Here is a 144,179-nt window from a genome sequence, read left to right as displayed (position 1 = left end):
AAGCTACATTCATGCTCTCTGATCTGTGAGTAGCCGACCTGAGCTGAACCCTCTACCATAGCGCAGCGTTTCCTCTCTCTCTCCCTTGCTCTTTCTCTCTCTCTTTCTCTCCATATTTTCTCTCCCTATCTCTGTCCTCTCCTGTACCAGAGCTGTGGCCTGTCAGAGTGAGTGGGCGATCACAGATACCAACATCAAGGCTGCCGAGACATGCTCTCAGCACAGCGTGACAGACCCAGCCTCTCTCTCTCTTTATCCACTCTATCTTTGCTCTACTCACTCTATTTTTCTCCACTCTGTTCTCATTATCCTCTCTCACACAAATGTCTCTATATCACTCTCCCCTCTCTCCAACTCTCCCCCCCCCCCCCCCACACACTTCTCTCTTTCTCTTAGACTCTACCCAGGGGCCCTCAAGGCTCGTTGCTGTTGCAGCTGACGTTAGGAGCAATGAGCTCCCCACTGAGACACTGGATCTGCCGGAGAGGAACATTCATATTTACTGTTAATGTTAATATTTGGAGGTAATATTATTAAAATATTTGCTTTGAGGATATCAAGTGGAAGCCATGAGACTGACTGCTTATGCAACTGCCTCCTTAGATACATGTATAGTATACTCCAGGCTCTTACATCTAGCAGATTCAGTACCACCACGGATGGATGGATTTACCCAAGTGTTACATTAGAGTTGTTGCTTTGTGTTCCTCCTAATCACGACACGGTAATAATGAACCAATCAATAAATCAATCAATCAAAGTGATTTGGAGTGTGTTTCTGGACTCCCTATACAATTCGCTACAAAAAAATTAAAAGAAAGGAAGAGAAGAGAAAGGTATACATAGACGCCGGATGAAAAATATATGATGTGAAGCTCTTCTGATTTGCCTTCCTTGATACGGGTCCGATATGGTTGTCTGTACATCTTGCTCTCTTTTCGTTGGCCCCACACTTTCAGCCCAGGCAAGCCTCTGTTAAGCATTTAGCAAGTGTCTCATGTGCTTTGACAGCTATAGAAACGATAGAAAACCAGAGACTGCATCTTATCCTCTGCAGAGCCCCAGCCTCCCAATCAGGCAGACAATTGTCAGCCTCCTCCTCTTTTTCGGCTTTCTCTCCTCTCCCCTAATCTCCTCTCTCCTCTCCAACATTTTCTCCTCTCCACCCCATCCCCCTCTGCTAGCTGTCATTTGCTCAGTGTATAGCATCTTCTCCTCTATTCTCTCCTATATTCTCTCTCCCTCATCCCTCTCTCCTGACTGTTATTCTCTCAGTGTCATCTGAGGTAAGAGGCCGGGGAGGTCGGAGCTGCAGATTTACCCAGCAGCACACGTCACCACCAGGGAAGCGCAGAGCGCCCAAAATAGCCCAAACAGCACAGGGTGAATGGGGACCTAAGTGGCGGTTACCGAGGACTGATTTTGACAACAAAATTTTACTTTTCAGAACGGATGTGAACAAGTCTCTGTCTCTCACCCCAGCCCCTTCAAATTATAACATATGTTCTATTGTGATGTGAGACAGCCAGCGATGTGACTGCACTGCAGAGGGAGGACCAATACGAAAAGTATGAAAATGTATGCACTCACTCCTGTAAGTCGCTCTGGATAAAAGCGTCTGCTACATGACTAAAATGTAAAAATGGAGGAGCGGAGAGGTGGTGTTTGGAAGAAATTACTGTATGAGTGTATTTAGTTGTATTTATTTATCAGAAATGTTGTCCAACCCTGAACAACATAAGTATTGTTGAATATAAATCGAAGATACATTCATGGGTGTGTGCATTTGAGCCCATGTATCACACTCTGCTGTTTAAAACAATGTCATACTATTGCAAGCAGGAACTTGTACACACTATTAGCTTAGTGCTGGGGTGTCAAACTCATTTTGCCCCGAGGGCTTCAACGAGGTCCAGAAGGCACACAGAATTTGTTTATATATTCCTTACTGTCAAAATGTGACAAAAAAATTGTCCTCTATTCATAGTTTATGACATTTTCGATGCTTCCTGATTGTCTAGTGATTATTAACGAGCTGGAAAGTCAAGAAACTGTATGAATGTAGATCCACTCAATATGCACAGTGATTATTTGCAGACTGGACAATCAAGACACTGTATGAATATCGGTCCATGATCATTTCTACACAGTTTCGATTTGTTTTTTGTCATTTGAAAGTACACTTTACATACAAAAGTATGTAAACACGCCTTCAAATTAGTAGATTCTACTATTTCAGCCACACCCGTTGCTGACAGGTGTATTAAATCGAGCACACAGCCATGCAATCGCCATAGTCAAACATTGGCAGTAGAATGGCCTTACTGAGGAGCTCAGTGACTTTCAATGTGACATTGTCATAGAATGCCACCTTTCCAACAACTCAGTTCGTAAAATGTCTGCCCTGCTAGAGCTGCCCCGGTCAAATGTAAGTACTGTTATTGTGAAGTCAAAATGTCAGTGGCGATTTTAGCATGTAAATCTTGGTGGAGCAAATAACTTTTTTTTTAATCCATGCCAGTAAAGCCACTACACAACACAGCACTATACAATACATGTCACGACTTCCGCCGAAGTCGGCCCTTCTCCTTGTTCGGGCGGCGTTCGGCGGTCGACGTCACCGGCTTACTAGTCGCACCGATCTATGTTTCCCTGTTGGTTTGGTTTTGTCTTAATTGTACACACCTGTTTATGATTCCCTGATTATGTTCATTATTTAACCCTCTGGCTTTCCTGTTTGTCTTGTCCGTGATTGTTTCCTGTTTTGTGGTTGTTGGAGGTGTTTCTCCCAACCATGTATTATTGCTGTGGGAGAAGTTTTATTATGGTTTTGAGTAAACACGTTTTGTTTGCACTCATCCGTGTCCTGCGCCTGACTCCGCTACTTCTCTAACGAAATCATTACAATACATTAATTTCACTATAACGCATAAAGCTGTCCCAACAGCAGAGCTTTCTTTTCAGCACCATGGAGTGAATCCTTACCACTGCCATACCTGGCTAACAGCGGTGTCACGGCTTCCGCCAAAGTCGGTCCCTCTCCTTGTTCGGGCGATGGTCGACGTCACCGGTCTTCTAGCCATCGCCGATCCACCTTTCATTTTCCATTTGTTTTGTCTTTGTTTTCTGCACACCTGGTTTCATTCCCCAATTACATGTTCATGTATTTTACCCTCTGTTTCCCCCGTTCTGGGAACCTGGTCTGTAGGATAGAGTGAAAACAAACAGGTAAAGAACATAGCCCACCTTGCCGAACGCTGCCCGAACAAGGAGAGGGACCGACTTCGGCGGAAGTCGTGACACTTGCATATTACATCATTTATGCAGCAGCATACAAGATCTTCAGGTCAGAGCTCTAGAAAGAGGCCTGAGTTCCGGACATGGAATTCCGAGTTGGATGACCATTCAAAATGTATTTTCCCAGTAGGAGCTCGTTTTCTTCCGAGTTCCCAGTTGTCTTGAACTCACTGACGTCTGAGATTTACTAGTTCCGAGTTTCCAGTTGTTTGGAATGTGGCAGAAGTCATGCTGGATTGCCATTATGGCTAATGTATTCAACTTTTTCTGGCCCATGGTGTTGAATGTTTATCCACCCACTCTACTGAATAGCAGGCTAGTGATTGCTTTGCAACACTTGCAGTTAGCCACTGATTCCTTCCAAACCACTCATAAATGATTTTGCGATTTCCAACTTGTTGTGTAATGTTTATGTCCATTGGCCAACGAGCACTGAAACGTTTTATCTATAATTTCTCTTCATATGATAAGGATTGAAAAGGATTTGTCAGTAGATTGTTAATGTGATCCATGATGATGACTGCTTGTCTAGCTTGCTAGCTAAGGTTTAGAAAGTAGGATGTTGACATGATCAGTCCAATCAAAGCTACAGTAGATATGTGATTTGACGTCCTTTTATATGTGGCCAATGACCTTGAGCCTTCTTGGAGGGGCACTTCTAATATAACTCTACGGCAGGACCCAAGGGGCTTGAATTTTCGAGCTCTCCCCATAGATTCTGAAGTGATGCTGTGTCCCCATGAGTGACAGAACACTTAGCCAATCACAGTGCAACTAGAGAACATTACCAACCCTTTCGCTTTGTCCCACCTGCACTGAATGACGGGACGCAACTGGGAAAAGTCTAGGAGCAACAATGGCTCAGCCGAGAACTGATAGGCCACACAGGCTCACAGAACAAGACTGCCGAGTGCTGAAAAGCGTAGTGCATAAAAATCATTTGTCCTCGGTTGCAACACTCACTAACGACTTCCAAACAGCCTCTGGAAGCTATGTCAGCACAAGAACTCTTCGTCGGAAGCCTCATGAAATGGGTTTCCATGGCCAAGCAGCCGCATACAAGCCTAAGATCACCATGCGCCAAGAATCGTCTGGAGTGATGTAACGCTCGTTGCCATTGGACTAAGAAATGCATTCTCTGGAGTGATGAATCACGCTTCACCATCTGGCAGTCTGACGGACAAATCTGGGTTTGGCAGATGCCAGGAGAACGCTACAGTGTCAGCTCCAATACATAGTGCCAACTGTAAAGCTTGGTGGAGGAGGAATAATGGTCTGGGGCTGTTTTTCATAGTTCGGGCTAGGTCCCTTAGTTCCAGTGAAGGGAAATCTTAACGCTACAGCATACAATTACATTCTAGACGATTCCGACTTTGTGCTTCCGACTTTGTGGCATCAGATTGGGAAAGGCCCTTTCCTGTTTCATCATGACAATGCCCCCGTGCACAAAGCAAGGTAAATACAGAAATGGTTTGTTGCGATCGGTGTGGATGAACTTGACTGGCCTGCACAGAGACCTGACCTCAACCCCATCGAATACCTTTGAGATGAATTGCCCGACCTCACTAATGCTCTTGTGGCTGAATGGAAGGAAGTCCCCGCAGCATTTTTCCAACATCTAGTGCATAGCATTCCCAGAAGAGTGGGGGCTGTTATAGCAGCAAAAGGGGGACCAACTACATATTAATGCCCATGATTTTGGAATGAGAGGTGCGCACATAAACTTAGCAAGAAAAGAAACGTCCTCTCACTGTCAGCTGCGTTTATTTTCAGCAAACATGTAAATATTTGTATGAACATAACACGATTCAACAACTGAGACATAAACTGAACAAGTTCCACAGACATGTAACTAACAGAAATGGAATAATGTGTCCCTGAACAAAAGGGGGGTCAAAATCAAAAGTAACAGTTAGTATCTGGTGTGGCCACCAGCTGCATTTAGTACTGTAGTGCATCTCCTCCTCATGGACTGCACTAGATTTGCCAGTTCTTGCTGAGAGATGTTACGCCACTCTTCCACCAAGGCACCTGCAAGTTCCCGAACATTTCTGGGGGGGAATGGCCCTAGCCCTCACCCTCCGATCCAACAGGTCCCAGACGTGCTCAATGGGATTGAGATCCGGGCTCTTGGCTGGCCATGGCAGAACACTGACACTCCTGTCTTGCAGGAAATCACACACAGAATGAGCAGTATGGCTGGTGGCATTGTCATGCTGGAGGGTCATGTCAGGATAAGCCTGCAGAAAGGGTACCACATGAGGGAGGAGGATGTCTTCCCTGTAACGCACAGCGTTGAGATTGCCTGCAATGACAACAAGCTCAGTCTGATGATGCTGTGACACACCGCCCCAGACCATGACGGACCCCCCCACCTCCAAATCGATCCCCCTCCAGAGTACAGGCTTCATTACTTCGATGATAAATGTGAATCCGACCATCACCCCTGGTGAGACAAAATCGCTACTCGTCAGAGAAGAGCACTTTTTGCCAGTCCTGTCTGGTCCAGCGACGGTGAGTTTGTGCCGATAGGCGACGTTGTTGCCGGTGATGTCTGGTGAGGAACTGCCTTACAACAAGCCTACAAGCCCTCAGTCCAGCCTCTCTCTGGACAGTCTGAGCACTGATGGAGGGATTGTGCTTTCCTGGTGTAACTCGGGCAGTTGTTGTTTCCATCCTGTACCTGTCCCGCAGGTGTGATATTCGGATGTACCGTTCTGTGCAGATGTTGTTACACATGGTCTGCCACTGCGAGGACGATCAGCTGTCCGTCCTGTCTCCCTGTAGTGCTGTCTTAGGCGTCTCACAGTACGGACATTGCAATTTATTGCCCTGGCCACATCTGCAGTCCTCATGACTCCTTGCAGCATGCCTAAGGCATGTTCACGCAGATGAGCAGGGATCCTGGGCATCTTTCTTTTGGTGTTTTTCAGTCAGTAGAAAGGCCTATTTAGTTTCCTAAGTTTTCCTAACTATGACCTTAATTGCCTACCGTCTGTAAGCTGTTAGTGTCTTAACGACCGGTCCACAGGTGCATGTTCCTTAATTCATTTATGGTTCATTGAACAAGCATGGGAACAGTGTTCAAGTCCTTTACAATGAAGATCTGTGTAGTTATTTGGATTTGTACGAAATATCTTTGAAAGACAGGGTCCTGAAAAAACGTATGTTTCTTTCTTTGCTGAGTTTACTTTTAGTGAGTTATCCCTCACATTTTTTATTGTTTTTTACTCAAACCACTCATGGGCCGGATTGGACCCCCTCGTGGGCCAGATGTTTGACCCCCCTGAAAGAGATCTTAACCTTGGGCCAATATGCTGACCAAACTGAGATGTTTCATGTGATTATTCTATCTGTCAAAGATATCTGTAGCATTTTCTTATCGCTCTGTTCTATACTGGCCTGACATGTTCTGACATGATCTGAGAGCAGGCAACTAAAGATTCTATCTTACTATTTAAATGACATTTACTTACTATCATTGATGAGTTTGAGTATCAGTGTGAAGAAGAACAGGGCTCTGTGCAATGGAAAAAGTACCCAAATGTTTTACTTGAGTAAAAGTAAAGATACCTTAATAGAAAATGACTGAAGTAAAAGTGAGTCACCCAGTAAAATATTACTTGAGTGAAAGTCTAAAAGTATTTGGTTTCAAGTATACGTAAGTAAAAGTATAAATCATTTCAAATTCCCTATATTAAGCAAACCAGAAGGCACAAGTTTTCATGTTTTATTTACAGATAGCCAGGGGCACACTCCAACACTCAGACATAATATACAAACGAAGCATGTGTGTTTAGTGAGTCCGCCAGATCAGAGGCGGCAGGGATGACCAGGGATGTTCTTTTGATAAATGTGTGAATAGGACCATTTTTCCTGTCCTGCTAAGCATTCAAAATGTAAGAAGTACTTTTGGGTGTCAGGGAAAATGTATGAAGTGTAATGCAGTAAAAGTAAAAGTTATTAAAAAAAAATAGTAAAGTAAAATACAGAAAATGATCTAAGTAGTACTTTAAAGTATTTTTACTTAAGTACTTTTCACCACTGGTTCTGTGAACCATGCTTGCATGATGAGTAACATTGTCTGATGTATATCTGAAGACATGCAAGTAGCCTATGCTGGGCTAGCATACAAACTATGCTCGATATACACTGAGTGAGTAGCAATGTTTTCTAATCGTGAGCAGGAGATGGTGCTTATCATAGTGATTCGATAATATTTCAGTCTCTACGTAGACTTTTATCGTTTAGTGCTTTATCAATTAGGACACTAGTTATCATTGCACAGCTAATGAGAATGCTGAATTAATGCATACTTTCAGTGATAGCCTACATTTTACATGTCATCCCAATCACATTAGTTAAAGTCGCGCACTAGCGACTCCTGTGGCGGGCTGGGCGCAAGCACGCTGACACAGTCACCAGGTGTATGGTGTTTCCTCCGACACATTGGTGCGGCTGGCTTCCGTGTTAAATGGGCATTGTGTCAAGAAGCAGTGCTCTCGACCTTCGCCTCTCCCGAGTCCGTACGGGAGTTGCAGCCATGAGATAAGACTGTAACTACCAAATTGGATACCACGAAATTGCGGAGAAAAAAGGGTAAAAAAAATACAATATTTAAAAGAAAATGTTTTTAAACAAGTGGCTTGTGGCGGTCCCACCTCAAATGTGACTTGGAAGTCACTTTGATTAGTGCACTTGGGTAGCTACACTTTTGAGTATCTGTGTTCAATAGTGCATACTGTTGCATGAGTCACACTATTAACATACATTTTACGGTATCATTTCAGTCGACGTAGTTATATTTACTTCATTATTTTTTGCAGCAGTAGGTTTAGGCTCTGTTTATTAGCATGTCTAATCATGTGTCATGCATTTTACATAGGTGGTCTTCCCTGTCAGTCATCTTGCGTTCTAGTAGTATTTTTCTAGTGACTGGTCTATCATACTTCATGTTGCATTTTGTTATTTTTTATGGCATTCTATACACAGTATGCATAATAGCATGGCTGCCAATATTGCATTGTGGGAGCACGTGCGGTTTATGCTCCATACAGTTGAAGTCGGAAGTTTACATACACTTAGGTTGGAGTCATTAAAACTCATTTTTCAACCACTCCACAAATTTATTGTTAACAAACTATAGTTTTGGCAAGTAGGTCAGGACATCTACTTTGTGCATGACACAAGTAATTTTTCCGACAATTGTTTACAGACAGATTATTTCACATATAATTCACTGTATCACAATTCCTGTGGGTCAGAAGTTTACATACACTAAGTTGACTGTGCCTTTAAACAGCTTGGAAAATTCCAGAAAATGATGTCTTTACTTTAGAAGCTTCTGATAGGCTAATTAACATAATTTGAGTCAATTGGAGGTGTACCTGTGGATGTTTTTCAAGGCCTACCTTCAAACTCAGTGCCTCTTTGCTTGACATCATGGGGAAATCAAAAGAAATCAGCCAAGACCTCTGAAAAAAAATTGTAGACCTCCACAAGTCTGGTTCATCCTTTGGAGCAATTTCCAAATGCCTGAAGATACCACGTTCATCTGTAAAAACAATAGTATGCAAGTGTAAACACCATGGGACCACTGTGATGACCCTCCCACTCTGTCTGCCGTATTTTCTCTCTTTGCTCTTGCTCCTTATTAGGATGCCGGTAGGCGGAGTTGGGAGGGTCATCAGCTACATCGGAAACACCTGGGCCCGGGTGTGTCCCAGGATAAAGGCACCTCTTCCACATTCATTGGAGAGACTCTCTCCATGCAGACACTTTGTTGTTTTTGGTTGTGGTAGTTGTGGGTTTTTTTTTGGTTGTTTGCTTTGGCACCTTTCAACACTCTGCATTATTACATTCAGGTATGCAAAACACTCACTTACACTACTGATTACACACACCATTGTTAATTACTTAGTTACTTTATTTAATGAATATATATTTTGATACTCCTTGTCTCCACGTTGTCTCCCTTTTGTTGCGAACTCTGAGTTGGTTCGTAACACCACGCAGCCGCCATACTGCTCAGGAAGGTGACGCGTTCTGTCTCCTAGAGATGCACGTACTTCGGTGCGAAAAGTCCAGATCAATCCCAGAACAACAGCAAAGGACCTGGTGAATATGCTGGAGGAAACGGGTACAAAAGTATCTATATCCACAGTAAAACGAGTCCTATATCGCCATAACCTGAAAGGCCGCTCAGCAAGTAAGAAGCCACTGCTCCAAAACCGCCATAAAAAAGCCAGACTACGGTTTGCAACTGCACATGGGGACAAAGATCGTACTTTTTGGAGAAATGAAACAACAAAAATAGAACTGTTTGGCCAAAATGACCATTATGTTTGGAGGAGAAAGGGGGAGGCTTGCAAGCCAAGGAACACCATCCCAACCGTGAAGCACGGCGGTGGCAGCCTGATGTTGTGGGGATGCTTTGCTGCAGGAGGGGCTGGTGCACTTCACAAAATAGATGGCATCATGAGGCAGGAAAATTATGTGGATATATTGAAGCAACATCTCAAGACATCAGTCAGGAAGTTTAAGCTTGGTCGCAAATGGGTCTTCCAAATGGACAATGATACAAGCATACTTCCAAAGTTGTGGCAAAATGGCTTAAGGACAACAAAGGCAAGGTATTGGAGTGGCCATCACAAAGCCCTGACCTCAATCCCATAGGAAATTTGTGGCAGAACTGAAAAAGCGTGTGTGAGCAAGGAGGCCTACAAACCTGACTCAGTTACACCAGCACTGTCAGGAGGAATGGGACAAAATTCACCCAACTTATTGTGGGAAGCTTGTGGAAGGCTACCCGAACCGTTTGACCCAAGTTAAACAATTTAAAGGCAATGCTACCAAATACTAATTGAGTGTATGTCAACTTCTGACCCACTGGGAATGTGATGAAAGAAATAAAAGCTGAAAGAAATCATTCTCTCTACTATTATTCTGACATTTCACATATTTAAAATAAAGTGGTGATCCTAACTGACCTAATACAGGGAATTTTTACTAGGATTAAATGTCAGGAATTGTGAGAACTGAGTTTAAATGTATTTGGCTAAGGTGTATGTAAACTTCCCACTTAAACTGTATATATCACCTAGGTGAATGTTGTGCTTATTCGTGCATCGGCTGTTATGCTCTGTCATCTGCACAAAGTCGTTATAGCATGGTTTCTATTATAGCTATTGCAAGAGCACACAGTGAGGTTGTGGTGACTTAGAGGGCAACGCTAGCTATCCCTTCCACAGCATCTGCTGGAGCATTGCAGTACGATGGCACATCATTTTTAGGATGGTAGTAAGCCAGTTTCTGTGCATTATCATGCATGCGTGTGCAAAGCGCATATGCAGTCATCTTATACCCTGATGCAGCTCACTGAGCGTGAATCATATCTACCAACTTGTGCTGGCCCAAAACTGTTGGTGCTACATGAACTGTTCAGCAGTCGAGCAGCGTGATATCTTGTGCTATTCGAATGGCGTTAGTCTGTCATCGGCTAAACAATACTGAGTCTTTTTATCATATTCACAGGAGTACAGCATCATTTTAAATTGATACTTCTGCCTAACCTTTCTTCCTCAAATTCTAAGTTATCACCCTGGACCTTAGCGGGGAAGCTGACGCTGTAGAGCTGTGCGAATACTAATCAAGGCGTGCTATAGCTCCAACCGCGTTGAAAGGGCTGTTGATCTGCTGTAGCATTACCTATCGTGGTGCGCTTGCTTAACACACAAATGGCGATCAGAGTTGGCAATCAAAGCGTTCATTGCCCCTTATGGGAAGGTCTGTTAGAAAAAGCTCTAAGTCTTATAGGCAGGCTTATTTCTAGTAATCTATGGGGTCTATTTCTCTTTATCAGATCATTTCTTTTTCTCTCTTGGCTTATCGGTTATATCGTTAGACATTGCCTTCAACTGAGTTAGATTATTTGTAGGTTTTGATTTTCAGCTCACTGTCACTGTGCATGCTGCGGATGCATCAGCTACTGCTGAGTAATTCCAGAAGGCCATTAGGCTATTTAGAAAAGGTGGGTACGTAGCTAACGTTTATTTGTTGTTTTGGGGGTTTGTTAGTAATACTGTGTTTTATGATATGTGATAGTACTGTACTGTATATCATGGGTGAGCTGTGCGCTCTGCAGTAGTCTACTGTATGATCTTCTCTCTGTACAATGTCGTCTGTTATATAACCACAAACATCTTTTCTATTCCAAATTCAGTCAGGCATTTCAAAGAGTAGAGTCTCCTGTCAGTAGGAAAAGTTTGAGTTCCCATTAAGGCAATGGTGTTGAGTTTACATTACGCTTTTCCAGAGGCAGTCCATATGATGGCTTCAGGGGTTCTTCAGTCTGAATACACAAAATGTTCCTTCCCTTTAATTTTGCATGATCTCTTAAGTTCTGCTTGCAATATGGACTCTTGCATGTGGAACAATGTTGTCATCACCACAACTAACACTGCTTTGTCCTCTCTTTCATGTTATGCTGCCTGCATGCTGAGCACAGGCAGCACCAAGGGAACCTCTGTTCAACATTGATACTGGCAACCAATGACAAATCCTGTAACTAATTACGGCTCTGGTTCCTACATCAGCGCTTAGGGCTAGCTCAGAGCTATTGGCGCCCAATTCTGCATCGGCGCTGCTACTGCTTCTCAACTGTTCCTGGCTTCACTCTGATCCTTTGATGCTACAATCTTACAATTGATTCATTCTGAGATTGTGAAACCTACCTGAGTTCTTGCAGTCTCGCAATGCCAAAGGTTACCTATCACCCTCACTCTATACAAAAACTGGATTCACGTTAAGGAAAGGGTGTTCGGCTCGTACAAGGATTTTTATTAGAGGCTGTTGTCTTATTGCTTTTTACAGGTTTTTTTAATCATTGCATGATCTCCTGATTTTTGGGGGATTTAACAATTATGGACACTCACATGTTCACCGTGTTGGTTAAGCATTCCCAGTCTGATAGGAAGAGTAAAGGTTTGCAGGTATCATATTGCTCAAACTAACACTGCTTTCTGTCCTCTCTTTCATGTTACGCTACCTGCAATGGCGACCACTGGCCACGCCGGGCAATCCATTATTCATTACTGATGCTGGCAAACCAATGACAAGATACTGGTTTTTCATCACGGCTCCGTCTCCTCTGCCAATGCTGCAGGCTATCTCCTGAGCTGTATGCAGCCCATTCATTTCATATTGGCGCTGCTTTAATGGCTTCTCTATCTGTCCCTGCATCCACACTGGAGATCATGGGCATTCCTTCGAACTCTATTAAATTAAACACCAAGGAGATTTTTGATGCTACAAGTGATGAGTTCATCTGAGAGTCCCATGCCTTATATAGGTCGCTATGTCGGCGTTCAGACCACAGTCGATAGCATTGCTTTGGTGGTTATTGTAATAAAGTTCAGTGGGTATTAGCACAGGTGGCTGGCTGGGTGCACATTGCTTAGCTTGTGTGGTAGATATTTAATGTAGACCCACAGATGATCGGGCTACTCATAGGTCAGTGAGAGCACCCGGCGGTGCATCTCTAGGGCGACTGGGTTCACACTGCTACGATGGCAAGAAGCTCATCTTGCCTAAAGCGAGGGTACCCGGCGGCACGTTACGAGGAATAGGAGTCATGTTGCCATAATGCCACACATGGTTAACATTCCCACATAGTATTAATTCTTGCAATGGCAGGTTTACTTTAACTGGTCTACTGATTATATCTAACCGGCGCTCTGGCATAACTACACACAGTTGGCCATCGTAGGGTTCTGCTGTTTTAGGGGATTGGTATAGCTTCCCACGCTCACTGCCTATAGGATATTTTATATTAATGCTTTGCTTGGGCAGTGAGCTACCCTGAAGGAGCAAAGCCTACAGTGAGGGAAAAAAGTATTTGATCTCCTGCTGATTTTGTACGTTTGCCCACTGACAAAGAAATGATCAGTCTATAATTTTAATGGTAGGTTTATTTGAACAGTGAGAGAGAGTATAACAACAACAAAAAATCCAGAAAAACGCATGTCAAAAATGTTATAAAATGATTTGCATTTTAATGAGGGGAAATAAGTATTTCACCCCTCTGCAAAACATGACTTAGTACTTGCAGGCAAAACCCTTGTTGGCAATCAGAGGTCAGACGTTTCTTGTAGTTGGCCACCAGGTTTGCACACATCTCAGGAGGGATTTTGTCCCACTCCTCTTTGCAGATCTTCTCCAAGTCATTCAGGTTTCGAGGCTGACGTTTGGCAACTCGAACCTTCAGCTCCCTCCACAGATTTTCTATGGGATTAAGGTCTGGAGACTGGCTAGGCCACTCCAAGACCTTAATGTGCTTCTTCTTGAGCCACTCCTTTGTTGCCTTGGCCGTGTGTTTTGGGTCATTGTCATGCTGGAATACCCATCCACGACACATTTTCAATGCCCTGGCTGAGGGAAGGAGGTTCTCACTCAAGATTTGACGGTACATGACCCCGTCCATCGTCCCTTTGATGCGGTGAAGTTGTCCTGTCCCCTTAGCAGAAAAACACCCCCAAAGCATAATGTTTCCACCTCCATGTTTGACGGTGGGCGAGTTGAGTTGATGCCAAAGAGCTCCATTTTGGTCTCATCTGACCACAACACTTTCACCCAGCTGTCCTCTGAATCATTCAGATGTTCATTGGCAAACTTCAGATGGGCATGTATATGTGCTTTCTTGAGCAGGGGGACCTTGCGGGCGCTGCAGGATTTCAGTCCTTCACGGCGTAGAGTGTTACCAATTGTTTTCTTGGTGAATATGGTCCCAGCTGCCTTGAGATCATTGACAAGATCCTCCCGTGTAGTTCTGGGCTGATTCCTCACCGTTCTCATGATCATTGCAACTCCACGAGGTGAGAACTTGCATGAAGCCCCAGGACAAGGGAGATTGACAGTTCTTTTGTGTTTCTTCCATTTGCAAATAATCGCACCAACTGTTGTCACCTTCTCACCAAGCTGCTTGGCGATGGTCTTGTAGCCCATTCCAGCCTTGTGTAGGTCTACAATCTTGTCCCTGACATCCTTAGAGCTCTTTGGTCTTGGCCATGGTGGAGCGTTTGGAATCTGATTGATATACAGGTAACAAACTGACATTAGGAGCACTCCCTTTAAGAGTGTGCTCCTAATCTCAGCTATATTACCTGTATAAAAGACACCTGGGAGCCAGAAATCTTTCTGAGAGGGGATCAAATACTTATTTCCCTCATTAAAATGCAAATCAATTTATAACATTTGAGATGCTGTCACAGTATCCACAGAAGGTGGCGCCCCTCCTCGGTCGGGCGGCGGTCGTCGTCGCCGGCCTACTAGCTGCCACCGATCCATGTTTCTGTCTTTTGGTTTTGTCTGTCTGTTCCGCAACGGTTTGTTGTCTGTCATTAGTGGGGGTGGTATTTAGTGTGTCTTTTCAGTTCAGGATTTCGTGCGAGATTGTTTGATGTCATTTCAGGATAGACGTTAGTGAGCACTGCTCCCTATTTTCTATTATTGACCGGGCTGCGCCCCGTGCGTCATTTGTTTTGGGAACGTGTTTCCCTCTTTGATTATTGTGTGCGCCCTGTGCCTTTCGGCTTGTGTTTTCCGGATTATTATTAAATACTACAATCTACCAGACCTCTGTCTCCCGCAATTGACTCTGCCTTTCTACTGATCATGGTAATCGTGACAGATGCGTTTTTCTGGATTTTTGTTGTTATTCTGTCTCTCACTGTTCAAATAAACCTACCATTAAAATTATAGACTGATAATTTCTTTGTCAGTGGGCAAACGTACAAAATCAGCAGGGGATCAAATACTTTTTTCCCTCACTGTATACGCCAAGTCTTGCATTATTCATTGCTTAATAAATTGTTAAACATATTTCTACGTGGCATTTTCTTTCTGAAATTAGCTGAGCCTGTTCAGAAGGGAAACCCGAGCGCCCCGCCTCAGGCTGACGCATCAGCTGAGATGACACCAACTAGAAGCTAGTTACAATCACACCTACCTTATTGGTGGTCTATTTAAGATGACAGGGTCTGCTCACTCATCCTACTGCCGCTTGCTGCTACTGCTACTATGTGCTGAATTCGTGCTCCCACCACCACCCCAGCCTCTACCTGTTAGGTTCTGTGTTCCTGCCGTGGGGATTGGTATTGCTTGCAGCGCTCACTGCCTGTAGGCTATTTTAAATTGATGCTTTGCTTGGGCGAATAGCTACCCTGAAGGAGCAGAGCCTATACTTTCGAACTGACTCTAACACAGTCTTGTGGCACTCAGAAGCCCATGGCCCTGCATGGCATCAACTACGCCACAAAAGCACAAGGGTCGCTACAGTTATCACAAAGTCAATCCAGGCAGATCCACTAATACCTACATACACAGAGTAGCCAATGTACACCAAGAAAGGTGTTGCCACAGATTACTCCTCCCTCTTCAAACCCGGCCTGTTCAAGCCCAATGTATGCATACACAACAGGCTGTGACTGGAATGTACACTGAACAGAAATATAAACGCAACATGCAACAATATCAAAGATTTTACTGAGTTTATCTGAGTAAGGAAATTAGTCAATTGAAATAAATTCATTGGGCCCTAATCTATGGATTTCACATGACTAGGAATACAGGTACCTTAATAAAAAGGTAGGGGCGTGGATCAGAAAACCAGTCAGTGTCTGGTGTGACCACCATTTGCCTCATGCAGCGCAACACGTCTCCTTCGCATAGAGTTGATCAGGCTTTTGATTGTGGCCTGTGGAATGTTGCCCCACTCGTCTTTAATGGCTGTGCGAAGTTGCTGGATATTGGCGGGAACTGGAACACGTTGTCGTACACGTGGTCTGCGGTTGTGTTGCCGGTTGGACGTACTGCCAAATTCTCAAAAATTATTTTGGAAGTGGCTTATGGTAGAGAAATTAACATTACATTCTCTGGAAACAGCTCTGGTGGACATTTCTGCAGTCAGCATGCCAATTGCACGCTCCCTCAACTTGAGACATCTGTGGCATTGTGTTGTTTGACACAACTGCACATTTTAGAGTGGCCCTTTCTTGGCCCCAGCACAAGTTGCACCTGTATAATGATCATGCTGTTTAATCAGCTTCTTGATATGCCACACCTCTCATGTGGATGGATTATCTTGGCAAAGGAGAAATGCTCACTAACAGGCATGTAAATAACTTTGCACGTTTTTTAAGAAATAAGCTTTTTGTGCGTATGGAAAATGTTTTGGGATCTTTTATTTCAGCTCATGACACATGGGACCAACACTTTACATGTTGCGTTTATATTTTTGTTCAGTGTAGATGACGACTTTTGAATGTCCACATTCAGACATGTAATCGTCAGTCTTCAATCTTCAAACCTCTTCAATCAGCCCAGTCGACATTCACCAGGTGAACTAGTGGTAATTGAGCTACCAGTATACCTGCACCAAGCACAATGGCCTCTCATAAGGTCACTTCTCCTCTAATGTGGCTTCCTGCTTTTGGCCTTAGCAACAGGGGATGCAAGTGGAGACTTGAACATTAACACATTTTCAAAAGGTTCTAAGATAATGAAAGATACCCCCCACCCCCTATCCTGCTCTAAAAGTAGTGTGGTGATAGTTAGCCAGCTTGTAACTTAGCTCAGTGAGATCTTTAGAAGCCTGCATAATTGCACGCTGCTTTTGTTGCATAAGGGGAAAAGACATGCAGGGTTTAATTATGAGCAGAGAACAAAGGAAACATTGAGGGTTTTTCTTGTTTCACAGTACACTGTCGGTAATTCCTAGAATTTCAGCAACTATGTCTTTGTAAGGAAGCCCAGTTTCCAGGAGAAGCACTTAATCCCCAATGTGCACAGATCTTTATGGTGATTGGTGTCTAGTTGGTTGCTGGAACAAAAACATCCAGATTTAGCTTTGTCCCCCTGGTGTAATGTATAGCTCATTCCACTGGCCGTACATGCCTCTCTGGGTCTCGCCTCAGATGACCTCCATTCATTCTGTTTGTTTATTTCTCCATTATCCCTCTTTTTTTCATATTACTGACAGTTTAGGACAGGATAGAGGGGTCCCACTTTTGACCTTAAGTAATGATGTAATTCCTATACTTTCAGAAACTGTCTTTGTATGAAAGCCCAGATTCCAGGAGAAGCCCATATACACCAATGTGTGTACATGATTTGTATGGTGACTGGCATGTAGTTGGTCATTGGAACTCAGGACAGGATAGAGGGGATTCATGCTTTTACCTGAGGTACTGTCCTTCAAGTTCAAAGCGCTCATTGATGTGTGAGTTGTGTGTGTCTGTGTACATGTTTTTGTGTGTGCTAAGACGTGTGTGTGTGTGTGTGTGTGTGTGTGTGTGTGGATCACAGTCATTTTTATTCAGCATGTTTGTGGGATTCAAACAAGCCGAGAAACTTGATTCGGAGGGTTATCCCTCTTCACGCCAGTTGTGGATAATGTGATTTTATTAGATGAGTCTACTAAACAATAGATAGAAAGCAGTGAGGATGGAGAGAGAGTTGGCTGCAGGCTGCAGGATTTGAGGCATTGTGTGTGAATATAATATTGAGTGAACAGTGAGGTGGGTTGGTGTATGGCTGTTCCATATGTGGCCAGCAGAGAGAGGCAGTGTACCATCTGCAGCATAACAGCAGGGTCTTATTCATAAATGCAATTTGTAGCAAAAATGTTTTGCAACAGCAAACAAAAACAAGCATTTCTTATTGGAAAACTATTGGTAGTTCCCTCCCTGTTTATCTGTTTTCTTCCATTTGGCTCCCAGTGAATAAGTCCCAGGAATCTGTGGTAATTAGTAGCAATCAACCCCCTGAGGCTGTCCTACTGGATTTATAATGGTAGCCAACCTAAAAATCAGCCTCATGCCCCAGGCTTCTACACTCTCCTACAGTCTTTAGACCAACATGTTCAACTCTGGTGCATCCTTTGCCACGTGGTTAAATGTCTTGTTGAAGCTTCAAAATGTCAAATGGCCCTTTGAAATACTTTTCTCACATCTGATATGGGATTCATGGGAGGGTAGTGTGTGTGTGTGTGTATTGTCTGCGTGCATGTTTGTGTGTTAGAGAGACTGAGGTGTGTTTGTATGCCAGAGAGAGTGGCGTATGTGTGTGTGTGTGCTCTGCTAAATGCCCAGAGGACCAGATCAGTCAAATATAATTCTGCATCACCTCAGAAGTGTCCCAGTGGAGTGATGAACACGGACAACCCTGTTGATGCAGTGTCTCTTCTGTCCACTAGAGGACTCTGAAGTTCTATTCTAAAACAATGGCTCTGTTACACTTGTTGAAACCTTCAGGCTACATAACTTTTATTATAACATTGTCATAACAGATGTAATAAACAGTTATGACAGCTGTTCTATTCTACCATTGAGAGAGCGAGCACATCCGCCAGTCCATTATTTGGTACATTTCAAACACATTTTAGCCATAATACACATCCCAAAATAAAATGTACTACTTTTGGTTTCAACACAAATATCTCATATATATATATAATATATATATATATATATATATATACATATATATATATACATACAGTACCAGTCAAAAGTTTGGACACACCGACTCATTCAAGGGTTTTTCTTTATTTTTTTACTATTTTCTACATTGTAGAATAATAGTGAAGACATCAAAACTATGAAATTGTCATGGTTCCTCCTGGCACCAGAGGGCGGTAGAGACAATCCTAGAGACTTTTATTAGACTCGGGTGTGTCTTATTATTTCATGATTGTGTCCCTGTTAAAATAGGTGTGTTTTCTATGGTCCTTTGCAGAAGCTTGAATTGTTTACTGTGTGCGTTCCTTTCCTGACTGAGTGAGTTTGAGACTTAGTGTTTGTTTTTTCAAGTGTACTGTGATCCTGTGGCTACCGTATCTCTGTAAATTATTATGTTTATCCTTAACCACTGATTCCTTGTCTGGTCTCTTCTCTGCACCTGGGTCCAACCTTACCAGTCACAGAAATATGGAATAATGTAGTAACCAAAAAAGTGTTAAACAAATCAAAATATATTTTATATTTGAGATTCTTCAAAGTAGCCACCCTTTGCCTTGATAACAGCTCTGCACACTCTTGAGCTTCACCTGGAATTATTTTCCAACAGTTTAAAAGGAGTTCTCACATATGCTGAGCACGTGTTGGGTGCTTTTCCTTCACTCTGTGGTCCAAATCATCCCAAACCATCTCAATTGGGTTGAGGTCAGGTGATTGTGGAGGCCAGGTCATCTAATACAGCACTCCATCACTCTACTTCTTGGTCACATAGCCCTTACATAGCCTGGAGGTGTGTTTTGGGTCATTGTCCTGTTGAAAAACGAATTATAGTCCCACTAAGTGCAAACCAGATGGGATGGCGTATTGCTGCAGAATGCTGTCGTTAAGTGTGCCTTGAATTCTAAATAAATCACTGACAGTGTCACGAGCAAAGCATCCCCTCACCATCACACCTCCTCCATGCTTCAAGGTGGGAACCACACATGCGGAGATCATCTGTTCACCTACCCTGCGTCTCACAAAGACATGGCGGTTGGAACCAAAAACCTCAAATTTGGACTCTTCAGACCAAAGGACAGATTTACACCAGGCCCATGCAAGTCTCTTCTTCTTATTCGTGTCATTTAGTTGTGTTTTTTTTTGCAGCAATTCAACCATGAAGCCCTGATTCACGCAGTCTGCTTTGAACAGTTGATGTTGAGATGTGTCTGTTACTTGAACTCTGAAACATTTATTTGGGCTTCAATCTGAGGTGCATTTAATTGCCGATTTGTGAGGCTGCTAACTCAAATTCACTTTTCCTCTGCAGCAGAGGTAACTCTGGGTCTTCCTTTCCTGTGGTGGTCCTCATGAGAGCCAGTTTCATTATAGCGCTTGATGGTTTTTGTGACTGCACTTGAAGAAACGTTCAAAGTTGTTGAAACTTTCCGTATTGACTGACCTTCATGTCTAAAAGTAATGATGGACTGTCGTTTCTCTTTGCTAATTTGAGCTGTTCTTGCCATAATATGCACTTTGTATTTGACCAAATAGGGCTATCTTCTGTATACCAACACTACCTTGTCACCACAACTGATTGGCTCAAACGCATTAAGATGGAAAGAAATTCCATAAATTAACTTTTTAGCAAGGCACACCTTTTAATTGAAATGCATTCCAGGTGACTACCTCATGAAGCTGGTTGAGAGAATGCCAAGAGTGTGCAAAGCTGTCATCAAATTAAAGGGTGACTACCGTTAAGAATCTCAAATATAACAAATATTTTGATTTGTTTAACACTTTTTTTGGTTACTATATGATTCCATATATGTAATTTCATAGTTTTGATGTCTAAACTATTATTCTACAATGTAGAAAATTTGTAAAAATAAAGATACACCCTTGAATGAGTAGGTGTGTCCAAACTTTTGACTGGTAATGTACGTTAGCAACATAGATAAGTTGTAAGCTTGTGTAGTGGTGCTTTGTAAACAAAAAGGGAGTAATGAATTGATCTACGGGACTTTAATGACGACCAGCCAACCTTTAAATACAGGATGCAGTGGTGAGTAATAAAACTGTCACCAATGATAAAACATTTTGGTAGACAGCATCCAAAGGTTTAAAGAGTAGTTGTTGCTGAAATTTGCTAAATGGGGTCACCATAATCAAGAACTGACAGGAAAGTTGACGGTACAATCTGATTCCTGCTATTTAGGGAGAGGCTAGATGTATTTCTAATAAAGAAACCCACTTTAAACCTTAGCTTTTTAACTAGCTCATCTGTATGTTTTTTAAACATTAAGTCATGTTTTAAAGCCAAATAATGTCAATAGGGACCAACTCGCAAGTGTCTTTTCTACTTCTCCCTGACCGAGTCTGTAATACCTACACTACATTTAAAAAGTTTGGGGTCACTTAGAAATGTCCTTGTTTTTTAAAGAATAGAACATTTTGTCGATTAAAATAACATCAAATTGATCAGACAGTGTAGACATTGCTAACATTGTAAATGACTATTGAAGCTGGAAACTTATTTTTTTAATTTTATTTTTTTAATGGAATATCAACATTTGAAGTCGGAAGTTTACATACACTTAGGTTGGAGTCATTAAAACTCGTTTTCCAACCACTCCATACATTTCTTGTTAACGAACTATAAGAAATAAAATCTGAAATAAATCATTCCCTCTACTATTATTCTGACATTTTACATTCTTAAAATAAAGGGGTTGATCCTAATTGACCTAAGACATGGAATTTTTAATAGGATTAAATGTCAGGAATTGTGAAACACCTTAGCCAAATAGATTTAAACTCAGTTTATGTAAACTTCCGACTTCAACTGTACATAGGCGTACAGAGGCCCATTATCAGCAACCATCACTCCTGTGTTCCAATGGCACGACGTGTTAGCTAATACAAGTTTATAATTTTAAAGGCTAATTGATCATGAGAAAACCCTTTTGCAATTATGTTAGCACAACTGAAAACTGTAGTTCTGATTAAAGAAGCAATAAAACTGGCCTTCTTTAGACTAGTTGAGTATCTGGAACATCAGCATTTGTGGTTTCGATTACAGGCTCAAAATGCCCAGAAACAAACTTTTTTTCTGAAACTCGTCAGTCTATTCTTGTTCTGAGAAATGAAGACTATTCCATGCGAGAAATTGCCAAGAAACTGAAGATCTCGTACAACGCTGTGTACTACTCTATTCACAGAACAGCGCAAACTGGCTCTAACCAGAATAGAAAGAGGAGTGTGAGGCCCCGGTGCACAACTGTGCAAGAGGACAAGTACATTAGAGTGTCTAGTTTGAGAAACAGACGCCTCACAAGTTCTCAACTGGCAGCTTCATTAAATAGTACCCGCAAAACATGTCTCAACGTCAACAGTGAAGAGGCGACTCCGGGATGCTGGCTTCTAGGCAGAGTTCCTCTGTCCAGTGTCTGTTCTTTTGCCCATCTTAATTATTATTATTTGAGATATGTCAGTCTGAAATATGGCTTTTTCTTTGCAACTCTTCCTGGAAGGCCAGTATCCCGGAGTCGCCTCGTCACTGTTGACGTTAAGACTGGTGTTTTGCGGGTACTGTTTTATTGCTTCTTTAATCAGAAGAGTTTTCAGCTGTGCTAACATAATTGCAAAAGGGTTTTCTAATGATCGATTAGCCTTTTTAAAATGATAAACTTGGATTAGCTAACCCAACATGCCATTGGAACACAGGAGTGATGGTTGCTAATAATGGGCCTCTGTACACCTATGTAGATATTCCATTAAATATCTGCCATTTCCAGCTACAATAGTCATTTACAACATTAACAATGTCTACACTGTATTTCTGATCAAGTTGATGTTTTTTTAATGTACAAAAAATGTGCTTTTCTTTTAAAAACAAGGACTTTTCTAAGTCACCCCAAACTTTTGAATAGTAGTGTACATGTAAGCAGACTACCATTGTCCCTGTGCCCAAGAAAGCGAAGGTAACCTGCCTAAATGACTACCGCCTCGTAGCACTCAAGTTGGTAGTGCTTTGAAAGGCTGGTTGTGGCTCACATCAACACCATCAACCCGGAAACCCTAGACCCACTCCAATTGGCATACCGCCCCAACAGGTCCACAGATGACGAAATCTCAATCTCACTCCACACTGCCCTTTCCCACCTGGACAAAAGGAACACCTATGTGAGAATGCTGTTCATTAACTACAGCTCAGTGATCAACACCATAGTGCCCACAAAGCTCATCACTAAGCTAATGACCCTGGGACTAAACACGTCCCTCTGCAACTGGATCCTGGACTTCCTGATGGGCCTCCCCCAGGTGGTGAGGGTAGGCAACAACCTATCTGCCACACTGATCCTCAGCACTGGGGCCCCTCAGAGTTGCATGTGTCATAATCTTCGTCGTCTGAAGAGGAGAAATCATCGGACCAATATGCAGCGGTTATATTGCTCATCTTCGTATTTATTGAAGGTAAACACACTTAAACAAAAATAACGACGACAACAGCCCAGTAAGGTGCACAGACTATACTAGGAACAACCACCCACAAACACAAGTGAAAACATACACAACTAAATATGGCCTCCAATCAGAGATAAAACAGCTGCCTCTGATTGGAGGTCATTGATAAAACTAACATAGAAATAGAAAACCTAGAACATAAACCAAAAACCCCCTGCCACGCCCTGACTAAACTACAATAACAAATAACCCCTTTACTGGTCAGGACGTGACAGCATGCTTAGGTCCCTCCTGTACTCTCAGTCCACCCACGACTGCGTGGCCAAGCATGACTCCAACACCATCGTTAAGTTTGCTGATGACACAACCTTGTAATAAATCATGTGGAAATTGAGAAAGTTGAGATGACTAAACTGCTTGGAATAACCCTAGATTGTAAACTGTCATGGTCAAAACATATTGATGCAGTAGTAGCTAAGATGGGGAGAAGTCTGTCTTATAATAAAGCGATGCACTGCCTTCTTAACAACACTATCAACAAGGCAGGTCCTAAAGGCCCTAGTTTTGTCGCACCTTGACCTCTGTTCAGTCGTGTGGTCAGGTGCCACAAAAAAGGACTGAGCCAAATTGCAATTGGCTCAGAACAGGGCAGCACGGCTGGCCCTTGGATGTACACAGAGAGCTAATATTAATAATATGCATGTCAATCTCTCCTGGCTGAAAGTTGAGGAGAGATTGACTTCATCACTACTTTTATTTATGAGAGGTATTGACATGTTGAATGCACCGAGCTGTCTGTCTAAACTACTGGCACACAGCTCGGACACCCATGCATTCCCCACAAGACATGCCACAAGAGGTCTCTTCATAGTCCAGAACAGACTATGGGATGCACACAGTACTACATAGAGCCATGACTACATGGATCTTTATTCCACATCAAGTAACTGACACAAGCAGTAAAATTAGATTTAAAAAACAGATAAAAAACACCTTATGGAACAGCGGGGACTGTGAAGCAACACAAACATTGGCACAGACACACGCATACACACACACACACACACACACACACACACACACACACACATACACACACACACACACACACACACACACACACACACACACACGATACATACACACATATGATACATACATATGGATTTAGTACTGTAGATATGTGGTAGTGGTGGAGTAGGGGCCTGAGGGCACACAGTGTGTTGTGAAATCTGTGAATGTATTGTAATGTTTTAAAATTTTATAAACTGCCTTAATTTTGCTGGACCCCAGGAAGAGTAGCTGCAGCTTTGGCAGCAGCTAATGGGGATCCATAATAAATACAAACAGTGGTAGGCCTGATCACCGACAACAATGAGACAGCCTATAGGGAGGAGATCAGAGACCTGGCAGTGTGGTGCAAGCAACAACCTCTCCCTCAATGTGAGTAAGACAAAGGAGCTGATTGTGGACTACAGGAAAAGGAGGGCCGAACAAGCCACTATTAACATTAACTGGGCTGTAACGGAGCGGGTCGAGACTTTCAAGTTCCTTGATGTTCACATCACCAAAAAACAAACTATCATGGTCCAAACACACCAAGACAGCCGTGAAGAGGGCACGACAACACCTTTTCCATGACAGGAGACTGAAAAGATTTGGCATGGGTCCCCAGATCCTCAAAAAGTTATACAGCTGCACCATCGAGAGCATCTTGACCGGTTGCATCACCGCCTGGTATGGCAACTGCTCGGCAACCACCGTAAGGCGCTACAGAGTGTAGCCAAGCTTCCTGCCATCCAGGACCTATATACTAGGCGGTGTCAGAGGAAGGCCCAAAAAATGGTCAAAGACTCCAGTCACCCAAGTCATACACTGTTCTCTCTGATACTGCACGGCAAGCGGTACCGGAGCGCCAAGTCTAGGTACAAAAGGTTCCTTAACGGCTTCTACCCTAAGCCATAAGACTGCTGTATAATTAATCAAATCGCCACCCATACTATTTACATTGACACCCCCCCCTTTGTTTTTACACTAGTGCTACTCTCTGTTTTATCTATGCATAGTCACTTTACCCCTACCTACATGTACAAATTACCTCGACTAACCTATTTAATTGTGTTACTTCTTATTTTATTTTTTACTTTAGTTTATAAAGTAAATATATTCTTAACTCTATTTCTTGAACTCCATTGTTGGTTAAGGGCTTGTAAGTAGGCATTTCACGGTAAGGTCTACACCTGTTGTATTCGGCGCACTTGACAAATACAATTTGATTTGATTTGACTATGAATTTGAGAGGTAAACATTTCTCCAACCTCATTCTTCAGCATTGTGTGTCAGGGCTACCATTATGTTACATTAAGACTAAGGACTGTACTACTAAGTTGAAACATTATTATGTTACACAATATCAGATGCGTAACTTCCTGTACAGCAATTATTCAGAGACACCCTTCCTCTTATCACAGCGTTCCTTGCTGATGGATCACTAAGATTTCCCAGCCTGAGAGTGAAAATGAAATTTCAGTTAGGATTTCAGATCCTTCTTACTATTTCTTGTTATGTCTACCTTTTTTGGACTAAATTATATTTTAAATTGGTTCCAATTTGCAATCACTGTAGACCTGTGTGAACCAATTAGCCTGGCATTTAACCTGGCTAGCATGATTATGTAAATACTTAGTGTCACGTCCTGACCAGTAAAAGAGGTTATTTGTTATTGTAGTTTGGTCAGGACGTGGCAGGGGTGTGTTTGTTTTGTGTTGTCGGGGTTTTTGGGTTGTGTTCTATGTCTAGTTTATTGTTTTGACCTTCAATTGGAGGCAGCTGTTACTCGTTGCCTCTAATTGAAGGTCCTATTTAGTAGGGGTGTTTTTTCTATGGGATTTGTGGGTAGTTGTTTCCTGTTTAGTGTTTGTTGCACCTGACAGGACTGTTTCTCGTCGATGTTTGTTAAGTGTTTACGTTTTCCTTCATTAAAGAAGATGAGTATTCACATTCCTGCTGCGTTTTGGTCCAATTCCTACGACGGCCGTGACAGAACTACCCACCACCAACGGACCAAGCAACGGAGGAAGGAGCAGCAGCAGAGTTATAAGGAGTTTTGGGCTTGGGAGCAGATACTAGCAGGAGAAGGACCATGAAGGAAGGCTGGAGAGGACAGAGAACGCTATGCTGGGACACGGCTGGCAAGGAAGCCTTAGAGACACCCCCAATACGTTTTTTGGGGGGGGCGCACGGGTAGTTTGGCTGGGCCAAGGGTGAGCCCTAAGCCAACTCCCCGTGTTTATTATGGGGAGCATGTGGAGTGGAGAGCGCCGGTGTATGCGGAAGTACGCACAATCTCGCCCATCCGCACACACAGTCCGGTGCGAGCGATCCCAGCCCCTCGCAAGTGCCGTGCTAGAGTGGGCATCCAGCCTGGAAGGAGGATGCCTGCGCAGCACATCTGGCCTCCAGTGCGCCTCCTAGGCCCAGGCTACCCTACGCCTGCTCTACGCACGGCAGCCATCAGGCCTCTGCACAGCCCAGTTCGCCCTGTGCCAGAACTCCGCTCGTGCAGGGCTACTATTACCATCCAGCCAGGACGGGTTGTGCAGGAGGTGCGCTCCAGACCTCCAGTGCCTACTCATGGCCCGGTGTATCCAGTTCCTGCTCCTCGCACTAGCCCTGTGGTGCGTGTCTCTAGTCTGGCGCCTCCAAAGCCAGAACCACGCACCAGGCCTCCAGTGCGTCAGCCCAGTCCAGCTCCTGCTCCTCGTACTAGCCCTGTGGTGCGTGTCCCTAGTCTGGCGCCTCCTAAGCCAGCTCGACGCATCAGGCCTTCAGTGCGCAGTCCCCGTCCAGAGCTTCCGGCGACAGTGCCCCGTCCAGAGCGTCCGGCGACAGTGCCCCATCCAGAGCGTCCGGCGACAGTGCCCCGTCCAGAGCGTCCGGCGACAGTGTCCCGTCCAGAGCGTCCGGCGACAGTGCCCGGAGCCAGCAGAGTCGCCGGCTCCGGTCCGGAGCCAGCAGAGTCGCCCTCCAGCCCGGGGTCTTCGGGAGGGGTAAAATATAATAAGCATTTAGCGGGGGTGGACAGGTTAGGTTGGAGTAAGGCCGGAGCCTGAGCCACCTCCGTAGTAGGACGTTGGGGGGGGGGGGGGGGGGTGTAGCACAAGAACCGTCGGTGACGGTGGCCACCCTCCCTTCCCTCCTTTTAGTTAGGTTTATTTTTTTGTTTTGGGGCTTATTTTTTTTGAGTGATGTGCTTCCGGGGTCTGCACCTTTGGTGGGCGGGGTACTGTCACGTCCTGACCAGTAAAAGAGGTTATTTGTTATTGTAGTTTGGTCAGGACGTGGCAGGGGTGTGTTTGTTTTGTGTTGTCGGGGTTTTTGTGTTGTGTTCTATGTTTTGTAATTCTATGTTCTATTTTTTCTATTTCTATGTCTAGTTTATTGTTTTGATCTTCAATTGGAGGCAGCTGTTCCTCGTTGCCTCTAATTGAAGGTCCTATTTAGTAGGGGTGTTTTTTCTATGGGATTTGTGGGTAGTTGTTTCCTGTTTAGTGTTTGTTGCACCTGACAGGACTGTTTCTCGTCGATGTTTGTTGTTTTGTTAAGTATTTACATTTTCCTTCATTAAAGAAGATGAGTATTCACATTCCCGCTGCGTTTTGGTCCAATTCCTACGACGGCCGTGACACTTAGATTAATCACTGTGCTGCTGAATTTTGAAAGGAGGCCGACAGATAGTTTCATGATATTTACTTGAAGTACATGTAACCAGCAAAGTAATAGTGCAGACTGTAGCATAACTGATATGATTTTCTTTTGATGTCACGGTCAACCATCACACAACTATAAGACAAAAACATTAATGAAATAAAATAGTACTGTCATAGTTCCTCCGGGTACCAGAGGGCGGAAGAGACCACCCTATAGACTTTCTTCGTTACTCAGGTGTTACTTATCATTTCATTATGATGTCCCTTTTTAAAAGGTTTTTTTCTCTAATCTTTGTTTGCAGAAGCTTGATTTTGGTTGCCTGAGTAAGTGGTCGTTGGTTTTTCTGTATTACTGTGATCCTTCTGTTACCTTATTTTCAGTGAAGTATTTACGTTTATCCTAAACCATTGATTCCTCGCTTGGTCCATTCTCTGCACCTGGGTCCAACCCCACCACGTCACAAGTACATACCATCATTGATTGATGAATGACTACAATTAAGGTCAAGTAGCAGTCTTGACACCATTCATATTGATAGACAAAATATTTGCTCATGACACAGCCTACAAGGCAGCATCCTGACTTATGACCTCTTGCCTGGTTAAATAATTGTTTTTAAAGCCTCTTAGGCTGCTATTTAATCTGATCAGCCTGGCAAGAATAGGGCTCACGCTCTGGATCATATCCATCAGCCTATAAGGCACTTTGACTGCTAACATGCCTGCATGGAACTTTGCTCATTAAACAGCCTACAAGGCAGCATCCTGACTTATGAGCCTCTGAGGCTGCAATTGAATCTGATCATGCTCTGAGGTTGAAAGCTAATCTGATCAGCCTGTCAGGAATGGAGCTCTATAAATGGTAATATTACCCACAAATCAAGTGTCCCTTATAATTATACACATATCAGTTATACAAGCTAACAATCAGCATAGATACAGTGTTGTGAAAAAGTATTTGCCCCCTTTCAAATTCTCTACTTTTGCATATTTTTGTTATGCTGAAATTTGTCAGATCTTCAACCAAAACCTAATATTAGATAAAGGGAACCTGAATGAACAAATAACACAACAAACGTATTTCATTTATTTCATAAACAAAGTTATGCAACATTATGACCCTGTACAAAAAAGTAAATGCCCCCTTACACTCAATAACTGGTTGTGCCACCTTTAGCTGCAATGACTCCAACCAAACACTTCCTGATGTTGATCAGTCTCTAATGTCGCTGTGGAGAAATTTTGGCCCACTCTTCCATGTAGAACGTTTTACACTCAGCAACATTTGTGGTTTTCAAGCATGAACTGCTCGTTTCAAGTCCTGCCACAACATCTCAATTGGGATTAGGTCTGGACTTTGACTAGGCCATTCCAAAACTTCAAATGTGTTGCTTTATAGCCATTTTCATGTAGACTTGATTGTGTGTTTTGGATCGTTGTCTTTCTGTATGACGCAGCTGCGCTTCAGCTCACAGACTGATGACCTGACATTCTCCTGTAGAATTCTCTGCTACAGAGCATAATTCATGGTTTGTTCTATTAAGGCAAGTCGTCCAGTTCATGAGGCAGCAAAGCCTCCCCAAACCGTCACACTACCACCACCATGCTTGACCCTTGGTATAAGGTTATTACTGTGAAATGGAGTGTTTGGTTTTCGCCAGGCATAATGGGACACATGTCATCCAAAAAGTTATACTTTTGGCTCATATGTCCATAGAACGTTATTCCGAGAGTCATGATTATTATCCAGGTGATTCCAGGTGTTTTTAGGTTAACTTGAGTCAACTTTTTGGATGAGATGGGTCCCATTATGCATCTCTGCACCCCACACATACATTTATTTGTAAGGTCCCTCAGTCGAGCAGTGAATTTCAGAGAATAGCAGCTATTGGTAGAACACAAAAAAACAAAAAATATCCCTTTGAGAATGGTGAAGTTATTAATTACACTTTGGATGGTATATCAATACACCCAGTCACTATAAAGATACAGACATCCTTCCTTCCGAACTCAGTTCCCGGAGAGGAAGGAAACCGCTTAGGGATTTCATCATGAGGCCAATGGTAACTTTAAAACAGTTACAGAGTTTAATGGCTATGATAGGAGAAAGCTGAGGATGGATCAACAACATAGTAGTTACTCCACAATACTAACCTAATTGACAGAGTGAAAAGAAGGAAGCCTGTACTGAATACAAATATGCCAAAACATGCATCCTGTTTGCAACAAGGCACTAAAATTGGTCTGAATGCAAAGTGTTATGTTTGGGGCAAACCCAATACAACACATTACTGAGTACCACTCTCAATATGTTCAAGCATAGTGGTCGCTGCATCATGTTATGGGTATGTTTGTAATCGTTAAGGACTATGGAGTTTTTCAGGATCAAAAAATTAATGGAATAGAGCTACGCATAGGCTAAATCCTAGAGGAAATCCTGGTTCAGTCTGCTTACAACCAGACACAGGGAGATGAATTCACCTTTCAGTAGGACAATAAGGAGCATCAAACTCATCATTGTGCACTTTCACCCAGGGGCGGAAATCCCGGGGGGGACGGGGGGGACACGACCCCCCCATCCTGGGAAAAATATGATTTGTCCCCCCCAATATATCACTGAAACATAACTATGTAATTTAAATAATATTAATAATACGCAATGAAAGCAATTGTGCTGATTATACACACTTAATAGCGCGTTTTTAAGTTTCAAAAGATTGCGACCCCCCCCCCCACCCTTTGCCTCACAATGGTTTGATCCACTGCCAGTTCCTTGGGTTGGCAAGGTAACAGAGGGGTCGTGTCTACTGTCTGAAAGGCACTCAATGAACGTAACTGACGTAAGGTTAATCCAGTCAATCGCGCACACACACTAGCTGAATATGCAGAGCTAGCGCGCAAATATTAACTATTAAGCTAGCTAGTACCTATTCCATTTATGTGGCGTCTTCAAAGATGGAATCTTTGCTATCGTCAATTTATTCCAAGATCAGCATGCAGATGATGTAAGTTAGTGCTTCAAAGTCCCTGTGATAAGGTTAGCGATAAACTGAAGTCCAAACTGAACAGAACTACACTCTCTTCTACCATTGTCTTAAATATATTTAATGGTCTCGTTGCAAAAGCTAAATTGTCGCAAAGGAACTTTTATTTATTTATGTTATTTCACCTTTATTTAACCCGGGTAGCAAAGATTATAGCAAACACCACTGAAACTGAATTGGTGCTCGCTAGCTTTGCAAATTCAGCTATTGTTGGAAGCCAGCCAATATGAAACAAACTATTAAAATTAAAAAAGGTTGCAGCATATGTTGTGTAAATGGTGAACTCATACAGCTGTCAACTCGTCATTTTAATCCGTTTCACATTTGCTAGCTACCTTTTAGATCGAAGCCCAAATAGAATGATTGAAGATGATAGAAGCCCATCTCCTACTGTAAATAACCTACACACTGTGTGTGTGTGTGTGTGTGTGTGTGTAGCCAGCCAGCCAGGTAGAAAAATGGCAGAAAAATAAAAGACGGACATCAGAGTATTTTTCAATACACCAAAACGCATAGTAAGAACCCTAGTAGCCTAATATCTCAAAGACTAGTTGATAAAATGTTCATAAGAAAGAAATTAAATTCTAATGGAAATGTTTCATAATGATGTCATTAGGCAGAGCAGGCAACAGATGGCACACAGACAGCAGAGTTGGAGACAGATATGCAGGGACAGACTGGCAGAGACAGGGAGTCTCAGGTAAGTTTGTTGAGTCTTTGTTTGGCAACATTATGAAAGGTTCTCAATTTTTTTGACTTGTAAAATAGGAACATAATTGGAAAATGCCATGGATACCCCCACTCTCAACTTAAACTGGTGACTGAACTAAGATTTGTTAAAGGCAATGGTATTGCTGTTGTGATTAGTTGTGTAGTTTTGGGTACCGGTAGTTAGGAGTACGGCAAACACCTTATTTCTTTGGTTCCTCAATATACATTTACCATATTACAATGTAGGCTGTGTGTTACAGCACTACTTTTGGTGTCCCCCTCAGGAATTGCTCTTGAGAAAATTTCATGTAATTGTCCCCTCCAAAGTTGATATCAGATTTTCGCCCCTGCTTTCACCACCTCATATAATTTATTTAATCTGTAGCCTAATAAACTGCATGGCTTCCCGAGTCGTAGTGGGAGGACCACGCACCATATCATCGCGTGACTCCACGTTGACTTTGATGGTGGTTATTATATCAATATTTGTGCATTTCTCGCAAAATTCATTTTGCCGACACAAGATCCCACCATGTCGAACGAGTTGTCTGGCCACTTATCACCCTCACAGCAGTCAAGCAATACGTTCCTCCAAGAGTCGTTCGCAATCTAGTCCGGTTCCGGCAACAACTAGACCTCGTTTAAAATGTATCAAGAAGTAATCTTATTTGTATGCCAAGCAATCAACAAAAGTATATTGTTGAAAGCACACGTTTACAAGTCTCAATCACAAATGATAGCTCCAATAAGCCTTCTATGGTGAACGAAAGGCTCGTAGAATCATGTTTTACGTTCATCGTTCGCTGGTACATGTAGGGCGTCCTTACTTACTTAAATGAGTCGAAAAGATCCGAGTCAGTAAAAAGAGCCTGATTTCCCATTACTAGTATTTTCGTGCACAACCAATACGCGTTTGTGGTAAAAATCGAAAAAGAGGGATTGCGCCTTCGGGACTGTAATGTGATTGGATACGACGTTAACCCGAAGTACGGGTGTATTCATTACGGAAACCGTTTACTATTGAATAACCAAACGGAAGCAAACATAGAAAAACTAGAATATCAATTGGACAAATGCAGGTATGCCCCGCCCCGTTTTTTCCGCTTGCTTCCGCCAAAAGAAACGCTTTGCAACGTCATCGGTGTATTTAAAATGTCCAAGGTGGTAAACACTTTCAATGACATCTGTCAAAAACGTTGGTCAGACAGCTAGGACATCTCATTGAAGTCGTGTAGCTAGCTAACTATATTCTAACGGCCGCAGATATCTCAACACACACACACATATATATATATTAGCTAGCAAGTTTATATCACATTTGCCTAACTAGGGACTAGACAGAATCTTGACTTTAGCCAGCTACAGTATAACTAGCTAGGTGGTAAGCGACGTAGCTAGCTGACTAGCTACAGTAGTTAGCTGGCTTCCCGCGCTAGTTGTGCAATTTACGTGTTGCTTCAAGCTGTGTCGGTGTCAAAAAGTAGCTAATAATAGTTACTTGACAGATCACTGCACCCTGAATCGCAAACTTGTGCTGAAGACTGGTGATGGACTTTCTTGCTGGCTGCATTGGGGGTAAGTGATTTGAAACACACATCGCTTTCTAACTAACTACTAGTACTGCAGCCAATGTTGGAATGCTAACTAGCACATTCCGTGTCTGTCTGGTTAGTGGGTAAAGTAGCCGATTTAAACTCAACCCCATGATCGAGTTTAGTCGATAAGTGATGTCTGTAGCCATACCCACACCCGCTAGGCACTGCGCCACAAGCTGTCGCCTTACTGTAACTATGTCATCTAGGGGTGGGTATAATTTGTGGAACGTCCCAACAGGAATCTGTTCCAAAAAGCGTAAAGTAAAAGGTTGTCAACCAACAACGCATACAAAGTAGCAACGCATACAAACCTAGCTAATTAGCTGCCTAATAGGCATCAACTCACCACGTAGCTTATGCTTAATGTTTGTCCATAGGCAACCAGAGTGAGGAGAGACATTTTTCGGAATAAACGTGATGAGTGAAAAACGCAATGAAATAGACCACTCACTACCCGGTATCTTATTCTGCCGCTCTACAACTTTGTATGCGTTGTTTTTGGGCAACCTTGTTATTTACGAAGTTTTTGGAACAGATTCCAGTGGAACGTTCCACAAATTATACCCACCCGTCATCTAGCCATCATAACGCCTACCAATCACACATATACTTGGCCTAAAACCGAAAGTGCTATTTGATAAATGAATTCTTACATACTGTAGCTTAGACAATGTTGACATTGACATTGTGAAACTCTCGACTTGTTCACCTCACCCGGCTTACGAACATTGTGTGACGCAATCCGATTCCGTGATATCAACCACACTTCTGTTCTTGGCGGAAGTCGGCACACAAGCCTAGGAACATTATCCAAATTCTATCTAGCAATGGAAAACACGTGACATCATTATAGCTGTCTGGAACTATTCAGACAATGCATTGAAAACAATCACTTCGTGTCTTATTGTAACATCATCAGTGCGTGACTTGCACTGAACTAGGTGTCAGTACTCATTTTGGGTGCTGGTACGGTTTATATTTAGGTGCAGGAGCGCCACAATACTTTTGAGCGAATCATATTCTATAAGAGGAACAGGAGTTCAAGCAGCATAACATTTTAGGTACACAGCTCCAGTGAGCTCCTTCCCAAGTCAATCACTGAACAGCATAACTGAAATAGCTAACAATATCAATGTAAAACTTGAAGATATTGTACCCTAGCCTGCTTGCCATTTCTGTTCAGCTATTACATTCCACTCCTGTCATTTGATGTTGAATTTTAGCTAAAACGAATGTAGGCTCCAGTTAGTCTGGGTACCAGTCTGTGAGTAGTTGGTAGGCATGACAATTGTTGTAATGTAGATATATTTGGAAGTCAGGTTGGTGCAAGTCATGTTGAGTCTGTTATCTGGTGTCAGAACAAAGTAGCTCCTTATGCTATGTCAGAAAAGCTGAGTATGTGGGGTTATGGGTATTTCATAGTTACCCAAATAAGGGCTATCTGATTCCAGTGGTCTTCAATGTAGCCTTGGTACTATTCTTTTAAATTAGATTATTTTATAGGTGGTCAGATCATAAAGTAAGTGGATGGCCCTGCTCTCCAGGAAGACCATGTGTTGTTGAAAGCAAAAAGTATATTTCTTCCCTGGTGAAAGGATTTATGATGAATGACACATCTGTGGTTTCAGTTACTGCTCCATCAACAGACAAATTAAGATAGATCTACTGTAAAAAGGAGAGGCATCCACACACACTCCTCTTCACAGACCAATCACACACTCCCACTGTCTGGAATCTGCTGTGGAGTGGCTTGGTGTACTTGTGAACCCATAGGGGAGGGACCCGCATGCTCAACGTGAGTGGAATGGCAGGAAAAGCCTGACTCGACTCAGAGGGAAACTTTAGTATTATATGAAAGTGTTGGCCTATTAGTGTGACCATTTTACTCGCATATGCGCCTAAATATTTCGCTGTGCAACCTGGATTTTTTATTTATTTAGTAGCACCAGCACACCAAGAAAAATATTTTGTTGTGGTCCTAAATTTCTTTGTGTGCGCCTACATTTTTCAACTTAGGCGCACACATGCTCCTCGTAAAAAAAGGTCAGCGTAGAGCCCTGATAGGGAAAGGAATAACTTACTTTGTTACCTTATACCAGGAAGACACAAACCTTTGCATAATACTGTACCACTGCAAATTCTAAGTAGAAACAAAAAGTGAAAGAAAAGAAAGAAATAGCTAAACTTTGCAAACTTCCCAGGTACTGGTAGTTTGTTCCACTATAGCTACTGTGGAACCAAAATACCAGAGTCAGTAGTGAGAGGTCTTAAACTGGTATCTGAACAAGGGTAGGATTGGGTACTCCTAAACACCTGTTATGTAGGCTAACTTGTAGAGCAGTCATCCGGACTATTCCTGAAGAATCACGCTCTCCCCAGTGGCCTTGCCAGTTATTAGTCAGCACTTTCTAGATCATATAGCGTCACTGTCTCAGACCTGGGTTCAGATACTATTTGAATTCATTTCAAATACTTTACTGGTGCCTAATTTAGCCTGTCTGGCTTAATTGACCAATATAATCATCTCAACTGCCCATCTGGCTCGGAAAGCAGATTTCAAATACTATTTGAACCCAGGTCTGCTATTTGTTTACGGTTGCAGGTTGTTGTTGATGACGACAGGGTTTACATTTCCTTCTCAGAAGAATTGCAGCTTGTATTTTGGCACTCTGATGTGACATCCTCTATGTGAGGTGATAGCCAACATGAAAGGTATATGTTTTCAATCTCTGACCTTGTGATCTGAATAGCGGACACAGCTATTTATTTGGTTTCTGTAAGGCATGTCAAAAATGTGTAGTTTAGATTTATTCCCCCTACCAGAATACAACTTCTCAAACTGTCTGAATAGTATAGTAAGTATAGCGTTGGCTTTAGGCTATCCTGTCTATAATGGCTCTCTCGTTCTTCTCTTCAGGTGCTGCCGGAGTCTTAGTAGGACACCCTTTTGACACGGTTAAGGTAGGTTTTATTTTTTATATTTTTTTCTCCTTCTATGCAAATAAAGCTTGCAGTCACAAAGTTCAATAGAGTTGCTGCTTATCTCAGACCAACCACAAAAGCAGCAATACGGTATGGTAAGGGTAAAGGGGTGATCTCTACACTATAACAGATGCTATTTGTATGTATGTTGCTGATTTTGTACACATCCTTAGCTTACATAGGCTTAATAATTGTGGGAGATTTTCTTGTTACCTGTAACAGGGACTTTCTTCATTTCACAGAAAAAGTCTTAGTGTTAGTAGATACTACAGTGTACTGTTGTAAAGAAGTAAGTACAGCAAAGGTCAAACCATCCACCTGTCTGTCTCACTTTGACTGTCTTGGTTTTGTTGAACCACAACAAGAATAGGACCCTTCCCCATCCCCTATCAACATATAGCCTCTAGTAACTCTTTGATGTCTGACTTAATGTGGTTCACCAAGTTGTGTCAGAAAAAACATGTTTGTACACTTCATTGCAGTACATATATTTGTGTGTAATGGCATCATACTCCGTATTCCCTCCCTTTTGTTCCTATGATTTGATAGCATTATCAGAAATTGTTTGTTGGTTCAGGAGGGATGCTGATTGGCCATCCAGGTTCTATTTTACCTTTGACACAAACCTGTGTTTGTATTGCAGGTGAGACTACAGGTCCAGAATGTGGACAAGCCTCTTTACCGCGGGACCTACCACTGTTTCCAGTCCATCGTACGGCAGGAGTCAGTAAGTCCTACATACATCTTTATCATTTAGTGGAAACTGTCTCTGATTTTATATTTCAATAGGTGATTATCACCCATTTTGGCCACTCTCATATCAGCACAACACATTGAGGTATGCTCTGCTTGAGTTATTCAGAGGTTATGGCTCATTGGGTCTCTTGGCCGAAAGATGTTTTAGCATTTGTTGTGGTGTTATTGAGAGCAGTGTGTCCTGGGGGCTGATCCTGAACCTGTCTGTCAGATGAACCGGTCTGGTCTTGTGACTGAGTGGGATGCCATTGCTATGGGCCAGCTGAAATACTCAGAGGGGTGGAATAGAATAGGCACTGGTAAGGGGTATTGTTAGGAGTATTGGGGTATTGGTAGGGGTATTGGGGAATAAGTACTTTGGTTTGTTTTCTCTTATAGATGGCTTATAACAGGTGTAAAAAAAAAATAATAATAATACATTATCTGCTTCAATATTGTGGGTTCTATCAATGTAATTGTCTGCATCAGTTCGATTCCCATATTTTATTTATTTAGAATTATGTGGCTCCCTTTTCATGCTACATAAAAGTCCATAGCCTTGAACAGTCTTTTTCTAATGTCTCCACTTTTAATTTTCTTTCTCTCTACCTGCCCCATCTCGCCATCCTTCACCCTCCATCTCCCCTTCCCTTTCGCCTTCCCACCCCTTTCCTCCTCCCTACCCAGATGTTTGGGCTGTACAAAGGCATCGGCTCCCCCATGATGGGCTTAACCTTTGTCAATGCCATAGTGTTTGGAGTGCAGGGCAACACCATGCGTTACCTGGGCCATGACACCCCTATGAACCAGTTCCTGGCTGGGGCCGCAGCTGGGGCAATACAGTGTGTCATCTGCTGCCCTATGGAGTTGGCCAAGACACGCATGCAGATGCAAGGTAGGGATTACCAAAATAATGGGCTTTTACATAGAAAGAGTGGCGACAACTACCATTCTCTCCAACTGCTTAAAGGTCCAATGCAGCTGTTTTGATCTCAATATCAAATCATTTCTAGGTAACAATGAAAGTACCTTACTGTGATTGTTTTAAGTGAAAATGGTAAAAAAATTAACAAAAATAGCGTCTTAGGTAAGAGCAATTTCTCAAGCAAGGATTTAGCTAGGACTTTCTGGGAGTGGAGAGGAGAGAACTGAAAACTAGCTGTTATTGGCAGAGATGTTTGGAACTCTTTCTTATTGGCCAATACTCCATCCCACCATGAACACAAGTGTTAATCACTGTTATGGTTGGCAATAATGTCATGTGTTTTGTTTTTTGTGTTTTACTGAATAATGTGCAGTATGGTGTTTTACTTGTGTGTAAATGTGAGCTTAATTTTACTTTACTCTATAAATATCGCAAATACTAGAGTGAGGATTTTTGTTTGTGTAATGTTAGTTTCATGTATGTTTGCTCAGTATCAGAATGTTGTTATTATTAGTTGAGCCTGAATGCTACTATCGTTGCTGTTAACTAATCTAATTGTTCACTTGGACTGATAAGCCATTGGCTCTCCTCATCCTGTATTCTTTAGTATATCTGTTACTGTTAACTCCTGGCCATTAGAGGATTTGTAATGGGCGTTGATATTTTGTTACTGGTTTGTGAGCAACCGAGTAGTATTTCCACATATCTCTCTCCTATATGTAGGATGGTAACATTTGTAAGTTATTGTGAGGGTATTCATATAGTAGGCTATATACAGTACCTGTCACAAGTTTGGACACCAACTCATTCAAGGGTTTTTCTTTATTTTTACAATTTTTTACATTGTAGAAGTCGTCTTCGCTATGAAATAACAGTGAATCATGTAGTAATCAAAATGTTATTTTAGATTCTTCAAAGTAGCCACCCTTTGCCTTGATGATAGCTTTGCGCACACTTTGCATTCTCTCAACCAGCTTCATGAGGTAGTCACCTGGAATGCATTTCAATTAACAAGTGTGCCTTGTTAAAAGTACATTTGTGGAATTTCTTTCCTTTTTAATGCATTTGAGCCAATCTGTTGTGTTGTGACAAGGTAAGGGTGGTATACAGAAGATAGCCCTATTTGGGAAAAGACCAAGTCCATATTATGGCAAGAACAGCTCAAATAATCAAAGAGAAACGACAGTCCATCATTACTTTAAGACATTAAGGTCAGTCAATCTGGAAAATTCAGGACTTTGAAAGTTTCTTCAAGTGCAGTGCAAAAACCATCAAGTGCTATGGGTAAACTGGCTCTCATGAAGACCGCCACAGGAAAGGAAGACCCAGAGTTACTTCTGCTGCAGAGGATGAGTTCATTAGCTGCACCTCAGATTGCATCAACTGTTCTGAGGTGACTGTGTGAATCAGCCCTTTATGGTCAATTTGCTGCAAAGAAACCACTAAAGAACACCAATAATAAGAAGACTTGCTTGGGCCAAGAAACGTGAGCAATGGACATTAGACCGGTGGAAATCTGTCCTTTGGTCTGAAGAGTCCAAATTTGAGATTTTTGGTTCCAACTGCCATGCTTTTGTGAGACGCAGAGTAGGTGAACAGATGCCCTCCGCATGTGTGGTTCCCACCGTGAAGCATGGAGGAGGAGGTATGATGGTGTGGGGGGTGCTTTGCTGGTGACACTGATTTATTTAGAAGTCAATGCGCACTTAACCAGCATGGCTACCACAGCATTCTGCAGCGATACGCCATCCCATCTGGTTTGCGCTTAGTCCCACTATAATTTGTTTTTCAACAGGACGTGCATGGAAACCTGGTTTATGACATAACGGAAGGCTCTAAAACTGCCACTATGACATAATGGCATTAGCCGCATCTCTCTGGCCACTACGACATTCCCCGCACCTCTCTGATTCATTTGGGTTAAATGCGGAAGACACATTTTGGTTGAATGCATTGTTGTGCAGCTGACTACATATTCCCTTTCCCTAAAATGGCCGCAATGACATTCTCTTAAAGAGCCACTATGACATCATAATGACTGTCTCTAACATACCGGTATCCACTATGACATCGTACTGAATTGTTGAATGTAACAATATTCTGGTTGGTTAGGGGTTGTTTGCTGCTTGGATAAAACAGCCACAACCCTTGTAATGCTGCTGTCCTGCAGTCTCCTGAATTGTGGTTGTGGAGTAATGGGGGAAAGAAATATTGAGTGGAATTCAGTATGCCAATCAGACTTTCCAGTGCTCATTTCAACCTCTTTTATATACTGTCTCATGTCATGTGTTTATGTAACCATAATGTTTTATTGTATTCATTTTAATATTCTCATACTCATTCAGTCCTAGACTCAACCGAGGCTAAAGTTAACAACTAGCAATTGCAAATAATTTGGACTCTAGCTTTGTGGCAAGATGCAATATGTACTAGTTATGTCTGATAATCTGATAGATCATTTAAAAAGGGGAAGGAACATTTTTCAATCTCAATTTGTTTTGGTGTCCTCAATGTTCGAGTCTCTTATCTTGTGTATTTAGGTTTGCTGTTACAAAGATGAGCTTGAAAATAGAAAACTTAAAAGATGGAGACACTGATATTTTTGTAACAAACTAATGGTTGATAGACATGGTAGCCCCACTCCTTTACTTTGAACTGCAGCATTGATTTGATTTTGAACAGGTTTAAAACCAAGGCTGGTGATTTACTGCCACTTGCAGTTCTGGAATGTTTGCTCACGAGTATAATTCATTGTCTTTTCCCTTTGGATGACCTGGATGGACTCATGTGATCCTTCCTTAACCCATAGGAAGTCATACCAAGTTGACTACTTCAGTGGCGAAAGTCGTCAATGGCGCTGTCCATGCTAAAACTGGCTTTTGGGCACTAGAGTCCTCTATCGCTATATCAGTGCCACCATGATGCGACTGCTTGGCAACTCCTCAACCTTACTACTACCTGGACAATGAGACAGCTGTTTGGGCAGTACAAAAGCATCGGCTCTCCCATGATGGGCCGAACCTTCATCAACAACAGTGTTTGGAATGCGTATATTGGCATTCCATGACACCCCTATGAACCAGTTCCTGGTCGGGGTTTCACCCGGGGCCATCCAGTGTGTCATCTGCTGCCCCGTGGAGCTGGCGAAGATACTGTACCTTGTATCTGCATGAGTGTATCACCTGAATAAAGTGCTTTACTGGCCCAGATACGCATACAGATGCAAGGTATCACCATAAGAGCTTTTACGCACTAGGAAAAAAGACTACTACCATGCTCTCTGACAGCTTAAAAACAGTCTGAAGGAGAAAATGGTCATCCATTGTGCACATTTGTATGGCTAGGGTGACACCATGTTATCACCTAAGGTACCTAGGGCAGATGGAGGCTAAAGATGGTGAGAAGGAGTTCTGGAAGACATTTGGACGAGCTGTAAGAAGAGGCCTCTGGTGAAGGTGGTCTTCTGACCATACAAGATGGGCAGAGGAAGGGAGATGCTGTCTTGGTATCATAATCATCTGCGTATTTTGCTACACGATCTTTGTTAAACTGTAAAAGCTAAAGAAGAGCGCAAGAGCGTGAAGGCGAGCTGAACCAGTGTGCGTCACGAGCTACACTGCTTCCTGACCTTTTTATACTGAACTAACACTGCATTTACACAGGCAGCCCAATTGTGATTTGTTGTGGTCAAAAGATCAGAATTGGTGTGCCTGTGAAATTGAAAGTGTCATATTACCTGAAGTTGACATTTGCTTGTTGTCTATGTTCAGTGTTCTTTTTTTGGCATGTTGGAACCACATTTGACCCTTTTAAAATGAGTGGGAGATGGAGTGTGGCTGGAGTTTTAATTGCGGTTGATCGCTTCAAAACTGTTCGAGGGTAGAGAATGGTTAGCACTGAGGGGGGTTTCCATAGGAGGCGGCATCATTTGATTATAAAAGGGAGGATGATAAATTATTCCTTCTTCTTTTGGATGCTGAAGATCGGCTAGACTTGTGGTCACTGAATGGGTTAATGAGCATGAAAACAATGTAAACCATATGCCGTGGCCGTCTGTCACCAGATCTCAACCCAATTGAACACACATGGGAGATTCTGGAGGTGTGCCTGAGAGTTTTCCACCACCATCAACAAAACTCCAAATGATTGAATTTAGCATCCCTCCAATTGAGTTCCAGAAACTTGTAGAGTCTATGCCCAGTTGGATTGAATCAGTTCTCACTCATGCTGGCCCAATGCTCTAGTAAAACACTTTGTTGGTGTTTCCTTTATTTTGGCAGTTACCTGTTTATGAATGCCAAAACAGGTCAAATACTTGTTCATGAAATCTTCACCTATTAAAACTTTATTTTTCTACTGTGTTACTAAGGCACTGGGGAGAAGAAGTCCAAGAGGCAGCTGTACAAGAATTCCCTGGACTGTCTAGCACATATCTACAAGCGGGAGGGGCTGCTGGGCGTGAACCGCGGCATGGTCACCACGTTGATCCGAGAGACCCCCTGCTTTGGAGTCTACTTCCTGACCTACGACATCCTGACCCGCTCCATGGGCTGCGAGCCCGGCGACCGTTACATGATCCCCAAGCTGCTATTTGCCGGTGGGATGTCTGGGGTCACCTGCTGGCTGTCCACCTATCCTGTGGACGTGATTAAGTCCCGCCTCCAGGCGGACGGGGTGGGCGGAGTCTACCAGTACAGCAGCATCGCTGACTGTGTGCGGCAGAGTGTGAAGAGGGAGGGGCTCATAGTGTTCACGAGAGGTCTCACCTCCACCCTGCTCAGGGCGTTTCCCGTCAACGCTGTCACCTTTGCCACAGTCACTCTGGTGCTGATGTACGCACGGGGGGTGGAGGAGGGGCCCAAGGACAGTGAACCCGCGACCCCCGTCACAGCTCACCACACAGCTGCAGCAGCAGGCCCAAGCCACCAGCCTGTGACCTGAGTCTGGAGGTGTTACACCCACTTGAGCTGCTCTACTGTGGGGTGGGGGAGGGAGGGAAACCCATAGGGCCAAATACACTTTGAATCTGAGTATGGAAGTACACAGACTCCTGATTCAGCTGTATGTATATCTATAGATATGCAGTGTCTCCACTTGACTTGTAAATATAATTTACTCAAAGCACTGATATCATTGGAAGATGAGATAAGGAAAGAAAATGGAATGTAGTGAGACAGATGTTGAACCCAAAACTTGATATGCCCCTAATATTTCTTCCAAAAACCAAAAGTTATATTTAGGTCGCTGGTACTAACTGTTTACGACCACAAGTCCACTAAGTAGGACTGTAATCCAATCAAATGTTATGTGTCACATACTTTGTAGACAACAGGTGAAATGCTTACTTACGGGTCCTTTCCCAACAATGCAGAGTTAAAGATAAGATATATTTTTTAAATAAAGAATGAAAATAGGGAAATGGGGAATAAATACACAGTAAATAAGAATAATGATTCAAAATAACATGGCAGTATACAAACGATGTGCAGGGGTACTAGGTAATTGAGGTACAGTTGAAGTCGGAAGTTTACATACACCTTAGCCAAATACATCTAAACTCAGTTTCACAATTCCTGACAATTTAATCCTAGTAAAAATTAGGATCACCACTTTATTTTAAGAATGTGACATGTCAGAATAAAAGTAACGATGGTCATTATGGCCAAACAGTTTTATTTTTGTTTCATCAGACCAGAGGACATTTCTCCAAAAAGTACGATATTTGTCCCCATGTGCAGTTTCAAACCGTAGTCTGGCTTTTTTATGGCAGTATTGGAGCTGTGGCTTCTTCCTTGCTGAGCGGCCTTTCAGGTTATGTCGATATAGGACTAGTTTTACTGTGGATATAGATACTTTTCTACCCGTTTCCTCCAGCATCTTCACAAGGTCCTTTGCTGCTGTTCTGGGATTGATTTGCACTTTTCGCACCAAAGTACGTTCATCTCTAGGAGACAGAAGGCGTCTCCTTCCTGAGCGTTATGACGGCTACATGGTCCCATGGTGTTTATACTTGCGTACTATTGTTTGTACAGATGAACGTGGTACCTTCAGGCGTTTGGAAATTGCTCCCAAGGATGAACCAGACTTGTGGAGGTCTACAATTTTTTTCTGAGGTCTTGGCTGATTTGTTTTGATTTTCCCATGATGTCAAGCAAAGAGGCACTGAGTTTGAAGGTAGGCCTTGAAATACATCCACAGGTGCACCTCCAGTTGACTCAAATGATGTCAATTAGCCTAACAGAAGCTTCTAAAGCCATGGCATCATTTTCTGGAATTTTCCAAGCTGTTTAAAGGCACAGTCAACTTAGTGTATGTAAACTTCTGACCCACTGGAATTGTGATACAGTGAATTAATCTGTCTGTAAACAATTGTTGGAAAAATTAAATGTGTCATGCACAAAGTAGATGTCCTAACCAACTTGCCAAAACTATAGTTTGTTAACAAGAAATTTGTGGAGGGGTTGTAAAACGAGTTTTAATGACTCCAACCTAAGTGTATGTAAACTTCCGACTTCAACTGTAGCTATGTAGTGTACATATAGATAGGGGTAAAGTGACAAGGCCTCAGGATAGATAATATACAATAGTAGCAGCAGCGTGTGTGTTCGTTTTTAACTATACTTGTGGGCACCAGAACTTCCCTCAAGAAAAGTAAACTAACAAAAAATGTACCAAGTGGGGACCAACAAAATGTCCCCAGAAGGTCAAATGCTATTTCTAGGGGGTTTAGCGTTAAAAGTTAGTGTTAGGGTTAGGAGCTAGGGTTAGGTTTTCGGGTTAGGTTTAGGGGTTAGCAAGAACAGTATTTTGAATTGGACTGAATTGTGTGTCCCCACATGGTTAGTTGTACATGACTGTGTGGGGCTCCTGTGTTGCGTGTCAGCGTGGTGAATGTGGTGTTGCCTACCTTCACCACCTGGGGGAGGCCCATCAGGAAGTCCAGGATCCAGTTGCAGAGGGAAAGGGGGATACCTAGTCAGTTGTACAACTGAAATGTCTCTTCCATATTTAACCAAACCCCTCTGAATCAGAGGACGTGTTCAGTTCCAGGGACCTTAGCTTAGTGCCCTCGAAGCTCATCACTATGGTGTTGAACGCTGAGCTGTAGTTAATGAACAGCATTCTCACGTAGGTGCTCCTTTTGTCGAAGTGGGAAAGTACAGTGTGGAGTGCAATAGAGATTGTTTCATCCATGGATCTGTTTGGACGTCATGCGATTTGGAGTGGGTCCTGGGTGTCTGGGATGATGGTAGTGATGTGAGCCATGACCAGCATTTCATGGTTACATATGTGAGTACTACGGGGTGATAGTCATTTAAACATGTTACCTTGGCTTTCTTGGGCACAGGAATATGGTGGTCTGCTTGAAACATGTACTCAACCGTTCAAAAGTTTGGGGTCACTTAGAAATATCCTTGTTTTTTTAAAGAAAAGCAAAAAAAAGATCCATTAAAATAACATCAAATTGGCACCTCACAAGTCCTCAACTGGCAGCTTCAATAAATAGTACCTGCAAAACACCAGTCACAACGTCAACAGTGAAGAGGCGACTTCGGGATGCTGGCCTTCTAGGCAGAGTTCCTCTATCCAGTGTCTGTTCTTTTGCCCTGTTCTTCTTTTCATCATGTTTTATTTTTATTGGCCAGTCTGAGATATGGCTATTTCTTTGCATCTCTGCCTAGAAGGCCATCATCCCGGAGTCACCTCTTCACTGTTGACCTTGAGACTGGTGTTTTGTGGGTACTATTTAATGAAGCTGCCAGTTGAGAACTTGTGAGGCGTCTGTTTCTCAAACTAGACACTAATGTACTTGTCCTCTTGCTCACTTGTGCACCGGGGCCTCCCACTCCTCTTTCTATCCTGGTTAGAGCCAGTTTGTTCTGTTCTGTGACGGGAGTAGTACACAGCGTTGTACAAGATCTTCAGTTTCTTGGCAATTTCTCGCATGGAATAGCCTTAATTTCTCAGAACAAGAATAGACTGACAAGTTTCAGAAGAAAGTCCTTTGATTCTGGCCATTTTTGAGCCTGTAATCGAACCCACAAATGCTGATGCTCCAGATACTCAACTAGTCTAAAGTCCAGTTTTATTGCTTCTTTGATTCAGAACAACAGTTTTCAGCTGTGCTAACATAAATGCAAGGTTTTTCTAATGATAAAATAGCCTTTTAAAATGATCAACTTGGATTAGCTAACACCAACGTGCCATTGGAACACAGGAGTGATGGTTGCTGATAATGGCCTCTGTACGCATGTAGATATTATTAAAAATCAGCCGTTTCCAGCTACAATAGTCATTTACAACATTAAATGTCTACACTATTTCTTATCAATTTGATGTTATTTTAATTGTCAATAAATTTGATTTTCTTTCAAAAACAAGGACATTTCCAAGTGACTCAACTTTTGAACTGTAGTGTAGGTATTACGGACTGGATCAGGGAGAGGTAGAAAGTGTCAGTGAAGAAGACACTTGCCAGCTGCTCAGCAGATGCTCTTGCATTGTTCAGTGTGGTTGCTTGCCTCAAAAGCGAGCATAGAAGGCATTTGGCTCGTCTGGTAGGCTCGTGTCACTGGGCAGCTCGTGATTGGGTTTCTTTTTGTATTCTGTGATAGTTTGCAAGCCTTGCCACATCCGACGAACGTAAGAGCCGGTTTAGTAAGATTCGATCTTAGTCCTGTATTGACACTTTGCCTGTTTGATGGTTCATCGGAAGACGTAGCGGGACTTCTTATAAGTGTCCGGATTAGTGTCCCGCTCCTTGAAAGCAGAAGCTTTAGCTCAGTGCGGATGTTGCCTGTAATCTATGGCTTCTGGTTGGGATATGTATGTACGGTCACTGTGGGGACGACGTATTCGATGCACTTATTAATGAAGCTGGTGACTGATGTGGTCAATGCCATCGAATGAATTTCGGAACATATTCCATTCTGTGCTAGCAAAACGGTGATGTAGCATATCATCCACTTCATCGGACCACTTCCAATTGAGCGTGTCGATGGTACTTCCAGTTTGAGTTTTTGCTTGTAAGCAGGAATCAGGAAGATGGTTATGGTCAGATTTGCCAAATGGAAGGCGATGGAGAGAGTTGTATGCTTCTGTGTGTGGAGTGAAGGCGGTCGGGAGTTTTCCCCCTCTAGTTGCCGGTGGTGTAAAAATACTTTAAAGTACTAAAGTATTTTTTGGTTATCTGTACTTTATATTTTTGACAAATTTTACTCTTACTTCACTAATGAAAATAATGTACTTTTCACTCCTTACATTTTCCCTGGCACCCAAAAGTACTCGTCACATTTTGAATGCTTAGCAGGACAGGAAAAGTGTCTAATTTACGCACATCCCTGGTTATCCCTACTGCCTATTATCTGGCAGATTCACTAAACAGAAATACTTTGTAAAACAAAAAAATCGTGCTGTCTGGTTTGCTTAATAAGGAATTTGAAATTATTTATACTTTTAATTTTGATACTTAAGTATATTTTAGCTATTTAAACTTACCTTTGATACTAAAGTACATTTAAAACCAAATACTTTTAGACTTTTACTCAAGTAGAATTTTACTGGGTGACTTTCACTTGAGTCATTTTCTTAAGGTGTCTTTACTTATACTCAAGTATGACAATTGGGTACTTTTTCCACCACTTCTAGTTGCATAGGTGACATGCTGGTAGAAATTAGTTAACTTATTTCAGTTTTCTTGCATTAAAATCAGCGGCCACTAGGAGCGCTGCCTCTGAGCATTTTCTTGTTGGCTTATGACCCTAATATAGCTCGTTGAGTGCGGTCTTATTGCCAGGATCGGTTTGTGGTGGTAAATAGCCAGCTATGAAAAATACTACAGCTTATCATGAGGTATTGTAACTCAGGCATGCAGAATCTCGAGACTTCCTTAATATTAGAAATTGCGCACCAGCTAGTTGTTAAAGGTCTGGTTATGCAGTTTATCCTTGTATAGCTCTGTCCTCCTTGCACAGTAGCTATTCAGTAGTCTACTTTGGCCTCTAAGTAGACTATGTAGAGTAGTAGTTGAACTGAAGCACTTCTCATGTCTGAGCTGAAACACAACATACAGAATACTGTACCTGAGGGATATCTGAAGGAAAGCCCAAGATGTGATGTTTTGTTTGAAAAATAAATGAGTTGGTAATAATTTGATATCTTATTGTATGTTTTGTTTTTAGATGGGATTTGTTTTGTCTGATGTTATACTTGTGTATAAATGTGAGATTAATTATTTTTGTTTTTATAGCTGTGATTGGCAAAATTTCTCTGTAAAAATACTGCAAATGCTGGAGTGAGGATTTTTGTATGTGTAGCTTTATGCATGTTTGGTCAGTATCAGATCTTTTATTAGTTGAGCCTGAATGTTACTGCCATTGCTGTTACCTAATCTAGTTGTTTCTTGGACTGATAACCAATTGGCTCTCCTCATCCTGTGTTCTTTAGTGTATCTGTTACTGTTAACTCCTGGCCATTTAGAGGGTTTGTAATTGGGTGTCAATGTCTCTTTTTTTTTTTTTACTGGTTTGTGAGCAACTGAGTAGTATTTCCACAGATTGGCAGATTTCTCTCCTATGTATGATAGGAACATTTGTATGTTGTTCTTGAATGAGGGTATTCATATAGTAGGCTATACACATCTATGGACCTATGATAGCCTTGATACACAATATCCATGTGTCTGTAAGGGGTTATGTAAAGTTGCAAAAATGTCAACCTGTTTTTGATTTGTCATTATGGGGTATAGATTTGATAAGAGGGGGAAGAAACTATTTAATCTTTTTTAGAATAAGGCTGTAACGTAACAAAATGTTGAAAAAGTCAAGGGGTCAGAATACTTTCCAAATGTACTGAATTGTTGAATGTAGCAATGTTTTCCCACAAAATGCGCTCTGACTTTTACCAGGAGGATAATAAACATGTACTATAGACCTGTAAAGACCAGAGCTGCTATTCTATGCATTTTGGTTGGTTAGGGGTTATTTGCTGCTTGGATAAAACAGCCACAACTCTTATAATACTGCTGTCCTGCAGTCTACTGAATTGGGATTATGGTTGGGGGGGGGAATATTCCTGAGTGACATTGTTTGCCAATCAGATTTGCCAGTGCTAATTGTTCCTTTAACCTATTTTCTGTTCATTTTAACCTATTGTGTGCTTAATTTCAATGTTCTCATATTCCTTCAGTCCTAGACATAACCGAGGCTAAAGTTAACAGACAATTACAAATCATTTAGACTAGCTTTGTGGGAAGATGCAATATGTACAAGTTCTATCTGATAGCTCATTTAAAAAGGGAAAATGTAAATATAAAACCTATATTTTTCAGTTGTGGTGTCTTCAATATTTGTTTTGAAGGTCTCTCTCTTGTGAAGTTTGCTGTTACGAACTCAAAAGATGGGGACACTGATATTTTTGTAACAAACTAATGAAGCTTAGCCAGCGTTGGTTCATCGAGGTGACTTGTAGAAAATGCAAAAATCAAATGATAAAACAAGTGTTTCATTTTCATACTGCATCTTACTAACTAGTAGCAATGCAACAATAAACATATTGTCCTCCATGAATGATGCGGCACCCTTCCTTGGACCAATTGAGATATTGTATGTGACTAACACGTTTCTGTTAATTACTATAGCTCCCAACTTGGGCCAATCAGTCATTTTGTAAATGCCAGATCTCTATGGCAAGACGCATCATTCACCCAAGTTCCGTCAAAATCGTGCCAGTGCTTTATGCAGATATCGCATGTGATGAAGTACGGACGCAGACAGATCCACAGTCCCCTACCTGATTTCATTGCTGGGGACAGTGTTACAGTTCCAGACTGGTCTCAGACTAGATGTAACATAGTAAACTTAAATCCGGGACACTCACATTTAGTATGTTATGTTTGGAATGGTTAGATAGGATACTTAAGTCAAAAACGAGAACGTCAAGCAACCCAAAGGTTGCGTGTTCGGACAACTTAATTGTTAGTTAATTAGAAATTTTGCGACTACTTAGTAGTTTTCAGTTACTTTTCAACTAATTTGCATGTTAGCTAACCCTTCCCCTAACCTTAACCCTAACCCCTTGCCTAGCTAATGTTAGCAAAAGCCACCTAGCTAATGTTAGCGAGCTAGCTAACGTTAGCCACCTAGCTAGAATTCGTAACATATACGTTTTGCTATTTCGTAACATAAATCGTGATGGACATTTCATATGATATGTATTAATTTGTGTATGTAACATCATACTAAACTGGGCTGGCATTATGTGTGAGCCCTAGGGGGGCTGGCCTGCCCTACACTACCACCTTGCCCATCCAAATAAAATAGATAATTTATTTGACCAAGACGTGGGTTGACAAAGGCGCATCAATCTCAGATAAAGCATCTGAGCGAGTGAAACGGCGTTCCTCTGTCTCCGTATGTGTAGACCATGTATCTGCTGCTGTCTGACCAAAATAATTATGGCATTTCATACTTTTTCTGACCAGACAGCATCAAATACTATACATGGTCTACAGGCTGGCGCTGTTTTTCTCACTAGTTTCAGCAGTGAGGAAGATGTGAAGCGAGAGGGCTCACTCCAATCTGTCCTAAATAAGTCCAATGTGTTTGTGTACATAATATGCAGACCTAAGCTTGTTGCCTGCATTCCCGCCTTTAAGACAACGACTCGAATTGTTAGGGCAGAGGCATGAGCATCTCATTATATACAGATCTGTTTTCAGCCACTTGCAAATTAGAAAGAAAGGTTGGCAAGTGCACAGTGCTCTGTTCGAATGCTGGCTTCCCCTAAAGTGAATGTATGTTTTGCTAAAATTCTATAATTACTCCTCTAAATAAAATCATTCAAAATACTTTACCAGAGAGCTTGACTTAGCCACAGACGATCATTCGCTCATTATTTTTTAAATAGCTGTAGATTGTTTCAAATCACAAGTGCAGAGGCTTATGCCCATTTGGGAAGCCAGCAACTTGTGCAGTGTGTGTGGCAATATGCCTAGCTGATTATTGAGTTGCGGCTGTCAGTGAAAAGCATCTAAAACGTGTGAAGATAATGTGTCTTGAGATTCCCGGTCGGAATATTATCGCTTTTTTACGAGAAATGGCATAAAAATTGATTTTAAACAGCGGTTGACATGCTTCGAAGTACGGTAATGGAATATTTAGAATTTTTTTGTCACGAAATGCGCCGTGCTCGTTCACCCTTCTTTACCCTTTCGGATAGTGTCTTGAACGCACGAACAAAACGCCGCTGTTTGGATAACTATGGATTATTTGGGACCAAACCAACATTTGTTATTGAAGTAGAAGTCCTGGGAGTGCATTCTGACGAAGAACACCAAAGGTAATCAAACTTTTCTAATAGTAAATCGGAGTTTGGTGAAGGCTAAACTTGCTGGGTGTCTAAATAGCTAGCCCTGTGATGCCGGGCTATCTACTTAGAATATTGCAAAATGTACTTTCACCGAAAAGCTATTTTAAAATCGGACATAGAGTGCATAGAGGAGTTCTGTATCTATAATTCTTAAAATAATTATGCTTTTTTTGTGAACGTTTTATCGTGAGTAATTTAGTAAAATGTTAGCGAATTCCCCGGAAGTTTGCGGGGGGTATGCTAGTTCTGAACGTCACATGCTAATGTAAAAAGCTGGTTTTTGATATAAATATGAACTTGATTGAACAAAACATGCATGTATTGTATAACATAATGTCCTAGGGTTGTCATTGATGAAGATCAAAGGTTAGTGCTGCATTTAGCTGTCTTCTGGGTTTTTGTGACATTATATGCTAGCTTGTTATGTGCGCTGTTTAAAATCAATTTTTATGTGATTTTTCTCGTAAAATAGCGATAATATTCCGACCGGGAGACGTAGTTTTCGTTCAAAGACTGAAAATGTAAAATGGACTCTTCACGTGCGCCCGTTTCATTGTTCTCAGATCGACCACTATCCAAATGCGCTACTGTTTTTCAGCCAGGGACTGCAGAGTCATCATTCAACATTCTGGCGCCTTCTGAGAGCCTATGGGAGCCTTAGAAAGTGTCACGTTACAGCAGAGATCCTCTGTTTTCAATAAAGAGGCTAAAGAAGGACAAGAAATGGTCAGAGAGGGCACTTCCTGTTTGGAATCTTCAGGTTTTGGCCTGCCATATGAGTTCTGTTATACTCACAGACACCATTCAAACAGTTTTAGAAACTTGAGTGTTTTCTATCCAAAGCTAATAATTATATGCATATTCTCGTTTCTGGGCAGGAGTAATAATCAGATTAAATCGGGTACGTTTTTTTATCCGGCCATGAAAATACTGCCCCCTATCATAAACAGGTTAACCACGTGATAATGTTTTCATTTCTCTTAAATAGTATTATCGAAATGAAACTGTTCCACGAAATTGCGCATATAAAAATAATCATAACTGGCACGGAGATGGTAGGATAAATTGTAAGCTTCCCCAAACTTGTGACTCACGAGCTGCCTATGGTCTTTATTATAAACTGGGTGGTTCGAGCCCTGAATGCTGATTGGCTGACCGCTGTGGTATATCAGACCGTATACCACGGATATGACAAAAGTAATTTTTACTGCTCTAATTACATTGGTAACCAGTTTATAATAGCAATAAGGCACCTTGGGGGTTTGTGGTATGTGGCCAATATACCACGGCTAAGCGCTGTATCCAGGCACTCTGCGTTGCGTCGCACTATGAACAGCCCTTAGCCGTGGTATATTGGCCATATTCCACACCCCTCAGGCACCCATAAAAAAAAAAGTGGTAGGTCCCGTGAAAAAAAACAGCCCACTTATAGAAATCAAAAGCTTGTGCAAATGACTCGTTCTGGCGACTTCCCTGAAGCTGAATGGATTGTTTATGTACAGAATAATACGAAATGCTATGAGACCAGGTTGGAAATAAGCATCCCTGTAAAATAGTAACTATGGATACTGCATTGAGATTTGAATGTGTTATTCATATCAATACCAAACTTAGTGCAGACACCCGTTCGACATATCGTGCTGCAGCCCAGAGCTCCTCAGCTCACTTGATCCACCAACCTCAGCCTCCCAGTGACTTGGATTACAGACACGCGCCACCATGCCCGGTGAGAAACTCAGCTGGACATAAAGGTAATAAAGTGAGTAAGTATCCCAGTCTGTAGCGTTATTTCGAAGAATGGGTGTAGGCTACAGTCCTTTGTAATGTCAATGGAAATAACTAAAACCTTTAACTACATTTGATTAGTTTTTCAATGAAAGTCGGAATAGATAACAGAATCTCTGACGGTCATTTGTTGATGTTTCTAGAAGACAAAAGTAGTCTAGCCTGGGCCTATCAGTGCTGCTGGCTAGGTTGTAAAAAAATGATTCAGGTAAATTATGTATGCTTTACCATACATTGTGGAAGTGTAAAGTAAAAACACCTGTAACTAACAGTTTAAAATATTGTATTTTTATTAGTTAAAAAATATATTTTAAAACAGTAAGATTCAATAAAATACTTAGCAGATTTTAAATTACCAGAATACTTTTTCTAAGGCAAATGTAAAAAGATACGAAAAGATGAGAATACAACTATGAAGTCACCTTCAAGCACACTGTGTGCTATCATAGATTCACATCAGCTGTAAAAAAAAAAAAAAAAAAAAATTTGAACATGTATAATGTCCTCTGTTACTTAATAATGTCCACAGACAGTTTGAACATGTATAGTCCAGCACAGGGAGAAGAGTAAGAAACAAGGGGTCATTCCTCCAGGACCAGGCTGAAGCTCAATACCAGATGCTTCTGCTATACAGACAACAAAACAACACATGGTTCCTCCTGGTTGTGTAAACGATGACTGTGGCAACCATGATGGTCAGTGCCATAAAGAGCATGATGTGACTGATGGGCAACTCAACAACATTGCCGGTACCTGGACAATGAGACAGTGATTAAACAAAATTACATAGCAGCCACTAGAGGTTGCTGAAGATCAATATCCATTAACCAAAAACCTACAAATCTCTGTTTATATTGCTTCATCACAGAAGCTTTATTATTCAGTAAAGATTTGACCCTGTGGAAGTAGTTTGATGAATAGAAAAGTATATTTATTTTGAAAACAAATAACCATTCTCAATCCTGTCATTTTTGATCACTTCAAACTACAAGCCCAAATGTAACGCATGTTAAAATATGTCACTTATATAAATTGATATATATGTACCCTGCACAGGAGGCTGCTGAGGGAAGGATGGCTCATAATAATGGCTGGAATGGAGTGAATGGAATGGTATCAAACGCATAGAAACCACGACGCCTGTGGTATCCTGCTATCAAAGTGTAATAGGGTGGAAGTGCCTCTTCAGAGACCAATAATAATTGTGTCTTTTTGTAGGCACTAACTCCGCCATGGTTCGTTGGACAAGCCTATGTGAAAATGGAGTTTTTGTAAAGTTTTTGGATAAAAACGCAGAAAATATGGTCTGTGATAAACAGACTTAGATTTTTGTTCTATGAGATAATCTTCATCAGTTAACATCACTTTTTGTGAATTTTGAAGCATTTATGTAATAAAAAAGCACATAAAGGCTTCATAACTCATAAAGGCCATGTTAACTGACTGACCAAGCGTATAAGATCTCCTAAACCTGTGCTAATCTCATACCAAATTTTCGTCTTTTATCCCAAAACCCTATTCTTTACCCATTCATTTTATCTATAGGAATGGCTGAACAAACCAGAGGTAACTCTGTTTCTGGGTTTTAGGACAGTTTAAATTCATTGTTGGTGTGCTCTGATTGGTTGCGGGCATGAATGGAGAATAAATCTCCCCATTTCCTACAAAATGGCTGTGCAATTAATATGTGCATTTCCTGCCAGAGGAAGCACTAATACATGCACTAAGCACTTGTCTTTTCTTACTAGCACTGATTTAGCAGATAGCTGCTGTAATGTGGAATGTTTTTACCTGCAATGACTGCAATATGTGGTTATTTTATCTCCTTTAATTGAATGCACTGCCCCCATGACTGTAAATCGCCATGGATATTTGTCAGCTCAACTATACTCAATACTTTATAGTGAGAAACTTTCTGTGCTGAGACTGACAGAGGAGTCAGATTAAGAGGACAATGGTTGAAATAGCTGTTTTAGGGCTGCTTGGGTCCCTTTAGTATCTGCTAAATATTGTGTACATTTTTTGATAAGTAGACATTTTTGTTGTGACATTCTGTGGATAAAGTTAATCCATTTATGTGAAAAGCATACCGGTGAAATCTGTAAAGTATAATCTATATGAAAAATTATGATCTGATATTGCTATTGTCAGGTGTCAGGGTCAAAGTTAGTTATCTAGCTAACATTAGGCTATAACTAGTGTTTACCGGCCTCAGTCTGTAGCGAGTTTAAGTCTGCAAAATTCTGGCACTTTCTTTATTCTGAAGAATGGTGTGGGCACTTGGCCTGAATTTGCTGTTTCTCCTACTACCACAGTGCAACAGCGACATCTATTGACCTGATGGACTACTAATGCATGTATAATTTACAATTTACATTAATGAAGACAAATACATAAACAAATTGACTTAAAAAATAAATATATAATAAAGGGGTGTCTGTTTTTAATGACTTTGTTTTCAACCCATTACACTATCCCCTCCTCTTTTTGATGACTCCTAGCATCTATTTGTTTGCCTGTCTATAATCAATGTCTAGCATGTCCAGACAAGTGGTGTTCCTTCATGCCAGTAATCTCCTTGTAAAACTGGATAAGTCATCATGTTTCCAGTCACCATGTAAGAATTGAGCACAACTTTGTTTGCTCCTTGTCTCCATGACTGGTATGACGGTTGTCCCAGACTCTCATAGCTAAAAATGTATCTGGGCCTGCAAGTGCGCGTGGACCTTCTCACAGATAAGACTTCCTTTCCATTGACCTCTTGCTGCTGTACTAGCACAACATCTTGGAGTTTCTCCTACACTTCATCCTCCACTCCATGCTGTTCAGGTCCTTCAGACTGTTGCTGGATCTGTTCCATTTCCTCCGCCACTGTAGGTCTGAACTCCTGAGCAGTAGCTTGCAGTCTGGTACGCCACTCTTATTGACTTGGTTGTGGTCTGACATCGCTCTGATAGTCCCGAGGACTGTGCTGGTAAGTATAGTAGCTTTACTCTTCATCTGAACTGTCAGATTCTTGGTCAATCATTTTACAGTTTGTTTTCTGTTTTTGTCTTAGTGTTGTTTGTTTGGAGTGTCCTGATGCACTGGCAAGTCATTTACAGGCAACAGGAGGTGCAGCACACAGAGCTTTGTCTCCAGACCCTGACTGGATCTTATACACTGGATCCTCTCTAATTCACTCCACAACTCTGTGTACTGTCTTTTCCCAGTAAGCACAGAGTTTCCCGGGGCCACCTCTTTCCGATTAGTTCCTCACAAGGACTCGCTCACCTGGCTGTAGAGTTGCACCTTTGACCACTTTTTCGTAGTACTTCTTCCCTTCGCTGAGAACTTTTGACTGTTCTCAGAAGCAATTTTGTATGCATCTTGCATCTTTGTTGCCCACTTATCTGCAAATGTCTGTTGGGTTCTTGTCACTGTTTCAAGGTCGAAAAGTAGGCCGATAGGAAGGCGTGGGGCTCTGCCATACAGGAGGAAAAATGGTGAGTATCCCATTGCCTCGTGCCTTGTACAGTTATAGGCATGGACGATGTTTGGTAGATGGTCTTTCCACTCTGTCATCTTCTCTTCTTGCAGAGTATGGAGATTCTGCAGGAGTGTTCTATTCATCCTTTCCACAGGGTTCCCTTGTGGATGGTATGGGGTAGTTAGAGAGTGTGAGATCCCTGCAAGTCTCTGGAACAGGTTGTTCTCAAACTCTCGCACTTGGTCGTGGTGAAGCTTACTAGGATAGCCAAACCGAGGAATGAAGTCTTGGAATATCTTCTCGGCTGCAGTTTTTCCTGACTTGTTCTTCGTTGGGTAGGCCTGTGCAAAGTGTGTTAAATGATCGACAAGTACAATAATTTATTCATAGCCTCCTTTGCTTGGCTCAAGGTGCATGTAGTCGACGGAGAGAAGCTCAAAGGGTGCACTCGTAGTGATAGAACCCGTAGGTGCTTTCTCTGGAACACAGGGACGTTTCTGCTTGATACACTGTCTGATCACAGTCTTCTTTTTCATGCTGCATGAATGGCCAGTAAAATCTTTCCCTGACTAGATGGATCACTTTGTCTGCTCCGACGTGGCCAATGTCATCATGCAAGTTATTCAGCACCACTGATTTCAGCTTGCTGAGTAGTATAACTTGCTTTCGTTGTCCAGCCCGTCTGTACAGAATTTCATTTTCCATGACCAGCTTGTTCCACTCATGGACTAGTCTCTTCATTTCTGGTCCCATGAGCTTTTTCTCTTTCTCATTTGGATTCCATCATTTTATTCAGTGAGATGATTTCTCTGATTGCAGCATCCTCGTTCTGTGCAGCCTATCCTCTGGTGTGATGGCAGGCATGCCTTCAGGTGACACACCACCCTCTCTAGAGTTGACTTGCAACGCAGCCACCCATGGAACATCCACATTTTTCACTGCTCTGCTTTCATTCCAAACCGCTGAGATGACTTCTGGTGGCATAGATTCTGTGTCATCACACATGTGGTTGGGGAGAACAAGATAACGAGACAGTGTGTCAGCATCTGCATTCATTTCCCAGGCCTGTATTTCAGGTCGAAGTTGGCCATCTCCACGACCCAGCGGTGACCTATGTTGAATCTAGTTGTGCTCAGAACATAGGTCAAAGGGTTGTTGTCTATGTATATGGTAAAGGTGGATGCATAGTATAGATAGTCTCTAAATTTGTCACAGATCACCCATTTAAGTGCTAAAAACTCAAGTTAGCCAGAGTAGAGGTGGTCATTTTTCTTTTCTGGAGTTAGCGTTCTAGACCCATACCTGATTATACATAGTCTCCCTTTCTGATGTTGGTAAAGGACAGCCCCTAGACCGTCATTGGAAGCATCAGTGTGTAGCACAAAGGGTAAGTCACAGTCTGGGTATGCTAGTATGAGTGGATTGGTTAGCATGTCCACCACCTTGGCTCCGATGGCTCTGTGTACAGCCGTCCACTGGGCTGGTGTCTTGGGATGTCATTGTCCATTGCTAACCTTTTTGGCCTGGGTTTTTCCTCCGGTTGATTTGGGCTTGGCAGTTTTCCCCTTTTCTTCTGATGGACTTTGTAGCAGCTCAAATATGGGTTTGGCCATCCTGGAGAAATCTTGGTCTGTAGTAGCCAAATAATCCCAGCAGTGTTTTGGCCTCTCCAACTGTCTGTGGCTCCCTCTCCTTTAGTGGCAACACAGCCTCCAAATCTTTTGGGTCGATTTGTACTCCCTCACTGGATACGATCCGACCTATGCACCTCACCTGGCGTCTGAAGACTTCACACTTTTTCGGCCACAGTTTGATACCGTGCTTCCTCCTCTGACTAAGCACTCTTCTCAGGTCTTCTACATATTCACTGAACATCTTGGAATAGCAGAGAACATCATCCAGATATGGAAAACAGCAGTCGTCTCTCATGCCCTCTAGAACTTCTTCCATACACCTCTGGAAAGCGGATGGGTCGTTGGTCAAACCAAAGGGGATGCGGACCCACTCATATAGCCCCCAGGGGGTGCTGAACAGTGGCTTGTCTTGAGCTTTCATCCACGAAGCCTTGATGGTAAGCGCTCCCTTGGTCGAGTATAAAGAACCATGTGTATCCCCCTAGGTTATCCAGCAGGTCTTGTATCCGTGGCAATGGATGAGGTTCAGGGATGGTCTTGCGATTCAGCTTCCTGAAGTTGACACATAACCGCAGGCTGCTGTCCTTCTTGTGCACGCAGACCACCGGGGATGAATATGGAGATGTGGATTTCTTGATCCAGCCTCTCTCCAGTAGGTTTTGGATATATACTTTCACCTCTTTGTATAGAGGTTTCGGAATGGAGTTGTAACTTTTCTGGACAGGCGTGTGATCCTTCAAGTTGAGTTTCAGTTTAGGGTTCGGAATGAAGCTGATATCTCCATCTTCCTGTGCGAACAAATCAGATTCTTCATACAGCATTCTTCGGATTATTGTTTGTTCCTCTTCCTGTAGATGTTCTAAGTCAACAGGTGGGTAGCATTTTTCTCTGAACCCAACTGGTGTGTGACTCTTTTCTCTGCTTACCATGGTGAAGCTGATTGGAGCATAGGAAAGCATCACTAGACTGACTCACATGCTTCTTCTGACAGTCAGGTGCTGTGATTACAGGTCAGATGCCATCCATCAGCTCTACCCAACCCAGCACTGTTCTCTGAGAGAGGTAAATGTAATGTTGTCTGGAGTTCTGAATTGGAATCTTTACCACCTTCGAGGCTCCACAGGGCACATCCAAGAGGCATGGAAACAGCTCCAAACCTTCTGGGCTGTCCATGGCTGGCTCGAACATCATTGTTCCTCCGGCCAGGCTCTGATTCTACATTTCACCTCCGCTATTTTACCTGTAAGAATGGTCCTTTCTTTCCCACTTTTACCAAACAGCTCAGTGACACTTCTTCGTGGGTCATCACTTTAACCTCTTACATCTAGACGTTCCGCTAGCGGAACACCTGCTCCAATATCCAATGATGGGCGTGGCGCGAAATACAAACTCCTCTAAAATACAAAAACTTCAATTTTTCAAACATATGACTATTTCACAGCATTTTAAAGGTAAGACTCTCCTTTATCTAACCACACTGTCCGATTTCAAAAAGGCTTTACAACGAAAGCAAAACATTAGATTATGTCAGCAGAGTACCAAGCCAGAAATAATCAGACACCCATTTTTCAAGCTAGCATATAATGTCAAAAAAACCCAGAAGACAGCTAAATGCAGCACTAACCTTTTATGATCTTCATCAGATGACAACCCTTTGACATTATGTTATACAATACATGCATGTTTTGTTCAATCAAGTTCATATTTATATCAAAAACCAGCTTTTTACATTAGCATGTGACGTTCAGAACTAGCATACCCCCCGCAAACTTCCGGGGAATTCGCTAACATTTTACTAAATTACTCACGATAAAACGTTCACAAAAAGCATAACAATTATTTTAAGAATTATAGATACAGACCTCCTCTATGCACTCGATATGTCCGATTTTAAAATAGCTTTTTGGTGAAAGCACATTTTGCAATATTCTAAGTACATAGCCCAGGCATCACGGGCTAGCTATTTAGACACCCGGCAAGTTTAGCACTCACCAATATCAGCTTTACTATTATAAAAGTTTCATTACCTTTTGTTGTCTTCGTCAGAATGCACTCCCAGGACTGCTACTTCAATAACAAATGTTGGTTTGGTCCAAAATAATCCATCGTTATATCCGAATAGCGGCGTTTTGTTCGTGCGTTCCAGACACTATCCGAAATGGTAAAGAAGGGTCTGGCGCATGGCGCAATTCGTGACAAAAAAATTCTAAATATTCCATTACCGTACTTCCAAGCATGTCAACCGCTGTTTAAAATCAATTTTTACGCCATTTTTCTCGTAGAAAAGCGATAATATTCCGACAGGGAATCTCCTTTTCGGCAAACAGAGGAAAAAAAAAAAATCACAAAGGCGGGGGCGGTCGGGTCACGCGCCTAAGCCCAGAGTCCCTTGATCGGCCACTTGAGAAAGGCGATAATGTGTTTCAGCCTGGGGCTGGGATGACGACATTCTGTTTTTTCCCGGGCTCTGAGCGCCTATGGACGACGTAGGAAGTGTCACGTTAGAGCAGAGATCCTTAGTAAAAGATAGAGATGGAAAAGAAGTTCAAGAAATGGTCAGACAGGCCACTTCCTGTAAAGGAATCTCTCAGGTTTTGACCTGCCATTTGAGTTCTGTTATACGCACAGACACCATTCAAACAGTTTTAGAAACTTTAGGGTGTTTTCTATCCATATGTAATAAGTATATGCATATTCTAGTTACTGGGTAGGAGTGGTAACCAGATTAAATCGGGTATGTTTTTTATCCAGCCGTGAAAATACTGCCCCCTAGCCATAACAGGTTAATGGTAGAGACCATGGTTTCAACAGCTTTTTCTTTTACATGAATCACCTCACTCAGCATTGCACTGAGATTGACACCATCAGTTTGTTCACTGTTTTCTCTGATGAGTTCTTCTATGACATTAAAGCCTAGTAGTGGACAGTCTACACAGCTCTGACTAACTAACATAGGCACTTGTATGGCCATTTTCCCATGTTTACTACTCAGAAGCTCCAGGGACACCGCAATCCATCCATCAAAGGGGACAGTAGTGCCGTTTGCTGCAGTCACGTGGAGCTGGCCTTCAGTTAACAAAGTCTCAAAGGGTTGGATCTCAACATTTGGTAATGCGTTCTCTACCCAGGCCCTCCCTACAACGCTAACCTGTTCCCCAGTGTCTAACAACATCTCAACTTTGACTCCATTACGTAGGCATGCGACCATACATCTACTGCCAATAAGCTGTGAGACGTGTAGCTGGTTTCTCTGTCTTCACACAGTTGATTTGGAGAGGGGACGCTTTGTTTGCAGCGGTCACTGTCTGTCCCTGTCCAGCTGCCTGGACCCGTTTCCCGACGTCTGTCTCTTTAGGCAGCTGACAGCTCTGTGTCCTTTCAATTCCTTGCTGGACACGGTCTTGACATTTACCCTTAGTGTAGCCCTGTCTGTCGTCGTTGCTCTGGATGGTGGTGAAGAGGCATATCTCGGTGCCTCTCTTGACGGTGCTCTGGAAGATAGGTGATGGGCATATCCCTGTGCCTCACTTCTTGTCTGACCTTCGGAGGGTGGGGGATGTGTGTACCCCGGGCCTCACCTGCAGCAGGTTTCATAATTTTCTACAGGTTTTTAGCCAGTGCAGACACTGTTGCGGTCAGCTCCTGGATGGCCGTGCAATTGGCATTCACTTCACCATCAACCTGAGTGGGGGACGAGTGGTCACAATATTCACTGTCCCTTTGTTGCTGAGTTGATATTCACAGGTCTGTGTCTAGCACTGCGACCTATACGTTTCTGTCTAACTGCTTCCTCACTGGCTGATTGTGTTATCTGCACGAGGATTAAGTCGTCAGTCACACTACAGAGGTATATTTCTTTAGGTAATCTCTGATTTAAGCGTATTTTTCACTGAGCCCTTGGTAAAGTGTGTGAAGGAACACACCCTGTACCAGCTTCTTGTTATAGTCAAACTCATCACCACTCTGCTGTGATGCGAACAGTACCCGCTTTTTGAACCCCATTAACTTGTATGCAAACTGCTGAGGCATTTCCCTGTCCTGCTGTATAGCGTAACTCGGCTCCTGAAAGAGCTCTGTGCTACTTTTATCTCTGAGATGAGACCTAAAGACGTTTCAGCTGCGCTACAGTAAGACCCTCTTTGTTTGTCAACATGTCCCTGAAAATACCTGGCTTGATTACTCTTAGAACATTTCTGACTATCTCTGACTCTGTAAGGACTGACGCCGGAGATAAGAAGCAGGTACAGGGAGTCAAACATTTAATCGGGAACAGACATAGAACAAGAGAGGAACAGCGTCAGCACACGGGTAAACAAGGCGGCCTTCCCTGTGGCTCAGTTGGTAGAGCATGGTGTTTGCAACGCCAGCATGGTGTGTGCAACGCCAGGGTTGTGGGTTTGATTCCCACGGGGGGCCAGTACAAAAAAAATATTTTAAATGCATGAAATGAAATGTATGCATTCACTACTGTAAGTCGCTCTGGATAAGAGTGTCTGCTAAATGACTAAAATGTAAATGTAAGGACATATGACAATCAATGCAGAAGCAGGGAACATATCAGGGAACCAGATGGATATAGGGAAGGTAATGACCGATGCAACCTACCAACCAATTTGATGAAATTTCTTTCATTATATTTACTCATATGAATCACGATTTAAAGGCTTCATCTGTCTATAATCATGTTGTTGCCTGTCCACTTGAAGCATCAACATGACAGTGCCATCTGTGCCTCCATTAATGCTCCAATCAAAATCCCACTCAGAAAGTTAGTGTAAGTGAAGCTACTGTTGTTACATCTGCTCCTGCCATGCCCTCTACTGCTTATCCTGTGTCTCCTTGACCTGCCGCCACTCCCCCAGTGCCCTCTCCCTCTGTGTGTGTGATTGTGTGGGCGGAGACAGGTGTTCTGGAGTCAGACCAGCTGCAACCTGTTCCATAATCAAGACCTCTACAAATACTCAGTCCTGCCACTTCCACACTGCCAGATCGTAATCTCTGCTCAGTTAGTCTACGGTTCTAGCCATTTGTTACTATTTAGATCCTGTTATGCCTGGTTTCCTTGCCTGACACGGTTTTCCTCTCCCCTACAATTCTGCCCGCTCTGACTCTGGTCCCTGTCTCCAGTCTCATGTCTCCTCATCCTGCTACTCTGCCCTGGATTCCCCACTCTACTGCTCCCTTGGATTTCCCTCCGGACCTGCTTACCCTGTCCCAACTCCTCTCGCCTCAGCCTCCGCACCTGGTCTCCTGCAACCTGCCCCAGCTTCCCCTGGCCTGCACTCGATCTTCCCCCTGTGTTTCAATAAATACCTTGGTTACTTCAGCCCAGTCTCCTCTCCTCATCTGAGTCTGCTCTTGTGTTTCCCTGTTACACTCTGCATAAAAATTGTACAGGTATGACTCCTCCTCCTATGCACTCTGACACCTTTCCTAGGTTGTGACTGACATGTGTATTTGTTGTGTTGTGTGTCAGTCCAGGGTGAGGATGCAGTGACGTATGCCTCAGTTATGCCCTCGTTTGCCAGAGGGAGAGAACCAGAGAGGAACCCTGGCGACCCCAGCTCCCTCTGTCACTGTCAATTAACCTCAGGGACCCAAAATGTCACATGTTTATTTTTGGGGGTTTGACTTTCTTTCAATACTTTCTGTATCCTGCACCCAAAAGTAAGTAGCTGCGTACTGAACTTCTGTGTTAGTGGAGGCCCTTTGCTGGAAACAAACTCTTTAGTTTATAGCCCTATATACAGCATATTGGATTTCCAAGTCACTCAGTCGAGCACCTGATCCACTTTTGTGTTTAAGCTGGGCTGAAGTGCATTTGGGTAGACTTTCTTGCCCTCTATATATTATTGATGTCTATCAGTGTACAATATGTGGGTTTGTTTTCCTTTTTAGATGTGTGCTCAGACCACCACCACACACTTTAAAGAGGAGTTAACAGCAGCTAGCAGAGCAAAGGCTAGACGTAGTGGTCCATGGGCCCAGGTGCTCACACACAATTCCATATTCTCAGTAACTCAAACAACCAACTTGTGCAATCCAAGTTCTGTTTTTAGTCAACACGACAGGATCATGCCGCATTATCCTTGATGACTTCTTGAATCACATTTATTGTGATCATTCATCCACAAACAAACTGTTGATGTAGACAGCACTTTATGATACAGGGGTGGCAGGTAGCCTAGTGGTTAGAGCATTGGACTAGTTACCGAACAGTTGCTAGAGTGAATCTCTGACCTGACAAGGTAAAAATCTGTCGTTCTGCCCCTGAACAAGGCAGTTAACCCACTGTTCCTAGGCCGTCATTGTGAATATGAATTTGCCTAGTTAAATAAAAAAAATACAGGTGTAAGATCTTAATTTGACTACTCTGTTACAGGTAATGTCCTGAACAGCAGGAAATGCAAACTTGTAGTGTATGAGTTTTAAAAAGGCTTCTAAAGTTTAATTTACACTTAGAAATGTCAGACTTGATTTGCCCTAATTAAAAATGTATCAACTCCTACAAAAATGTTGATTAATTATAATCCACACGATAATTTGCATTTTCTGTTGCTACAGGGTTATGTTCCTGCTGTGAGAAACTGGTCAAATTAAGATCCATCTGTACCGTTTGCAGTTTTTGGTGTCAACATCAGTGGCGGTCGGTGCCATTTATGATGAGGGAGGACGCACATTTTTTTTTTCATGTGCATGGCCTTTCTATTACAGCATATTGGATGACTGTCATTCATATTGCATTCATTCAGCCACATTGAACATCGATAGGTTTAGGCTACTACATGATATTAAAATGTTCCCTATACCCATCATGAGGTTGCTACAACCTAGCCTATGAATGAAAGTTTACAACGTAGGTCAAGAGAAATGAGTAATCAAGGCGAAAGTGACACATTAACTACCGCCTTGCACACTCTTGCCTGCATCTAGCTGATCTAGGGTATAATCATTAGTTTAACAGTTGCAAACAAGAGTTTCTATTGGACAAATTCCGGTATGTTTATCCTCGTTTCATTACGTTTGCTTCCGTATATTAAAATGTTTTTCAGAATCGGTTGAATGATCACACCCAAATACAGTTCACTTTCATAGCAGCCACATACAAACAGCATGATCATTTGCTCATTGTATATTTTCTTCTCGCATTCTTGTGCTCTCCTCCTCTCACTTTTTCCCTTTCGCTTGTGGACTTAAGTGCACAACACATCAGCAGTCTGTGACCAAGCCAAACCTCTATATCATAACTGCTAACCGCTACACACAGCCTACATCCTTGTCACCATATTAGCTAAGATCGTAGTCATCATAGATACTAGAACTAACGCGTTAGTAAACCCACTACAATCAGAGTACAGTCAGCAAGCAGTTACACCGGTGGGCCCCGGTGGAAATAAAGTACTAAAACCAAAGGCTTACCTTAACTTGGAAGAGTTCCAGTGTTGCATAGTCAGCTAGCTAACATGGCATCCCTTTCTGTTTGAGCCGGGTGTTTGAGTAAGCTTAACTAGCTAGCTGCATTCGCTAAGTAAAAATGAAAATAAATACAACAATATATAGCTAGCTCGCTCTTGCTTTGCCTTCCTTTTTGAAGGTATGAATTTGTTCAACACATCTTTCTCTCTCTTTAATACAAAACCTAGGAGGCTCATGGTGCCCTCTTCCATAGACTTACAGTAATTATGACAATTTCCAGAGGACGTCCTCCAACCTATCAGAGCTCTTGCAGCATGAACTGACATGTCGTCCACCCAATCAAAGGATCAGAGAATGAATCTAGCACTAAAAACACAAGCAACTCTGCAGTGCACATGTGGTGAGTAGTTGACTTAAAGTCAATGTATACAGAGGGGAGAACTAGCTGTCCCTCGTGCTACCCTAGATAGGTCTACAGTAACCTCAATAGAACTTCATTGCAAAACAGTGTTTTAATTAATTATTTGGTTACGTGAATATATTTAGTAATGTTTTATCTAAAAAGGATAAAAACTGTTTCATTATTTTTATGAAATCCTCTGAGGAGCCTCCACTGGTCAAAATGTACAATTATATCCAAATGGCCTGGTGTGATGAAATTGCTGTTATCCTTGCGGATCAACATCAAAGCAGATGGTATTAGTCAATTTAAGAAGTGACATCTCAGTAAGTGTCATGTCCTGACCAGTAAAAGGGGTTATTTGTTATTGTAGTTTGGTCAGGGCGTGGCAGGGGGTGTTTGTTTTGTGTATTTCGGGGTTTTTGGTGTATGTTCTGTTTTCTATTTCTGTTAGTTTTGGGAACGAACTCCAATTAGAAGCAGCTGGTTGTCGTTGCTTCTAATTGGAGGCCGTATTTAAGTGGGTTTATTTTCTCTTGTGTTTGTGGGTAGTTGTTTTTCGTATAGTCCTTGTGTCCTTACGGAACTGTTAGTTGACGGCGATTTATGTTGTTTAAGTGTTCACGTATATAAATAAAAGAAGATGAGCATGATACCCACTGCGCCTTGGTCCACTTTCTACGACGCACCTGACAGTAAGACTTAGTCAAATCCAAAACAACACTGAACAGAGGAAGAAATTGTCTTTCTATGACAGACTGACCAGGTGAAAGCTATGATCCCTTATTGATGTCACGTGCTAAATCCACTTCAATCAGTGTAGATGAAGGGGAGGCGACAGGTTAAAGAAGACAATTGAGACATGGATTGTTTGTGTGCCATTCAGAGGGTGAATGGGCAAGACAAATTATTTAAGTGCCTTTGAACGGGGTATGGTAGTAGGTGCCAGGCGCACTGGTTTGTGTCAAGAACTGCAACACTGCTAGGTTTCACACGCAACAGTTTCCCATGTGTATCAAGAATGCTCCACCACTCAAAGGAAATCCAGCCAACTTGACAACTGTGGGAAGCATTGGAGTCAACATGGGCCAGTATCCCTGTAGAACGCTTCCGTCACCCTGTAGAGTCCATGCCCTGACAAATTGAGGCTGTTCTGAGGGAAAAAGGTGAGAGTGCAACTAGGGCTGTTAAGGTGACCCTATTACCGCCACACCGGCAGTCACGAGTCATGACCGCAGTCAAATTCCATGTGACCGTTTAGTCACGGTAACTAGGCTTCTCCAAGCTCTGATGCTGCTGATAGCAAGTTGGGTGGCTACTAATGACTAACTGCCTGGTACTCAGCACTCTATTGTCCCTCTAATCACTCTGACATCAATGCAAATGTAATCTAAATTAAAATCCAACAATTCATGAGAGCCCATGAGCTCGTGTTGCGCAACATTTCTATAGGCTATGTAATTCTGTGAGAACTTCTATGGAAATATCCAATTTACATAAGTATGTTAACCCTTTACCCAGTACTTTGTTAACCTGTTAGGGCTAGGGGGCAGTATTGACACGGCTGGATAAAAAACGTACCCGATTTAATCTGGTTACTACTCCTGCCCAGTAACTAGAATATGCATATAATTATTGGCTTTGGATAGAAAACACCCTAAAGTTTCTAAAACTGTTTGAATGGTGTCTGTGAGTATAACAGAACTCCTATGGCAGGCCAAAACCTGAGAAGATTTCAAGCAGGAAGTGGCCTGTCTGAGAAGTAGTGTTTCATCTTGGCTCTTTTTATTGAAGACTCAGGATCTGTGCAATAACGTGACACTTCCTACGTCTTCCATAGGGTCTCAGAGCCCCGGAAAAAGTTGAACGATATCGAGGCAGGCTCTGGCTGAAACACTTTATCGCTTTTGGCAAGTGGCCACTCAGAGTACTATGGGCTTAGGCGCGTGCCCGCTTCGACCGAATGCTTTCTTTTCCTTTGTCTGTTTATCTAAACGCAGATTCCCGGTCGGAATATTATCGCTTTTTTATGAGAAAAATGGCATAAAAATTGATTTTAAACAGCGGTTGACATGCTTCGAAGTACGGTAATGGAATATTTAGAATTCTTTTGTCACGAATTGCGCCATGCTCGTCACCCTTATTTAGCCTTTAGGATAGTGTCTAGAACGCCGCTGTTTGGATATAACGATGGATTATTTTGGACCAAACCAACATTTGTTATTGAAGTAGAAGTCCTGGGAGTGCATTCTGACGAAGACAACAAAGGTAATAACATTTTTCTTATAGTAAATCTGACTTTGATGAGTGCTAAACCTGCTGGGTGTCTAAATAGCTAGCCCTGTGATGCCGGGCTATCTACTGAGAATATTGCAAAATGTGCTTTCACCGAAAAGCTATTTTAAAATCGGACATATCGAGTGCATAGAGGAGTTCTGTATCTATAATTCTTAAAATAATTGTTATGCTTTTTGTGTACGTTTATCGTGAGTAATTTAGTAAATTCACCGGCAGTGTTCGGTGGGAATGCTAGTCACATGCTAGTCACATGCTAATGTAAAAAGCTGGTTTTTGATATAAGTATGAACTTGATTGAACAAAACATGCATGTATTGTATAACAATGTCCTAGGGTTGTCATCTGATGAAGACCATCAAAGGTTAGTGCTACATTTAGCTGTGGTTTGGGTTTATGTGACATTATATGCTAGCTTGAAAAATGGGTGTCTGATTATTTCTGGCTGAGTACTCTGCTGGCATAATCTAATGTTTTGCTTTCGTTGTAAAGCCTTTTTGAAATCGGACAGTGTGGTTAGATTAACGAGAGTTATCTTTAAAATGGTGTAAAATAGTCCTATTTTTGAAAAATTTAAGTAATAGCATATCTAAGGATTTGAATAACGTGCCACTGGATTCAACTGGCTGTTGAGTAGGTGGGACGCAAGCGTCCCACCTAGCCCATAGAGGTTAAAGCACTTTTGGCAGCAATTACACCCTCGTCTTCTTGGGTATGACGCTTCAAGCTTGGAACACCTGTATTTGGGGAGTTTCTCTCAAGCACTGTCAGGTTGGATGGGGAGTGTCGCTGCACAGCTATTTTCAGGTCTCTCCAGAGATGTTCGATCGGGTTCAAGTCCAGGCTTTGGCTGGTTCACTCAAGGGCATTCCACTCCGGCATTGTCTTGGCTGTGTGCTTAGGGTTGTTGTCCTGATGGAAGGTGAACCTTTGCCCCGAGCTAAGTGGCATACATGCAGCGCGTGAGTTTCAAGTCTGGGGAAGATCATTTTCACCATAAAAATGCACCTTTTGTAGGGCCTCCTGAGTGGCAGAACGGTCTAAGGCAGTGCATTGCAGTGCTAGAGGCGTTCTACAGATCCGTACGATCCCGGGCTGTGTCGCAGCCGGCTGCGATCGGGAGACCCATGAGGCACCGCACAATTGGCCCAGCGTCGTCCAGGTTAGGAGAGGGTTTGGCCAGCTGGGATGTCCTTGTCCATGCACGCTGACATGGTAGCCAGTTCTACGGTGTTTCCTCCAACCCATTGGTGCGGCTGGCTTCCGGCTTAAGCAAGCAGTGTGTCAAGTATTAGAGCGGCTTGGCAGGGTCGTGTTTCAGAGGACGCATGGCTCTCGACCATGGTCCCTACAGGAGTTGCAGTGATGGGACAAGACTGTAACTACTGTACCAATTGGGGAGAAAAAGGGGTAAAAAGTACCACAAAATTACTCACTTTTGTAATTAAGCATTACATGCATAATCACATTTGTGGTCACTTATGAAGATTGTGTATTCAGCTTCTTTTGATGCGAGTGGTTGTATTAATTTGGAATATATCGCATCCCACAACTGTCCCAGACTATGTTTGGAATATTTGTTTTCTCGCACAGAATTACAAGTTGACCAATAGAATATGTAAACGTTTGTACTATTGGGAATAGTAGCTTGACATAGGCTAGTGCTTTTTCTGTTCGTTTGACATACTCATTGTTGGCTGTAGAAAAGTAAATGTGGACAGTTCTGCTAACATCTTCAATATGCACCTCAGAATACGATAAAAAGGTTTCATCCCCGATGTGTGTCTTCACTTGTAGCCTACTTTGGAGCTTATGAGCCTATGAGAAGAACCCAATCACCTGACGGGCAGTGGCTACTAAGAATTGAGATATCTGAGAGGTGCTTTGGAACACGCATCCGGGAGAAGGGAATTCTAATTATTATGTTCAGCCCAAGGGCACAACGGTCACTGGCTGCAAAAGGCATGGATATTTTTAGGGGGCATTACAGCCACACTAGGGGGATGCTTCCTGGAAATTCGAGGCGTTATAAAGTGCTAGTCAAATTGTGAATGAGAGACTGATGAGGTCTGTGCAGCCTGTGCAAGAAACAAAGCAGAGCTCAAGCCTTTCATGCAACTTTTTCCAAATCATCATGAGAGTCGCATCAAGCAGCCTTAGAATGTATTAAAAAATCTAAACATATAGCCCAATGTATGTATCACAACTAAAGTTGCATAAATAACTCTAAATTAAGCATATAGGAGGACCTGTTCCTTTGTTAACCACTCAACACCGAATTGCCGCATATGCGCACTCAGAAATTGTTTGGAGAAAAGATCCTTTTGTATTTTATTCAGCTATGTTCAATTCTATTCTTCATACTATAAAATAATGCCACAGAATTCTAAGCAAATCTTGTTTTATAAATGAACTAGTTTAGCCCACAACCATATGGCATAGCCACATCCGGGCAACTCAGAGTATGCTATTCTGTTCTTTTGAAATAGACTACATTTTCTTCATATCATGTTTCTTTAGACCTGTCTAAAATAGTTTATGGATTTATTTTGATGGTGTAGTCTATATTAAATGGATTTATTAGACTTTTTAAAATGTGTATGTTCCAAAGGTCTGTATCAGTGGCTTGTAGGCTATGCGTGGAAGCCAGGAGATGCTAAATGTGTTCATGTTAATTAACGGTCAATTACCTTGAGACTGGCAGTTATTTGCTTGACAATCAACAGCTGACAAAATGTCATGACATCCACAGCCCTAGGTGCAACTCAATATTAGGAAAGTGTTCTAAATGTTTTGTACACTCAGTAAATATTTACCTCTTATATTGGATCCAATCTTGATTAAATTATTTGAGTTATTATTATACTGTGTTACATGATTTAACTTTGTCTTACATTCTAGGTAGAAATGTAAACCAAAACTCTCTCAATATGTCAATGTGGGGGGTTGATGTCCATCTACCTTGTCACAATACGGTTGATCCAGAAGACTGTTCTTCAACTACATGGCTTTACTCCAGAGCTGGGATTGAGAATGCTATTACAGCGGTCTCTAAGGCAAAGGTGAGACATAACTCACAGAGAACAAAGAGACTGAATGAAGGCTGGCTATTCTCTATATCTTCAAAGTGTCACAGCTGAAGATGCGGGACTCTACACCTGTCAAGTAAACGACAGAACCCCATTTGAGACAGATAATGATACATACCCATTTGTCTATTCTCACCGGTGAGTTTTTCTGTTGACAGTAAAGTCGAGAGCGAAAAGGTGTCTTAGTTAAACATATACAATACAGTTGTACACAAATGTACAGCTACCGCAATATTGCATTTTTTCTTCTGCCTCCCAGTCTCCTTATCCACACCAGAGACAGATCTAAAGCTTTAACAGACCAGTAACTTTAAGGTGCTCTCCGCACACATTTGATGGACTTGGAACATGTATCTCACTCATTGACCATACAGTTAGCCTTAGCTGGGAGGATGACAGGTAGTGAGCTGCAGGGAGACTCCAGATACCAGGTTAGAGGGTTTCTCTGTGACCTCACTCTGTGACACTCCAGAGGAAGGACAACAACAGGAAGTGGACGTCTCAGCTGACTGACAAGAGAAAAGTGAAGACCATTGACTACATTGTTTTTCTACATTCTCAGGTATGTATTCTTCACAGGCGGCTGCTGACGGAGGACGGCTCATAATAATGGCTGGAACCAAGTGAATGAAATGGCATCAAACACATGGAAACCATGTATTTGATACCATTCCACTAATTCCACTCCAATGAAACAAAATAGGAAAAGCGCCAAGGGGGGTGAATACTTTTGCAAGGCACTGTATGTACTTTGTAAGTTGTGTGTCAGTCCCTCTTTCTTTTGTGAGCCAGGCTGATCTCAAGTGACACAGGTGTGCTCTGTCTTCCTCCATCAGTTCTTAACCAGTCGGAGGTGATTTGGATGGTAGTGGTGCTTGTGGCTGTGTGTCTGGCTGCAGCTCTGGTTGTCAGCTTCAGGAGGAGGGTGCATAAGTCATCTAACTCTTAATTACCCTCTGAAGTCAGCTTCTATTCTATCTGAACTGAACTAATTTCCTTCATACAGTTAGTAGATATTTATAATGTTGTATAGTAAAGAAAACCTTTCTTTTTGGTGTGAAATGTGTATTTTATTAATGATTCACAATCATACCATTTCAGATTCTGTTTCAGGAAATCAGATGTTGGTCTACACAGGAAATGTGGTGCAAGCAAACAGTGATGTAAGTAAATCAATTTATCAACATTATTCACTTTGATTATTGTGTCTGTGTACATGTTTAACTATGTATGTGCGTAGGGCCAGAGAGCAGACATTACCTATACTCAACCTTCCCACTGGTAGAACAACAGACTGAATATGCAACCATTAGATCAAGACCCTGAACCATAGACTATTCACTATTAAGACTATAAGCTTATATTGATATATTAAAGAGATTAGCAGAATAATCACATTCAAATTCTCACCATTTCTGTTGCAAGATATATTTTTAAAGGAGTCGCAATGTGCCAATTTACTTCCCTGTGCTTGGTCATTGAGCAACAGATAATGATGTTGTTTGAGAGGTATGGGTGCCATGTTAAAATATTTGCTTTTGTTTTTTTTTTATTACTTGGTTGTTTTTCATTTACTGGCTCTGAGTTTCAAGATTGAAGTGGAGATGAGGAGAAAGATGTAAGAACTTGAAGGTTCATTTCAAATAAACATTCTCAGTTAAGCTATACCAAAAAGGATACTTCTTCCATCACCACACCTTTTCAGGGGAATAGCTGGCCTTGCATCAGTCTACTCTGTGACAACTTCCTGTGTAGTCTCAACTTCCCTTTTTTAATTCTGCTCCAATGCATGATGACAATGAAAAGTGAGGCAGATGAAAATAGATATTACTGTTATTCTCAGAGGTCAAGAGGTCACAGGGGAATCCTCACGAGGTAGTACAGTCACCCTGATCTGTCTCACCTGTCTTGTGCTTGCCTCCACCCCCCACCAGGTGTCTCCCATTTGTTCCCATTATCCCTTGTGTATTTATACCAGTGGTTTCTGTTTGTCTGTTGCTTAGTTCATCTTGTCAAGCTTACCAGCGTGTTCTTCCGTACTACTGTTTTTTTAGTCCACCCTGTTCCGACCTTTTCTGCCTGCCCTCAAGCTTGCCTGCCGTCCTGTACTCATCTGACTCTGACCTGGTTTACGAACTTCTGCCTGTCCTCGACCTGCCTCTTGCCTGCCCCTTATCTATTAATAAATATCAGAGACTAGAACCATCTGCCTCCTGTGTCGTTATAACTACTACACAAGATCTACACAGAACCTACTGGTTTTACTACTTGATTGTTATGGAAATGTGTAGTAAACCAGTAGTAATTTAAGTAGCAATGATACATTGGGACGTTTCACTACTGGTGAACACTACATATTTCCTACTCAAATCACTACATACTTCTACCTTAATGACTACTGTGTAACTACTATGCTTTGGGATTCCTACTACTTAAATCCTACACATTCAGTCACGCCTGCTCCCACTCTGGTGCTCGAGGGTGCCAGGCTACCCGTCATTATACCATCATTACGCGCAGCTGTATTCATTGGACTCACCTGGACTCCTTCACTTGTTAATTTCCCCTGCATACATGTCTGTTCCTTTCAGTAGCATTGTTTGTCGTGTTTTGTGTCCAGACGCCCTTCTTGTTCCGTTGCATGTCCGTCTATATTAAATGGTTCACTCCCAGTACCTACTTCTCATCTCCTGTGTTGGGTGTTACAGAATGCTACTACCATTACAAGAAGCATCATGGAGTTGTTTTTGTTTTGTTGGTGACGTCGGGCTTGGATTCCGCCACCAATGGAACGGGCCTGGGCATGCATAAACTGGCTCGTCGGGCTGTCATAGCTAGCTCGAGAGGTTTCGTTGGCCCGACAGGTTCCCATCCCAGGTCATGCTTCAGCTGACTTATGGCGCTTATACGATGCAGCGAGATCGTCAAGCTTCTAGGTCTTAGCCGGTTTGTACAGCGTCTATGGCTCGCCCAGGGTGGCATTATATGCACTTGTTACCATCATTACGTGCAGCTGCGCGCATTGGACTCCCTCACTGATTGCCCTGCATATATGTCTGCTCCTGTGTTCCCTTTAGCAGCATTATGTGTCGGGTGTGTGTCCAGACGATCTTGTTCCGTTGCATGTCCGTCTATATTAAATGGTTCACTCCCTGTACCTGCTTATTTTCTCCTTCGTTGGGCGTTACACATTCACGATTGAATTACTACACAATGCCTACACATTAATTCTGTATGTCTACTCAATTCCTATTGAATTACTACTACCAGTGCCATCTGTGTACGTAGATAAACCCTTTTGAATTACTATTGAAAACATTCTATTACTTTTTGCCTGCTCAAAATCACTATTGACATCTTGTTTCACTACTGTGTCACTACTAGAGTAGTGCACATGTTATTTTATCAATTTTCTAAATGTAGTTCTATCAAAACAAGAAATAATAAGCTTATACTAACTTTTGCAATTTTTTTAATTAAATTATTACATATTAAATTACATATTTACATTTTTTGTTAATCCCTTTGAGGCCTTGTCTTCATTCCGCTTTGACGAAAAGGGGAAGTTCACCCATTTTTACACGTGACCTTATTTTCGCTCTTTTTGTGCTTGTAGTTGATCCCCCAAACTTTTTTATATATTTTGTTTGGTTACAGAGTCATCACTTGCGATAGACAATGACGCATTATGAAAATGTGTCTAAGCATGTTATAAAACGCTCAAACACTCCAAACTAACTCATATTATATCAGAATCCCATTCAGGATAATGTCTCTCCACTCAATTTAATAAATAAATCCACTGTCCCATAAATCCATATTTGCATCTTTTTGTTGTAAGAAGCATTATTGAAATATGGTTTTACGGCACAGTTGGGGGGGGGGATTTCAAAATTTAGTGCAGAGACTTTATCCAGAATGAGATTCTGAGTTGGTTTGGAGTGTTTTCTAACATGCTTTAGACACATTTTCACAATGCATTGTGGTCAATGGCAAGTGATGACTCCGCAAAATGTGACAACCATTTTCTTTGCAACAAAACAACTAAAAGCACAGAAAGAGTGAAAATAAGTCCACATGTAAAAAAAATTGGTGAACTTCCCTTTTAACTTTTTATTGCACAAGAGAATCAATTATAATCCATTATCAATCCTCTGCTTAGAGGTTCCATAAAACAACACAGACAAACATTTGAAAACTATGTTAATCTTAATTAACAACAATGGCCTCCAGTCTTCCTTCGCAACAGGTCAAAAGAGGTAAGTAGAATGGGTAAGTATACCAATATGAACATACTGTACATTTTATACAAACACACATACTTATTAGCTAGCATGACGAAAACAGAGGCTACGTGGCTACATTTCAATAGCGCTAGCAAACAGCTAGGCTAAACTCAATTCCTCTCTGACAACTGTAAACTGTTGCACTAGTGAAAACGTATGTCCAGAATATGATAGCTCTACTTCACTGTGCTGCTGAACAACCCTGAATATTTGGAGATTACTTTTTGATTTTGAAGAGAGGAGGCAATATTCATCCTCTTTTACTCTCGCAGTCTGATCTTATTCGTTGGCTTTTGTTTTTACCCTCTTCAAGACTGTGCTTGAGTGACAGGACTGACACACCATGTAAACTGATATTTGCAACGCCAGTGAAGTGCAATGAACCCGTAATTCTACCCACTTAAGAACACAGCCATTGAGTAAAATAGAATGCGCGTTGCCTGCCAGCATTCAAGATGCCGGCAGTTATTCCTTGAGGCCCGTCCTCTAGTGATTTTACCCGCACCTTCCGTTGCTATGGGAATACTTTCTCCTCCCCCCTGCTCTCTCCAACAAAAGTTACAGGTTGTGCTTTGAAACGATCAGCATTCAAACTATTTGGTCGATTACGCGTTAATTTCGCTCCAATGATGACCGGATTTGTCAACAAACTAACCACATAGAAATAGTTTCTGCATGTGAGATTATTATTTTTTTAAAGGTAAGAAAGTACAATTTAAAAGCTGTCTTTCAAATTGTTTTGCAGTTTACGTTAGTTTGGTCTAGGCTTATTTTACGTAGCTAGCCAGACCTACCCCACTTGTTTTTGATTTGATATGCGTAAACAGTTTACAACAGCGAGGCAGAATGACCACAAGGAGATGTGAGTGAGTTGATAGTAACGTTGTGGGGCCTACGGTTTTATTGTATTTTAATCTCAAGGAGAAAGGGACAAAGAAATACATATAGTTGAAGGTAGGCTATTATTTGAGTTGTGCTATCAGACTAAACTCCACTCCATGGTGAAGGAAGTTTATACACCATTATAAAGGAAGTTTATAAACTTCCTTCACCATAGAGTGGAGTTTAGTTCTGCGAGAGTTGTGCATGCTTTGGCTTAAAATTTGCATTTTTGGGACTATACCATTGGCTACATTGTACCAGACAAATTAAATGAAGTGAAACTCAAGTATTTAAAACTTTTGACATATAGTATTTGACCCTGGTCTCGAACGAGAGCCCCTACTGGCCCACTGACCCATAATGAAGACCCCAGTGGCTGAGGGTCGCCTGCAGGTGCTGCAGATCTACCGGCTCCTCCAGTATGTTCATGAGGGAGACCAGCCTCAGATAGAGAAGATGGTAGACATGGGTGTGGAGGACCTCATCAACCTGACAGAGCCACGGGAGGGCACCGGAGTTCTCCACCTGGCTGCTGTGGCCAACAACACAGACATGGTCAGCTTCCTGCTGGCCCAGGGCGCCCAGCCCAACGTCCAGGACAAAAGGGGACGCACCCCGGTCATGTTAGCAGCTGAGATGGGGAACGACGGCATGGTGGCCCTGCTAGCTAAGAACTACGCTAAAATGAATCTGTTGGATGCTGAGGGGAAAGGTGAGAGGATCCAGTCAGCCCCCAGATTAGGTGATGCTGTGTTTGCTAGAGATATTGAGTAGTGTAGAGGAAAATAGCCAGCCACTGAGAATATAATATAATTTTATACAATGGGATGGAATAAAATAGAATGTTACTTTATTTATTACCCGTAGATGGAAATGTGCCCTTCGCATCAATTCAAACCATAGTAGCCCATCACTGTATTCAAATTTCCACTCCACAGTTTGCTTACTTACTGTATTACTGTGTGTGTGTAGCTCTGATAGCAAGAGATGGATTCTGTTTCAAGTTCAGTCTGGTAGCCTCCTGTTGAATGGCGTGACTGTTTGACTCATGAAAATGCATGCTTTCTCTGTTTACATATTGATGAGATCAGTGTCTCAGGCGACTCGAATTGACTCACTCCCTCCAAAGGAGCCAACCTAATGGCGCTCATACAAAACTCCTTAAAGCCCAATTCTGAAAGTAGCCTCAATTGCAGTGTGGTCCAGTCTTCAGTTACAGTCAATGAGTCTTGGCTATTTTGTGGGGATGATTGTGGACACATCTAATTACAGATCAGAAGGGATCCTCTCCCTTGTCTGTAAAGCCTGCTGGGTAATCCGATCCCTTCAGCTCAATGGCTCACTTGGTGGCTCTTGGCTCTTTTCCTAGGTGTGCTCTTCTACTGCATCTTCCCCACCAAGCGCCACATGCGCTGCCTGCAGGTGGCCCTACACAGCATGGCTGATGTCAACAACGTCTCGCTCGCCGGGACACCCGTGTTCCTGCTGGCGTGTCAACGTGCCGCCGACTGCTCCGCCATGTGCCTCAGCATCCTGGAGCAGGGCGCCGACCCCAACGCAGCCAATCGGGTCTCATAACACATGACATGGGGGTTTCTGGGAGATCAATGGGCAAATCTGAAATTACACCCTATTCTCTATTTAGTACAATACTTTAGTCTTTTTAGGTACAGTTTTCTGAAATGTTATAAGTGTGCCATTTTGGATTCAACTAATTTTATATTTTCTCAAATTTAACTTGTTGAATTATGGGAGAGGAAATTACCTGAATTGTTGTCTCTCTGAGTAATGTAGATATAGAATAAGGTAACTAAGACTTTGATGTGTGTGAATTTGGTTTTCATATTCACACTCATCACATAGAGGTGACATCCTCCTGTCTATCCAGATGACAGGCCGCACTGCATTGATGGAGGCAGCCAGGGCTGGGGCTGTGGAGCTGGTCAGAGCCATCCTACTGAGGGGGGCAAACCCCAACACCCTCGACAAGAACCACCTCCATGCCACACACTTCGCTGCCATGGGGGGATTCTTTGAGGTGGGTTATTTTTTTTATTTTACCTTTATTTAACTAGGCAAGTCAGTTAAGAACAAATTCTTATTTACAATGACAGCCTAGGAACAGTGCCTTGTTCAGGGGCAGCACAACAGTTTTTTACCTTGTCAGCTCAGGGATTTAATCTAGCAACCTTTCGGTTATTAATGTCTAATTATTTTGGGCCCTCTGTGTGGCCTTATCACATATAAAATATGTGAAATAACTAAATAAGATGTTATTAAAATAGAAAAACAGAATGACAAAGATGTAAAACATTATCCTAAATGTAAACCATCAATTTAGTGAATACCATTGGTGTTTAATATGAGGGTTTCGGCATGAAATATCCTTTTATATATATTTTTACACACTTCTATTTTATTTTACTATGTCAATATGTATTTGTTGTTAATGTTTTGGCGTCAAACTAGTGGCTGTTGTGAAAAAAGTCAATAGTTGGTTGAGTTGTAGAGTTAAGGCCGTTGTTGATTAGATGCTTTTTTTATTAACTAGGCTATTTTCTCTTGAACCATCTTTTTTTTTAAAGTTATTCAAGTATAAATGACCAAACTCACGATAGATTGCCATATATTTTCTGTTATTTAAAAAATGACTGAAGATTCTGGTAACTTTGGTAAATTACCGGTATTTTTGCAACCCTAGTCTGAACTTTATGCGCCAGTTACCTGGACCCAGATTAAGCTTAGTCCTGAACTGAAAAGCACTTCCAATAGACATTTTCCATTGAGCAGGACAAAGCTTATTTTGGGTTCAGGAAACAGGCCCTATACGTCATCTGTTTTGTGTACAAGCATCATCAGTTACTATAATTGTATCGACTTCCTTACAGGTGATCCAGGTGCTGTCTGCTTACTCAGCAGACATGGGGGTGATGACATCAGAGGGGGACACTCCTCTGCACTACGCTGCCCGAGGGGGCTTCACTGATTGCTGCAGGTTCCTAGCACAGAGAGGTATTGGCCTTAACTAATATGCTTTTTTTACTAATACTGTAACTAATATGCACGGAATGAATCAGTCCTTCTTAAACTCAAACAAACACATTGACGTTAAGCTCAGTGAATACATCTGTTGAAAAAAATGTAAGCATTTTATACATTTTATTCCCAGCATTTGGAATGTTTTCAGCTGGCTTTTGATTTGTCTGATTTTTATTCCACTTCAGTCACGAAAGGGTTTCCATCTTTATTGTGTGATAACTTCAGGTTGTAACCCCAAACAAAAAAACCAGGAGGGCCTTCTACCCCGTCATATTGCCAAAGACAACGGCTATAAGGCAGTGGTAAAGGAACTCAAGAAAGCAGAGAGGATACACGGGAAGTACTCCAAAACCGGGGTGTCCAATCCCAACACTCCCTGGGCCCTGACCCTCCACGATTGGTCCCACGAGCACGAGGCCGCCCTCCGGAACGCCTTTTTGGACGAATCAGAAGCCAAGGACACGGAGACAGTCTCTAGGGAAATGTTTATATCTGTGCTGCAGAAGCTCCAGGCCCCAGTGGAACTGGACCAGCTCCATAAGGTGGTAGTGGCCCACGACAAAAGGAGAGAAGGACTAGTCAACGTCAGTGACTTCTTCAAGGGCCTCAAGTACCTCCAGAAACCATTTACCATCGCCTCTTATGGTCCAAAGAAGAAGAAGAAAGGAGGAAAGAGGGGTAAAAAGGGCAAGAAAAAGGCTAAATCCACTGTCCCCATGCCTATTTGTACCATCCCACCTGAGCTTATATACCGGCGGGACGACGGCGGGCCGCCTCACTACATGATCGAGACGTATCAGCATTGTACTGACGTCACCCGTTTCAACCGCGACCACCCGCCAGTCCACCCGATAGAGGATGACTCCGCCTGGTACCTAGACAAGCCGGAGAGGGTCTATATCGACATCAACTACTGTGTGAAGACAGGGGACCTGGAGTCTCTGAACCTGGCCTTCAGTCAGGGGGTCCCGGTGGACGTGAAGGACCGCTTCTATAAGACCCCTCTCATGACCGCCTGCTCCAGTGGAAACTACGAGGTGGCCCACTTCCTCCTCAACTTGGGGTGAGGAAGAATTCTCTTCTGGACGAGTTTATTTTGTTTTAGTTTATGGAACACCTTAGTCAACATATGTAAAGGAATGTAACACAACTCATCCTTATCACTTCTCCTTTTTGTAGACTGTATACATTTCTCGATGTTTGCTTTATAATGCAGTGTGAATATGCCAGTAAAGTTATAGTGGTTTAGTCAGTCATAGCATTAGGCCTATTTCAGTACTGTACCGTATGTGTTTCTTATATACCACAGGGCTGACGTGAATGTGTGTGACCAGTTCCGTTGGACGCCACTTCACCATGCTTGTCACGCCGGACAACTAGACATAATGGAGCTGCTGGTGGAGAGGGGAGCCAAGGTGGACACGCCCGCTCTCAACGGTGCCACACCCCTCATGAGGGCCATCGAGAGCTGCAGGCCCTGCTGTGTGGACTACCTCATAAAGGCCGGGGCAAAGGTCGCTGCAGAAAACAAGAAAGGTACTGTAATACCATCATGAATAGCATGATGCAGTAGGATATTAAATAGCGAACAATGAATGAATGCTCACTCACTCTGTAGGCTACCCAAACAACACATAAGGTCAGCACTCAGAACACCTGAGTTGGTTGACTGTTTTAGTTGATAGATTGCCTCAGAGACTTTTTCTGTCATTTGAATAAGTGCATTTTGTTTCAGAGCAAAATTGCTTGGACATCGCCCGTGCCTATGCAGACTTCAGGATTGTGGACTTGGTCCAGGCTAAGATTGATACTCTGCCCAAGCTCAAGGAGAACAAGAAAGGAAAAGGGGGTAAACCTCAACCTAAACCCAGACCTGCCACTGCCCAAGAAAAGGTACAAGAATTTTTCATGCTACTGGTTTGTCCTAACAACATGTGGACCGTTTCTTTATATTTTTTATCAGATTGATGGTAAGACTGTTAACCAATCATCATATTCCTGTATGTTAAAGATGTGGTCACACACCCATTCTTTTTTGATCTATGCATAGGCCTCCCTTCCCATCTCTCAATGTGACCGAAAACCAAAAAGTGTAAAAGGATAGTCCCTGTAACCCTACCCCAGAGACTTGTAAGCAAATTAGTCCAGACGTGTAGAATTACTTGCTGACAAGGCCGTGGTGTAGTTCTCAATAACCAGAGGCATCGTAGCCGGCAGAGACACCATGTGAGTCCCTATTCAAACTCAAATAAAATAAAATTGCTATATACAGGGGGTACCGGTACCGAGCCCATGTACGGTGGTACAGGGTAGTCGATGTAATTTGTATATGTAGATAGGGGTAAAGTGACTATGCATAGATAATAAACAGCGAGTAGCTGAGGGGGGGTGTCAATGTAAATAGTCCGGGTGGCCATTTGATTAGCTGTTCAGCAGTCTTATGGCTTGGGGGTAGAAGCTGTTAAGGAGCCTTTTGGACCTAGACTTGGCGTTCCGGTACCGCTTGCCGTGCGGTAGCAGAGAGAAGTCTATGACAATTTCTTGGGCCTTCCTCTGACACTGCCTAATATATAGGTCCTGGGTGGCAGGAAGCTTAGCCCCGGTGATGTATTGGGCCGTACGCACTACCCTCTGTAGTGCCTTACAGTTGAATGCTAAGCAGTTGGCATACCAGGTGGTGATGCAACCAGTCAGGATGCTCTCAAAGGTGGAGCTGTATAACCTTTTTAGGATCTGGGGACCCATGTCAAATCTTTTCAGTCTCCTGTGGAGGAAAATGTGTTGTCGTACCCTCTTCACGACTGTCTTGGTGTGTTTGGACCATGATAGTTTGTTGGGTGATGTTGACACCAAGGAATTTGAAGCTCTTGACCTGCTCTACTACAGCCCCGTTGATGTTAATGGGGGTGTGTTCGGCCCTCCTTTTCCTGTAGTCCACGATCATCTCCTTTGTCTTGCTCACGTTGAGGGAGTGGTTGCTGTCCTGGCACCACACTGCCAGGTCTCTGACCTTCTCCCTATAGGCTGTCTCATCGTTGTCCGTGATCAGGCTGTTGTGTCGTCAGCAAACTTAATGAGGGTTTTGGTGTCGTGCTTGGCCACACAGTTGTGGGTGAACAGGGAGTACAGGCGGTGACTAAGCACGCAACCCAGAGGGGCCCCGGTGTTGATGATCAGGGTGGCAGATGTGTTGTTGCCTAGCCTTACCACCTGGGGGTGGCCCATCAGGAAGTCCAAGATCCAGTTGCAGAGGGAGGTGTTTAGTCCCAGGGTCCTTAGCTTAGTGATGAGCTTTGTGGGTACTATGGTGTTGAACGCTGAGCTGTAGTCTCACATAGGTGTTCCTTTTGTGCAGGTTGGAAAGGGCAGTGTGAAGTGAGATTGAGATTGCGTCATCTGTCGATCTGTTTGGCGTGGTATGCGAATTGAAGTGGGTCTAGGGTTTCCGGGATGATGGTGTTGATGTGAGCCATGACCAGCCTTTCAATGCACTTCATGGCTACCGACATGAGTGCTACGGGGCGGTAGTCATTCAGGCAGGATTCCTTCGCATTCTTTTACACAGGGACTATGGTGGTCTGCTTGAAACATGTAGGTATTACAGACTCGGTCAGGGAGAGGTTGAAAATGTCAATGAAGACACTTGCCAGTTGGTCCGCGCATGCTCTGAGTACATGCTCTGAGTTTGAAGGTTCGTCTGAGGGCATGGCGGTGCGGATGTTGCCTGCAACTGAGGTGGTATACACCTCAATGAATCACGGAACATATTCCAGTCTGCTAGCAAAACAGTCCTGTAGCGTAGCATCCGTGCTATCTGACTTCTTCCGTATTGAGCGAGTCACTGGTACTTCCTGTTGTAGTTATGCTTGTAAGCAGGATTAAGGAAGATAGAATTATGGTCAGATTTGCCAAATGGAGGGCGAGGGACAGCTTTGTATGCGTCTCTGTGTGTGGAGTAAAGGTGGTCTCGATTTTTTTTTTCCACTGGTTGCACATGTGACATGCTGGTAGAAATTTAGGCACAACGGATTTAAGTTTGCCTTAAAGTCCCCAGCCACTAGGAGCACTGCTTCTGGATTTTCATTTTCTTGTTTGCTTATGGCCTTATACAGCTTGTTGAGTGCGGTCTTAGTGCCAGAATCAGTTTGTGGTGGTAAATAGGCGGCTACGAATAATACACATGAGAACTATCTTGGTAGATAGTGTGGTCTTCAGCTTGTCATGAGGTACTCTACCTCAGGCGAACAATACCTTGAGACTTTTTTAAATATTAGACATCATGCACCAACTGTTATTGACAAATACACACACCCCCGCCCCTCGTCTTACCAGACGTAGCTGCTCTGTCATACCGATGCATGGGAATCCCAGCCAGCTCTATATTGTCGTTCAGCCAAGACTCGGTGTAACATAAGATATTACAGTTTTTACTGTGTTGCTGTGTTACTGTGGTTACTTCAGTGTTGCTTCAGGGTTGGGCTCAATTCCATTTCAATTCAGTCAAGATATGAATTGAAATTCCTAAGTATTGATAAATCCTCATTGAAAATCAATGAGTCAACATTTCAGTTGATGTAGAATTAAAATGCTGATAAAATCTCAAGGAAATTGACTGATTTGAAATGGAACTGACCCTAAACCTTGATTGCTGTTTTCTGTCTCATTGATGGCTGTGCCCCCCCCCCCCCCCCAGAGTCATGGTCCGGTGACCCCTGCCCCATCTGAGACGGTAGTGAATAAAGCGATGTCCCTGAAGGAGAGCGTCATTCTGCACAGCACTCAGATCATCAGCGGACAAGTCAACAAAGTGGACATCAGCTATGTGCCAAAAACGGTAGGACTGCTATGCCATTGGAGTGCTGATGTAGCAGGGGTAACCAGATTAAAATTACAATGAATCTCTCAAAGGAATTTGGTAACAATGTTTATTGTTTTCTGCAAAACATGTACATGAAGGTCCAGGAGGGGAATTGAATCTGTATATTAAAATAAAGTTGAACTACGTTGATTGTGTTCAGTTTAGTTGTTTCTCCCTCATAGAGTTGTATAGAGATGGCAACATTGTATTTGTCCCATTATTGTGTCTTTGAGGGCACGGGCAGCGCCATTGAGGCCTCCATTTTGAAGTAGTCAATTTTATTGTACTACTTCAAAGAATTGGTAAACAAACTGAAAGGGTGCATACTGCCACCTGGAGTTGTTTGAGCAGGTATAAATAAACTCGAGGTTTAATGCCACCTGCATTTATGGAATGTTTGCTCACCAGTATAATTCATTGGCTGATCCCTCCTGATGACCTGGATGGAATTATGTGGTCTTTCCTTACCTCATAGGAAGTCTCACCCAGTTGATTACTTCAAAATGGTGAAAGTCCTTTATACAACTCTATGTTCTCCCCCTACTTTATGTTACAGGTATGGGGCAAGCAGACCACCACCAGCCAGCTAGTAGAGAAGATGCAGAAGAAGAGAGAGAGGTTTTCCTACGAGGTGGACTTTGAGGACTTTATGATGCCCTTCAGTAAGAACATCCAGCAGAAATCTCTGAAGCTGACTCAAGCTACTAACTAGTGGGAACAAGACATGGTTGTAATGAGTCAGCAGTTATGTTTGCAGATGGAATATATTTGCCTCACATAGTTGGGTTCAAATCAGTTTTCAATTCAGGAAGGGAATTGGAATTCATTTAGTCATATTTTTAATTTTTGTATTGAATTTCAATTTACTTCTGAATTGACTGAATTGAAAACGTAATTTGCCTTAGCACACGGATGGCTGAGAGGATTGTTTCCTCACTGTCATAGAAAGCCAGTAAATGTGTTGACTAAAACAAAAGACACAGAGTAGTAGATGTAAGAATAATGTATTAGATGTTGTTCACTGTATCTATTGAAATAAATCCACTTGAATTTAGTACAAAATTGTCTTCTTCTGACGCACCTCCCGAATACTCATTGTTATCACTAGACACAAAGCACATGGCAAAGAGTCTGTCCTGTATACCAGACAGCTTCCACTCTGCCAGACAGCTTTACAGTCCTACGGATCTGATATAGAAGTCCTAGTAATGATGTGAAATATGTTGGGGAGGATCCACACCTAATACCTTTTTTGCACTGTTGGTTAGAGCATGTAAGTAAGCAGGTCTACACCTGTTGTATTCGGCGCATGTGACAAATAAACTTTGATTTGACATCTGGACTGGTGGTTGGTGTGTGTCAACATCTCCTCTCGGTCTCTCTCTCTCTCACCACCGTCTGCCAGGCATGCTGGGTAGCATGCCTCACTCTGCAGGTGCACACCACACACACACCTCTCCACAACACACTTCACCACACCACACAATTCACCACACCACAAACCACACACACATTAAGACACACACCTCCCTAAGTGGGTGAATCCAATGACATCACACATGGTTGATACTGTGCTATTTGATTTCACTGCCTGACTTTTTTTTTTATGTGCCTGTTTTATCCTTTTGTTAGTCATCTATGTGTCTGTAATGGACTTGGAATTTGACACTTTTTCTTCTGGTGAGTAGAGAGGGTAGGGTTTTCTATGCAATACACAGTTCCTCCTCTGAACCTGCAGGAGGCACTGTTTGGCTAACTTTATTCTGGAATGACTTTTTTTATTTTTTTTATTTAACTAGGCAAGTCAGTTAAGAACAAATTCTTATTTACAATGATGGCCTTGATAAGGCAGGTGAATAGAAACTTCTAGGGAGCTTTTGTCTTACAGCCCAGAGTGAGTAAAAGTGGCAGCCATGTGTACTGTTATGAGCTTGCTATACCATTATATACTTGATCTGAGAATAAATAACAAGAAAAGCCATGGTATTAGCAGTGGTATTTTTGGGGTTATTTTTACTTTACAATTTATATGTTTGACAACTTTCATTTCACTACATTCCTAAAGAAAATACTACTTACATTTTCCCTGACACTCAAAAGACTATCTCAAGACTGCATTGAAAGTTGATCACATTTGAGAGACAAAGATTATAATCACACTCAGTGGCTCTATCTATCTCTCTGTGTTAGTACTTGCTGATGCTGATCCATGCTCTCTCACCTTCTCATTATCAAATTAGACTACAGTGTCCTCAAGGTCCATTTGACATTGTTACAAATAAAAGGAAAAAGACCAAGATCGAGGTCAGTAACACAGGCCCATGTTGATTTGCATTACCACAGTTAAAAGGATACTTACTTCCCTAGAGTCAGATGAACTTGTGGATACAATTTATATGGCTCTGTGTCCAGTATGAAGGAAGTTAGAGGTAGTTTCGCTAGCCAATGCTAACTAGCTGTAGCGCAATGACTGGAAGTCTATGGGTCTCTGCTAGCATGCGAGAGGATGAGATAGGGATGTCAGTTACAGAGAGAGGGGGCGCAAGAAGGATAAGCTGAATGAATGAATGCAATAGAGGGAGAGAAAGCCCAGAGGTGACTTTCATGTCTGTGGATCAGTGTAATGGGATGGAAAGAAGGGGAGGGGAGAGCACGTCAGGTTGACTCTGGGAGGAGGAAGAGGGGGGGAGAGTGGAGGGGCTGTGGGTAACTGGTGAAAGGAGTCAGGCGCAGGAGAGCTGAGATGCGTGGACAAGGTATTTAATTCAAGAAAACACCAGTATAAACACAATACTATGGTGCTGGAAAAATACCGGTACCACGAAATAAACGGGCGTAATAACAAAACCCGGTAACACTATACCAGCCGTCAGACACAGCCTTACAATAAAACAAACACGCACACAAACATGGGGGAAACCAGATGGTTAAATAATGAACATGTAATGGGGGAACTGAAACCAGATGTGTAAAAACCAAAGACAAAACAAATGGAAAATGAAAAGTAGATCGGTGATGGCTAGAAGGCCGGTGACGTCGACCGCCGAACGCCGCTCGAACAAGGAGAGGGACCGACTCCGGCGGAAGTCGTGACAGGCTGACTGTTCTACCAATAGAAATCTATTGGCTATGGTTATAGGGCTAATACTAGAGGATAGCCCCCTGTCCTCCGCTCTGTGCCGTGATTAAAACCTCTTAAGGATCCTCTCCTTTTTTTCAATTTTCGCCTACAAGGACATACCCAAATCTAACTGCCTGTAGCTCAGGCCCCGTAGCAAGGATATGCATATTCTTGGTACCATTTGAACACTTTGAAGTTTGTGGAAATGTGAAAGGAATGTAGGAGAATATAACACAATAGATCTGGTAAAAGATAATACAAAGAAAAAAACAACCGTTCTTGTGTATTTTTTTTGTACCATCATCTTTGAAATGCAAGAGAAAGGCCATAATGTATTATTCCAGCCCAGGTGCAATTTAGATTTTGGCCACTAGATGGCAGCAGTGTGTGTGCAGTTTTAGACTGATCCAATGAACCATTGCATTTCTGTTAAAAATGTTGTATCAAGACTACCCAAATGTGCCTAATTTGTTTATTAATAACTTTTCATGTTCAAAATTGTGCACTCTCCTCAAACAATAGCATGGTATTCTTTCACTGTAATAGCTACTGTAAATTGGACAGCGCAGTTAGATTAACAATAATTTAAGCTTTCTGCCAATATCAGATATGTCTATGTCCTGGGAAGTTTTCTTGTTACTTACAACCTCATGCTAATCGCATTAGCCTACATTAGCTCAACTGTCCCGTGGACGGGACACCGATACCGAAGAAGTTTTATAGTGACAGAGACTGAGCAAGTGTGTGAGAGATTTAAAGAGAGGGTTAGGGAGAGACAGAGAGAGGCAGAGTTAGAGAGACAAGAAAGATAGAAGGAAAGAGAAATGCAGTGAGAAATATAAGAAATTACGGATATAAACACGGCCTCTGTATGGAGGGTTGGCAAAACCAAATAAATGAGATGTTTACCAAGATTGAATCTTGTCTATTCACATTTGCTATTACCTATTTGGGTGATCTTTACTTGTCAGTATGGTATAATGCATAATAATAATAATAGGCCTGGCCTTAGCAAGCTATTCAACAGGGCCCAGTAGGGTTACAAGGTTCACTGATGCCAGTCTTGTGCGTGGACAGCTGTGCAGTGCAGGATGGCAGAGATGAGCTGAATGCTCTTATACCTCAGAGTACTGGACCAAAACAGAAGGTCCCTCCTGGCTAACTCACAGAAAGTGGCATGTTATTGCCAACTGAACACAAATGTGTTTATTCTTAGTCTCCATATGAGCATCTGTGTGTATACTGTGTGTCTGTGCATATTTGTCTCTGTGTGTGTGTGTGTGTGTGTGTGTGTGTGTGTGTGTTTCCTTGAGCATTTTCATCACGGGATAAAACATTGCAACAGCTGAGACCCTCTTGCAGCATTACTCCATTTTGATATGCCACATGAGCAGATGCAATGAGTTCTCTTATCAAAATAGAAAAAATGACCTATTAAATGTATGATGATTATTAGGATGTTTACAGAGAATGCTTGTGAAAGGGTGGTGGGGAGAGGGCAGTCAGTGTGCCAGTGGATCCCCTCGTGTGTGTTTTTGTGTGTGTGTGTGTGTGTGTGTGTGTGTGTGTGTGTGTGTGTGTGTGTGTGTGTGTGTGTGCATGCGTGCGTGCGTGCGTGCGCTTTTACAGTGTAGTGCAGTGCTGTCACACCCTGACCTGAGAGAGACGGTTTGTTTCTCTATGTGGTTAGGTCAGGGTGTGGGTGGGCATTCTACGGTGTCTATTTCTTTGTTTTGAGCCGAGTATGGTTCCTAATCAGAGGCAGCTGTCTATCGTTGTCTCTGATTAGGAATCATACTTAGGCAGCCTTTCCCCACCGGTAGTTGTGGGATCTTACTTTTGTACTGCTTGTTAAGCCTGTAAGACGTTACGGTCGTTATCATTGTTTATTATTTTGTTTTTAGTGTTCTGATTTAAAATAAATACAACGATGAACACTTATTACGCTGCACCTTGGTCTACTCCTTTTGACGATCGTGACAGAAGATCCCACCACCAAAGGACCAAGCAGCGTGGGCCGATGGACTGGACCTGGGAGGAAATCCTGGATGGGGCAGGACCCTGGACAAGGCCTGGGGAGTATCACTGCCCGCAGGAGGAGTTAGAGGCGGCGAAAGCGGAATGGCGATACTGGGAGGAACAGGCAAGGAAACCACGGAAGCCCGAGAGGCAGCGCCCCAAAAATTCAGGGGGGGGGGCACACGGGGAGATTGGCGAAGTCGGGGTTGAGACCTGAGCCAACTCCCCGTGCTTACCGTGGGGAGCGAGTGACCGAGCAAGCACCGTGTTATGCGGTGATGCGCACTGTGTCGCCAGTGTGCACTCACAGCCCGGTGCGCTCGGTGCAAGCTCCTCACCGTTGCCGTACTAGAGTTGGCCGTCAGCCAGGAAGAAGTGTGCCGGCTCAGCGTATCTGGTCTCCAGTGCGTCTCTACGGCCCAGGTTATCCTGCGCCTGCTCTATGCTCGCTCCCCTCGTTAACCAGCACAGCCCAGTTCGTCCTGGACAAGCGCTCCACCCTTGCTGGGCTAAAATAACCATCCAGCCAGGACGGGGTGTGCCAGCCCAAAGCTCCAGACCTCCAGTGCGCGTCCACGGCCCAATATACCCTGTGCCTGCTCTGCGCACCCAGTCTCCTGTGCGTCTCCCCAGTCCGGTGAGACCGGTTCCAGCTCCTGGTAGGAAGCCACCAGTGATGATCAATGGTCCGAAGCCTCCAGTGATAATCCATGGCACGAAGCCTCCAGTGATGATCCATGGCCCGGAGCCTGTAGTGATAATCCATGGCATGAAGCCTCCAGTGATGATCCATGGCCCGGAGCCTGTAGGGATGATCCGCAGCCCGGAGTCTTCTGCGACGGACTGCAGCCCCGAATCTTCAGCGGCGGTCTGCAGCCCAGAGTCTTCAACGGTGGCCTGCAGCCCAGAGTCTTCGGCGGCGGTCGGCAGTTCAGAGCCTCCGGCGATGATCCAAAGTGTCACGAATCCCACCGAAGGTGGCTCCCCTGCCTGCTCGTGCGGCGCTCGGCGGTCGTCGTCACCGGCCTACTAGCCGCCGCTGATCCCTTTTTTATTTTCGTTTGGTATGTCTTATTGTTTGCACCTGTTCCTCATTTGGGTCTTTTGATTTTGGTAATTTAAGCCTGGTTAGCCTGCCCAGGTTTGTGCGGGATTATTTAGCGTCAGGTTGTGTTTTGTATTTGGATGTGCTGGCGATCTACTACTGTTATATTTTATGCATGCTGTGCACCTGTTCTGGGCACTTTGCATTTTTCCACGCCGGTTGTGTTGGCGTTGATCGTGTTGTGCCTGACTCCTACCACCACTCCTAGCAACTACTGACACACGGTCTGGTTCCTCCGGCGACACAGAAGCGGGGGGGATCAGCGGGCGGTGTGGGGGCTTCGCCCCGAACCAGAGCCGCCGCCAAGTATAGATGCCCACCCGGACCCTCCCCTATAGGTTCAGGTTTGCGGCCGGGAGTCCGCACCTTTGGGGGGGGGGGGGGGGGGTACTGTCACGCCCTGACCTGAGAGAGACGGTTTGTTTCTCTATGTGGTTAGGTCAGGGTGTGGGTGGGCATTCTATTGTGTCTATTTCTTTGTTTTGAGCCGAATATGGTTCCTAATCAGAGGCAGCTGTCTATCGTTGTCTCTGATTAGGAATCATACTTAGGCAGCCTTTCCCCACCTGTAGTTGTGGGATTTTACTTTTGTACTGCTTGTTAAGCCTGCAAGACGTTACGGTCGTTATCATTGTTTATTATTTTGTTTTTAGTGTTCTGATTTAAAATAAATACAACGATGAACACTTACCACGCTGCACCTTGGTCTACTCCTTTTGACGATCGTGACATGTGCTCCTCGAAGGATGCTTCATAATCTGTGTCCAGGTTTCTGGGTTCTGGAGGTTAGTGTACTGGTCAGCCAATCAACTCTGTCATTACTGATGGTGTAATAGTCTCTGCAGGTCCAGTGTGTATGTGGGAGGCTGTATTGTGTGTGTGTTTGTGCATGCACGTGCATGTGCACGTGCTTGTTTATGTGTGCATGCCTGTGTGTTATACTATTAACACCACTACATGCATGAACATGTTTTATCTCCATAGAGTGAACATGAAATTAGCTGGCAGGTAGCTATGGCAACAGGGTATCCTCTCTGCTGTCACCTGCAACCATATTTGGTTTGGTTTCCTTTTCCTTTTTTCCCCCCCCAAAAACAGTTCATTTGAGAGAGAAGCAACACGCGACTCTGCCTATTGTCTCCTGTTGCATACCATTATGCACATATACCATGTCTTAGAGAGGAAGCACACACCTCTGACCATATCGTCTATTGTTGTACACAATCATTAGCCTATACCATTATTGTCGTAGAGAATAGAGGGACTGTGTACATCTGCCCATTGTATCCTTTTGATGCGCTCATTTTAGTTGAGTTCCTGTGTCTTTTATCCAAACGGATGATAAATATGGTAAACAAATGATAATGCTTCATGGAATAGTGAACGAAAGAACGTCCAATAGTAGTACAATAAGCATCAACAGCCATGACATATCACAATTCACAGAAGCCAGCTAGCTACAGGTTAGTTTTTTCTTGCCCAAGATTTACTGAAAGAAACAAAATATTTTCTCTGGTGTCGGGTTGGGACAGAAGGGCGCCTAGATTAGAGAATTGGAGACAGAGAGAGAAAGAAAAACTGTTTCTGTGCAGCAGAGGGGGAGGCGGCACTGGCTGGCACAGCCACGCTGCAGGCTCTGTCTGCAGTGCTACCCAGTTTGAGGAAAACACCCCTCTCTCCCTCACTCACCAGAAAGAAACCTAAATTTTCTCTCCTCACCTCTGCTACCCTTTCAGAGATTCTCTCTTTCATCAGGTCAATCTCTCAGTGTATTGTCACCTAAAATCACTAAAACATCACTCAGGATACATACCAAATGGCACCCTATTCTACTTATTTGTTTTGTACTTTTACCCCTTTTTCTCCCCAATTGGTAGATACATTCTTGTCCTATCACTGCAACCCCCGTACAGACTCGGGAGAGGCGACGGTCGAGAGCCATGCGTCATTAGACACGACCCTGCCAAGCCGCACTGCTTCTTGACATGCTGCTCGCTTAACCCGGAAGCCAGCCGCACCAATGTACAACTGGCTACCGAGTCAGCTTGCAGGCGCCCAGCCCACCACAAGGAGTCACTACAGCACGATGGGATAAGGACATCCGGTTGGCCAAACCCTCCCCTATCCCGGATGACGCTGGGCCAATTGTACAGCACCTCATGGGTCTCCCGGTCTCAGCCTGGGATTGAACCAGGGTCTGTAGTGACACCTCAAGCTCTGCGATACAGTACCTTAGACCACTGCGCCACTCGGGAAGGCATTGGGCACTTTGGGATGCATCCATAGTCCTCTTGCCTCTCCTTTGGGGTGATGTGCTGTCTGTCGGACCATTCCAAACAGCAGGTCTCCCCTTCACTTCATCTTTACATAACAGGCCATTGCATTATTCTTTAAGTTATCAGATCTAAGAGTCAGTAACAGTTAAGGAGCTCAGTTAGCTTGTTAGTTGATAAGGCCCAGGCGTGGCAAACCTGGGCCAACTCCCGTCTCCAAGGAGACCAGCCAAGGGGAAGGAGTCTACAATAAATCCTTTAGAAAGGAGGCACAGCAAACCATAGAATGTCATGCAAATTAGAATAAGGCATGCAAAATATGTTGAATAAACGATCACTGTAAACTCAAAATGAAATAATAAATACACACAAAAAGGGCTGGTCTCCAATCTGTGAAAAACTAGAGAGGGCAACATGTGACACATATCTACTCTGTACTGTATTACAAATACAGAGCAATGAATGTGTCTTTAAATACATGCAGTTGCTATCTGTTGGTTTTATGAATGAAATGTCCAGCAAGAGACTCCTTTCTCAATCTCTCTTTCTCTATCCCACATCTACAGTGTCTATCTATATCTCTCCCATTCTGTCTCTTCCCATATCCCTCTCTCTTTCATTCTCTCTCTCTCTCTCCCCCCATTTATCTCCTTCTCTCTCTCTCTTTCGGCCTCTGGCTCTCCTCTCCAAATGGATTTTTCATGCGGAGTTACCATTATCATCAATTTAGGAGACAGGTTTGCTTCAGAGCAATAGAAGATACATTTGTTAGACTGCCAAACAGAGGCACAGAGAAAAGGAGAACATTCCCACGCTGCCTGAGAAGTCTACACTCCTCATTAGGAAATATGAATTATTCATTTCCTAAAATTAATTTATTTGAATTGATCTGAAATAAAAAGCTGTAATTATCATCCATTATTCTATGATCATATTCATAACACCCTCATACATGACTGTGGTTATCTTTGTCTTGGATACATGTACTGTAAGACAAGGGTGGGGTTTCGTCAAATCTTAACTTGTGTCCGTTCTATTTTGTTTGGGATTTTGTTTGGGCATGCATTGTTAGGTTAAAATGTGGGTGTGTATTAGTCTGAGAAAAAAATGACTAAAATGTAAATAGATTGAAAAGAAATGCTGTTGGAGAAAGTATTGGGGCAGTTCGAAAATTACTGGAGGGGAAGCGGGCGGCGGTCCAAAACAGGGAAGGGGGGTGTAACCTTTTTTTTTTTTTGCTTTGGGGATCGTTGTGTGGATTTTTATTTGGCACAGGGGAGTCTAGTGAATTTTCTTCCCTAGTTTAAATTAGCAATTTTCCTATATAATTTATTCCATCCAAGCCAACTTTCCCCATCTGCTTGCATGCGCCTTAGTATTGGTAATTTCCTTATACACTAGCCAATCCCACAGTACCCACATGTTGCCCTCATACCTTTGATATTTGCCTCTCCAAAGTCCACAAAACAACATGTTTTGTTACCCATGATGTTTGTGAGGTCATCATTTATTGACTTGACAATAAGCAAGATTACAGTAACTTCCATTCATTTGTGGTGTTGAAACGTGAAGCGGCACCCACGGCACAATCGAAAGGTGGACAGCACATGGTGCTGAAATAAGGCTAATTCGAGTAATTAATTTCAACAGACTTCATTTTAACTCAAATTAACTAACAACAAGAGGGATTTTTGCTGGAGCCTATTTCTCCCTGTCTAAGAAATAAGAGGTAGGCCTACGAAATGATAAGCTATCCATAGATTTATCGGCCAATTCCTCCAAAAGCATCACCACTCCTTAAATACCTCTGTATCCATGAAAGTCTTGGTGTGTTAAGTTAAAACCAGTGCTTGAATTTGGGGGTAGGCCTATGTGAGGGTATGCCATAGCTTACTTTTAAAAAAAAGCATACATCTTGTTAGCTTAAGATTTTGAAGAACCTAAAACAGATTCTGATTATTTAAAGCCATCTATAACGACGCTTTCCTCTGCGATGCTTTATGCTAGAAACAAGTTGCAAAATGCACAATACGACGCGACTCTAATGCATATGGGGATATATTTGGTTCGTCTCTATGACATTCACTGAATTACGAAGTTCTTTAACCGAAAAGTAAAATGTTTTACTTTGCTTGGGAAGTAATCTATTAGGCCTACAATGTGTAAAAGAGATGTTTAAACCCAGTCAGCTTTTAGGGAAGAACTTTTGACCTTCTCTTGATGGGTTAAGCAATGGAAGAGTAGCCAGCAGTTAAAATGTAAATGTTTCTGCATTGGGCCTCTGTCTGGGGTGGGGAAATGTAACTTGTAAAAGTAGCTTACATTGCTTAGAATCATATGACGTCTCAGATGACATTTTTTACAAACAGCAACAGTTTCGTTGAAAACAAGACACACTGGCTTGGCATCAGAGACATTTTGAGAAATGTGGTAAGATTAATGATAATCTATCTGTCCATTTTTCTCTGAAACTCCTATTTTCTAAATCTGCCTTTCTTTTGGGTCTTTTCAAAAGCTACATTTTCTTTAGGGTCGGCTAACTGTTTTTCACCAATCAATGCACAGAGAAATAGACAAAGACTACAACACTCAGAGACATTGGTTATTTTATCTCAATTTAAAAAAATGTGTCATTGAATTGATTATTTATTAAACTGATGAGTTCAAAAATATTGTTTGAAATAGTGAAGGTGAATGAATTGGGCTGCTATTATACTATTTTCTGGCCTGCTGGCTATTAGCTCAGAAAAACTGGTATAAAAAACACATTATGCTATCTTTAGTCATGTAAAATGACTAGAATTGCATGAAATGCGTTTATCCTTTGTCACTGTGGTCATAATAAATGATTTTGAGTTAATTCAATGAAGGGGGAGGGTATTGTCATTTTTTTCAAGTACAAGGGGAGGGTCATGTGAATATATTTTTATAACATTGGGGTGGGGGTGCTTTAAAAAAAAAAATGAAATCTCGAGTTGGACTCCCCCACCTTCCAGTAATTTTCGAATGGTCCCTAACGACTATCCATTAATGTAAAGCTGGCTGTATTCACTAGTCTATTCTATTTCAGAGCATTCAAAAGATGGTTCTGTTATTCTGTGACTGCAGTTTGCTTCAATAGGACTAAATCACATGTTTAGTTGATGCTCAAGAACATCATCCTGCCAAGCATGTGTACATCTATTATGTTATCTATTTCTCACGATAGAGCCACAAAAGGAATACTAAACAATACTGGTTTTGATGGAGAAAATGTCTAGACTCCACGGCTGAGATGTGACACCATGATACGACACTGTAAACACATTCACATGCTTTTGTTTGCCTAAAAATACATGGCGATTTCCATTGAGCCGTTACCGGTGCACATGCAGCTTCCCATTACCAACCCTGCAGAAGTGCTGATCTTTTTTGACAGATATCGATTCAAAGCTGCTGACGTCAAAAGCAACCTCCATCTTTTACGATTGCAGAGATGCTGCTTTTCATTGAAGAAGAACTGAGGAGGTATTAACCACGCGCACTGCCTTTGTGACAATCCAGTCCTTACAGAACTGGGCTGAAATCTGTTAGTTGTTGAAATTTGCAGACATTTCCTCCTCCTGCTGACTGCAAGCCACCGACCACGGGCACAGGTAGGAGAAAAGTATACAATTCTCTATTCTTGTTATATCGCAAAGGCTTTATTTTAGTTTTCATCCCCAAAAAAACACTTTTACTACAGTATGAAGCATTCGATTTTGAATTGTGTTCGACTGAGTACATCGGAGGATGGGTTTTTATTGTTAAACCCGGTATGATAACAGCACTTGATGAACAAACTTTTTTTCGTTGCCTTTGTGTTTAATATTGCCTATTTATCCGTTCTAGGCTGTGTGTATAGTTATTAGAAAGAGGCAAACGCGGCACGCCTTTCGAATTACACGACCACTGTGCTGTGCGTGTAAAATCTACCCGCGTAGTCACTGGTTGAAAATGAAGGATGTTGTGTGTGCTAATGTGTAAGGTGTGGGCGTTTTCTGTGTTTCAGAACCTTGGACAACGACATCTTCCTTATTCTCTCTCTCAATTTCAATTTAAGGGCTTTATTGGCATGGGAAATATATGTTAACTATTCCAAAGCAAGTGAACTAGAAAATAAACAACAGTGAAATAAACAATCAAATAACAGTAAACTCTCTGTCTCTCTGTCTGTCTCTCTCTCTCTCTCTAGGAAAATAAACAGACGAACACGCACTAGAAAGTTAACAGAGTTGGGGAGAAACACATCCTAGGGGTGAAAGACGGGGTCCTTTATTGATTTAGGGATTGTCATTAGGCTGTAGTAAATTGCGCCATGCATAGTGTCTTGATGGAAGGTGGAGACTGTCAATCTTCATGAATGTGTCACTATTGTGCACGTCTGTCCATAGTTTGTTGTGTCAAAATGGCCACATCCCTACCATGCCAAGCTGCAAACTGGTCTCAGAGCATTTCATATTATTCTGTATGTAAATCCGAGTCACTCCATTTCGTATGATATGTTATGAATTACAATTCGTATTATATGTTACTAATTTGCAGTGGTGTAAAGTACTTAAGTAAAAATACTTTAAAGTACTACATATGTGTTTTTTGGGGGTGTCTGTACTTTACTTTACTATTTATATGTTTAACTACTTTTACTTTAACTTCACTACATTCCTAATGAAAATAATGTATTTTTTTTCTCCATACATTTCCCTGAAACCCAAAAGTACTCATTACATTTTGAATGCTTAGCAGGACAAGAAAATGGTCAAATTCAGGCACTTATCAAGAGAACATCCCTGGTCATCCCTACTGCCTCTGATCTGGTGGACTTACTAAACACAAATGCCTTGTTTGTAAATTATGTCTGCGTGTTGGAGTGTGCCCCTGGCTATCCGTAAATAACAAAAACAAAATGTCTGGTTTGCTTAATGTAAGTAATTTGAAATTATTTTTACTTTTACTTTTGATACCTAAGTATATTTAAAACCAAATACTTTTAGACTTTTACTCAAGTAGTATTTTACTGGGGGACTTTCACTTTTACTTGAGTAATTTTCTATTAAGGAATCTTTACTTTTACTCAAGTATGAAAATTAGGTACTTTTTCCACCACTGTTAATTAGTAAAACATACAATATGTTACGAATTTTGCGAATGTACTATAACTTACGAAAGGGTTATGGTTAGGGTTGGAGAAGGGTTAGCTAAAAGGGTTAAGGTTAGGGCTCGGGGCAGAGTTAGATAAAATAGTTAGGGTTTGGGGAAAGGTTAGCTAACATGCTAAGTAGTTGCAAAGTAGCTAAAAAGTAGTAAGTAGTTGAAAAGTTGCTATACGAAATTTGCATTATACGCCAACCCATCCACCCCGACCAACAACCTCACTTTCGTTTTTTGCCTTAAGTAACCATCTGTCTTATGTAACCATACCAAATGCAACATATCATACTAATTTGAGTGTCCCGGATTTAAATGTACTATGTTACGTCTAGTCTATGAGCCCAGGCTGCATATTTAGATGGTGAGGCATAATTACCGTTTGTGTCTAGACGGGCGGAGGCTAGAAGAGCATGGGAGGACGATGGTGAAATCTGCACTATGACATCCTATAGCACCCATTCATCCACGCCATATCATACATCTATGCTGGTCTATCAATGCATGTCCCCTACAACAAACCACAGATGAGCATGAGACCCTTAGATCGTCGACAGCACGAAGCATGTGGTGGAATTGGCAAAGATGCAGTTATTGCTCACTGGCTTTTCTTCATCATGGTTCAATGGAAAGTTGTTGCTTGTTGACCAGACATTTTTAGGCAAATGAATTATGTAGGTCAGGTGATCGTTTTCACACGTCAGACCTGGTAATACTGTCTCATAAATGTCTGATAATGCTTTTAGATTTCCGTGCTGGACCACAGTCGCATCTCCCCTGTCGCTCTGCTCGAGCGTTTTCAGTCTCTTGCTATAACATCAGAGAGAAAGCGATAGAGAGACAGAGAGCATCAAAATGGAGAAGCTAGTAGCTGGCCTTTAGTTATGCTAGAAATCCGGCATCGAAAGGGTTGTTGAGAGGGCCCCGTGTTAAACTGACAAAGATAAGGACATGCTCTTGGTTGGCACGGCTGCTACGCTATACCATATTGCATCATGCAGCTTCCATCGCTTTGCGTGGGCGAGGCTATAGGGGTTGTTCCCCGAGTAAAAACGGAGTCATATACCATCACCAGTGGTTGATTGTATCCCGGCACAGCCTATTGTTAATCTATATAGCTGCACTCTGTCTGTGTCTTGTCTACTGAGCTGACATTTCTAGAATCAAACCAATGCCTCAGAGATCAATGGTTTTTAAAGATTCGTTGAACTGTGCGTTGTGTGCGTGTTTGTGCTTGTAGCTATCCCTGTTTTTTTTGAGTATATACCCTCCGGAAATAAGTAGTTGACTGCAGACAGGATTTGATTTCCCCCTAAACAACTATATGCCTACTGAAATTGACATTTGGCCAAGAAGTGACTTGGGAGTAAATCGATTTCAGAACATTTGACTTATATCACAATCTATATGATTACAGCCTTGGATGAATTAATTAAAGCTACAATCAGCAGTTGAAACGATAACAAAACCTGGCCCCGCCCCTGTTTCGGTAAAAAAAAAAAAAAAAACGGAGTGAAGGGGCTGGAGAAATGTAACCACTCTCAAATTCATAGACAGAGTTATAGATGCAATGACTGACGATCCATCAAATCAGAATTAGAGTTTTAACCGTTTGTCTATATTTACTTTGTTTACATATTGGGGAATAAAACAAGCTCATATTTTGGGTTCTGGTGGGGCACGACAGTTGAACTAAACTCATGAGGCATTTATAAGTTATATTCTTCAAGAATCAATGAGTACAGATCATTAATATCCAGTCCAAAAATGGATGTAGCAACTGCAGATTGTCCGTTTAAGCTTTTTGCCAAACAAACCCACAAAACATGCCCCACTGATACTGATTGCTAATGATGCTTGTCAATTGAAAGAGCCATGGCACCATAACATGCAGAATATGACATGCATTTGAGAGCCTGGAGGAAGTTCGAAAGCATGAAAGAAAAAGCCTGAATAATCGTGCATTTTACTCTGCTTTTTAATTGGATATAAGAATAACGTTATCACGCTTCAGTTTAATCTCTCTGACAAACAAAATAGTCATCATGGCCTCCAGGTGCGCAGCAGAGCTTTTTCTGTCTCCGTCATGTTAGAACGATGTCAGAGGGACTGTGTGTGATGGTATCTCCATAATGAGATCTGTATTGGTGCTGTTCTGACCAGCAGAGACCAGTGGATCGGAGGCTATTCTAAGTTCATGGCCCTGGAAAAGGGCTGTAGATTTGTGTTTGTATTTATTAGGGATCCCCAAGGCAGCAGCTATTCTAACACACCAAAGTACTCACATTACATATAAAACAAAAGATAAAACAGTCAACTATGTTTGTACTGAATGAGCTAAAGATAAAACAGTACATCATATAACATCCTGGCGTGGAAATTCTTACACAGGGACACTCTAAGTCAATCTTAAATGAATCATTGTTTATTTGTCAGCGCACTGGAGAGGTTCCAACCAACTCAATGCACCATAGTACACATGTCAGTCAGGAGCTCTGCTGGGGCAGTCCCTGCAGTTGTCTTATATACGGCTATACACAGACAAGTTATATTTGCATGATTTAGCATAATTCATTAATCATTACCGTTTTGTTTCATTCATGTGACGACCAATACTGGTTCATAACGTGACAGACCAATACCTCACGAGGCTTCTCCTCTCTAAGCTGAGACCTTGAAGCTGAAATATCTTTTGTTCGTTCTCAAAACAAGGTCTGGGCGTACTGCCAAATTGCAGATACGGATAAGTGAGGATTCGTTAAATCAGTCACTGGCATGAACACAGAAATCGGTTAATAGAACAGCACGTGAATAGAACACAGAAATTAGTTATAAGAAAAGCACAAACATAAAAATTCCATTACAATCCCTACGTCACCACATATCCACAACACAACATTTTCAATACCACCATACAACAATATCACAATGTGTGCGTATGCATGTGTCTGTACCTTTTGTGTGTGTCTCTTTACAGTCCCTGTTGTTCCATAAGGTGTATTTTACCTGCTTTTTAAATCTGATTCTACTGCTTGCATCAGTTACCTGATGTGGAATAGAGTTCCATGTAGTCATGGCTCTATGTAGTACAGTGTGCAACCCATAGTCAGTTCTGGACTTGGGGACTGGGAAGAGACCTCTTGTGGTATGTCTTGTGGGGTATGCACAAGCTCGGTACATTCAGCTTGTCAGCACCTCTTACAAAAACAAGTAATGATGAAGTCAATCTTTCGTCCACTTTGAGCCATGAGAGATTGACATGCATGTCATTAATGTTAGCTCTCAGTGTACTTTTAAGGGCCAGTAGTGCTGCCCTGTTCTGAGCCAACTGCAATTTTCCCAAGTCCCTCTTTGTTGCACCTGACCGCACAACACTTTATTATGGACAGACTTCTCCCCATCTTAACTACTGTAGATTTGTTTTTTTGGAAGTACTATCTATCTGCCCTATGTTGGACCTTCTCCAAATCATAGAGCAACTGTCACGGTTGTCGTCGGTTAAGGAGGACCAAAACGCAGCAGGAATGTTGATGCTCATCTTGTGTATTTATTTACAAACTAAGTGAACACCAAAACAACAAAACGAAACGAACTTACGAACAACGAAACAGTCTTGAAAGGCACACTCAGCAAAACAAGAAACAATCTCGCACAAATACACAGACAAACACACCCAACTAATATAGGACTTCCAATCAAAGGCAACATCACACAGCTGCCTTCAATTGGAAGTCCACCCCAATTAACTCAACATAGAAACAGATTACCTAGACTAAACATAGAATTACATAAACAAGGAACAGTGCCCAAAAACCCTGGAATACATAAATCAAATGCCCTTTTAGAAAAACCACCACCCCGAACCACATAAACCAAATACCCTCTGCCACGTCCTGACCAAACTACAATAACAATTCATCCTTATACTGGCCAGGACGTGACAGTACCCCCCCCCCCCCCCCCCCCTAAAGGTGCTAACCCCGGAAGCACCTAAAAAATAACAAAAACCCCAAACAACAACAAAAAATCCCCCTAACTAAAGGGAGGGAAGGGAGGGTGGCTGCCGTCAACGACGGCACTGTGCTACACCCCCCCTCCCCAACCCACCTATATCTGGAGGTGGCTCTGGTTCAGGCAGTTCCGGGCAGACGACCCACCCCGGCAGCTCCGGGTAGACGGGCCACTCTGGCAGGCCCGGAAGACAGTCGGGCCACTCTGGCAGACCCGGAAGACAGTCGGGCCACTCTGGCAGACCCGGAAGACAGTCGGGCCACTCTGGCAGACCCGGAAGACAGTCGGGCCACTCTGGCAGACCCGGAAGACAGTCGGGCCACTCTGGCAGACCCGGAAGACAGTCGGGCCACTCTGGCAGACCCGGAAGACAGTCGGGCCACTCTGGCAGACCCGGGAGACAGTCGGGCCACTCTGGCAGACCCGGAAGACAGTCGGGCCACTCTGGCATCGCCGGGCAGTCTGGCCACTCTGGCATCGCCGGGCAGTCTGGCCATTCTGGCATCGCCGGGCAGTCTGGCCACTCTGGCATCGCCGGGCAGTCTGGCCACTCTGGCATCTCCGGGCAGTCTGGCCACTCTGGCATCTCCGGGCAGTCTGGCCACTCTGGCATCTCCGGGCAGTCTGGCCACTCTGGCAGCTCCTGACTAGTGGGTGGCTCTGGCCACTGACGGGCGGCTCTGGCGATTCCTCACTGACGGGCGGCTCTGGCGACTCTTGACTGACGGGCAGTTCTGGCGACTCTTGACTGACGGGTAGTTCTGGCGACTCTTGACTGACGGGCAGTTCTGGCGACTCTTGACTGACGGGCAGTTCTGGCGACTCTTGACTGACGGGCAGTTCTGGCGACTCTTGACTGACGGGCAGTTCTGGCGACTCTTGACTGACGGGCAGTTCTGGCGACTCTTGACTGACGGGCAGCTCTAGCGACGTCGGACTGGGATGACGCACTTGAAGCCTGGTGCGTGGTGCTGGTACTGGACGTACCAGACTGGGAACACGCACCTCCAGGCTAGTGCGGGGAGCGGGAACAGGACGAGTCGGACTGGGCTGACGCACTTCCGGGTCCGCACGAGAGACAGGAGCTGGAAACCCAGGGCTATGGAGGCGCACAGGCGGTCTTGATCTTACCTCCTGCACAACCCGTCCTGGCTGGATGGAACTAGTAGCCCTGTACGAGCGGGGTGCTTGTACAGGGCGGACTGGGCTGTGCAGGGGCCTGATGGTAGCCGTGCGTAGAGCGGGAGTTGGGTAGCCTGGTCCTCGGAGGCGTACCGGTGACCAGATGCGCTGCGCAGGCATCCTCCTACCAGGCTGGATGCCCGCTCTAGCACGGCACCTGCGAGGGGCTGGAATAACGCGCACTGGACTGTGCGTGCGTATGGATGAGATAGTGCGCTCCTCAGCGAAACATGGCGCTCTCCACCTCATACGCTCCTCCATATAACCACGGGTAGCTGGCTTCCGGCTCTTCCTAGGCCTAGCCAAACTACCCGTGTGCCCCCCCAAAAAAAAATCTTGGGGGTGCCTCTCGTGCTTCTCCCTCAGCGCGTCCAAGGCCTCGTACCTCCGCCTCTCTGCCTTGGCTGCCTCAATTTCCTCCCGTGGGCGACGGTACTCCCCAGCCTGGTGCCAAGGTCCAGCCCCGTCCAGAACTTCCTCCCAGGTCCATCTCTCCCGCCAGTCCAACTCGAAATCCCTTTTCCTCTGCTACTTGGTCCTTAGTTGGTGGGAGATTCTGTCACGGTTGTCGTCGGTTAAGGAGGACCAAAACGCAGCAGGAATGTTGATGCTCATCTTGTGTATTTATTTACAAACTAAGTGAACACCAAAACAACAAAACGAAACGAACTTACGAACAACGAAACAGTCTTGAAAGGCACACTCAGCAAAACAAGAAACAATCTCCCACAAATACACAGACAAACACACCCAACTAATATAGGACTTCCAATCAAAGGCAACACCACACAGCTGCCTTCAATTGGAAGTCCACCCCAATTAACTCAACATAGAAACAGATTACCTAGACTAAACATAGAATTACATAAACAAGGAACAGTGCCCAAAAACCCTGGAATACATAAATCAAATGCCCTTTTAGAAAAACCACCACCCCGAACCACATAAACCAAATACCCTCTGCCACGTCCTGACCAAACTACAATAACAATTAATCCTTATACTGGCCAGGACGTGACATCACCTCTATCATAAAAGCTTTGTCGTAAATAATATTTGTTATGTAGCACCTCTATAATAAAAGCGTTGCTGTAAAGAATGTTTCCTATTATAGACTTAAAGGGCTATCTCTGTTTTGCAACAATACAGTGGTCAGTGATGACAAGGCACGTTGTTTGAACAGGCATGCCAGTAAGAAGGTATGCCGGAGACTGCAACAGTAATAAGTGTCGCGCTGCGAGCTGTTACCACGCCGATATCATCTTCCAAGTCAGTTGTATTATGGAAGGATTCCTCTGTGTTGAGTTACGAGGCATACTGTAGGACTGGCTGAAATCTACCTGGTCTGGGCTGAAGCACCGGCCATCTAATTACCATCTAATCCCTTCTCAAATGAACCACGTTCACCTAATCATCTGCTCTAGTCAACATGAACGTGCTTGATCCGTGCATGAACGTGCTCGATTGCAGTATCTTAATCAGGAGCCAATGGAGCGTGACGAGGCTCTGTGGTGATATTTTTGCTCTACCTTTGTCGATCTGTGGCAGGGTAATTTACGATGGGTTAGTGCAGACACTGAGGGTTTCTGGGTATATTACGTGAGGTGTATTCTGTTGTGCAACCAACTCAGTGGCCCTGTGGTTAAAGTGTCTACCCTGAGATTGGAAGGTTGGGAGTTTGATCCCCAGCTGAGTCATACCAAAGACTAAAAAATGGAACCTGATGTGTTAAGGAGATTAGTGTCCTGTCCAGGGGATGGCTTGTACATCGAGCTGCCTCAAGCTACAGAAACAGGATATAGGCTCCTGCTCCTATGAGCTGTTGCAAGCCAAGGATTGTGCAAAGCAATTTACTTTATTCTGGCTTGTGTGTATACTGTTCCTAACATATTCACAGCAAATGAGTAATGGCCCTTTGTATGCCACAAATTACAATATTGGATATTGTTCTCTCTCTCGCATGCACGCGCAAAAACACACACATACACACATAGAGGTATACGGTTGTACTGTACAATATAGCACATTTGATTTGCCTGAGAGATTTTGTTTTGATCTAATTTGTGTATGTGTGTTCATCGTATAGCCGAGGCAGTAATATGATAATGATACAGATGTTGGTTCACTGAGCTACAGCTTCATGAGAATATAGAGAATGTCAGTTAGTGTCAATTGTAAGTAACAAGCTTAAATGTCCTGCTTGGCAAATCAGTTCAATGCTTATTTGTCTTGACTGGATTTACGCGCATAATGAGTTCGTTTTCTCTCAGTCTGAAGTCGTACACGTGCACCACTGGGTTGAAATATTTTTCTTGGTGGATTATACACATCTCACTCAGTTTTGTGTGCTGCTGGTGGGTACTATGGGTAATAGTACATTATAACATGCTTATTACATGTAATAACACCTATTCATGTTAATATTTTACCAAGTTGAAATGTAATCAAGAAGGATTAGACAGAAGAAGAAGAAGGCTCTATAGTGAAGAGTAGTGCACTCATAAAATATCCTATATTTAATTATATGAGTGCACTGCAGAGAACAGGGTGTCATTTCTGACTTAGCCATTATTCTTAGATATTGTGAGTGAGGGTCTTGTCAGAATGTGTTTCTTGGCCCGGGGGCCCACTAATTGCTTTTTAAGGTAGCCTAGTGGTTAGAGTGTTGGACTAGTAACCGAAAGGTTCCAAGATTGAATCCCCGAGCTGACAAGGTAAAAATCTGTTGTTCTGCCCCTGAACAAGGCAGTTAACTCACTGTTCCTAGGCTGTCATTGAAAATAAGAATTTGTTCATAACTGACTTGCCTAGTTAAATAAAGGTACATTTTAAAAATGACTCCTCAAATATTTAACAGCCTCTAATGTTGTCACTTAAGTGGCTTGGCTGCTGAGGCTGCAGTCCCTGGACTACTGAGAAATGTAACTTTTTTAAAGTTTTGTCCAAAATGGCACCCTATTTGCTATATAGTGCACGAGGGCCCATCAGACTCAAAAGTAGTAAAGTATGTAGGGAATAGGGTGCCATTTGGGACACAGGTTCAATTATGCCATGAATCAGTCAAATAAGCCATGAGTGTGTTCACGGAATGACACAGAATTGGAACATCTATGGAACTGAAACATCGACTTGTGTAAATGGAACATTGTGGGGAAGGAAGCTAAATAGGCTGCATTACAGTGTACAAACATGTTCCACAGAAAAGCGGTGACTACAGCGATAAGGAAACCCATCAATATTGATTAAGACAAAATGCTTTAATTGCCTATTAACGCAGCATCAGTAAACCATCAGTAATTGTATCTGGCATTCCTTTTCAGGGATGGGGTGCCTCAATTTGACCCTTGCGATTGAATTCCATCAAATATCACGACATTGATAAAAAACATCTGCTGCAGGTTTCGGAGTGCCTTTGCATCTCGACCCATGTCTCAGTCCCATAATAACTGGAAGGTCATGCTTCTAATTCAAAACAGGCTGCCGACCCGTCTCATAACAAGCTGTTGTGTGTTTCCTCCTGCCACTCCCATACTCCCCGTCCCCTCTTCTCTCCTTCTCTCCCCACAGCCCCTTCCCCTCTCTCCTCCTGCCCACTGCCAACCCCCTGCGGCTGCCGCTCCTTGTCGTGTTTGGCTTGTCACTTGTCATATTTCCCAGGCCCTCTGGGTCCAGCGTGTCTGCTTTAATGGCCTCAGAGTTAATAAATGTGTCATGGGGCTCCCCCAGGAGAAAGGGAGAGCCAGCCCAGCCGTTGCCTCCCTACGCAAGGGGACCGCAGAGGTGACTGTCTGCCACTGTCAGAGGGGAGGTAGGGCTTCTGCTCAGCTTCCCTATGCTCTGTATTGATGGGGTAAGGATGCGCGGATGCCAGACCTGGGTTCAAATGGTCATTGTTTTCTTTCAAATACTTAAAGCATTTAATTGAGCCTGTCTGATGGGAGCCTGTCATTTTGGGACTATTCCATTGGTTATTTTGCTTTAGGCACCGCAGGCTCAATCAAGCACATCTAAAGTGAAAGAAAACAAATACTATTTGAACCCAGATGAGATCACCAGTGAAGGGGGCTGTATGCACTGCTGATCCTGGATCTTTCTCCTGTTCCTAAGCAGCAGAGCCTAGTACACTTGTAACAGGTGGGAGGGACAAGGAGGGGTGATGTCCGTTAGAAGCTGCTGTAAAGCCTACTTTCAAGCTCAACGCAGACGCAAGATTCTGATGTTTTGCAATGTCGTTTTTCATCACAAAAGGGGCGGCCCCTTGTAATATGCTCTGACATTCAACTTGCTTTTTGTCTACGTGAAAATGTAGACATCCAATATCATTCCTCCCGCAGCCATAGGGGCAGTGTTGTCACTTGGTTCCTTGATCTGGTCTATAGGCTATTCATCAAAGTAGAATATTTTGCATTGATAACCAAATATTATCTCAGCCACTGTTCAAACAGTAAACCTAACAACAAGAATCCACCCAAAAAGGTATTTTGTTTAGAAATAATAACTAGTGATTACAGGCTATTGTGAAATGGTAGAACCTGCTGTAGCCAACTAGCTAACCATGTACTTTTTTCTCAGTGACCAAAACATGATGACGTTCTATTTTTAGCTGAAATTAAAACAGATTGTTGTGAGGAATGGCACTATGGAGGGCATATTGATGTGTAAATGGTGTTGTTATGGTGGATACTGTATGTGGTAAAAGATTGAGCAAAGACAGACTAACTGGAGGAATAAGACAAAATGGCAGCCGTTGCAGACAAACGGTTATTGTGAGCATGTAAACATACACACGCATACGCACGCACCGCGCGCGCACACACACACACACATAGAGACAAAGAGCTATTCTCTCTTTAACTGTTGAAGCAGAACAATGATTTGGTCTTTTATCAGAACAGACCATGAGCCAGTTTGTCTGCAAGGTTAGGAAATGCCAGTTTAAACTGAACATTTGTCTGGTCTGAGTGCTTGAGTCTGCCACATAGCTGCTGCCTACTGAATGAATGACATGGATCAGGGAATGGCATGGAATGCATCCCTGAGGAATGTTAAGCACCTCCATGGTATTCTCATCCCTTCGTCCATTTTGATGTGTTTGTGACTGGGTAGCAGCATGCAGGGGTTTTATTTGATGAATACAGGTACAGTCGTTTTAGGTTTTCCAGGCAAGATCATTTGCAGGCACACGGGCGAAAGATAGCCAACGGGGGTAGAGGTGATGGTGTGAAGAGCGTTCTATAAGCACTCTGTGATTGGACAAGGCATGAAAAATTACAACCTCAAAAGGGAACGTGTGGGTAATGCGAATGAAGGCATCTCCATATTTTTCATTACTGGACCTGCAGTGATTATAGCCCGCTGACTGTAGCTCAGCTGTATATTCTTTGAAGGGTGCCTTTTATATCAAATCGAAATTAAATCAAATTTTATTTGTCACATGCGTCGAATACAACAGGTGTAGACCTTACAGTGAAAGGGTTATTTACAAGCCCTGAACCAACAATGCAGTTTTTAGAAAAAGAAGAAATAAAGTAACAAATAATTAAAGAGCAGCAGTAAAATAACAATAGCGAGACCATATACGTGGGGTACCGGTACAGAGTCGATGTGCGGGGGCACAGGTTAGTCGAGGTAATTGAGGTAATATGTACATGTAGGTAGAGTTAATAAAGTGACTATGCATAGATAATAACAGAGTAGCAGCAGCGTAAAATAGAGGGTGGGGGGGAGGCAATGCAAATAGTCTGGGTAGCCATTTGATTAGATGTTCAGGAATCTTATGGCTTGGGGGTAGAAGCTGTTTAGAAGCCTCTTGGACCTAGACTTGGCGCTTGCCGTGTGGTAGCAAAGAGAACAGTCTATGACTAGGGAGGCTGGAGCCTTGGACAATTTTTAGGGCCTTCCTCTGACACTGCCTGGTATAGAGGTCCTGGATGGCAGGAAGCTTGGCCCCAGTGATGGTACAGGGCCGTACTCACTAACCTTTGTAGTGCCTTGTGGTCAGAGGCCGAGCAGTTGCTATACCAGGCAGTGATGCAACCAGTCAGGATGCTCTCGATGGTGCAGCTGTAGAACCTTTTGAGGATCTGAGGACCCATGCCAAGTATTTTCAGTTTTCTGATTGGGAATAGGTTTTGTCGTGCCCTTTTCACGACTGTCTTGGTGTGCTTAGACCATGTTAGTTTGTTGGTGATGTGGACACCAAGGAACTTGAAACTCTCAACCTGCTCCACTACAATCCCGTCGATGAGAATGGGGGCGTGCTCGGTCCTCCTTTTCCTGTAGTCCACAATCATCTCCTTTGTCTTGATCACGTTGAGGGAGAGGTTGTTGTCCTGGCACCACACGGCCAGGACAGTGCCTCTTCAACCTCAGGAGGCTGAAGAAATTTGGCTTGTCACCCAAAACCCTGACTAACTTTTACAGATGCACAGTCGAGAGCATCCTGGTACGGCAACTGCACCGCCCTCAACCGCAAGGCTCTCCAGAGTGTTGTGTGGTCTGCACAGTGCATCACCGGGGGCAAACTACCTGCCCTCCATGACACCTATAGCACCCGATGTCACAGGAAGGCCAAAGAGATCATCAAGGACAACAACCACCCAAGCCACTGCCTGTTCACACCGCTACCATCCAGAAGGCAAGGTCAGTACAGGTGCGAGCATATAAATAATTTAGCTTGTCTGGTAGACTTGTGTCACTGGGAAGCTTGCAGCTGTGCTTCCCTTTGTAGTCTGTAATAGTTTGCCAGCCCTGACACATCCAACGAGTGTCGGAGCCAGAGTAGTACAATTCGATCTTAGGCCTGTATTGACGCTTTGCCTATTTGATGGTATGTACGTACAGTCACTGCGGGGACGACATCATCAATGCACTTATTGATGAAGCCAGTGACTGATTTGGTGAACTCCTCAATGCCATCGGAAGAATCCCGGAACATAAAGTATTCCAGTCTGTGCTAGCAAAACAGTCCTGTAGCTTAGCATCTGCTTCATCTGCTCAGTTTTTTATTGACCAAGTCACTGGTTCTTCCTGCTTTAGTTTTTGCTTGTAAGCAAGAATCAGGAGGATAGAATTATGGTCAGATTTGCCAGGTAGAGGTAGCGCGAGGTAGAGCTTTGTACGCGTCTCTGTGTGTGGAGTAAAGGTGGTCTAGATTTTTTTCCCCTCTGGTTGCACATTTAACATGCTGGTAGAAATGAGGTAAAATGGATTTGTTTCCCTGCATTAAAGTCCCCGGCCACGAGGAGTGCCACCTCTGGATGAGCTTTTTCCTGTTTGCTTCTGGCCGTATACAGCTCATTGAGTGTGGCCTTAGTGCCAGCATCGGTTTGTGGTGGTAAATAGACAGCTACGAAGAATATAGATGAAAACTCTCTTGGTAGATAGTGGGGTCTACAGCTTAATCATGAGATACTCTACCTAAGGTGAGCAAAACCTTGAGACTTCCTTAGATATCGTGCACCAGCTGTTGTTTACAAATATACATAGACCGCCACCCCTTGTCTTTCCAGAGGCTGCTGTTCTATCCTGCCGATACAGTGTATAACCCACCAGCTGTATGTTATTCTAGTCGTCGTTCAGCCACGACTCAGTGAAAGATAAGATATTACAGTTTTTAATGTCCCGTTGGTAAGATATACGTGCTTGTAGTTTGTCCACTTTATTATCCAGCGACTGTACGTTGGCCAATAGTACCGATGGCAAAGGCAGATTAGCCACTCGTCGTCGGATCCTTACAAGACACCTCGATCTCCATCCGCGATATCTCTGTCTTATTCTCCTGCAAATGACGGGGATGAGAGCCTTGTCGGGTGTCTGGAGTAAATCCCTCTCGTCCGGCTCATAAAAAAAAATATGATTTGTCATGTTCAAGGTGAGTAATCTCTGTTCTGATATCCAGAAATTATTTTCGGTCATAAGAGACGTTAGCAGCAACATTGTGTACAAAATAACTTACAAACAATGCGAAAAAAACTAACAAAATAGCACGGTTGGTTAAGAGCCCATAAAACCGCAGCCATCCCCTCTGGCGCCATTAGCAGTATCTTTGGCAATTAAGTTTAGAAATGTGGAAACGTTCAAGTTAATGTAGGCATTAACTGATGATCTGCTTTTGAAAATCGTAATAATTCCTCAAAAGTCTCTACTCAGCTAGAGGCGTACAAATTACCTTGGGAAATGTAATAGCTGTCATATAAAATGTTCAACAACATATTTTCTGCTGCCATAAAGAAAATGATTAAATTATGATAGCCAGCAAAGCTCACTCAAGGTGTGTGTGTGTGTGTGTGTGTGTGTGTGTGTGTGTGTGTGTGTGTGTGTGTGTGTGTGTGTGTGTGTGTGTGTGTGTGTGTGTGTGTGTGTGTGTGTGTGTGTGTGTGTGTGTGTGCGTCTGCGTCTGCATGTGTGTTTGTGGGAGAGAGTGTGTTAACTGGTATCAGGACAAATAGTAAGATAGACCTAGCAGTGGCTTGCATGGAGAATTGGACATGTGTTAGTAATGAATGAGAGGATGAAAGTCGAAAGCATCTCAACAGACATTGTCAAGGTGTATTTGTTGTTGTTGTTACATTTCCTCTGCAGGTAGTTGGACTTGCCTACCAATCCCAAATGAAACAATCAACAGTATTTTGCCGATGACATAACAGTGGTAGGTCTGATCACCGACAACACCGAGACAGCCTATAGGGAGGAGGTCAGAGGCCTGGCCGTGTGGTGCCAGGACAACAACCACTCCCTCAACGTGATCAAGACAAAGGAGATTATTGTGGACTACAGGAAAAGGAGGACCGAGCACGCCCCCATTCTCATCGACAGGGCTGTAGTGTAGCAGTTTGAGAGATTCAAGTTCCTTGGTGTCCACATCATCAACAAATGAACATTGTCCAAGCACACCAAGACAGTCGTGAAGAGGGCACAACAAAACCTATTCCTCCTCAGGAGATTGAAAAGATTTGGCATGGGTCCTCAGATCCTCAAAAGGTTCTACAGCTGCACCATCGAGCACATCCTGACTGGTTGCATCACTGCCTGCTATGGCAACTGCTTGGCCTCCAACCGCAAGGCACTACAGAGGGTAGTGCGTACGGCCCTGTACATCACTGGGGCCAAGCTTACTGCCATCCAGGACCTCTATACCAGGCGGTGTCAGAGGAAGGCCCTAAAAATTGTCAAATACTTCAGCCTCCCTAGTCATAGTGTTCTCTCTGCTACCACACAGCAAGTGGTACCGGAGTGCCAAGTCTAGGTCCAAGAGGCTTCTAAACAGCTTCTACCCCCAAGCCATAAGACTCCTGAACATCTAATCAAATGGCTATTTGCATTCCCCCCTCACCCTCTCTTTTACGCTGCTGCTACTCTCTGTTATTATCTATGTATAGTCACTTTAATAACTCTACCTACATGTACATATTACCTCAATTACCTCGACTAACCGGTGCCCCACACATTGACTCTGTACCAGTACCCCCTGTATATGGTCTCGCTATTGTTATTTTACTGCTGCTCTTTAATTACTTGTTCCTTTTATTTCTTATACTTATTCATATTTTTTAAACTGCATTGGTGGTTAGGGGCTTGTAAGTAAGCATAAGGTCTACACCTGTTGTATTCGGCGCATGTGACTAATAACATTTTATTTGATTTATTTTGGATTTGGTGAGAAAGAGTGAGGTAGTTGATGGGTTTGGAGAGGGGAGGGAGGTGGAGGAGGAGGTTTGGAGAGGGGAGGGAGGTAATGAGGTGGTATAGTATGGGTTTGAAGAGAAGATAGAGGATGAATTTGGAAAGGGAAGGGAGGTAGAGGATGAGGCACATGTCTAGCAGCTGTCAGAGTGCAGCAGAAGAGAGTAAATCACAGTAAATTAGCAAGGCCACTCAATAAATGTGTCTGATCTGGTTAACATGACAGAAACATATTCTCTCTCCGCTGGATCTGAGAGTAACATAAACCAACCTGTTTATTTGTCAGCGGAGATGTGTGGACCATTCCCCCTCACACATTGATTGTGTTGATTTTGTAGTGCAGATTTTGATTTTGTAGAAACATACTTGTGTTATCTAAAATGTCCCAGTTGATTCCTGCTTAGATTAGACTTCCATCTATTTATGATAGAACAAAGTTTAGATTTTCGCCAAAATAGACATACCAAAGCGTAATTCCTTTCCATGAGATGGCCATAAACAATAACTGGTAATGTTGCATAGCTTTAGAAAGGTCTAGAACTTACCTTTCCGGTCACTTTTTAAATAAATTGCTTAGGTGTTCTCACTTTTGAGGACACAAACAAATATTATTTAAATATGAAAATATTGACTCATTACAACTTCATCACACCTTCAACTTAAAGCCCAAAGTGATTTCGTCCATCTGTGACCAAGATAAATGAGTCTTGTTTAAATTCTATTAAATTATTTTGTATTTCTTCCTGTTGAGAGCTAAAGATCACATCACAGCAAGATGAAAATACTATTGTTGTATCCGCAAGACCAGGGATAGGAAACCTGCTTTCAAGAGGGGGGCTGCTAACATGTTTTGCTCGCAATGTGGTGGGCGGGAATGCACATGTGGGTACGCAGAACCGCAAGCAACTGCGGCCCCTCATGATGAGTTCAGATTTTTTTGGCCCCCACCCCCATCAAAGTTTTATATACAGTGCCTGCCAAAAGTTTGGACACACCTATTCATTCAAGGGTTTTTCTTTATTTTTACTATTTTCTACATTGTAGAATAACAGTGAAGACATCCAAACTATGAAATAACACACAGAATCATATAGTAACCAAAAAAGTGTTAAACAATCAAAATATATTTGATATTGGATATTCTTCAAAGTAGCCACCCTTTGCCTTGATGACAGCTTTGCACACTCTTGGCAGTCTCTCAACCAGCTTCATGAGGAATGCTTTTCCAACAGTCTTGAAAGAGTTCCCACATATGCTGAGCAGTTGTTGGCTGCTTTTCCTTCACTCTGCAGTCCAACTCATCCCAAACCATCTCAATTGGGTTGAAGTTGGGTGATTGTGGAGGCTGGGTCATTTGATGCAGCACTCCATCACTCTCCTTCTTGGTCAAATAGCATTTACACAGCCTGGAGGTGTGTTGGGTCATTGTCCTATTGAGAAATAAATTATAGTTCCACTAAGCGCAAACCAGATGGGATGGCATATCGCTGCAGAATGCAATGGTAGCCATGCTGTTTAAGTGTGCTTTGAATTCTAAATAAATCACTGACAGTGTCACTAGCAAAGCACCCCCACACCTCCTCCTCCATGCTTCACAATAAACAAGTCAATGACACAGTAGAAAAAAAAGAAAGTCTATATACAGTGTGTGCAAAAGGCATGAGGAAGTAGGCAATAAATAGGCCATAGGAGCAAATAATTACAATTTAGCAGATTAACACGAGTGATAAATGAGCATATGATGATGTGCAAGTAGAGATACTGGTGTGCAAAAGAGCAGAAAAGTAAATCAAATAAAAACAGTATGGGGATGAGGTAGGTAGATTGGGTGGGCAATTTATAGATGGACTATGTACAGCTGCAATCTGAGGTGCACTTAACTCTAATGAACTTATCCACTGCAGAGGTAACTCTGGGTCTTCCTTTTCTGTGGCAGTCCTCATGAGAGACAGTTTCATCATTGCGCTTGATGTTTTTTTCGACTGCACTTGAAGAAAATGTCTTAAAGTAATGATGGACTGTTGTTTCTCTTTGCTTATTTGAACTGTTCTTGACATAATATGGACTTGGTCTTTTACCAAATAGAGATATCTTGCATACCAACCCTACCTTGTCACAACAGAACTGATTGGCTCAAATGCATTAAGAAGGAAAGAAATTCCACAAATTAACTTTCAACAAGGCACAACTGTTAATTGAAATGCATTCCAGGTAACTACCTCATGAAGCTGGTTGAGAGAATGCCAAGAGTGTGCAAAGCTGTCATCAAGGCAAAGGGTGGCTACTTTGAAGAATCTGTTTAACAATTTGTTTAACACTTTTTTGGTTACTACTTACATTTACATTACATTTACATTTAAGTCATTTAGCAGACGCTCTTATCCAGAGCGACTTACAAAATGGTGCATTCACCTTATGATATCCAGTGGAACAACCACTTTACAATAGTGCATCTAAATATTTTAAGGGGGGGGGGGGGGGGGGGTTAGAAGGATTACTTAATCCTATCCTAGGTATTCCTTAAAGAGGTGGGGTTTCAGGTGTCTCCGGAAGGTGGTGATTGACTCCGCTGTCCTGGCGTCGTGAGGGAGCTTGTTCCACCATTGGGGTGCCAGAGACTTGACTATATGTGTTATTTCATAGTTTTGATGTCTTCACTATTATTCTACAAAGTAGAAAATAGTAAAAGTAAAGAAAAACCCTTGAATGAGTCGGTATGTCCAAACTTTTGACTGGCACTGTATGTTATGTAGGAAAAAGTAAAGTTGTCATCCAGTTGGCTTTGATAAAAGTTCTAATATCCTCGCCTACATGGAAATTCCGTAAGAGTGTGTATGGCAACTATATGATAGTCCAACGCATTCTGACCCTTATCAATACTTTTTTTTAACTGTAGGTGCCAGTGAGAATGACATAAGAAAGTAGTCCTGTACAGCAGTGGATTTGAGTTTTAAAAAGGCTTTGAAAGATTGTCATTTACACTTCAAAATGAAAGACTTGAATTTCCCTAACGGAAAATGTATCAACTCCTACAAAATGTAAATTAATCATAATCAACATAATAATTCACATTTCCTGTTGCTGTAGAATTATTTTCCTGCTGTAGCAAACTGTCTCAAATTAAGATCCTACATCTGTAGATGTCCTTCTCACTCCTTAGTCACAAACAATGATACACTCTCTGACACACAATATTGCACAGTAATACACATAACTTTAACATTGAATATTTTAATGTTGTTAGGTTGCCCTTGTAGAGATGATATATTATAGTAATCAATGGAACATGTGAAGGGTACAGGTGTAGGATCTTAATCATCCTGTTGCAGGATAACTTTTCTACAATTCATGAAATGTAAAACTTGTGTGTGACAGTGATGGGACAGATGCTGCTGGACTAGCCTACCTGGTTAAATAAAGGTGAAAAAAATGTGCAGCCTGTAGAGAGGAGACTGTGTGAATCAAGCCTTCATGGTCAAATTGCTGCAAAGAAACTACTACTAAAGGACACCAATAATAAGAAGAGACTTGCTTGGGCCAAGAAACACGAGCAATGGACATTAGACAGGTGGAAATCTGTCCTTTGGTCTGATGAGTCCAGCAGCACTTAGTCTCCCATCCAGGGACCACCATGCATCCCACAGAGGCAAGCCAGCAGTATGCTGCGTACATACCATTATGATTGCCCTTCTTTTGTATTATTATGATAGTATATGCCATTTTGCAGACTTTTAGCCAAAGTGACTAACAGTCATGTCTGCATACATTTTTAACCTATGGGTGGTCCCGGATATCAAACCCACTATTCTGGCATTGCAGGAGCCATTCTCTACCAACTGAGCTACAGCAAGTTAATCAATTAATGTCATCATTCCCTTAGTGAATGTGGGTCGGCGCTGCTGAGGAAGGATCAAACCCCTGTCTGGTGTATGATTGAAACTCTCATGACACTTGTCTACAGGAGAACACGGCACAGGCTTGCAGCAGAACTTTTACGTCTGGTGTGCTAGCTAGCTAATCCACACTATTCCATCGACACCACTCTCTAAGACTGCCATGCTTCTACAAACATCAATGGCTCCTCTTCCCTTTCATTGAGTGGAACAAACGCTGTTGTAGTCACTCATCCTCTATACTGGGTTCTAACTGCAGCTGGAAAGAGACTGCCGTTCATTCACTTGAGATCCAAGGAAATAAGGCTTATGAGATCAAACAAAAATATTTGTTTTGGGGGGAAAAAAACTGGGTAGATTCACAGTAAATTACTGTGACATTGGGCAAAAAAACATCTCATAAAAATCCATGATGTAGCACCCTTCCCAAAAATACTGATTTATCCACACTAGCAGTGTACTGAAGCACAAAACTGAATGAACAAAACATTAGGTTTTTCCATGACATAGACTGACCAGGTGAATCCAGGTGAAAGCTATGATCCCTTATTAAATCCACTTCAATCAGTGTAGATGAAGGGGAAGAGACAGGTTAAAGAAGGATTTTTAAGCCTTGAGACAATTGAGACATGGACTGTGTATGTGTACCATTCAGATGGTGAATGGGCAAGACAAAATATTTAAGTGCCTTTGAACAGAGTATGGTAGTAGGTGCCAGGTGCACTGGGTTGAGTGTGTCAAGAACTGGAACGCTGCTGTTTTTTTAACGCTCAACCATTTCCCATGTGTATCAAGAATGGACATCCAGACAACTTGACACAACTGTGGGGAGCATTGGAGTCAACATGGGCCAGCATACCTGTGGAACAGTTTCGACACCTTGTAGAGTCCATACCCCAATGAATTGAGGCTGTTCTGAGGGCAAAAGGGGGTGGAACTCAATATTAGGAAGGTGTTACTTATGTTTTGTACACTCAGTGTTTTTGACATATATTCTGTGGTATTCTAGTATGGACGTTGAAACGTAGCCTTATTTTGGGAACATACTTGTTTGGCTTAGCTTAGCATACTAAAGGTAGTTGCTTAGCTTAGCATGCTACATTATGTAGGTTAGCTTAGCGGGCTAAAGACTATTGTTTAGCTTACAGTACTAAAGACTGTTGCTAAGCTTATTGTGCTAAAGGATATTATTTAGCTTGGCATGCTAATGGCTGTTGTTTTGTATCTCCCTTCCTCGTCTAGCCTATCCCCGGCCTCCCATTAGAACCTACTCTTCCCCGTTGGAGACCAGCTCCACCACGCATAGCCAGTAGCCATGGCTGAAGACTTGGACATGCGCAATGAGCTGTCGGATATGCAGCAACGCGCCGACCAGCTTGGAGATGAGGTGAGCAGCACAGCCCCAACCCATGCTACTGTATACCACATTTCCAACAGATTTTTAGACAACTCAAGCCTACACAGAAAATCATTCAAATTTAGGCATATGCAACTACACTTCAAAACCATCTGAAAAGAGCTTAGAATTAAAACATCTGTATGTTTTAGCTATAGAATAAAAACATCTGTATGTTTTAGCTATAGAATGAAAACATCTGTATGTTTTAGCTGTATAATTGAGGAAATCTGAATTCCTCACTCTCCTCTTGACATAAAATCAACTAAAACAGATCCAGTCAAATCCTTCTTGGTTTTTTTTATCTAATACATTTTACAGTATCACACATTGTATCACAATCTAGCCCACTAGATGACTTACTCCTGTCAGCAGCAGCCAGCTCCTGTAGAGGACTAGCAGGGCAGATGCACAGGGAGGGTACTGTAACATGCTGATGGCGCTCCGACTGTGCAATGCCAGGGTCTGTGTGTCAGGTGAAGGGAGGGTCCACCTGGTTCCGTTCTTACATAATAGTGGTGTGTGTGTGTGTGTGTGTGTGTGTGGTGTGTGTGTGTGTGTGTGTGTGTGTGTGTGTGTGTGTGTGTGTGTGTGTGTGTGTGTGTGTGTGTGTGTGTGTGTGTGTGTGTGTGTGGATAAGTGTTAGTTTATGTGTGTGCCAGACCTAGGATAATTATAGTTGTAACTATGATTTGTTAATTATTTTGAAGCTGCAAAAGTGGTCTACTCTAATGTTGAATTGATTCCATGTCCCTCATGTAATTAATTCTAGGCTATAGGCTATATTATTATTCATATTGAAGAGCCCTCCAAACCATGTGCTTATGATCATATATTTAGACTAATTCAACTAACTGTTGTAGTTTTTGGTTTTTCATAAAATATTTGGCATCCATCAAATAAGTATATATATATTATTTTATAACTTGCATATATTCAAATACCTTCAAATATTTGGTTTTCTGAGAAGTATTCAAAATACTTAAAAATATTATTTGGTTTTCTGAGACCTGTATTTAATATTTTTTTTAAATTGTTGCCTTTTAGTTGAAACTCTATATAAATTACAATTACCTTGAGTATTTGAAAAGTTGGTATTTTGAAATATTTATTTCTCCTTTATTTAACTAGGCAAGTCAGTTAAGAACGAATTCTTATTTACAATGGCACCCTAACAAAAGGCAAAAGGCCTCCTGCGGGGACAGGGATTAAAAAAAAAAATAATACAAATATAGGACAAAACACACATCATGACAAGAATGGGTGGTTGTAGGAGGAGATGAGAGGCTAATGTGTGCCCGGGCTGTGTCTCCCCCCCTCTCATTCTCCCAGGGGCTCAGCAGTGCAGTGAGCTGCAAGAGGGATGAGATATCACAACTCACACAGAAACCCCACAGCCTCAGTACAGCCTGAGCCTCACAGCCACACACTTAATGTACTCTATTTAGAGAGAAAATTGGAACATGTCGCTATCGTTCGCTAGCTCACTATTCGTATAGGAATAGCTGGCCATCAATTGTAGAGGTTGAGAAGGGTCTGGGAAATTGATCCAAACCATCAAAGCAAACTTTATGCAGTTATTTAAAAACAGGGTTTATATCGCTTTGAATGATACAAAAAATTAGAAGCACTGTTTTAAAAAAAATCTTATTTGAATGAAATCTTGAAATGTATAGTTTCCACAGTATAGTTGTGATGGTTTCTGGGCCTCTAAAGAAAACATATATTATAACTGACTGACTCCCTTTTGCGGGTAGTTACATCAGAGTTCTATGTTCGCCATTCAACCTACTGATACACATTATATTTACATTTTCTTATCAATGGAATATGTATGAAATTACAGATAAATGATTAGCTTTCCAAATGATTATCATGTCGATTGTAGTATCATATTGATTGTATTGGTTATCGATTACAGTGTCTACGTCCCAATTCCAGGAAATTCCATTTCACAAACATAGGGAGTGATGTCTAGACTGAATGGAGCTTTGTGAACCTATATCTCTGTCTTCACTCATATCTGTCATGTCTTCTCATGCTTTCCAATTCTAACTTTCTTCTCCTTTCTGTCCACAGTCGCTCGAGAGCACTCGTCGTATGCTACAGCTGGTGGAAGAGGTAAGAGAAAGACACCATTCATACTTACAGTGTTCACAACGCCAAGCCAGAATACAATGCAAGCTGTGTCACAGCTCTTAGTGTACTGTACACTATCTGCCTCAGAACAGTGCATGGTATTGACATGGGTAAGACATGCACTGTGTGTTCTCACATGTACAGATCTGCCTGGCACAGCATATTCACTGGTGCACATTTTACTCAGAGAGTGTTAAATGTATAACTTTCACAGTGTATGTATGAGTCCCACTAAGACGGTGTTAAAATGAACACTAGAGAGAGAGAGAGAGGAGAGAGAGAGAGAGAGAGAGAGAGAGAGAGAGAGAGAGAGAGAGAGAGAGAGAGAGAGAGAGAGAGAGAGAGAGAGAGAGAGAGAGAGAGAGAGAGAGAGAGAGAGAGAGAGAGAGAGAGAGAATATAAATATTGACAGCTGTTGGGGAAGGGCCATGATGTCTCTGATTGGACAGCCTTGTGTTGCATATCTCACAGTCATGTTGATCATCAGTTCGCATCTCTCACCGAACAGCACAGCACCTCCCCGTCAATACTGGAGGAAGAGAGGGGGAGAAAGATACCAGCACCTCGGACATGACAAACAGACGAGCGTCGGTGAAGATAGAGGGAGGGGATGTCTGGCGAAAGGGAAGACTTAAGAGGAGAAAAATAAGGATAGTGGAGAGAGGGAGCTATAAAGGATGAGAGTGAGAGGAATAGAGGGACACATTAGTCAGACTGCTATGATTAAACAGATGATTATGTGTGATAATTGTTCAGCGATAAGAGTGTATCACCACACTGGGTTGGAGCACAGATTCTATTTGATTTGAGTTGTTGTCTCGCTCTCTTTCTATCATCATAACAAATAAGTGAGAACATTTTATTTTTCATGCAAACAAAACTGCATTTCCAAATACATAATGATGGAATCAAGGTGTATCTATCTCCACCTATATGGTTTGCATAAGGTGGTAGTGTTGAGCAGAGCTGTAGGGTTCAGTTCAGTGCAGTATGGGGATCGTGTTTGATTAGAACCCCCTGGGAGTCATTTTTTACTACTTTGGGATTTCTCTGGGAACCGGAATGGTAATTTACAGTATAAATTATAGGGTGGCAGGTAGCATAGCGGTTAAGATTGTTGGCCCAATAACCAAAAGGTTGCTGGTTCAAATCCCCTAATTGCTCTGGATAGGAGTGTCTACTAAATTACCAAAAAATGTAACAAATATTTATACACTGCAGTGGCTGCTTATTGCTCGCCCCAAACATTGATGCTCTCGTATTCCTATACGAATATGCTAATGTTCTCAGGCTGTTACGATTTGGGCAATGTTACCCCTATTGTGAGATTTTTTTGTTGAGCAAATCACAAGACCTTGATCTAACTTTGTCTAAAGCGGGAGGTGTTTTTTTTCTGATGGTGCCATCCTGTTTTTCTATCATGTTGCCTTGCCCTCTAATCTCCAATCTATATGGCTTCTGTATACTCCCTTACTGATCCTACCTCTCTCTTTCTCTCCTTCCTTTCATCCCTTCCTTCCTCACCTTCATCCCTTCCTTCTTCCTTTCATCCCTTCCTTCTTCTCCACGGTTATTCGGGGTGTAGAGTAAAGATGCTGGTATCAGGACTTTGGTTATGTTGGACGAGCAAGGAGGTAAGTGTTGGATGTCTTCTGGAAGGGAAAACCAATGGGACTTTATGTCCCGCCTTGCATCTGATGTTTTGCTATGAATAACTTAACAGTGCATGCTTTGAAGTGGTTAGCTAGAATGACAGATTCTGCTTTATATTTCAACTTGAGTTATTTTTAAGTGCTTTGTACATTGAAATAGACAGATATATGGATGAAGGTACAAAAACACTTAAATAGCTATATTTTAGAAACCCATGTAAACAAACAGAGATATTCTTGATGATTTAATTGTTTCCTGTGCACTTGCTCGTGTCCATTAAGTGGCCAATCCCCCCCCCCCCCAAAAAAATAATATACCGTAATTTCCGGACTATTAAGCGCACCTGAATATAAGCCGCACCCACTGAATTAAAAAAAAAGTATTATTTTGAACATAAATAAGCCGCACATGTCTATAAGCCGCAGGTGCCTACCGGTACATTGAAACAAATGAACTTTACACAGGCTTTAACGAAACACGGCTTGTAACAAAAATAAATAGGCTATAACGAAACACGGCTTGTAACAAAAATAAATAGGCTTTAACGAAACACGGCTTGTAACAAAAAATAAAAAATTAGCAGTAAGCTTTAGTTGTCTTTTTGCACTGAATCAATTCCTCACGCTGCTGTTTCCAAAGTCTTATCATCGACTCATTAAGACCAAGCTCCCGTGCAGCTGCTCTATTTCCTTTTCCAACAGCCAGATCAATCGCCTTCAACTTGAAAGCTGCATCATATGCATTTCTCCGTGTCTTTGTCATGATGAGGGTGACAAAATGACTACCGTAATCAGAATGATTGGAAGTTTGAGAGCGCTCGATTTAATCTAAACAGTAAACAAAAAAGTTGTTTAACCTTAACCCGTTCGGCAATTTCATTGGTCTAATGAAACCTTCATGCCGCCAAAAAACTGAGCATGTCACAGAATGTGTTTTTTTTGGAGAAAATAAAATTGAAAGCGGGAAAAATCTATATATTAGCCGCGTTTAAGCCGCGAGGTTCAAAGCCTGGGAAAAAAGTTGCGGCTTATAGGCCGGAATTTACGGTAGACATGATTTACACCTGATAATGACCAATAACAAATGTTATTTAGAGAAAATAATGACAGGGCCTAAACCCTGGCATTACTACTGGTTTGTTGTGCTTGGAGGGATTGATTAGAGGACATAATTGTCTTGCCGGAAGGCATTAGCCTCAATCCAGTCTTCTGATTGGCTGATGAGACTGCAGTAATCAGTTCCTTTTGGGGAAATCCTCCTGACCGAGGATCTTAATTACACTCTCAAAGTCATCTGCTCATTCCTCTATCATCATCCCTCTATCATCCCTCTATCCACTCGTCCCTTCCTTCTGCAGTCCATCCGTCCAGCGCTACCTCCACGAAGCCAATTTAGACTCCTGGCTGGTCGCTGAGGTGGCTGTAAGCCTGTTTAGCTGCTCTCTGACTTCTGCTTATTGACGGTGCCGTAGTGGAGAAGCCTGGACTGGTGCAGTACACACGGCTTGAATCAGTCACAGAATTAAATAAATGAAAAAGGGACGAAAAATATAGGGTTTGTGAACAAATGTTCTACTAGCAAAGAAATGGATTATGTTGATACTGAGCGAAAAAAATACCCGTTCAGCATCACCTTATTTCCATTTGACGTTCCTCTTAGTTGCCGCTGTTCAAGTAAAGGTCACATGACTTAGTTGTTTCTACAGTACGTGTGTATAAAAGCATGCCGGGGATTTTTACAAAGGTGGACATTATCAATTGGCTTAGCCTTGACTGCATTCCTGACCTACTCTACTCTACTTTCCAACCTCACCCTACTATAACACATGCTGCACGTAATTCATACGCAACCTCCTAAACCACAACATCAGAGTTGTCCATCCACCCACCTACCTACCCGGTATCCTTAATCCCCTCCCACACATTTTGCTTTCAATTCATTCACTGCAGGGAATTAATTGAAATGCAATTTATAAGTTGAAAAATCCTCATATAAAAGATGTTCCATTTTAATTCATGATAAACTTTCTGATGAATTGCCTGTATTGATAACTGAATTGACCCCAACCCTGCACGACATCACACTAATAAGATCCATCCACCTACCATGTTCATGCCTTGACCCAATGTCCACACTGCCCATGAACGGCTCATCTCCTAGGGGAATGATACTGTAGTATAGGATCGCTAGGATTTCAGATTTGCCCCAGGTTTCCGTGATGCTACAGCCATGGAAAACCATTGATGATGATATCTTTAGATAAAAATAAAAAAATCCCTAATAAACCACAAATATTTTGTTTTGCGTACTTTTCAACACTAAAAGGCTTCTGTAAAATGAAATTCAAAAGAATATATTGAAACTGACAGTCTCAGTCTTAACTATATTCAGTACCCAGTACTCTCTGGCGTGAAGATGCATGCACTCAACAGAAACTCATATAGATTATATCATATTGTACACAGCTCAGTGCTGCTCATGACTCATATCTTTCTGTCAAATAGTCAATAAAATTCATTCCACTACTGTCATCCCTTTGTCCTAACCAGAACAACTCGATCGTGTTGAAGATGGCATGAACCATATCAACCAAGACATGAAGGAGGCCGAGAAAAGTTTAAAAGATTTAGGGAAATGCTGTGGTCTTATCATATGTCCCTGTAACAAGTAGGTACTGACCCAACGAGCCCAAAGGTTCTTCACTTGTGGTGGCGTCCATTTTGTTCCCCTTTCGTCACAGTGAGTGTCTGAATCTGTTGTCTTCTCTTCTTTGTCTTCTCTCCTCCTTCCTTCCTTTCTTTCCTTTCCTTTCCTTTCCTTTCCTTTTTCTTCTCACGTGCTTCGTTCTGTGGGGGATAAATTACTTGTGTTTAATCAGAGCAACTGGAGCGCATCGAAGAGGGAATGGACCAAATCAATAAGGACATGAAGGATGCAGAAAAGAATTTGAACGATCTAGGAAAATTCTGTGGTATTTGCTCCTGCCCATGTAACAAGTAGGTGATGCTTGCCTGCCTGCCTGCCTGCCATTAACCAAGGTAGAAGTGACATTATAGTGGCCAGTAGTGCGTCTGCTCAAGCTCTAACCAGACTGACTCCTCCCCTCAATCCTCTGATCCTCTCGTAAGACATCTTGACACACACTCACACATACACATACAGTACCAGTCAAAAGTTTGGACACACCTACTCATTCCAGGATTTTCTTTATGGCTACTATTTTTGACATTGTAGAATAATAGTGAAGACATCAAAACAATGAAATAACACATATGGAATTGTGTAGTAACCAACAAAGTGTTACACTTATTTTATATTTGAGATTCTTCAAAGTAGCCACCATTTGCCAAGATGTCAGCTATGCACACTCTTGGCATTCTCTCATCCAGCTTCATGAGGTACCTGGAATGCATTTCAATTAACAGGTGTGCCTTGTTAAAAGTTAATTTGTGGAATTTCTTTACTTCTTAATGCATTTGAGCCAATCAGCTGAAGATATCCCTATTTGGTAAAAGACCAATTCCATATTTTGGCAAGAGCAGCTCAAATAAGCAAAGAGAAACAACAGTCCATCATTACTCTAACACATGAAGGTCATTCAATCCGAATGAATGAACTTTGAAGGTTTCTTAATGTGCAGTCGCAAAAACCATGAAGCGCTATGATGAAACTGGCTCTAATGAAGACCGCCACAGGAAAGGAAGACCCAGAGTTACCTTTGCTGCAGAGGATACGTTCATTAGAGTTACCAGCCTCAGAAATCGGCAATTAACTGCACCTCAAATTGCAGCCCAAATAGATGCTTTGCAGAGTTCAAGTAACAGACGTATCTCAACATCATCTGTTCAGAGGAGACTGCGTGAATCAGGCCTTCGTGGTCGAATTCCTGCAAAGAAACCACTACTAAAGGACACCAATAAGAATAAGAGACTCGTTTGGGCCAAGAAACACGAGCAATGGACATTAGACTGGTGGAAATCTGTCCTTTGGTCTGATGAGTCCAAATATGAGATTTTTGTGAGACGAAGAGTGAGACGCAGACTACGTCTTTGTGAGATGTAGAGTAGGTGAATGGATTATATCCGCACGTGTGGTTCCCAACGTGAAGCATGGAGGAGGAGGTGTGATGGTGTGGGGGTGCTTTGCTGGTGACACTATCTGTGATTTATTTCGAATTTAAGGCACAATTAACCAGCATGGCTAACACAGCATTCTGCAGCGATACGCCATCCCATCTGGTTTGCACTTAGTGGGACTATAATTTGTTTTCAACAGGACAATAACCCAACACACCTCCAGGCTGACAAAGAAGGAGAGTGTTGGGGTGCTGCATCAAATGACCTGGCCTCCACGATCACCCTACCTCAACCCAATTCAGATGGTTTGGGATGAGTTGGACCGCAGAGTGGATGAAAAGCAGCCAACAAGTGCTCAGCATACCTCATGAAGCTGGTTGAGAGAATGCCAAGAGTGTGCAAAGCTGTCATCAAGGCAAAGTATGGCTACTTTGAAGAATCTAAAATCTATTTTGATTTGTATAACACTTTTTTGGTTACTAGATGATTCCATATGTGTTATTTCATAGTTTTGATGTCTTCACTATTATTCTACAATGTAGAAAAACCCTTGAATGAGTAGGTGTGTCAAAACTTTTGACTGGTAATGTATGTGCACACATACACACAAGACTTGATGTCACACACACGTTCTGCACGCACACACACACACACACATGCACACACAGACAGTGGTGACTGACAGGAGCCTCAGGTCCTCCTGGGTCTCACTCTGGTAATTCTCCGGACAGGCCTCTAGACATTTCCCAGAATATTTTGTGGAATCCGCAGACTCGACTCAGGAGCTCTCCACAGGCCTATCTGTCACAGCCAACAATCAACAAAGGTGTGAGAACAGTGTATGGAGATATTCAACCCCTTAACAATGCAGTGTTAGCTTATACAGCATGTAGAGTATATTGGAGTTCCCCTCAACAGCATAATAGCCAAGCTGAATACTGCCCACAAATGTCCAAACACTTGCTGTCCCTAACTATTAATGCTAGACAAACAGGACAGACTTTCTATGGCCCCTGAACACACCAACCTACCAAAAGTCTTGAATCCTATACATCAACAAACCAAAATCTCCTCCACGTAGATCAGACCAAAACTCATCAGCAGGAGCTTCTCCAGGCACCCTCCTCCAAGCACCCTTCTCCAAGCACCCTTCTCCAAGAACCCTTCTCCAAATACCATATTCTAAGTACCATTCTCCAAGCTCCCTTCTCCAAGAGCCCTTCTCGTCCAAGCAAACGTATCGTCAGCACGCTTACATAACAGTCCGAGTGTATAGAACAGCACCATTCTCCTCCCTCCTCTTGCCAGACTATCAAAGCCACTGTAGCCACTATTACTTTCATAGCCACTATTGTTACTATTACTTTCTTAGCCACTATAGTTACTATTACTTTCATAGCCACTATAGTTACTATTACTTTCATAGTCACTATAGTTTCTATTTTTGCCACTATAAGATTCCAGGACTGCTTGTCACTTTTCCTCGTCTGCATGTAAATACCACATGGTCAGACACCCAAATAACCTGAGATCTGCAGAATAGATTAGTAATTGCACGTCATGCAGACAGATCTCTGTCTCTCTCCCTGCAACTGTGAACTCTGCACACCCAACCCACAAATGACTACTGACCGGAATGACTGGAGAGCATGTCCATTGAATGCCATGCATGCTGATAATGCAACTCATATTAATGGTATACATGTTGAAAGAATTATGCTGATGATGTTCATGATGAACTCCTGTTATTTGTCATATAATTGAATGCTAAATTGGGTCCCATTAATTTGCCACTATTATGGTAGTGACTGGAAAAATGAGAATAAGGGATAATCAATAATTGTGATAATTATAATAAACATAAAATAACATTCCTTTTTAATCAAATCAAATGCTATTGGTCACATATACGTGTTTAGCAGATGTTATTGCGGGTGTATTGTGTTTCTAGCTCTGACAGTACAGTAATATCTAAGAAGTAATATCTAATAACTGTCACAGTAGTCTTCATGAATGGACCAATACGCAGCAGGTACGTGAATGCTCATCTTGATTTTTAATTATTTTCAAAACGAACATACAAAACACAAAAAACGAACACTCGACAAATAAACAGTCTGGTAAGGCACAAGGCTATACACAGAATAATCACCCACAAATCACACATACAAACACACCCTAATATATGGAACTCTCAATCAAAGGCAGATAGACAACACCTGCCTTCAACTGAGAGTCCCAACCCCAATCAACCAAACATAGAAACACACAACCTAGACTAACCATAGAATGAACTAAACATAAACCAAAACCCGGAATTACTAAATCAAACACCCTTTACACAAACACACCACCCCGAACCACATAAAACAAATACCCCCTGCCACGCCCTGACCAAACTACAAAACAATTAACCTTATATACTGGCCAGGACGTGACAGTACCCCCCCCTTAAAGGTGCTACCCCAGAAGCACCTTAACAAAAAATAACCCCAAGCAACACCAACAAAAAGTCCCCTTTTCTAAAGGGAGGGAAGGGAGGGTGGCTGCCGTCAACGACGGCACTGTGCTACACCCCCCCTCCCCAACCCACCTATTTCTGGAGGTGGCTCTGGCTCCGGCCGTTCCAGGCTGTCGGGCCACTCTGGCATCGCCGAGGGGCAGTCGGACCAGTCTGGCAATTCGGGACAGTCTGGGCAGTCTGGCAATTCGGGACAGTCTGGGCAGTCTGGCAATTCGGGACAGTCTGGGCAGTCTGGCAATTCGGGACAGTCTGGGCAGTCTGGCAATTCGGGACAGTCTGGGCAGTCTGGCAATTCGGGACAGTCTGGGCAGTCTGGCAATTCGGGACAGTCTGGGCAGTCTGGCAATTCGGGACAGTCTGGGCAGTCTGGCCACTCCGGCAGTTCAGGGCAGTCTGGCCACTCCGGCAGTTCAGGGCAGTCTGGCCACTCCGGCAGTTCAGGGCAGTCTGGCCACTCCGGCAGTTCAGGGCAGTCTGGCCACTCCGGCAGTTCAGGGCAGTCTGGCCACTCCGGCAGTTCAGGGCAGTCTGGCCACTCCGGCAGTTCAGGGCAGTCTGGCCACTCCGGCAGTTCAGGGCAGTCTGGCCACTCCGGCAGTTCAGGGCAGTCTGGCCACTCCGGCAGTTCAGGGCAGTCTGGCCACTCCGGCAGTTCAGGGCAGTCTGGCCACTCCGGCAGTTCAGGGCAGTCTGGCCACTCCGGCAGTTCAGGGCAGTCTGGCCACTCCGGCAGTTCAGCGCAGTCTGGCCACTCCGGCAGTTCAGCGCAGTCTGGCCACTCCGGCAGTTCAGCGCAGTCTGGCCACTCCGGCAGTTCAGCGCAGTCTGGCCACTCCGGCAGTTCAGCGCAGTCTGGCCACTCCGGCAGTTCAGCGCAGTCTGGCCACTCCGGCAGTTCAGCGCAGTCTGGCCACTCCGGCAGTTCAGCGCAGTCTGGCCACTCCGGCAGTTCAGCGCAGTCTGACCTCTCTGACGACTGTTGACTGGCGGGCAGCTCTGACGATGACTGTTGACTGGCGGGCAGCTCTGAAGATGACTGTTGACTGGCGGGCAGCTCTGACGATGACTGTTGACTGGCGGGCAGCTCTGACGATGACTGTTGACTGGCGGGCAGCTCTGACGATGACTGTTGACTGGCGGGCAGCTCTGACGATGACTGTTGACTGGCGGGCAGCTCTGACGATGACTGTTGACTGGCGGGCAGCTCTGACGATGACTGTTGACTGGCGGGCAGCTCTGACGATGACTGTTGACTGGCGGGCAGCTCTGACGATGACTGTTGACTGGCGGGCAGCTCTGACGATGACTGTTGACTGGCGGGCAGCTCTGACGATGACTGTTGACTGGCGGGCAGCTCTGACGATGACTGTTGACTGGCGGGCAGCTCTGACGATGACTGTTGACTGGCGGGCAGCTCTGACGATGACTGTTGACTGGCGGGCAGCTCTGACGATGACTGTTGACTGGCGGGCAGCTCTGACGATGACTGTTGACTGGCGGGCAGCTCTGACGATGACTGTTGACTGGCGGGCAGCTCTGACGATGACTGTTGACTGGCGGGCAGCTCTGACGATGACTGTTGACTGGCGGGCAGCTCTGACGATGACTGTTGACTGGCGGGCAGCTCTGACGATGACTGTTGACTGGCGGGCAGCTCTGACGATGACTGTTGACTGGCGGGCAGCTCTGACGATGACTGTTGACTGGCGGGCAGCTCTGACGATGACTGTTGACTGGCGGGCAGCTCTGACGATGACTGTTGACTGGCGGGCAGCTCTGATGATGACTGTTGACTGGCGGGCAGCTCTGATGAAGACTGTTGACTGGCGAGGCTGGGTTGACGCACTTGTAGCCTGGTGCGTGGTGCTGGTACTGGGATTACCAGATTATGACACGCACCTCCAGGCTAGTGCGGGGAGCGGGAACAGGACGAGTCGGACTGGGTTGACGCACTTCCGGGTCCGCACGAGAGACAGGAGCTGGAAACCCAGGGCTATGGAGGCGCACAGCCGGTCTAGATCTTACCTCCTGCACAACCCGCCTTGGCTGGATGGAACTAGTAGCCCTGTACGAGCGGGGTGCTCGTACAGGGCAGACTGGGCTGTGCAGGGGCCTGATGGTAGCCGTGCGTAGAGCGGGAGTTGGGTAGCCTGGTCCTCGGAGGCGTACCGGCGACCAGATGCGCTGCGCAGGCATCCTCCTACCAGGCTGGATGCCCGCTCTAGCACGGCACCTGCGAGGGGCTGGAATAACGCGCACCGGACTGTGCGTGCGTATGGGTGAGATAGTGCGCTCCTCAGCGAAACATAGCGCTCTCCACCCCATACGCTCCTCCATATAACCACGAGTAGCTGGCTTCCGGCTCTTCTTACGCCTAGCCAAACTACCCGTGTGCCCCCCCAAAACATTTTCTTGGGGGTGCCTCTCGTGCTTCTCCTTCAGCGCGTACTTGGCCTCGTACCACCGCCTCTCTGCCTTGGCTGCCTCAATTTCCCCCTGCGGGCGTCGATAATCCCCAGCCTGATGCCAGGGTCCGGCCCCGTCCAGAACTTCCTCCCAAGTCCACTTCTCCCGCCAGTCCAACTCGAACTCCGTCTGCTCCTTCCTCTGCTGCTTGGTCCTTTGGTGGTGGGTGATTCTGTCACAGTAGTCTTCATGAATGGACCAATACGCAGCAGGTACGTGAATGCTCATCTTGATTTTTAATTATTTTCAAAACGAACATACAAAACACAAAAAACGAACACTCGACAAATAAACAGTCTGGTAAGGCACAAGGCTATACACAGAATAATCACCCACAAATCACACATACAAACACACCCTAATATATGGAACTCTCAATCAAAGGCAGATAGACAACACCTGCCTTCAACTGAGAGTCCCAACCCCAATCAACCAAACATAGAAACACACAACCTAGACTAACCATAGAATTAACTAAACATAAACCAAAACCCGGAATTACTAAATCAAACACCCTTTACACAAACACACCACCCCGAACCACATAAAACAAATACCCCCTGCCACGCCCTGACCAAACTACAAAACAATTAACCTTATATACTGGCCAGGACGTGACAATAACAGTGCAGTAATGTCTAAGAAGTAATATCTAACAACAGTGCAGTAATATCTAACAAGTAATATCTAACAACAGTGCAGTAATATCTAATAAGTAATATCTAACAACAGTGCAGTAATATCTAACAGTTTCACAACATATACCCAATGCACACAAATCAAAGTAAAGGAATGGAATTAAAAATGTATAAATATATGGACGAGCAATGCCAGAGCGGCATGGACTAAGGTACAGTAGAATAGAATAGAATTATATATACATATGAGATTAGTAGTGCAAAATATATAAACATTATTGAAGTGACTAGTGTTCCATTTATTAAAGAGGCCAGTTATTTCAAGTCTATGTCTATAGGCACAAGCCTCTAATGTGTTAGTGATGGCTATTTAACAGTCTGATGGCCTTGAGATAGAAGCTGTTTTTCAGTCTCTTGGTCCCAGCACTTCGTACAGAAAAACCTCAAAGTGCTTGTATAGGAAGAGAGAGACACAAACAGGTTATAACAGGCAACTAAAACCAAATTATTATTCTGAAAACGAGTGGATACCACGCTGCATTGCCTATGCAGTGGCCTACCACCTCTCCCACAGAGCACTGTGGTAACTGTGTGCCGCCTTCTTCCCATGCAGCCCCAGGGAAGCAGCTCAGATCTAGGTCAGCCAGATCATATATACTGTAGGCAAGATACCCTGTTGACTGAAACCCAGGGCTACATTCGAGATATCTAGATCTATACTGGAGACAAGAACTCGATCCACTGGATTTAACCTGTATTGTAGGTCTCTTTTCTTATTCCTCATCCAATCATATGAAATTAAGCTTCTTCACTAGTAGGACTATTGGGACTAAATGTTTTATCAGCCTGTGGATCGAAAGAGTTAGTTAACCCTGATGAGGTGTCTCTCTTGTTGTCCGATTGACATCATATCCAAGTACATTAGGTAGAGTTCTAAGTCGATGGAGGGTATACGGTATGTGTTACTAAAACAGATTCACTCTGATCAGGGACTTGGGAGTTTCTCACAAAAAAAACGGCGAAGGAATTGGATAACCTAACTGTTGCATGTAAAACAAATTGTATAACATAACTGAGTCAAGTGAATGTAGGAGGAGAGGAGAGTTAACCAGTGTGCCTGACTGTGTGTGTTTACCACAGTGGTCTGTGTAATCATCGCCTCAGTCCATTTCTATAAATACTAGCTCAGTGGGAGGGCTCAGAATCAGCCATCTTCTCCATTGTCTGATAAATCAAGAAATATCTACCATCCTGGAGCTTCGAGGTTACAGAAAGGCTTACATGGTTTTAGGGAGAGGGAAAAAAGAAAGACATTATAACTCAGGGTCCTCTAATGCTCCATGTTGAATATTATTAAAATTAATAATTGCATACAAAATACAGTATGACACACATTTCACACAGACAGACAGTTTGTGATGGTGGTTAATATCTTGACTACTGCAGTATACTTATAGACTCATTAAAAGGAGCCTGAAGCATAGACTCACCCAGGGCCTCCTTAGCCACCATAGAAGCTGCCTGTCATGTTTAGATCTCTGTCTGACAGAGTACATAACAAATCTAGATACAGCTACATAATTCGTTTTAAATTCATCTTGGTTAACCTGCTAATTGTTAACCTACTAATAATAATATTACATTTTATTTATAAAGGGCATTTCAAGCACTCAAGGCACTACAGTTACTGCATAAATATTACATTCCCCCTAAAATAGAGGAAGCCAACATTTTGTCAAACCACCCCATCATCTGACTAAGAAGGCCTTAATAATGCACTATTCACGGATAGACCTTAAAGGGATACTTCCCGATTTGATCATCTACTTCCCCAGAGTCATATCCAACTCGTGGATACCATTTTTATGCCTCTGTGTGCAGTTTGAATGAAGTTGCTAACGAACATTAGTGCAAATGCTAACTAACATTAGCACAATGACTGGAAGTCTATGGTCACTGCTAGCATATACCATAGACATCCAGTCATTGCCGACATCCCAAAGTATCCCTTTAACACTACCTATTATTTTTTATTTAACTAGGCAGTCAGTTAAGAACAAATTCTTATTTACAATGATGGCCTACCGGGGAAAACTGGGTTAACTGCCTTGTTCAGGAGCAGAACGACAGATTTATATCTTGTCAGCTCAGGGATTCAATCCAGCAACCTTTCGGTTACTGGCCCAATGTTCTAACCACTAGGCTACCTGCTACCCCAAAATAACCACCTCAAAATAACATATCCTAGATAGATTCACAACGTGAACAAAATACTTGACATTAAAAAAGAAGTGTACTCTTGTTATGTCCCTCCGCTTTGTTTTCTTTTCCAGTTCTTCCCCAAACAATGTGGCAGTCCAGTCCTTTTATTCTATGTTGTCTGTCTGCCAAACCCTTGTCTCTCTGTTCTGTGTCACATATAGCCACACTGAGGCTGCGTCTTAAATGCCACCCTATTCCCAAAAGTAGTGGATGTGTGTTGGGAATAGGGTGGCATTTCAGATGCAACCTGGGAGATACCATTGTGAGGGGGGAGAAGGGGGGGGGGGGCATTTCAATGTGAAGGAATGCTTTGGGGTGCGTGGAGGAGGGTGGGAAAAAATGAGTTATCCCAACTGTTGTTTACAAAATGCATGTAAATACTTAAGAGGTCAAATTTTTCAGCTGGGAAAAGATATGTGTCTCAGCATACTAAACTTGCCTGAGTACAGTGTGTTATATACCATTGAGATATGACATTGCATCACACTAACAATGCTAAGACTAGAGAATGAAGGAATGACCAAACCCATGCCTGCTTTCTTTGCTTTGCTTGGTTAGTCTCTAGTCTTTGACATGTTTCTCATATTTCTATGTGGCGGATTAATTCATGATGATACACCTGATAGATAATATATCTAGTAGTGATTTAAGCTTCACCCTCCTCTTCCTCGACCCCCCCCCCCCCCCCCCCCCCCCCAGGATGAATAGTGGCGGCAGCAAGGCTTGGGGTAACAACCAGGATGGGGTGGTGGCCAGCCAGCCTGCCCGTGTGGTGGACGAACGTGAACAGATGGCCATCAGTGGAGGATTCATTCGCAGGTGAGGGAGGGGGCCATGGAGGGACCGGGTGGGTTGGTGGTTAATGTAGGGGGCAGGTGAGGGAGGGGGCCGTGGAGGGACCGGGTGGGTTGGTGGTTAATGTAGGGGGCAGGTGAGGGAGGGGGCCGTGGAGGGACCGGGTGGGTTGGTGGTTAATGTAGGGGACAGGTAGGGGAGGGGGCCGTGGAGGGACTGGGTGGGTTGGTGGTTAATGTAGGGGGCAGGTGAGGGAGGGGGCCGTGGAGGGACCGGGTGGGTTGGTGGTTAATGTAGGGGGCAGGTGAGGGAGGGGGCCGTGGAGGGACCGGGTGGGTTGGTGGTTAATGTAGGGGGCAGGTAGGGGAGGGGGCCGTGGAGGGACCGGGTGGGTTGGTGGTTAATGTAGGGGGCAGGTGAGGGAGGGGGCCGTGGAGGGACCGGGTGGGTTGGTGGTTAATGTAGGGGGCAGGTAGGGGAGGGGGCCGTGGAGGGACCGGGTGGGTTGGTGGTTAATGTAGGGGACAGGTGAGGGAGGGGGCCGTGGAGGGACCGGGTGGGTTGGTGGTTAATGTAGGGGGCAGGTGAGGGAGGGGGCCGTGGAGGGACCGGGTGGGTTGGTGGTTAATGTAGGGGGCAGGTAGGGGAGGGGGCCGTGGAGGGACCGGGTGGGTTGGTGGTTAATGTAGGGGACAGGTGAGGGAGGGGGCCGTGGAGGGACCGGGTGGGTTGGTGGTTAATGTAGGGGGCAGGTGAGGGAGGGGGCCGTGGAGGGACCGGGTGGGTTGGTGGTTAATGTAGGGGGCAGGTAGGGGAGGGGGCCGTGGAGGGACCGGGTGGGTTGGTGGTTAATGTAGGGGGCAGGTGAGGGAGGGGGCCGTGGAGGGACCGGGTGGGTTGGTGGTTAATGTAGGGGGCAGGTAGGGGAGGGGGCCGTGGAGGGACCGGGTGGGTTGGTGGTTAATGTAGGGGACAGGTGAGGGAGGGGGCCGTGGAGGGACCGGGTGGGTTGGTGGTTAATGTAGGGGGCAGGTGAGGGAGGGGGCCGTGGAGGGACCGGGTGGGTTGGTGGTTAATGTAGGGGGCAGGTAGGGGAGGGGGCCGTGGAGGGACCGGGTGGGTTGGTGGTTAATGTAGGGGGCAGGTGAAGGAGGGGGCCGTGGAGGGACCGGGTGGGTTGGTGGTTAATGTAGGGGGCAGGGATATTCAGTTGTTTGGGTTTGGGGGAGCTGTATGGAACGGAGAGTTTGATGGGAGTCGAAGGTCCCCAAAGGAGGAGAAATCAAAGGTGAAATATGTATGGCTACCTTTATGAATTATATTATTCAATATGTAGTGTGTGGTCTTGTTCTTCTGTCCTCGTGGGTACCTGAAATCCCCAAAAGTCCCCACAAGGATGGTAAAAGATGGAAAATTCTCCCACGTGAGGACATTCCCCAAGTCCCAGCAAGGACAAAGGTTATTTTAAGCTTAGGGGTTAGGTTAGTGGTTAGGGTTGCAATTAGGGTTAGGCGTTAGGGGAAATTGGATTTTGAATGGAAATTAATTTTACGTCCCCACAAGGATGTGTGTGTGTGTGCGAGCGAGCGAGCGTGTATGACTGCTTGTTTGTTTGGATGCATGCAAGCCTAATTCAGTTTCTAAACCACAGGGTAACGGATGATGCCCGGGAAAATGAGATGGATGAGAACCTGGAACAGGTGGGAGGCATCATTGGTAACCTGCGCCACATGGCCCTGGATATGGGCAACGAGATCGACACCCAGAATCGACAGATCGACAGGATCATGGAGAAGGTACTGCTCTTAGTCCTCTATTGGTCCTTTATTGGCCCTGTATCGGCCCTGTGTTGGTCCTCTATTGGTCCTCTGTTGGTCCTCTATTGGTCCTCTATTAGTCCTCTGTTGGGAAAAGGAAGGGAAAGGGGGATACCTAGTCAGTTGCACAACTGAATGAATTCAACTGAAATGTGTCTTCCGCATTTAACCCAACTCCTCTGAATTAGAGAGGTGCGGGGAGCTGCCTTAATCGATGTCCACGTCCGTGTTAGTCCTCTATTGGTCCTCTATTGGTCTTTTATTGTCTATATGCTATTATTAGGAGTTGTTGTTCAAATATTTGTTGACATCACATGACAACCGAGACTCAATAGCCTCACATCTCAAAAAGCCGTTATCTACGTATATTATCTGCAAAATGTTCCAAGAGAAAACAAACAGAACCACAAATAACTCATGTTTTTTCTCTCTTTCTCTTTCCTTTCCTGTCCTGTCCTGTCCTTTCCTGTCCTTTCCTTTCCTTTCCTTTCCTTCTCTAGGCTGATTCTAACAAGACCAGGATTGACGAAGCCAACCAACGGGCCACTAAGATGCTGGGCAGTGGCTAAGCTCCCAGAGCATGCTGCTTTTCCCGCAATCGCAATTTATCGCAATTTATTGTCATGGTATTTACCTTCTAGGTTTGCACATGTGCACATATCACCTCCCCACATTGTAAATGTTGTTCTGTGTATCGTTTGTCTGGCTTTTTCAATGATTGTCCTCGTAAAATGAAATATTTCTTATCCTCTGTATCATTCTTTCCAAAGGTTGTATACAGTGCTGACTCGATGGCTCTAGTTCACTTGTGAAGTTTATATTCTCTTTATCAAATATAGTAAATACAGTTAACTGCCAAAATAAAGGAAACACTTGAGTAGATTAGGGTCTGTTTTGGTGTGAGTGCATTTTCCTGGCATGATTTAGGTCCATTCAACCTCTTCGAGGGCAAGGTAAACAACAATAAATACACAGCCATTCTGAGATCACCTTCAACCTATGGTGAAGAATTTCTATCGTGATAGGAGTGGTCTCTTTCAGGATGACAATGCCCCCATCCACAGGGCACGGGTGGTCACTGAACATTTTGATGAGCATGAAAATGAAATAAACCATATGCCATGGCCATCTCAGTCACCAGTTCTCAACCCAATTGAACACTGATGGGAGATTCTGGAGTGGCGCCTTGGACAGCTTTTTCCACTACTAACAAAACACCAAATTATGGAATTTCTTGCGGAAGAATGGTGTCGCATTCCCTCCAATAGAGTTCCAGACACTTTTAGAATCTATGCCAAGGCACACTGAAAATGTTCTGGTGGCTTGTGGTGGCCCAATGCCCTACTGTGATACTTTATGTTGGTGTTTCCTTTATTCTGACAGATACCTGTATATACTGTATAAAGGTACACTGCTGGATGACAAATATAATAGGAATGCTATACAAGCTGTTTTCCTTTTCAGTATTGTCTCAGTAAAACTGTGTCATTCCATCAGCTACTGTCATGCTCCTTATTTTGATGTTGTCATGACGAATGAAGAAGAGGGAAAAAACCCGATGATTACAAGTTATAGTAAATTCAAAAAGCACTTAAGTACAATCGCTGTCTTTGGTTCATTACTGTTCAGACAATGTGCAACTAGATTCGCTGTAATAGACTTTGAATTCCAAGTGATTTTAATTGTGCGTTCTGCATGACAAATGGTAAAAAAAATTGTCTTATACATAAAAGCGGTCTTAAAAATATATACACTGAGTGTACAAAACATTAGGAACACCTTCTTACTATTGAGTTGCACCCCATTTTGTACTTAGAACAGCCTCAATTCAATGGATTCCGCAAGGTGTCGAAAGCATTCCTCAAGGATGCTGACCAATGTTGACTCCAATGCTTCCCACAGTTGTCTCAAGTTGGCTGGATGTGCTTGGTGGTGGACCATTCTTGATAATACACACGGGAAACTGTTGAGCGTGAAAAACCCAGCAGCGCTGCCGTTCTTGACACACTCAAACTGGTGCGCCTGGCAACTACTACCATACCCCGTTCAAATCTTTTGTCTTACCCATTCATGCTTCGAATGGCACACGTACACAATCCATGTCTCAATTGTCTCAAGGCTTAAAAATCCTTCTTTAACCTGTCTCCTCCCCTTCACCTACACTGATTGATGTGGATTTAACAAGTGGCATTACTAAGGGATCATATCTTTCACCTGGATTCACCAGGTCAGTCTATGTCATGGAAAGAGCAGGTGTTCCTAATGTTTTGTTTACTCATGCTCAGTATTATGACACAGTTAAACGATCCATACTCTCCTGCAAGTTTACAATACTTCCACTATTTATATCAACATATATTTACAGACTGTGACCATTGTACAATAATGCAAAATGATTTTCACGTGAAGAGATTATCATGAAAAAATGAGGACCTGTTTTTTCTAAATTAATATGCAGTTCAGTGAAGATATTGAATATGTGCTGAAAGGTGGGGGACTAGTTGGGCACTGTATCATAGGTTTTGGATGCTCTGGGAAAAAAAAAAATGTAAAGCAAAAACTCGTATTTCTGAGAGACCTTACTTTTATAAGAAGATTGTATTGTGTTTGTTTAATCTCCCTGTGTGGTTCATTAATGGTAAAATAATAATGATACAAATGTGAATATGATAATAATAACACTCTGAAACAAAAAATGACATACAAATGTTTTTTGTTTGCTTCTGTATTTTTACAGCCGATGCACACCAAATCGCTGAAATTAATTAATAAATACCTTCTCTGAACGACACAATAGATTCAATTGTGAGATTGACGTCCTCAAAACGCATGTAGTATTAAAACTCCCTTTGTATTCTGTCAGTTTCTGAAGTGGTGGAACATTTTGTAGCTAGCTGAATTGAGAAATAAAACCTATTCTCTGTGATTGGTCATGATGGGTCTTTATTGCTCTTGTCAGTCAATGGCTTTGTCTATACAGACACACACCTGCTAATACAATATATGTCTGTCTTCATCTGTCAGTCAGATTCACCAGGCCAAAGACAACAATATCGTTATACCCACACTGACATATAACAACAACATAATATACAACCAAATGATGTATGAACATGAAATAAATACTGTATGTAAATTGAACAGTATATGTAATGACAACATTAACAATACCCAGTATATGTATACTGTGACTGACATTATACACGTAAATAAGACACTTATTTGACTATACCATCCATCTTTACAGTTATGTATCTTTTGTAGTCACGTGAACGTTTATTCATTTTTATTTTTTAAGCACGACTGCGTCCCAAATGGCACCCTTACCTACGTAGTGCATTACTTTTGACCAATCCCCCCCCCCCCCAAAAAAAATAAGGTGTTTGTTGTTGTCACATAGACATGATAGTTGCAGAGAAATTTGTTGCTTTACAGGGTCAGCCAGAGTAGTACGGTGCCCCTAGAGCAAATTTGGGTTAAGTGACTTGCTCAAGGACACATCAGAATATTTTTCACCTTACCTGCCACCTATATAAGGAATAGTGTGCCATTTGGAAACGGCCCAGGATTCAGTATCTGGTGGGCCATTAGAAGGTCTCATTAGTAAGATGAATGCGATGGGGGCGTTTCATAATTATGATACATAATTGTATATTGTAAGACGCAGAGTAGGTGAACGGAGGATCTCTGCATGTGTGGTTCCCACCGTGAAGCATAGAGGAGGAGGTGTGATGGTGTGGGGGTGCTTTGCTAGTGACACTGTCAGTGATTTATTTAGAATTCAAAGCACACTTAACCAGCATGGCTACCATTGCATTCTGCAGTGATACGCCATCCCATCTGGAGAGTGATGGAGTGCTGCATCAGATGTCCTGGCCTCCACAATCACCCGACGTCAACCCAATTGAGATGGTTTGGGGTGAGTTGGACCGCAGAGTGAAGGAAAAGCAGCCAACAAGTGCTCAGCATATGTGGAAACTCTTTCAAGACGGTTGGAAAATACAGGCACAACTGTTAATTGAAATGCATTCCAGGTGACTACCTCATGAAGCTGGTTGAGAGAATGCCAAGAGTGTGCAAAGCTGTCATCAAGGCAAAGGGTGGCTATTTTGAAGAATCTGAAATATAAAATATATTTCGATTTATTTAACACTTTTTTGGTTACCACATGATTCCATGTGTTATTTCATAGTGCTGATGTCTTCAATATTATTCTACAATGTAGAAAATAGTACAAATAAAGAAAATCCCTTAAATGAGTAGACGTGTCCAAACTGTATGTAAACTTCCGACTTAAACTGTATATATATATATATATATATATATATATATATATATATATATATATATATAAACTCAGCAAAAAAAGAAACGTCCCTTTTTCAGGACCCTGTCTTTCACAGATAATTCGTTAAAATCCAAATAACTTCACAGATCTTCATTGTAAAGGGTTTAAACGCTGTTTCCCATGCTTGTTCAATGAACCATAAACAATTAACAATGAACATGCACCTGTGGAACGGTCGTTAAGACACTAACAGCTTACAGACGGTAGGCAATTAAGGTCACATATATGAAAACTTAGGACACTAAAGAGGCCTTTCTATTGACTCTGAAAAACACCAAAATAAAGATGCCCAGGGTCCCTGCTCATCTGCGTGAACGTGCCTTATGCATGCTGCAAGGAGGCATGAGGACTGCAGATGTGGCCAGGGCAATAATTTGCAATGTCCGTACTGTGAGACGCCTAAGACAGCGCTACAGGGAGACAGGACGGACAGCTGATCGTCCTCGCAGTGGCAGACCACGTTTAACAACATCTGCACAGGATCGGTACATCCGAACATCACACCTGCGGGACAGGTACAGGATGGCAACAACAACTGCCCGAGTTACACCAGGAACGCACAGACTGTCTGCAATAGGATGAGAGAGGCTGGACTGAGGGCTTGTAGGCCTGTTGTAAAGCAGGTCCTCACCAGACATCACCGGCAACAACGTCGCCTATCGGCACAAACCCACCGTCGCAGGACCAGACAGGACCGGCAAAAAGTGCTCTACACTGACGAGTAGCGGTTTTGTCTCACCAGGGGTGATGGTCAGATTCGCGTTTATCATTGAAGGAATGAGCGTTACACAGAGGCCTGTACTCTGGATTGGGATCGATTTGGAGGTGGAGTGTCCGTCATGGTCTGGGGTGGTGTGTCACAGCATCATCGGACTGAGCTTGTTGTTGTATGTTACAGGGAAGACATCCTCCTCCCTCATGTGGTACCCTTCCCGCAGGCTCATCCTGACATGACCCTCCAGCATGACAATGCCACCAGCCATACTGCTCGTTCTGTGCGTGATCTCCTGCAAGACAGGAATGTCAGTGTTCTGCCATGGCCAGCGAAGAGCCCGGATCTCAATCCCATTGAGCATGTCTGGGACCTGTTGGATCGGAGGGTGAGGGCTAGGGCCATTCCCCCCAGAAATGTCCGGGAACTTGCAGGTGCCTTGGTGGAAGAGTGGGGTAACATCACAGAAAGAACTGGCAAATCTGGTGCAGTCCATGAGGAGGAGATGCACTGCAGTACTTAATGAAGCTGGTGGCCACACCAGATACTGATTGCTTCTTTTGAATTTGACCCCCCCCCCCCCCCCCCTCCACACACTTTGTTCAGGGACATGTTATTCCATTTCTGCTAGTTACATGTCTGTGGAACTTGTTCAGTTTATGTCTCAGTTGTTGAATCGTGTTATGTTCATACAAATATTTACACATGTTAAACCTGTCTGGGCTAGGGGGCAGTATTTTCATGGCCAGATGAAAAACGTTCCCAATTTAAACAGGTTACTACTCTGACCCAGAAACTACAATATGCATATTATTAGTAGATTTGGATAGAAAACACTCTGAAGTTTCTAAAACTGTTTGAATGGTGTCTGTGAGTATAACAGAACTCATATGGCAGGCAAAAACCTGAAAAAAAGTCAACCAGGAATTGGAGGATCTGAGAATTGTAGTTCTTCTTTCTAGTCCCTTTCGAAACTACAGTATCTGTGGGGTTACGTTGCACTTCCTAAGGCTTCCATTGGCTGTCAAAAGCCTTCAGAAAGTTGTTTCAGCCTTCTCCTGTTACTGGGCAGATAATAGGAGCTCAGTTACTGAGTGGACTGCCTGGCAACAAAGGGATTGGATATGCTCGGTCCCGTGAGCGCGCCGTTCCTTCTTTTTCTCCTTGAATGAATACGCTATTGTCCGGTTGGAATATTATCGTAATTTTACGTTAAAAATACCATAAAGATTGATTTTAAACAGCGTTTGACATGCTTCTAAGTACGGTAATGGAACATTTTGACTTTTTGTCTCTGGTACTGCGCTCGCGCGTTATGCCTTTGGATAGTGCTCTGAACGCACGAACAAAACGGAGGTATTTGGACATAAATATGTATTATTTCGGACAAAAACAACATTTCTTGTGGAAGTAGCAGTCCTGGGAGTGCATTCTGACGAAGATCAGCAAAGGTAAGAGAATATTTCTAATACTAATTCTGAGTTTAGGTTGCCCCAAACTTGGCGGGTGTCTGTATAGCTCGCTGTGATGGCTGAGCTATGTACTCAGAATATTGAAAAATGTGCTTTCTCCGTAAAGCTATTTTAAAATCTGACAAAGCGGTTGCATCCAGGAGTAGTCTATCTATAATTCTTTAAATAATTGTTATATATTTTGTCAACGTTTATGATGTGTATTTTTGTAAATTGATTTGCACATTCACCGGACGTTTTGGTGGGAATACATTTTCTGAACATCACACGCCAATGTAAAATGATGTTTTTGGATATAAATATGAACTTTATCGAACAAAACATACATGTATTGTGTAACATAATGTCCTAGGAGTGTCATCTGATGAAGATCGTCAAAGGTTAGTGCTTCATTTAGCTGTGTTTTGGGTTTGTGTCCTTGCTTGGAAAATGTCTGTGTGATTATTTTGGTCTATGTACTCTCCTAACATAATCTAATGTTTGGCTTTTGCTGTAAAGCCTTTTTGAAATCGGACAATGTGGTTACATCAAGGAGAAGTGTATCTTTAAAATGGTGTAAAATAGTTGTATGTTTGAGAAAGTTGAATTATGACATTTTGTTGTTTTGAATTTGCCGCCCTGATATTTCACTGACTGTGTCCCGCAGGTGGGACGCTAGCGTCCCACGTAGCCCATAGAAGTTAAGTTTGCTGAAAATAAACGCAGTTGACAGGGAGAGGACGTTTCTTTTTTTGCTGAGTTAATGTATGTATATGTATATAAACTCAGTTTATATATAGAGTTTTCTTAAAAGCCACACAATAGAAAGCTGCAATATTTATAAGAGAACTTCAGTTCTTGGAGGAGTTCCTGCATATTTTTTGGCAAACCTTTAGTTTGAATCAGACCAAGCTGCCACAGAGAGCGAGAGCATGATGCTGCATCTATTCTGTAGCTTCCAGTAAGATAAA

The 144,179-nt window shown here is 43.1% G+C and overlaps 3 protein-coding genes across 7 annotated transcripts; all 3 read left to right on the top strand.

Annotated features, from left to right (window-relative positions):
- The first annotated feature begins 32,861 nt into the window (after positions 1-32,861).
- Positions 32,862-49,523, top strand: LOC106571600 (mitochondrial basic amino acids transporter-like). The gene is given in 6 exon segments (XM_014144858.3): positions 32,862-33,294; positions 36,232-36,275; positions 36,940-37,023; positions 37,719-37,926; positions 42,326-42,857; positions 42,859-49,523. Coding segments are annotated over 6 exon segments (930 nt in total). The 5' UTR covers positions 32,862-33,266; the 3' UTR covers positions 42,893-49,523.
- Positions 49,524-75,354: 25,831 nt separating this feature from the next.
- On the top strand, positions 75,355-85,819 carry ankef1a (ankyrin repeat and EF-hand domain containing 1a). 4 transcript variants are annotated; one of them, XM_014144828.3, is made up of 11 exons: positions 75,701-76,398; positions 76,620-76,652; positions 76,891-77,292; positions 77,950-78,149; positions 78,469-78,618; positions 79,469-79,592; positions 79,845-80,682; positions 80,929-81,155; positions 81,355-81,512; positions 84,313-84,453; positions 85,034-85,819. In XM_014144828.3, the coding sequence occupies exons 3-11, from the start codon at positions 76,941-76,943 to the stop codon at positions 85,187-85,189; spliced, it is 2,346 nt and encodes a 781-aa protein (XP_014000303.1). In that variant the 5' UTR covers positions 75,701-76,398; positions 76,620-76,652; positions 76,891-76,940; the 3' UTR covers positions 85,190-85,819. The 4 variants fall into 4 exon arrangements, with proteins under 4 accessions (XP_014000305.1, XP_014000306.1, XP_014000303.1 ...); XM_014144830.3 differs by lacking the exons at positions 75,701-76,398; positions 76,620-76,652 and adding an exon at positions 75,355-75,671; XM_014144831.3 differs by lacking the exons at positions 75,701-76,398; positions 76,620-76,652 and adding an exon at positions 75,355-75,684.
- A 10,259-nt stretch (positions 85,820-96,078) lies between these two features.
- On the top strand, positions 96,079-139,623 carry snap25a (synaptosome associated protein 25a). Of its 2 annotated transcripts, none has more exons than XM_014144863.3 (8): positions 96,079-96,630; positions 118,174-118,318; positions 120,407-120,448; positions 122,052-122,100; positions 124,669-124,786; positions 134,785-134,904; positions 136,532-136,676; positions 137,198-139,623. In XM_014144863.3, the coding sequence occupies exons 2-8, from the start codon at positions 118,247-118,249 to the stop codon at positions 137,264-137,266; spliced, it is 615 nt and encodes a 204-aa protein (XP_014000338.1). In that variant the 5' UTR covers positions 96,079-96,630; positions 118,174-118,246; the 3' UTR covers positions 137,267-139,623. The 2 variants fall into 2 exon arrangements, with proteins under 2 accessions (XP_014000338.1, XP_014000336.1); XM_014144861.3 differs by lacking the exon at positions 124,669-124,786 and adding an exon at positions 124,998-125,115 and having other exon boundaries at positions 96,083-96,630.
- Positions 139,624-144,179: the final 4,556 nt, after the last annotated feature.

The sequence above is a fragment of the Salmo salar genome, chromosome 15, assembly GCF_965601325.2.
Source record: "Salmo salar chromosome 15, fSalSal1, whole genome shotgun sequence".
Taxonomy (NCBI): Eukaryota; Metazoa; Chordata; class Actinopteri; order Salmoniformes; family Salmonidae; genus Salmo; species Salmo salar.
The sequence above is the reverse complement of the archived record's forward strand: the minus strand, read 5'-3'. Positions and strand labels throughout refer to the sequence as shown.

What these genes read in the sequence shown, in the direction of transcription:
- ankef1a (XM_014144830.3), top strand. Translation starts at nt 76,941, where the DNA reads ATGAAGACCCCAGTGGCTGAGGGTCGCCTGCAGGTGCTGCAGATCTAC. An exon ending in CACTTCCTCCTCAACTTGGG is followed by an intron (nt 80,683 to 80,928) that starts GTGAGGAAGAAT and finishes TATATACCACAG; the next exon opens with GGCTGACGTGAATGTGTGTG. An exon ending in CTGCCACTGCCCAAGAAAAG is followed by an intron (nt 81,513 to 84,312) that starts GTACAAGAATTT and finishes CCCCCCCCCCAG; the next exon opens with AGTCATGGTCCGGTGACCCC.
- snap25a (XM_014144863.3), top strand. Translation starts at nt 118,247, where the DNA reads ATGGCTGAAGACTTGGACATGCGCAATGAGCTGTCGGATATGCAGCAA. An exon ending in CCGACCAGCTTGGAGATGAG is followed by an intron (nt 118,319 to 120,406) that starts GTGAGCAGCACA and finishes TTCTGTCCACAG; the next exon opens with TCGCTCGAGAGCACTCGTCG. An exon ending in ATCATATGTCCCTGTAACAA is followed by an intron (nt 124,787 to 134,784) that starts GTAGGTACTGAC and finishes CCCCCCCCCCAG; the next exon opens with GATGAATAGTGGCGGCAGCA.